This window comes from Conger conger, chromosome 1 (genome assembly GCF_963514075.1).
Source record: "Conger conger chromosome 1, fConCon1.1, whole genome shotgun sequence".
Lineage (NCBI taxonomy): Eukaryota > Metazoa > Chordata > Actinopteri > Anguilliformes > Congridae > Conger > Conger conger.
In genome coordinates, this window is record NC_083760.1 from 80472322 (window position 1) to 80615380 (window position 143059).

Sequence of the window (143059 nt, forward strand, 5' to 3'; positions counted from 1 at the left end):
TATACCCATATACATTATCATTGAACGCGATCTTATGACGACTGAAATGGCTCCCTTTAACCAGGCCGGAAACCTAACAGAAAATACAGATTACCTCAAAACAGGCATTTCACATTCCATAGAATTGTAACAGAAAAAACAGGGTTTCCCTAAAGGAATTACATTCAGCAGAAATTACAGTACCCTTCTTACTTTCACATTAAACAGTTACTCAGAATCTGCTCTATCAGTCTGGATGAGCAGACCGTTTCACTCCAGTGTGTGTGTTAGTGTACCAGCACTGTTGCTGTACAGTTCAGTTTAGTTCAGTGGGTGCTGTTAACGTTTGAGTGTGTGTGGGCGCACAATGCAGCGTTAGCTAGTTCGTTCAGTTCACAGACAGTTCGGTTGCGCACGACGCCTGTGTATTCGTGGATCACAGTGTGTTAAAGTGTGGTGCAGTACCTACCCATACAACAGCCGAGATCGCACGTCAAGGATGTCCGATGGCTGGCAGGGTAAACTTCTTAAGAAACTCGTTGTACTCACGCCGCACGTTTCTCTTCTGCGCAGGGCAGCGAACAGCAAACGGCAACAATGAATAGGCTAGCTCCTTTTCCCTCACCGTTCACATACGGAGTGGGGAAGGGGTGAGCATAACTTTTAGCTAACACTTTACACCTCCCGATATTGACGACGTTCAGGCTTGCTCTTCCAAAACAAAATCTTTGAGAAAAAAGTTAAGGTATCACTCTTAGCGACCTAGACGATCTAAATAACTGCACTAGGCTCACACTTGAATGCTCTTCCAGCCGTCTTCATTTGTGTAGCCTAACTGTGCATCGCCATGTAGCCCCAGCTAATAGCAAAAGTTAACTTTAGTTTAAAGCAGCCCGTCTTCGGCGTTCGCACTATCAAAGAAAACGAAAACACAAACGTAGCCGCGTTACTGATTTCAACCGTGTCACTTTATATGACGACTCGATAATATCTACACATGAAAACTAAAATTTAGCACAGCAGTGGAGCTCAAACACTGTTGCCGTTCCGTCCACATTGCTCATCACTTCACTTGCTTTTGATCAAACATTGACTTGCACTAAAGAACAGTTTTATCAATGAATTGTTTTTTAATCAATACATTGGTGCACGCAATGCTTACCAGGAAAGTCATTATCGCCATCAGCACCATAAACAAAGACTTTGTGTATTCTGCAAGTCTGTGAACTAAAATCACACACAGTTTAAATTGGACTATCATCTGTTCATCACTCACAATTGTTAACCCTGCTTTTTGTCACATACTGTACTTGCAGTAATTCTGCTGTTGCAACACTCCAGACAACTACACATAACAACTTCATTTAACGTATCCAGCACCATTACATTAGAATACTGCATAATGTAGGCCTGTGTTTCATTATTTTGGAAAAGCAGATTGCGCATCAATAGCCGCGCACGCGCGTGCACACAACCGCATAGACTAGACGCGCGTTTTCCGCACCGCCACTCGGAGAAGGGAAAACATCTGAAATGTGCGGCTTCTGCCATTTACAAACTTGAAAGGCAGGTTTGGTTGCCTGTACTGTGGGTTGAGCTAAAAGTTTTTAGCAAAAAAAAAAAAAAATGATATAAAGAGAAGTAAACAGTTAAAAACTCAATCAAATCATTATTTCCCCTTCGCATTTCAAACGACATCAATTCTCTGTTCATTGTATTCTTATTAACATTTTCCATCAAAACAAGAAACACAATTTACACAATTTACAATTTGAATATCCAAAAAAGTTTGTCCCAAGCACATCTCAAATTTACTCTTCTCTACCGACACACTAATGCATAAAAAACACATCTAAGACCAAATTTATTTTTAAAAATAAGACGTTTTGCCTAACACGTTTATTTTGGCTGCGGAGGTTCTCACAAGTGATCTATGGCTTCGCTTTAACAGTTAAGTAAGTAAAAACTGTACCGAATTACGCATGTGTTAACCCGTTAAGATTGACACTATCTACACATATTGTGTTAATTGTTCAATATTCTTGGACTGAACTCCCGATGAAAATGATTTCTTGCTATTAAATTTACTTTTTACAAATGGTGATAATAAGCTTGACTGTTTGGCAACAACGACGGTAAAATAAGAAACGAAATTCAAATTAACCCATATGTACAATCAATGAATAACAAACATTTTGTGTTACTTCCCATTGCTTCTAGAGTCGTGGTCGTTCCCTGCGTAGTATAGGCTTTCAGGTTTTCTTTGCGTTAGCAGGCTTCACATAACGTAGCGACCGCAATCTGTCTGAAGGGGAGGCACCTTGTGTGAATTTTTATTGGATAGGTCAATTATGAGAGATTCTGTGATATTATGAGATCCCAACATTGTCATCGCAACAAAAATCTATCTTTTTGGCCGGCATATACATATGTTTTATATATATATATATAATTCGCCAATAAAACTAAAATGTGAAGAACCCCTCTGGAACTTTTGAGTCATTCATCACATTGATAGGCTGTAGAAACATGAACTCCGACTAAAAGTGTTTTTTTTAACATGCGGATTAAGGCTAATTTGTAAATGTAGTTACCTGAAAAAAATCTCCCCCTGGTACATGTAGTACACCAACACCTTAAGTAGTAGTGCGAGCAGTGTCTCGTGAACTAAACATTTTCCTTTGAACGAATTCCTTTGAATTTAACGCCTTCTTCAAGCCGTCTCGTCTCATGCTCGCGGCTGTGATTCCGAGGCGCCCGGGTTGGTTTATAGTACGCTATAGGTTATAATTTACTAGCCTATAGCCGCACAAAACCATAGGCTACCATATAGCGGGTTCTTAAAACATGACTGTAGAAAGCCTATATTAAAGCTAATTTTTTTCTTGCAATGCCCATTCAAGATGCAGCTCACTTGACCGGCGACAACTTGCGGAGTTCAATTTGTAATTAACATTTTATGTGACCGTGAAATGATTGTTGATGGCAGACAGGGTGGTTTGAATATCTCAGAAACGCAAATAACTACACATTACAACAGTGGTATGCAGAAGAGCATCTCGGAACACACAACACATCGTGACTCTTAAGTGGATACGCTACAGCAGTAGAAGAAGAAAAGTCAAATAAATACCTAATTAAGTGCTTACTTGGATTTTACATTGCACTGTCTAAAGGCATACGTCTATGCTTTTGAAACAAATGTGCCGTTTTTTCGTTTTTGAATTACAAAGGAATTACAGATTATCCGATGATACCTGGACCGGCCAATCTAGTTTACAAGTGAGCCATTTCGGTCACAGCCAATATGTTCTTTTACATGTCCCACACATAAAATAAGCCAAAGCCATGCAGTTTCATGTTTTAAAAATATAGCCTATACATTTTCTGACACATAAAAATGTTAATTACGAATTGAACTCCGCAATTTGTCGCCGATTAAGTGATCGGCATCTTGAATGGGCATTGCAAGAGAAAAATTAGCTCCAATATAGGCTATCTACAGTCATGTGTTAAGAACCGGCTATATGGGAGCCTATGGTTTTGTGCGCCTATAGGCTATTCTGCAGCGCGTAACCTGATCCGTTGCAAAAGACGACGTATGCTGTCCGAATTCACTGTTTATTTAGGCTAGTAAATGATAACCTATAGCGCACTAGAAAGCAACCCGGCTTGAAGAAGGCGTTAAATTAAAAGGAATTCGTTCAAAGGAAAATGTTTAGAGACACTGCTAGCACTAATACTTAAGGTGCTGGTGTACTACATGAACCAGGGGGACATTTTTTTCAGGCAACTACATATACAAATTAGCCTTAATTCGCATGTTAGATAAAACACTTTTTGTCTCAGGGGATTAAGTCAGAGTTCATGTTCCTACAGCCTATCAAAAAAAAAAGTGTTCAGTTTCGGTCGCGGGGTTTCCTCCAGGAATTCCTCCACGTTTCTCTCTGTGTGAGTTTGTTCGTCTTTAGGCTGAAACGGCTTAAACCCACACTGGCGTTGCGTCTTTCTGCCTCCGTCGTCGGCCCCGCTCTGATCCGCAGCCCCGCTCTTTGAAGGGCGCAGCTCCCTCCCAATCACTCGGTTCAACTGTGCCTGTTTAATGAGATTGACCCATCCAACCGAAATCCACCCATGGTGCCTCCCCTTCAGACAGATAGCGGTTGCTTCATGATGTGAAGCCTGCTAACGCAAAGAAACCCTGAAAGCCTATACTACGCAGGGAACGACCACGACACTAGAAGCAATGGGATGTAAGTAACGCACGAAATGTTTGTTATTCATTGATTGTACACATGGGTTAATTTGAATTTCGTTTCTTATTTTACAGTCGGTGTTGATAAACAGTCAAGCTTATTATCACCATTTGTAAAAAGTAAATTTAATAGCAATAAATCATTTTCATCGGGAGTTCAGTCCAAGAATATTGAACAATTAACACAATATGTGGAGATAGTGTCAACCTTAACGGGTTATCACATGCGTAATTCGGTACAGTTTTTACTTACTTAATTGCGAAAGCGAAATCTGGTCATAGATCACTTAGGCAAAACGTCTTATTTTTAAAAATAAATGTGGTATTAGATGTGTTTTTATGCATTAGTGTGTCGGTAGAGAAGAGTAAATTTGACAAACTTTTTTTGGATGTTCAAATTGTGTAAATTGTGTTTGTGTGTCTTGTTTTGATGGCAAATGTAAATAAGATTACAATGAACAGAGAATTAATGCCGTTTTAAATGCGAAGAGAAAATATTGATTTGATTGAGTTTTTAACTGTTTACTGCTCTTTATAGCATTTTTTTTTTTGGTAAAAACTTTCACCTGAAACCACAGTACAGGCAACCAAACCTGCCTTTCAAGTTTGTAAATGGCAGAAGCCGCACATTTCAGATGTTTTCCCTTCTCCGAGTGGCGGTGCGGAAAACGCGCGTCTAGTCTATGCGGGTGTGTGCACGCGCGTGCGCGGCTATTGATGCGCAATTTGCTTTTCCAAAATAATGAAACACAGGCCTACATTATGCAGTATTCTAATGTAATGGTGCTGGATACGTTAAATGAAGTTGTTATGTGTAGTTGTCTGGAGTGTTGCAACAGCAGAATTACTGCAAGTACAGTATGTGACAAAAAGCAGGGTTAACAATTGTGAGTCCACAGATGATAGTCCAATTTAAACTGTGTGTGATTTTAGTCCACAGACTTGCAGAATACATGAAGTCTTTGTTTATGGTGCTGATGGCGATAATGACTTTTCTGGTAAGCATTGCATGCACCAATGTATTGATTAAAAAACAATTCATTGATAAAACTATTCTTTAGTGCAAATCAATGTTTGATCAAAAGCAAGTGAGACAGCAGGCAATTAAGAAAACTGACAACAAAATAATTGGATTTCAAGAAGCAAAAAAGGTCTAAATTCCAGAGAGCGATGACCAGATAGACAGGAAAATAAACACAGCTATACCTGGGTGGAGTAAGATTATCTACAGCTCAGAATGTATACAGCCCCAACTGGTTTCATGGACGGTAAATGTTTTTATTTATATCCAAAGTGCTGATTAGTGAAACTGGTCCTGCCACTTCTATCATACTTTCAAATCTCATATTTTACATCAAGGTTTCCATGTGAAATCAGATTTCTTTTCACATGGCTCAAAATGGCTTCTGTAGTGTAGTGGTTAAGGTAAATGGCTGGGACACTCAAGGTTGGTGGTTCTAATCCCGGTGTAGCCACAATACAATCCGCAAGGCCTTCAACCCTGCATTGCTCCAGGGGAGGATTGTCTCCTGCTCAGTCTAATCAACTGTACATCGCTCTGGATAAGAGCGTCTGCCAAATGCCAAAATGTAATGTAATGGCTTAACAAAATATCCGAAAGTGTTAGGTATGGCACTGAGGACCCAGACGCAGACCACGGGATAATCCAAAAACGTAGTGTTTATTCCGAGTTCAAGCCGAGAGATCTAAGACAACACCAAAAACAGTAAGCAAAAGAATCATCGGAAAAGCAAGCAAAGGGTCAAAATCCAAGTAGTCAAAGGTCTAAACTACAAAAGGGCTAAGGCAGGAAACAAAGTCACAAAACAAAGCAAATGGTCAAAACCAAGAGTGCAAACAAAACCAGAGGGCAAGGCAAAACTCGAAAATCAAAACCAAAGGGGTGTCTTTAAGAATCTCAAAAATAGGCATACAAAAAACTCAGCACAATCAGTGATCAACGTTCTGGCAATGGGTGAAACGGAGACTGAGGATTAAATACATGAGGGAAGGTAACAATCTAGGCGGGGCTGGGGAGAAGGTGGGCTGAACAGATAGATAACAGTTGGGGAAACATAATAGGGAAATAACAGCATAACAGGAGGGAGACGAAAATGCGGACTGGATGCACATAAACAAACATGTAAAACATACGGCTCCGGATTAAGGAGTAGACATTTGCATAGATTGAAGACGTCCTGATAGTCAGAGATATGTGCAAACACTTCACTGAAACTAAGCGAGTAATCAGGGATAGCATAGCGAGGCGGAGTTATAGAACAGTGCAGAAATACTAAGAGATTGCGTTAGTGAATTAGTTACATGAATAATTCTCCCCAATACAAGTGACTGTTAGTTAGTTAGTTAGTTAGTTAGTTAGACAGACAGTAAGTGTATTACTTGGATTAGTACTATGCAATATCTAGATTAGTTGTAGTTAGTAAGAATAGTGCTTTACAACATTTAACTACCAAGAGAAGCAGGAAGTAAGAACTGCGAGATTGGAAGGAATGTTGGAATCCCGAAAACTACCGTAAACACCCAAATTGTGGGACACACAGACAGGGGAGTGACTCGGCTGGTAAACATTCAGACGCAGATATAACAGGGGAACACGAATGAGAAACTGAAATGGGATATAATAACCAAGGATGTATGAAAATTAATAAATAACAAGAATAATTAATACAAACAGGACAGATACAGAAACATTACAGAAAGATGTGGTAGCCTGCTTAGTCTAACCAACTGTACATCGCTCTGGATAAGAGCGTCTGCCAAATGCCAAAATGTAATATAATGGCATAACAAAATATCCGAAAGATGTGGGAGCCCGACAAGTTCCCGAGTGGAAAAACTCACCCGTTGTCAATGCCTGAAGAGTTAACTCACGTAGCCTAACTCTTGAAAAAATATTTTATTATTTTCACGACATCGTTTGGGAAGATCCTAACCTAAAGAATCCCACAACCTAGCAATGCTGCTGACAGGAGACAGACTCAAAGTTAAGGACAACTATTGACTGAATCCTGACCCAACATTTTAGATGTTAGAAGATGTTTCTGGACCCCAGCATATGTTCTCGTCATTACATTAGGTACATGCATTGTAATCACTTCAAAGAGCTCCAGAGAAGAGTGATGTAAACTGGTATAACAGTGGATTATATAACATTGGATTTTCTTGTTTCTCCATAATTTAATTTTCACCCATCCCTATATGATGATAATAGGGCATCATTTGGATGAAGAAAGACATACAATCAAAAAGATTTTTCCCTGTTCCTGCCTCACATCACAACGACACAAAATCTGATGACCTGCACATCCCTCTCACCCCTCTCACCACTCTCACGACCAAGCCTGTGGCTGATATTGGTATGGCCCCACATGAGGTGCACCAGATCCTAGAGTTGCTCCACTGGCCTGGTCCAGACAAACAAATTGAAGATTTCCTCCAAAGCACCACTCCATCCAACACATATTTCTACATTCCCGGGCTGGGGAAGAGCTACAAGGTAGGGGAGGAACTACGTGTCACTGTGTTGGCCAGGGATTTCCACGAGAAGCCCAAGCAATATGGAGGTGACTACTTCCAGGCTAAACTTTTCTCATCCAAACTGAAGGTAATCTTGATTCCATCCCTTGTTCAGGTCACGTGTCCTCTTTTTTTCCAGTCTGTACCTTTATTCTCGCAAAAAAACGTTATATACAGTATGTATGGCAGGCAAACACCTTCACTGAAGTACATTTTTTTGTCATGTCCATTCCCTGTGCCCATTGTTTTTCCCTTTTCTCTGTGCTTCTCTCTGTGTTTCTCTCTGTCTTTTTCAGTGTAAGCCCCTAGCGTTTTGCCTATTGTTACCCTATGTGCTCTCCGTAGTCTGTAATATCGTGTCTCTGCCTCCCACCCGTTATATGTATTTCCTTCCTGTCATTCTGCTATGTCTCTCACCTGTTGCTTGTTGTCTGTTAATCAATGTTGTATTTAAGCCTGTCCTTTTCGGTTCTAGTTGGTAGTTCATCTTTTCCAATTTCAGAGTATGCTATTGTTTATCGCCTTCCCCCCAGTTCTAGCCTATATTGTTCTGACCTGTTTTTCCCAGCCTGTTTGTCTGTGCATTCTTTTTTGATTTTCTATTTTTTTGATTCTCTGCCTGGTTTTGGTTTCGGTTTCGTATTTGTACCTTCGCTTGTTTGGTTACCGGTTTTTGAACTTTTTTCGATCTGATTGCCCTCTATGTACCTGTCTGCCTGGTTTTTGGATTACGTAGTTGGTCTGCCCCTAGTTAATAAGCCTGCTTTTTTCATGTTATCCCTGAGTCTACTCTTGGTTCCTTGGTTCCTGGTTCTGGTTCATGACCATTTTTATTGCATGGTGTGTTCTAAAGACCATTTTCTGCTCTTTTTATTTTTTGGTCCAGGCTAGTGTGTTTGGGGAGGTGACAGATCTGGAGAATGGGTCCTACTCAGTGCGCTTTCTCCTGCCCTGGTCTGGGGAGGCTCGGGTAGCTGTACGCCTGATCCACTCTAGCGAGGCTGTGCAGGTCCTGAAACAACTCCGGAAGTATCAGTCGGACCGCGTCTACTTCAAGGGCCTGTTCGTGGGAACAGGTCTCAATGGGAAAAAGCTTAAAGAGACGATGGAGTGCAATTCAAAGTGGGATGGGGCTGGTCTGGAACGTATGCAGAAGAGTAACTGCTGTGAGTATCCAGACCCAAAAACAGGAGAGGTGTGGCTGTGCAAGAGGCCCAAATATCTGCCCTGTGATGCCCTGGTCTACCATGTGATGGGGGGCTACAGGGCGAAGCTTGGGACTCTGCAAAAAAAGCTTGTGGACAAGTAAGAAAAAGTGGGGGCTTGAGGGTGGGGTTATCTTATAAAATAGTTCAAATAAGGAGGAATTTTGCTGATTAACTGTGAATATTGTACATATTGTCTATTATTGTGAATATTTGTAGATATTTCATTATTGTGCACTTGCCCTTCCACAGGAAATATACCAATCAATGGATTAAAGGGAAGAACAACACAATTATAATTAATCCCTCCAATACAACTGTTGGTATGTATGCATTGTGATAGATTCATCTTTTTATATTGCATTGCTATTGCTGTACTAACACGTATAGCTAGAGTAGCTTGCTTCAGAATTTAAGGTTTATTCTTCCCTGGGTCTGTTTCAGGTGCAACAGAGAGATGCAGACCTGGGCTGCAAATCCCAGTCCCAGCTGGGTTCTACATGAGGGACGTGTGGACCTCTCTGGTCTGCACCACCGGCCATTTTAATGCTCCCAAAATTACCCAGTGCCTCAAGGACAGAGAGCTCTTCATGATGGGAGACTCCACCATGAGGCAGTGGTACCATTATCTGGGAAGTTCTGTGCCCAGTAAGACATCTTCCTTCCTGCTACTTTCTAGGATAGGAATGGTTAACATTGATTATTCTTGATTAATATTTTTAAATTGTCATTGAAGCACACAGACACACATCATGAATTCATATAAATCTTATGTGAAATGGGCTGGTGTGGGTGCTCTCTTTTAGGTAAATTTTTGCATACACGCTCATAACCATAGTCTACTCAATCCATGTTTGTAGATCAGTTTGTTGTGATGAGTGGTGGTACCAGAACAATTTGTATGATGAAAAGAGAAAATATTGTATGTAGAATTCATATCATATCATACCACTATCAGCAAAACATCTCCAAAATGTCAATGACCCACCACCATATTTGACAGTAGGTATGAGGTGCTTCTCCTTGTATACAGGGTGGCCTGTAGCGTAGTGGTTAAGGTACATGACTGGGACCTGCAAGGTTGGTGGTTTTATTGTAACTTTGGCTGATTAAACAGATGGAGGTCGATAGCCAGCAAACAGAATGGGCAGGGATGAGGTTCATTGTTAAGTGTCAATACACCAGCAAACAGATATATCCGGGATGATCACAAATAAAGTTGAGGTCATAGGCAAAGGGTCGGTAACTATCGGGCAGACAAAACAAAAACAGAATCCAAAAACAAAAGTCAAAAAGCCAAAACGGGTCGATTAATTGCGGTTCAAAACGAAACAGACGGGTAAAGCAAAATGCAGAAGTTGGTGACAAAACTGGACGTAACAGAAATCAATCAGATATAAACACTGGCGACTATGGTATTAACGCATAACAATCTTAAAGCCACACAAACTTCTTACAGATATCATGACCTAAAATGAAACGGCAGAAGCAATTTTTTAATGGAACACAGCCACACTTCCTATTTTTCTTATCAAGGGTGCCAATGATTTTGAAGCTGACTTTATATTTATACACACAATAAAATGGCATATATTTATGAAAATAGCCTAAATTGTTCAGCTTCAGTCACTTGGAGGGACCAAGATCCGCCAAAGGAGGCAACACCACAGATGGTGTTCACACAGCACGCCATCTATATGAATGCAGTTACTAAATTCATGAAATGAACCATGCCACACTACCTCAAAATCACAAGAACGCAATCATAATTAGTCAATAAAAGGGCACCAGGTGTGAGCAATCTTCCCTTATAGTCTTCCAGTCAACACCAAATACCATAGCATGCATACACGATCCATACAAATATTTTCAGACTGCTTTTAAGTCACTTCTATCTTTAGAGCAGTTGTGGAGACATTTTTCTTAAAAAACATTTTTCTAAAATGTGGTTGGGTAGACTTACAGGGCAGGTCATCTAAGTTACCAGTGTTTCAAACAATACTAGCTTTACTGGTTGTTACTTTACTATTAAAGATATGTGCAAATTCCTCATACTTTGAGGCAGAAGCTTGGCTGAGGATGTCAGCGATTGGCCTGGGATTTGACTATTTGTAAACAGTACAGTAGAGTTGGATCTCTGCAATGATCTTTGAAAAGTGGGCTCTTTCAGTGCGTACATGATTATTAAAGTTGTAATGCATTCCTTGAGAACCTCTGAATCTGATTGTTCTCCAGTTCCCTTCTACATAATCGCTTCAGCTCATAGATCATGTTTTTTTACCCATGGTGTCACTTTATCACAGTGTCTTTTTAAACTTTGGTCAACATGTTACTTGAATTGCTATTAAAGGCACCAACCATTTCCTTGTTCAAGCAGTACATACTGTAGATCAGGCATGTAGCAGAACATCTAGGTACACACAGTAATGGTCAGAAACATTGTCAATGCATAATCCTTGTGAAGTCAACTATATTTTCATTGCTGATGGGCGGGCTTCAGTGACATGTTGAACTCATTCTAAGCTGCCTAATATATTCATAAATTCCTTAGCCTTGGAGTCAGCACTATTATTAATGTGAATATTCATGTTCCCCTTTTAAAATGATCATCCTATACAAGCATCAATCTCACTGTAACAAGTCATAAGTAGTAATCAAGTCTAATCTACTGACATTTCCTTTCTCCCCAGGCATGAAATACATCAACCTTCACTCCGCTGAACAGGCAGGTCCTCTCTTGGCGGTGGATGTGGAAAATAACATAGTCTTGCATTGGAGGGCTCATGGCACACCACTGCGCTCTAAAGCGGCCCCATTTGTTGACTTGCACTACATCAGCAATGAGATTGACAGTATAGCAGGCGGGTCCCGCAAGGTCATCATCTTCGATATTTGGGCGCACTTCACAACTCACCCGCTTGAGTATTACATCCGTCGAGTGGCAAGGATTCGGCAAGCTGTTATTGCACTGCTGAAGCGGGCACCAGACACGATTGTCGCCATCAAGTCTGCTAACACTGGCTCAAAGGTATTGAGTGAAAATGATTGTATGTTTGGTCAACTGTAGTGCTGGTTGTTGAGGTGAAAAGAGATGGGGTGGAAAACTTTATAGACCATTGGTCTCAATCAAGATAAATTAATGAAAACAGGTTGAGGCCAATGCTTTAAGAGGTGTTAAGCAAATGGCATGGCCTACTGGGTCAAGAGATCTAAATGTAATTGAGCAATCATATTCTATTCTGGACTTTTTTCTGACATATTTGTGTCATAGCAGTTCATTTAATTTTTTTCTGGTAGTGGTGTTATATTATGCTGCAGAATTCCACATGCTGGTGCGTGCCATTACGTAAACTAGTCATTCTATCAAAATGTGTTTGCCAAACAAAGCAGCTCCATCATGCCTCAACCAACCCAACAAAATAGGAGGGTCAAAATCAGAATGAAAAATGTACCTTACCAAAGGCTCTTTAAAAAGACTCAAGGCCTCCCTCACAAAGACATAGGAATGTGCCCTGTTTCAGAATGAGTCTTTTTGAATGTTCCCAAGTAAAGTACATTATTCACTAAATTTGCATTTCCATTTTCTTGTTCACTACCTATGGTAGCTTTGTTGTCCCTCCCCTGTATAGTCATTTTCTGTTCATTACACTATGTTTAAAATGTGAATTGGTGACGTTGTGAGTAGTATTTGATGAATATCTCTCTTTTCTTTTGGCAGAATGTCTATGGCAGTGACTGGCTTTCCATACAGTTGGACATAATATTGAGAAGCGCCTTCCAGGGGATTAATGTAGCATTCATAGACGTCTGGCAAATGACATCCTGCCACTACAGTAAAGAAAGTATCCATCCCAACCCAACTGTCATTGGGAATGAGATCAACCTTTTGTTGTCATTCATCTGTCCTGTCTGAATGCCCATTCCCCGTGGTTCCGTTTTGTTATTAAAATATCTTGGTACGTACTGGTGTTCATGATGACATCTATCTTAACAGATGCTCCAGGACCTTTGGAATTTTTCATATTTACAAAAAAATAAAGGCCACCCATTTGTAAACAAGAATGAACCAATGCTTTAGCCTCCTGGTGTGTAGTGAAGTCCAATGTTCCATAGCATACAACTCACAATGATGGATAAGATGTCTTGCATTTGTATCAAACTTTGGTGTTATACAGTATCTAATGTTTAAAGTGCAGATGCTGATGCTTGCTGTTACTGTCATGGTTTTCAATCGATGAGATTTCCAGACTTTTTGTAGAATTTCTTTAAGAATTTCAATAAAGAGGACGAGGCAGAATCTTCAGAATATAAGACTTTATTCTCTAACAGTGATCATAAAGCCGTGGTGTCTGTTGCAGTATCCTACCCTACTAACCTTTTCATTGCAGTTATCTACCGTCCTCCAGGGCCCCTGGGAAACTTCCTTGATGAGCTAGACACCCTTCTCAGCTCCTTCCCTGAGGATGGCACCCCACTGATTCTCCTTGGAGACTTCAACATCCACCTAGAAGCCTCCCAGTCTGCTGCCTTCCTACCACTAATCCACTCCTTCGGCCTCTCCCTGCAACACTCTCCTCCAACCCACAAGGCGGGCAATGTCCTAGACCTTGTCTTTGTGAGGAACTGCTCATGCTCCGATTTCACGGTTACCCCTCTGCATACATCTGATCACCACTTCATCTCATTCTCCCTCCCTCTTCCTCCCCATCCTCCTCCCCCTCCTCCCACCCACACTTCCTCAGCCCGCCGTAACCTCCGCTCCCTCTCACCCTCTTCCTTTGCCAGCACCGTCACCGCCTCACTCCCCCCTCTCGAATCCTTCTCCAAACTCCCCGCTGACTCTGCATCTGCCACCCTCCTTTCATCTCTCTCCTCCGCCTTTGACTCTCTCTGTCCCCCTGTCTCAAAGCCACCTCACACATCCCCTCCCAGTCCTTATATATCTGACACCCTCCGTACACCCTCCGGTCCAAGCGATGGTTCTGTCCCGCCTGGACTACTGCAATTCCCTCTTGGCTGGCCTCCCAGCTTCCGCCATCAGACCCCTCCAACTCATCCAGAATGCAGCAGCTCGTCTGGTCTTCAACCTTCCCAAATACTCACACGTCACCCCCCTGCTTACTTCCCTCCACTGGCTGCCTGTCATGGCTCGCATCAAATTCAAAACATTGGTGCTAGCCTTCCAAGCTGTTAAAGGGTCTTCCCCAGCTTATCTGCAAAAAATCATCAGACCCTACACCCCTGCCAGACCGCTTCGTTCAGCCTCCACAGGCCGCTTGGCACCTCCCCCTCTCAGAACCTCCACCTCACGCTCACGACTACTGTCTGTTCTGGCTCCACGGTGGTGGAACGAACTCCCCGTTGAGGTCAGAACTATAGAATCTCTCCCCACCTTCAAGCGCAAGCTGAAGACACACCTTTTCAAGCAGCACCTCTCCCCATCCCTCCCTACCTCCCTGTGAACCTTAATTGTTGTCTCTGTGACTTGCTTTGTGTATCGGTATTTTTAGTTGGCCAGGTAAGCAGTGTTTGGATAGTTAACTTTGGTCACTTTTGCTCTGTTTGTTTGTTTGTTTGTTTGTTCAAAAAATAAAAAAATAAAAAAATGGCCCTTGTTATGCATTAGTGTGTCGGTAGAGAAGAGTAAATTTGAGATGTCCAAACATTCATTTTCTAAAAATGTTATTCATGGATTGTTTTGTGTGTCGTTAAATGAAAGTAACATATTCAGTAATAGGCAGCGATAAACACCTGATCGATGCTGTCTTGTCTTGATGTGCTTGGGACAAACTTTTTTTGGATGTTCTAATTGTGTAAATTGTGTTTGTGTTTCTTGTTTTGATGGAAAATGTGAATAAAAATACATTGAACAGAGAATTGATGCCGTTTTAAATACGACGGGAAAATATTGATTTGATTGAGTTTTTAACTGTTACTGCTTCTTTTTGCTAAAAACTTTCAGCTCAACCCACAGTACAGGCAACCAAGTTTGTAAATTGCAGAAGCCGCATATTTCACATGTTTTCCCTTCTCCGAGCGACGGTGCGGAAAACGCGCGTCTATTCTATGCGCGCGCGTGCGCGGCTATTGATGTGCATTCTGCTTTTCCAAAATAATGAAACACAGGGCTACATTATGCAGTATTCTAATGTAATGGTGCTGGATACGTTAAATGAAGTTGTAGGTGTTATGTGTAGTTGTCTGGAGTGTTGCAACAGCAGAATTATTGCAAATACAGTATGTGACAAAAAGCAGGGTTAACAATTGTGAGTGATGGGATTAACAGATGATAGTCCAATTTAAACTGTGTGTGATTTTAGTCCACAGACTTGCAGAATACATGAAGTCTTTCTTTATTGTGCTGATGGCCATAATAACTTTCCTGGTAAGCATTGCACGCACCAATGTATTGATTAAAAAATAATTAATTGATAAAACTGTTCTTGAGTGCAAATCAATGTTTGATCAAAAGCAAATGAGACAGCTGGCAATTAAGAAAACTGACTACAAATAATTGGATTTCAAGAAGCAAAAAAGGTCTAAATTCCAGACCTATATTCTATGACCAGATAGACGGGAAAATAACCACAGCTATACCTGGGTGGAGTAAGATTAGCTACAGCTCAGAATGTATACAGCCCCAACTGGTTTCACGGACGGTAAATGTTTTTATTTATATCCAAAGTGCTGATTAGTGAAACTGGTCCTGCCACTTCTGTCATACTTTCAAATCTCATGTTTTACATCAAGGTTTCCATGTGAAATCAATGAAGCCTAGATTTGTTTTCACATGGCTCAAAATGGCTTCTGTAGCGTAGTGGTTAAGGTAAATGACTGGGACACTCAAGATCGGTGGTTCTAATCCTGGTGTAGCCACAAATACGATCCGCAAGGCCCTCAACCCTGCATTGCTCCAGGGGATAATTGTCTCCTGCTTAGTCTAACCAACTGTACATCGCTCTGGATAAGAGCGTCTGCCAAATGCCAAAATGTAATATAATGGCATAACAAAATATCCGAAAGATGTGGGAGCCCGACAAGTTCCCGAGTGGAAAAACTCACCCATTGTCAATGCCTGCAGAGTTAACTCACGGAGCCTAACTCTTGAAAAAATATATTTTTATTTTCACGACATCGTTTGGGAAGATCCTAACCTAAAGAATCCCACAACCTACCAATGCTGCTGACAGGAGACAGACTCAAAGACCTAGCTTTTAGAAGATGTTTCTGGACCCAAGCTTATGGTCTCCTCATTACAGAACGTACATGCATTGTAATGAAAAGAGCTCTAGAAAAGAGTGATGTAAACTGGTATAACATTGGATTGTATAACTTGGATTTTCTTGTTCCTCCATAATTCAATTTTCACCCATCTCTATATGATGATAATAGGGCATCATTTGGATGAAGAAAGACACACAATCAAAAAGATTGTTCCCTGTTCCTGCCTCACATCACAACAACACTAAATCTGATGACCTGCACATCCCTCTCACCCCTCTCACCCCTCTAACAACCAAGCCTGTGGCTCATATTGGTATGGCCCCACATGAGGTGCACCAGATCCAAGATTTGCTCCACTGGCCTGGTCCAGACAAAGAAATTAAAGATTTCCTCCAAAGCACCACTCCGTCCAACACATATTTCCACATTCCCGGGCTGGGGAAGAGCTACAAGGTAGGGGATGAGCTACATGTCACTGTGGTGGCGAGGGATTTCCACCAGAAGCCCAAGCAATATGGAGATGACTACTTCCAGGCCAAACTTTTCTCATCCAAACTGAAGGTAGTCTTTATTTAATCAATTATTTTCCAGTTCATGTGGTTACACTGTTCTCTAACTTTCTCAGTTTTCTATGTGTCTATGTTTCTATGTTCTCATTTCTGTACCTTTATTCTTGCAGAAAGAATGGCAGGCAAACACCTTCACTGAAATGCATTTTTATTGCATGATGTGGTCTAAAGACCATTTTCTCTTTTTTTGGTCCAGGCGAGTGTGTTTGGGGAGGTTACAGATCTGGAGAATGGGTCCTACTCAGTGCACTTTCTCCTGCCCTGGTCTGGGGAGGCTCGGGTAGCTGTACGCCTGATCCACTCTAGCGAGGCTGTGCAGGTCCTGAAACAACTCCGGAAGTATCAATCGGACCGCGTCTACTTCAAGGGCCTGTTCGTGGGAACAGGTCTCAATGGGGAAAAGCTTAAAGAGACGATGGAGTGCAATTCAAAGTGGGATGGGGCTGGTCTGGAACGTATGCAGAAGAGTAACTGCTGTGAGTATCCAGACCCAAAAACAGAAGAGGTGTGGCTGTGCAAGAGGCCCAAATATCTGCCCTGTGATGCCCTGGTCTACCATGTGGTTGGGGGCTACAGGGCGAAGCTTGGTAGTCTGCAAAACAAACTTCTGGGCAGGTAAGAAAAAGTGGAGGGTTGAGAGTATCTTATAAAATAGTCGAAATAAGGAGGAATTTTGTTGATTGTGAATTTTGTCTAATTGTGAATATATATAGATATTTAATTATTGTGCACTTTCCCTTCCACAGGAAATATACCAATCAATGGATCAAATGGAAGAACAACAAAATTATAATTAATCCCTCCAATACAACTGTTGGTATGTATGCATTGTCATAGATTCATCTTTTGATATTGCATTGAATATGAGCACCTGTTTCAGCCCTGATGAGCATTGCCTAATTGAATATTGCCATTTCAATGTAATTAATTTGAGCATTGCTATTGCTGTACTAACACGTATAGCTAGAGTAGCTTGCTTCAGAATTGAAGGTTTATTCTTCCCTGGGTCTGTTTCAGGTGCGACAGAGAGATGCAGACCTGGGCTGCAAATCCCCGTCCCAGCTGGGTTCTACATGAGGGACGTGTGGACCTCTCTGGTCTGCACCACCGGCCATTTTAATGCTCCCAAAATAACCCAGTGCCTCAAGGACAGAGAGCTCTTCATGATGGGAGACTCCACCATGAGGCAGTGGTACCATTACCTGGGAAGTTCTGTGCCCAGTAAGACATCTACCTTCCTGCTACTTTCTAGAATTTTGAATCATATATGCATATGCCTGTATGTAATTGAAGCGAACAGGCATATGCGTGTAAGCCATTTATATGACCATCATGAATTCAGTTGAACCGTATGTAAAATAGGCTGGTACGGGTGCAAACTTTTAGGTAATGTTTTGTAAACAAACTTATGACCTGACTCTAATTTTGTAGCTGACTGTATGTTTATACATACAATAAAAGGGCATATCTTTGTTGTTGTTCAGCTTTAGTCCCTTGGAGGGACCAAGATCCGCCAAGGAGGCAACACCACAGGGTGTTCACACAGCACACCATCTATATGAATGCAGTTACTAAATTCATCAAATGAACAATGCCACACTACCTCAAAATCACAAGAGCGCAATCATAATTAGTCAATAAGGGGACACCAGGTGTGAGCATGCATACACGATCCATACAAACATTTTCAGACTGTGAGTGCTTTAGAGCAGTTGTGGAGATATTATTCTTTAAAAAATCATTTCTAAAATGTGGTAGGGTAGACTTGTTACAGGGCAGGTCATCTAAGTCACCAGTGTTCCTAACAATACTAGCTTTACTGGTTCTTACTTTACTATTAAAGATATGTGCAAATTCCTTATACTTTGAGGCAGAAGCTTGGCTGAGAATGTCACAGACTGGTTTAGGATTAGACTATTTGAAACAGTACAGTGGAGTTGGGTCTCTGCAATGATCTTTGAAAGTGGGCTCTTCTTTCAGTGCATACACCATTATTAGTTAGCTCATAGATCGTGTCTTTTTATCCATGGTGTCACTTTATCACAGAGCTTCTTTTTAAACTTGACTGGGGTGACTTTGTTCAACATGTTACTTAAATTGCTATTAAGGGCATCAACCACTTAATTTATCAAGCAGTTTCGGATTTCACAAGCTCCGAAGACGTTTGTTCTGCTGTAGCATCTAATTTTTGCTTTTGAATTGCTTTTTTTTTTTGTTACTAGTAGAATTTAGCAGAACATCCAAGTACACACAGTAATGGCCAGGAACATTGCTGATGCATAATCCTTGTGAAAGTCATGTTGAACTCATTCTAAGCTGCCTAATAGAGTCCTTGGAGTCAGCACTATTATTAATGTGAATATTGATGTCCCCTTTTAAAATGATCATCCTATACAAGCATCAATCTCACTGTAACAAGTCATAAGTAGTAATCAAGTCTAATCTACTGACTTTTCCTTTCTCCACAGGCATGAAATACATCAACCTTCACTCCGCTGAACAGGCAGGTCCTCTCTTGGCGGTGGATGTGGAAAATAACATAGTCTTGCATTGGAGGGCTCATGGCACACCACTGCGCTCTAAAGCGGCCCCATTTGCTGACTTGCACTACATCAGCAATGAGATTGACAGTATAGCAGGCGGGTCCCGCAAGGTCATCATCTTCAACATTTGGGCGCACTTCACAACTTACCCGCTTGAGTATTACATCCGTCGAGTGGCAAGGATTCGGCAAGCTGTTATTGCACTGCTGAAGCGGGCACCAGATACGATTGTCGTAATCAAGTCTGCCAACACCACAAAACTCAAGGTATTGAGCAAAAATGATTGTATGTTTGGTCATCTGTAGTGCCGTTTGTTGAGCTGAGTTGAACACCACCAAACTCAAGGTATTGAGCAAAAATGATTGTATGTTTGGTCTTCTGTAGTGCCATTTGTTGAGCCGAGTTGAAATCGTCCCTTTATAAACCATTGGTCTCAATTAAGATGCTGCAGAATTCCACCAGCTGGTGTGTGTTATTACGTAAACTAGTCATTCAATTCAAATGTGTTTGGCAAACATAAAATAACTCCATCATGCCTCAACCAACCCAACAAATTAGGAGGATTAAAATCAGTATTAAAAATGTCCCTTACCAAGGGCACTTTAAAAAGACTTAAGGTCTCCCTCACAGAGACATAGGAATGTGCCCTGTTTCAGAGTCTTTTTGAAGGTTCCCAGAAAAGGTACATTTTTCATTTTCATTTTTATGGTAGCTCTGTTTCCCTCACCTGTATTGTCATTTTCTGTTCATTACACAATGTTTAAAATGTGAATTGGTGATGTCCCGAGTAGCATTTGATTAATATCTCTCTTCTCTTTCGGCAGAATGTGTACAGCTCTGACTGGTTTTCAATACAGTTGGACATAATATTGAGAAACGCCTTCCAGGGGATTCATGTAGCATTCATAGACGTCTGGCAAATGACATCCTGCCACTACAGTAAAGAAAGTATCCATCCCAACCCAACTGTCATTGGGAATGAGATCAACCTATTGTTGTCATTCATCTGTCCTGTCTGAATGACCATTTCTCCTTAACCCCACTTGTTCTGTCTCACAGTATAGTATACAATTCAACACAAAAATAAGTTAAGGAAGAGATAATCATTGGCAAAGCCGAAAAAATATCACTGTCACATTCAAGAGAGAATATTTGATTGAATCCTCAGCAGCCTGCCCAGTGGTACATGTAGTTTGTAGACCACCATAGTTACAGTACTCATAGCAGGTATTAATGCATTGTGTGTTGGAAGCCTTGTCAGTGCATAGGTCAAAGTAATGTTCTTGGTGCTTCTGTGAATTTCCTGTCTTTCCTGTCCGGGGTGTGTCAAAGTGTCCCTGAGTGAGACACCTAACCCCCAAATGCTCCTGATGAGCTGGTTGGAGCCTTGCATGGCAGCCTAATCGCCGGTGGTGTGTGAATGTGTGTATGAATGGGTGAATGAGAAGCATCAATTCTACAGCACTTTGGACAAAGGTGCTATATACATGCCAACCGTTTACCATTAAAAGCATCCACACAAACACACACACACAGTAGTCTACACAACAACACACATTTGCACAATCAAATTATTTCTCTCTTGAGAATAATTAATTCTCTCTCACCCTTTATCTTATCTATATCTTATCCTTTATACACACTCTTAACAACATACAGATCTGCCCTTCAGAAATGCACACACATATACACAAACACACATAAACAATAAAGGACATAAATAATATAGACATGGTGCGTTATGGCCAGCTGCACATGAACAGGCAATACAATAAAACACTGTTGCATTACTTTATAATCCATGCACCAACAGAACATTTGAAAATGAAAGACAGCACATTCATTTGATATGAAAAACATTTTATTGTCATTGTAGGTCGTAAAACAAAATGTGTGGCACCTCTCAGTAAGAGCATAATAATAAATTATTATTGAATTATAATCATCAATTATTAAAGGCTGTAAAGGCATCATAGCCGCCAATACAAGTCAGTCAATGGTCTGTGATAGTAACGTAGCCTTGTCTGTCTGTCTGTCTGTCTATCTATCTATCTATCTATCTATGTTTTGCAATATACACTCACCGAGCACGTAATTACATTTTACTTTATTACACCTACTTATTAATGTGATTATCTACTCAGCCAATTGTGTGACAGCAGTGCAATGCATATAATCATGTACATACGGGGCTTCAGTTAATGTTCAACCATCAGAATGGGGTAAAAATGTAATCTAAGTGACTTTCACCGTGAAATGATTGTTGATGGCAGACAGAGTGGTTTGAATATCTGAGAAACGCAAATAACCACACATTACAACAGTGGTATGCAGAAAAGCATCTCGAAACACACAACACATCGTAACTCTAGGTGGATACGCTGCAGCAGTAGAAGAAGAAAAGTCTAATAAATACGAACTTTATTAACCCTATAACAAACCACGGAGAATGCCTCACACCAATGTGAGAAAACACATTGGATTTTAGCAGACAGGGTGTCTATTCTTATACCATTACACATCCTAAGTTATCGCATTCATACATTACGGTGAAAGCCAATCATCTTCATACAGTGTTTCAGTACTTTTCCATCACACGTTGTACTCCTGGGCCCACCTCTGCTCCTTAAGTCATTTAACATTTGTTTTGCAATTTACACACTGCTACAGCAACTACAAAGGTTACATTTATCATCCGTGGTTCCTCCTAGGCTGGTTAAGGAGGAACCGACCTTGGATGCGCTTCCTCCTCATTCTTTTCCATCATAACAAGCATCTGAGAGCACCCAACGATGGGAGGGTGTTCTGCCTTATCTCCTGAAGCCGCGGCCGAGCACTCACTCCTCCCTTACATTTTTTCTGGTTATCTGTCACAAGCACAATTTATTATTTTTAAGCAGTTTTCTAACTATATGCATTGTACATATCTGGATACATATTTTATTTTTATAATGTAGTACAAAATTTGTACTACATTATATTTTTCTCCCACACTCTCCATATGAATTTTAAAGTGTCCACTGTCTTGAGTCGAAGGTGGAATCCGAATCTGACCCGTTGGGGTCAGATCGCGTCAAGTCAGTTCTGTCTAAGAGCTCTTTGAATCTGAGAATGTCTCAGGATGACGTGCACGTATGTGTGTCACTGTGCCACTCAGTCTGACTGGCACAGTCCTACCACAAGGCCGATGGTGGTCAAACTCCTGTTTTCGTCGGTTGATCCGCAATCCTGGAAATCCAAGTCGGGTGGCTCGCCATCTATTGAGATCGGGATCGTCCCTGTGGTGGTTCTCGACGGAATCAAATGACGTGATCCTCGACGGAATCAAAAGACGTGGTCAAAAAGACCTATACAGAAACAGATTCAGCTCTTCTCCATTCTGTTTGTTGTACAACATAATCACTCACTCTAAATTCAACAATGTACTGCTGAGCATAATACATTCATGTAAATATCAATTCAAATACATATTATCAAATTATATTCAACATACTGCTAAATGGTGACCATAACCATGTATGGCTACAGTATAGAGAGTAGGCTAATCAACATTCCATGAATTTCCTATAAAATGCCTTTGGAATTAATTGACCTATTTTAGCCTATGTTCTAACTTTTAAGTTGGTTAATAGGCTGACTATGAATCACAGAACACCAGCCAATTACGCAGTCTTAAGCTATAAGAGATAAACATCGTCATATTCTGCGAAAATGTTTACAAGCAGTATTTTAACTCAAGCAATTAGCTGGCTCTTGCATCTCTTGAACCAGAACTTGTATTGGAATAATTCATTAATCATTCAGTCAGCTAAATTAAATATCTGTACTTACGGCCAATAAGTAACGTCACGAAAATCCACTTATTCTGTTAGATAGCTAACGTTACCTTTGTTCAATTAATTCTTTAATTTTATCTCTGCTCGCATGAAACCAACTATAAGTCGCATTATATATTTTCATAATAGCAAGCGTCAGAAGCGAACAGCTATAAAACATCGACATCTACTTTAGGAAACAACAATTATTGAGGATTTCGGTTCTACTGTATGTTTTCACCAAGTCGGCGTTAGTGTTCTTTTGTTAATTGGAAACTGCAATCCCAAGTTTGTTACGCCAGCCATTAACATTAAGCATAACATCGTCGCATCATAGTTAGCATGTACTGATGGTCACATTTGCATGAAATTAACTTAGAACGATCCACCATACTAACGTGAAGATCTAGCAATGAAAGTTTAGCTTAGTTTTAGTTTACCGAGTCTCAGCAAGGCACATACAAAAGATAAGATGAAACCGGAGATTCCACTGCAGTGTCCTTGCGTTCTGTTTTGCTTCTCTTTTCTATAATAACGTTAGCTTCCAATTCTCTCGTGAATATAAAGTGCAACAGTGCGAATACAGTTGACAGTTAACCTGCACGCCTGCCATTTCCTTCACTTAACTATTCAATACAACACTTTTTAAATAGTTTCTCGATCGTTCTGCTCAACTCTCTGGTTTCACGTTTTTTCACCAACAAGCAGCACTCTAGTTCAACCGGCTCACTGGTTCATGCATGTCTAGCTGGAAACCGTACTTCCTGTTTTTTTTAAATAAAAGTCCTTCATTATCAATGAAGGTAAAAACGTCTGAAATCAATGAGTAGCTCAGCTATACTGCAACTGGAATAATATCAAATTAAATCACTCATAAACTATATGAAAATATATTAAATAAAGGTTATGGTTTACATATTATCTTGTTTAACCATTCATTCTGTAAACCCAAATACTTCACTGGGTTACATACACATAAATTACAATTACAAATTGAATTACGCAATTTGTCGCCGGTTAAGTGATCTGCATCATGAATGGGCATTGCAAGAGAAAAATTAGCTTAATATAGGCTATCTTCAGTCATGTGTTAAGAACCGGCTATATGGTAGCCTATGGTTATGTACGGCTATAGGTTATGCTGCAGCGCGTAACCTACATGATGACGCTAATCCGTTGCAAAAGACGACGTATGCTGTCCGAATTCACTGTTTATTTAGGATAGTAAATTATAACCTATAGCGCACTACAAACCAACGCGGGCGCCTCGGAATCACAGCCACGAGTATGAGATGAGAGGGCTTGAAGAAGGCGTTAAATTCAAAGGAATTCGTTCAAAGGAATATTTCAGTTCACGAGACACTACTAGCACTACTACTTAAGGTGTTGGTGTACTACATGTACCAGGGGGACATTTTTTTCAGGTAACTACATATACAAATTAGCCTTAATTCGCATGTTAGATAAAACACTTTTTGTCTCAGTGGATTAAGTCAGAATTCATGTTTCTACAGCCTATCAATGTTATTAATGACTCAATAGCTGGAAAATTCCAGAGGGGTTCTTCACATTTTAGTTTTATTGCCAAATTTTATATATATTTTTGTTGCTATTTTTCCACAATAGATAATAATGACAATGTTGGGATCTCATAATATCACAGAATCTCTCATAATTGACCTATCCAACCAAAATGAGTGCCAGGGAAGCGTTCCCCCTGAGAGTATTTAAGGGCAGTGCTGACTATCGATCGACGCTTTGGTGTCCACTGTTCGCTCTGGCGCAAAGCTGGTAAGCACAAGGTAGACTCAGAGATTGTTGAGTCAGGTAATGTGCTGGTTTGGGTTTCTGACACTCGTTAAAGAAAGAGGTAAGGAAGGTGCTCAGTTTGCTAGTGTGTGTACACTGCTGGCGCCTTCCTATAGGTTCTTTGTTTTCGTTCTCTTTTATTTTTTTGTGCTTGTGTGAGCCTGTGGTAGAGGGGCGGTGTCCCTGGTATATGTATTTTTCTCCTGAGCTGCGACTCAAGGTTTTATTTTCGTGCCTAGTCTTTTGCTAGGTTGTACTTTTATTTTATCCCCTGCCCGGGGATTTCAGTGCTCAACTTAAGCACTTATTTTGGTTGGGTAGTCGCCCTGTTTTTTAAGGGTCGTTTTATTTTCTCATAGCCGTTTTGGGCTTTATATTCTGATTCGAACTGAGTTTTCATCCGTATTATTTTCTGTTCCTCCCTCTGTTCCGGGAGTATTCCCCATTTGTATTTGTACATCCCAGTTCCTTTCTCTTCCGGGATTTTGTGGCGAACACACCAGGGGGTTATAGGGGTTTACCTTTAGTCGCGTCTGGCTCTCCGCCCATCCTCGACATAACAGAACACCAAAGCCATCATGGAGAGACCAGCGACTTGTGCAGGAATCGATGTGGGGGATTCTCCGCTTGAAGCAGTGGTAGCCGCCCAGCAGGCTGCTCTAGGCAGGCAGGAGCAGGCTGCTACCATCGAGCAGCAGACATTGGTTTTTCAGCGCCAGGATGAGATCTTGGCTCGGTTAGGTGGGCAGCAGGATGTGCTGCTGGGGCTCGCCGATAGTTTTAGACAATTGGCGAGCGAGTTCCGATCATCGCAGGCACAGGCGCCATCCCCTGACAACCCTCAACCGCTCACTTCCCCCCAACCTGTCGTGCCCCCTTACCAACCCATTACACCTGTGGTAAGGGAGCCAAAATTGCAGTTGCCGCTGCGGTACGGGGGAGAGGCGGGGAAATGTAGGGGGTTCCTCTCTCTGTAACTGATTTTTTTAAAGCACAACCCTCACGCTTCTCCACTGAGGATTCTCGTGTGTCATTTATTTTATCCCTGTTGACCGGGACTGCTCTGACCTGGGCGGAGCCGTTGATCCGGGCACAGTCTCCTATAATGAGTCACTCCCAGCTCCTCATGAAAGAAATGACATGGGTGTTTGACCACAATATCACTGGCAAGGAAGCAGCGGCCCGGTTTTCCGTGGCATTTCAGGCTCTGGCAGGGGAGACGGGGTGGGCTGACGGCCCGCTTATGACCCTGTTCACAGGCGCTTTATCTGACCCTGTCCAGGACGCTCTGGCCACCATTGAACCACCTGGGAATTTAGGGTCGTTGATTTCCACGGCGATCCGTATCGATAACCGGGTCCTGGAACGTGAGAGAGAGAGAGCGGGCAGAAGGGGCAGATTCAATTGGCCGGTTCCGCCTCCATCAGGCAGGGGTGTTGGTGCCGAAGGGAAACAGGGGGCACACACCGGGGAGGAGCCGATGCAGCTAGATAGCACTACGCTAGTGCGCCCCAGGAGGCAACAGATAAGGAACTGTTCCGACTTGAAAGTAAAAGAGCAGTCCCACTAGTGGAGCGAGAGTCACTAGTGGGACCTATCAAAGGTACTAACTTTCGCATGGTTGTTCCCGTCGAACTGACGTGGAAAGGAGTCGTATTTGGGGCAGACGCCTTCATCGATTCGGGGGCGGTGGATAATTTTATGGACCGTCAGTGGGCGAAGCACAAGAAACTGCCAGTTCGGTCCATGCCGCAGCCCCAATCCATTACGGCACTTGGGATTTCGGGGGCACCGGGAGCGTATATATACATTTTTTTTGTGGAGTCACCGGCTTATCCGATAGTTTTAGGACATGTCTGGTTAGCCAAACACCAGCCACAAATAAACTGGGGGAACCGGAGCAATCCGGTGTCCCGGTGGGGTCCGCAATGCACTGGCCACTGTGATCGTGTGCACACTTCCTCCACTCCTCCCATAGAAACTGACATAGGGTCTGACTTGGACAAGGAGGAGGCTAGGGGGTTCCCTAGTCCTAAGGTTAGGACACCGGACGAGGAGGAGCATGAGGGGAGTCTGGAGTGGGACTCAGTCTGTGACTGGAATCTCCCTATTGACGAGGGTGAGGGTAGTGACGTCACAGACTGGGACACAGAGAGCCTTGCCCAAACATCAGGCTGTGGGGGTGAGGACAGAATGGTTGGGGCTATTGCGTTCGTGCTGCCTTCTAATGTGCTGAAGGTCTATAGCGAGTTGGCTGAAGTTTTTAGTAAACAACAGGCGACCACATTACCTCCCCACCGGCCATACGACTGTGCGATCAACTTACACCCGGGTACAGTGCCGCCCAGGGGTGCACTCTATTCGCTGTCTGTGCCGGAGGGCAGGGCTATGAAGGAATATATTTGCGAGGCCTTAGTGAATGGGTTCGTCAGACTGTCTTCGTCACCAGCAGGGGCGGGATTCTTTTTTGTAAAAAAGAAAGACGGGAGCATGAGGCCATGTATCGATTACAGAGGGTTAAATGCAATTACTATTAAAAATCGGTACCCCTTGCCACTGATGAACTCAGCATTCGAGCGCCTGCAGACGGCATCAGTATTCACCAAACTAGACCTCCGTAATGCCTTGTAACGGCATTTAACACGCACACCGGCCACTACGAGTATCTGGTTATGCCGTTCGGGCTCACCAACGCTCACTAGGCGCTCGTAAATGATGTGCTCAGGGAGATGCTGGAGAAGTTCGTGTTCATCTGGATGATATTTTGATCTTCTCCACCACTGTGTCTGAGCACATTCAACACGTGTCGCAGGTATTAACGCGCCTATTAGAGGCTCGCCTTTTTGTTAAGGCTGAGAAGTGCGTGTTTCACGCCAGTTCCGTGTCTTTCCTCGGTTTTATAGTATCAGCAGGCAAAACCGAGATGGTAACTGCCGTTAAAAATTGGCCTATTAAGCAGGTGCGGAGAACTAGGAACTTCAGCACGGTAGTCGCGCCCATCACTGCGCTCACCAAACAGACTGCTCCGGCGCGCTTTGTCTGGACTCCTCGTGCGCAAGCGGCGTTCGATGAGTGAAAAAGAAGGTTCTGTTCTGAACCTATCCTGATTACCTCAAACCCGTCACTTCTGTTTATTGTGGAGGTCGATGCCTCCGAGTTGGGGGTGGGTGCTATTCTCTCCCAACGATCTCCCCAAGACCAAAAGGTACATCCCTGTGCGTTTTTCTCTCGGTCGCTGTCCCAGACAGAGAGAAATTACGACATGGGGGATAGGGAACTGTTGGCGGTCCAATTAGCCCTGGAGGAGTGGCGTCATTGGCTGGATGGGGCGGAGCATTCCATTTTGTGGAAGGACCACAAAAACCTGGAATACATCCAGACCGCTAAGACGCGCAACTTGCGTCAGGCCCGCTGGGCGCTGTTATTTGCACGTTTTTCCTTTACGGTAACATATCGCCCAGGTTCAAAGAACATTAAACCAGACGCCCTCTCTCAGGTTTTTGATATGACGGACAGGGATCACACTCCGGAACCCATTCTCTCTGGGGCTCAAATCATAGCGCCAGTGACTTGGGAGGTTGAGTCGGCAGTGCAGAGAGCATTACGCCTAGAGCCGGATCCAGGAGGGGGTCCGCCTCACTGCCTCTTTGTGCCCGCTGGGGTCCAGTCCTAAGTGCTACAGTGGGGACACGCCTCACGGCTGGCAGGGCATCCCGGGGTTCACCGTACCAAGGATTTTCTGTCCCGACGTTTCTGGTGGCCCGGGATGGAAAGAGACGTCCGGGAATTTGTGGCGGCCTGTCCAGTCTGCGCATGCAGCAACCATAACACCGTTCTCCCTCAGGGCTTCTACGCCCATTACCGATCCCGAGGCGCCCTTGGAGCCACATCGCCCTGGACTTTATTATGGGGTTGCCGCCATCAGAGGACAAAACGGTCATTTTGTTTGTAGTGGATCGTTTTCCAAGGCGGCTCATTTTGTGCCGCTGCCTAAATTACCATCGGCAGTGGAGACTGCGCGGCTGGTGGTCGACCACGTGTTTAGGCTACACAGCGTGCCTCAGGACGTGGTGTCTGATCGTGGACCCCAGTTCGCCTCCCGGTTCTGGGGGGCGTTCTGTTCCCTGTTGGGTGCCTCGTTAAGCCTCTCATCTGGCTTTCACCCCGAGACCAATGGGCAGACGGAACGCACCAATCAGACCCTGGAGAACACGCTCCGGTGCCTGGCTGCTGCCAACCCCACTTCGTGGAGCCGTCAACTCATGTGGGCGGAGTACGCCCACTATACGCTGCAGAACGCCTCCACCGGTCTCTCAACGTTCGAGGTATCCTCCGCCACTGTTCCCGGAACTGGAGTCAGGGGGCGAAGTGCCCTCTGCTGAGGTTTTTATTCGGCGGTGCCGGGCCACCTGGAAGAGGGTGCGGGCTGCGCTCCTAAGGGCTACAGCCAACCAGAAAAGGCTGGCTGACAGGCGTCACATTATTACATGTTGTTTGTCAAGATACTATTGTAATTGACAAGCAGTGACAAGCAGTAACTACGTTACCCACAAGGCATTCTGGAAAGAACTTCCTGAATTGAACTATGTGTCTTGAAAGAGATGAAATGCTAGTGATGTACACGTGAGATTCTGCTAAGTAAAGTTCGTGTTGTTTACCCAGTTTTCGGACAGTTTGCGGTTGCTACGTGATGTGAAGCCTGCTAACGCAAATAAACCCCGAAAGCCTATACTACGCAGGGAACGACCACGACACTAGAAGCAATGGGAAGTAAGTAACACACAAAATGTTTGTTATTCATTGATTGTACATATGGATTAATTTGAATTTCGTTTGTTATTTTACAGTCGGTGTTGATAAACAGTCCAGCTTATTATCACCATTTGTAAAAAGTAAAGAAAATAGCAAGAAATCATTTTCATCGGGAGTTCAGTCGAAGAATATTGAACAATTAACACAATATGTGAAGATAGTGTCAACCTTAACGGGTTAACACATGCGTAATTCGCAACAGTTTCTACTTACTTAATTGTTAAAGATAGGATGGTTAAACATACATCTGGCCATAGATCACGTGTGGGAACCTCCGCAGCCAAAACAAACGTCTTAGGCAAAACTCTTATTTAAAAAAATGTATTTGGTCTTAGATGTGTTTTTTATGCATTAGTGTGTCGGTAGAAGAGAGTAAATTTGAGATGTCCAAACATTCATTTTCCAAAAAATGTTATACATGGATTGTTTTGTGTGTTGTTAAATGAAAGTAACATATTCAGTAATAGGCAGAGATAAACACCTGATCGATGCTGTCTTGTCTTGATGTGCTTGGGACAAACTTTTTTTGGATGTTCTAATTGTGTTCTAATTGTTTCTTGTTTTGATGGAAAATGTTATACAAAAATACATTGAACAGAGAATTGACGCCGTTTTAAATGCGAAGGGAAAATATTGATTTGATTGTGTTTTTAACTCAATTACTGCTGTTAATATTATTTATTTTATTTTATTTTGCTAAAAAATTTCAGCTCAACCCACAGTACAGGCAACCAAACCTGCCTTTCAAGTTTGTAAATGGCCGCACATTTCAGATGTTTTCCCGAGTGGCGGTGCAGAAAACGCGCGTCTAGTCTATACGGGTGTGTGCACGCGCGTGCGCGGCTATTTATGTGCAATCTGCTTTTCCAAAATAATGAAACACAGGCCTACATTATGCAGTATTCTAATGTAATGGCGCTGGATACGTTAAATGAAGTTGTTATGTGTAGTTGTCTGGAGTGTTGCAACAGCAGAACTACTGCAAGTACAGTATGTGACAAAAAGCAGGGTTAACAATTGTGAGTGATGGGATAAACAAAGGGTAGTCCAATTTAAACTGTGTGTGATTTTAGTCCACAGACTTGCAGAATACATGAAGTCTTTGTTTATGGTGCTGATGGCGATAATGACTTTCCTGGTAAGCATTGCATTCACCAATGTATTGATTAAAAAACAATTAATTGATAAAACTGTTCTTTCGTGCAAATCAATGTTTGATCAAAAGCAAGTGAGACAGCAGGCAATTAAGAAAACTGACTACAAATAATTGGATTTCAAGAAGCAAAAAAGGTCTAAATTCCAGAGAGTTATGACCAAATAGACAGGAAAATAACCACAGCTATACCTGGGTGGAGTAAGATTATCTACAGCTCAGAATGTATATAGCCCCAACTGGTTTCACGGATGGTAAATGTTTTTATTTATATCCAAAGTGCTGATTAGTGAAACTGGTCCTGCCACTTATATCATTCTTTCAAATCTCATGATTTACATCAAGGTTTCCATGTGAAATCAATGAAGCCTAGATTTGTTTTCACATGGCTCAAAATGGCTTCTGTGGCGTAGTGGTTAAGGTAAATGACTGGGGCACTCAAGGTCGGTGGTTCTAATCCCGGTGTAGTCACAATACGATCCGCAAGGCCTTCAACCCTGCATTGCTCCAGGGGAGGATTGTCTCCTGCTTAGTCTAATCAACTGTATGTCGCTCTGGATAAGAGCATCTGCCAAATGCCAAAATGTAATGTAATGGCTTAACAAAATATCCAAAAGTGTTAGGTATGGCACTGAGGACCCAGACACAGACCACGGGATAATCCAAAAAGGTAGTGTTTATTCCGAGTTCAAGCCGAGAGATCTAAAACAACACCAAAAACAGTAAGCAAAAGAATCATCGGAAAAACAAGCAAATGGTCAAAACCAAGAGAGCAGAAGGGCAAACAAAACCAGAGGGCAAGGCAAAACTCGAAAATCAAAACCAAAGGGGTGTCTTTAAGAATTTCAAAAATAGGCATACAAAAAAACTCAGCACTATCAGTGATCAACGTTCTGGCAATGGGTGAAGTGGAGACTGAGGATTAAATACATGAGGGAAAGTGACAATCTAGGCGGGACTGGGGAGAAGGTGGGCTAAACAGATAGACAACAGGTGGGGAAACATAATAGTGTAATAACAGCATAACAGGAGGGAGACGAAAACGCGGACTGGATGCACGTAAACAAACATGTCAAACATACGGCTCCGGATTAACGAGTAGACATTTGCATAGATTGAAGACGTAGTGATAGTCAGAGACAGGTGCGAACACTTCACTGAAACTAAGCGAGTAATCAGGGATAGCATAGGGAGGCGGAGTGAAAGAACAGTGCAGAAACACTGAGAGATTACGTTAGTGAATTAGTGACGTGAATAATTCTACCCAATAAAAGTGACAGTTAGACCGACAGTAAGTGTATTACTCAGATTAGTACTGTACAATATCTAGATTCGTAGTAGTTAGTAAGAATAGTGCTTTACAACATTTAACTACCAAGAGAAGCAGGAAGTAAGAACTGCGAGATTGGAAGGAATGTTGAAATCCCGAAAACTACCGTAAACACCCGAATTGTGGGACACGCAGACAGGGGAGTGACTCGGCTGGTAAACATTCAGACGCAGATATGACAGGGAATCACGAATGAGAAACTGTAATGGGATACAATAACCACGGATGAATGAAAGTGAATAAATAACAAGAATAACTAATACAAACAGGACAGATACAGAAACATTACAGAAAGATGTGGTAGCCTAAGTTCCAGAGTGGAAAAACTCACCTGTTGTCAAGGCCTGAAGAGTTAACTCACTTAGCTTAACTCTTGAAAAAATATTATATTATTTTCATGACATCGTTTCGGAAGATCCTAACCAAAAGAATCCCACAACCTACCAATGCTGCTGACAGGAGGCAGACTCAAAGTTAAGGACAACTATTGACTGAATCCTGACCTAACATTTTAGGGAAGATGTTTCTGGACCCAACCTTATGTTCTCCTCATTACAGTGGGTAAATACATTGTAATCACTTGAAAGAGCTCCAGAGAAGGCTGATGTAAACTGGTATAACATTGGATTTTCTTGTTTCTCCATAATTAAATTTTCACCCATCTCTATATGATGATAATAGGGCATCATTTGGACGAAGAAAGACATACAATCAAAAAGAGTGTTCCCTGTTCCTGCCTCACATCACAACTACACAAAATCTGATGACCTGCACATCCCTCTCACCCCTCTCATCCCTCTCACGACCAAGCCTGTGGCTGATATTGGTATGGCCCCACATGAGGTGCACAAGATCCAAGATTTGCTCCACTGGCCTGGTCCACACAAACAAATTAAAAATTTCCTCCAAAGCACCGCTCCATCCAACACATATTTCCACATTCCTGGGCTGAGGAAGACCTACCAGTTGGGGGAGGAACTACATGTCACTGTGGTGGCCAGGGATTTCCACAAAAAGCCCAAGCGATATGGAGGTGACTACTTCCAGGCCAAACTTTTCTCATCCAAACTGAAGGTAGTCTTTATTTAATCAATTATTATCCAGTTCATGTGGTTACACTCTTCTCTAACTTTCTCAGTTTTCTATGTGTCCTCTTTACTGTACCTTTATTCTTGCAGAAACAATGGCAGGCAAACACATTCACTGAAGTGCATTTTTATTGCATGGTGTGTTCTAAAGACCATTTTCTGCTCTTTTTATTTTTTGGTCCAGGCTAGTGTGTTTGGGGAGGTGACAGATCTGGAGAATGGGTCCTACTCAGTGCGCTTTCTCCTGCCCTGGTCTGGGGAGGCTTGGGTAGCTGTACGCCTGATCCACTCTAGCGAGGCTGTGCAGGTCCTGAAACAACTCCGGAAGTATCAGTCGGACCGCGTCTACTTCAAGGGCCTGTTCGTGGGAACAGGTCTCAATGGGGCAAAGCTTAAAGAGACAATGGAGTGCAATTCAAAGTGGGATGGGCCAGGTCTGGAACGTATGCAGAGGGGTAACTGCTGTGAGTATCCAGACCCAAAAACAGGTGAGGTGTGGCTGTGCAAGAGGCCCAAATATCTGCCCTGTGATGCCCTGGTCTACCATGTGGTTGGGGGCTACAGGGCGAAGCTTGTGGACAAGTAAGAAAAAGTGGGGGCTTGAGGGTGGGGTTATCTTATAAAATAGTTCAAATAAGGAGGAATTTTGTTGATTAATTGTGAATATTGTCTAATTATGAATATATATAGATATTTAATTATTGTGCACTTTCCCTTCCACAGGAAATATACCAATCAATGGATCAAAAGGAACAACAACAAAATTATAATTAATCCCTCCAATACAACTGTTGGTAGGTATGCAGTGTCATAGATTCATCTTTTGATATTGCATTGAATATGAGCACCTGTTTCAGCCCTGATGAGCATTGCCTAATTGAATATTGCCATTTCAATGTAATTAATTTGAGCATTGCTATTGCTGTACTAACACGTATAGCTAGAGTAGCTTGCTTCAGAATTTAAAGTTTATTCTTCCCTGGGTCTGTTTCAGGTGCGACAGAGAGATGCAGACCTGGGCTGCAAATCCCAGTCCCAGCTGGGTTCTACATGAGGGACGTGTGGACCTGTCTGGTCTGCACCACCGGCCATTTTAATGCTCCCAAAATAACCCAGTGCCTCAAGGAGAGAGAGCTCTTCATGATGGGAGACTCCACCATGAGGCAGTGGTACCATTATCTGGGAAGTTCTGTGCCCAGTAAGACATCTTCCTTCCTACTTTCTAGAATAGTAATGGTTTACACTAATTATTCTTGATTAATATTTTGTAGCTGACTGTTTATTTATACATAGGGCATATCTTTGTTGTTGTTCAGCTTTAGTCACTTGGAGGGACCAAGATCCGCCAAGGAGGCAACACCACAGGGGGTTCACACAGCACACCATCTATATGAATGCAGTTACTAAATTCATGAACTTAACAATGCCACACTACCTCAAAATCACAAGAGCGCAATCATAATTAGTCAATAAGGGGACACCAGGTGTGAGCAATCTTCCCTACAGTCTTCCAATCAACACCAAATACCATAGCATGCATACACAATATACACATATAAATATTTTCAGACTGTGAGTGCTTTAGAGCAGTTGTGGAGACATTTTTCTTTTAAAAATAATTCCTAAAATGTGGTAGGGTAGACTTGTTACAGGGCAGGTCATCTAAGTTACCAGTGTTCCTAACAATACTAGCTTTACTGGTTCTTACTTTACTATTAAAGATATGTGCAAATTCCTTATACTTTGAGGCAGAAGCTTGGCTGAGAATGTCAGAGACTGGCTTAGGATTAGACTATTTGTAAACAGTACAGTAGAGTTGGATCTCTGCAATGATCTTTGAAAAGTGGGCTCTTTCAGTGCATACACCATTATTAAAGTTAAAGTTAGCTCGTAGAGCGTGTTTTTTTTATCCATGGTGTCACTTTATCACAGAGCTTCGTTTTAAACTTGACTGGGGTGACTTTGTTCAACATGTTACTTAAATTGCTATTAAAGGCACCAACCACTTAATTTATCAAGCAGTTATTCATACATGCTGTAGGTCAGAGGATTTCACAAGCTCCGAAGACTTTTGTTCTGCTGTAGCATTTAATTTTTGCTTTTGAATTGCTTTCTTTTTTGTTACTAGTAGAATTTAGCAGAACATCCAAGTACACACAGTAATGGCCAGGAACATTGCCGATGCATAATCCTTGTGAAAGTCATGTTGAACTCATTCTAAGCTGCCTAACAGAGTCCTTGGAGCACTATTATTAATGTGAATATTGATGTCCCCTTTTAAAATGATCATCTATACAAGCATCAATCTCACTGTAATAAGTCATAAGTAGTAATCAAGTCTAATCTACTGACTTTTCCTTTCTCCGCAGGCATGAAATACATCAACCTTCACTCCGCTGAACAGGCAGGTCCTCTCTTGGCGGTGGATGTGGAAAATAATATAGTCTTGCATTGGAGGGCCCATGGCACACCACTGCGCTCTAAAGCGGCCCCATTTGTTGACTTGCACTACATCAGCAATGAGATTGACAGTATAGCAGGCGGGTCCCGCAAGTTCATCATCTTCAACATTTGGGCGCACTTCACAACTTACCCGCTTGAGTATTACATCCGTCGAGTGGCAAGGATTCGGCAAGCTGTTATTGCACTGCTGAAGCGGGCACCAGATACGATTGTCGTAATCAAGTCTGCCAACACCACAACACTCAAGGTATTGAGCAAAAATGATTGTATGTTTGGTCAACTGTAGTGCCGTTTGTTGAGCTGAGTTGAACACCACCAAACTCAAGGTATTGAGCAAAAATGATTGTATGTTTGGTCTTCTGTAGTGCCATTTGTTGAGCTGAGTTGAAATCGTCCCTTTATAAACCATTGGTCTCAATTAAGATGCTGCAGAATTCCACAAGCTGGTGTGTGTTATTACGTAAACTAGTCATTCAATTCAAATGTGTTTGGCAAACATAAAATAACTCCATCATGCCTCAACCAACCCAACAAATTAGGAGGATTAAAATCAGAATGAAAAATGTCCCTTACCAAGGGCACTTTAAAAAGACTTAAGGTCTCCCTCACAGAGACATAGGAATGTGCCCTGTTTCAGAGTCTTTTTGAAGGTTCCCAGAAAAGGTACATTTTTCACTAGATTATAATTTTCATTTTTATCATTTTTAGCTCTGTTTCCCTCACCTTTATTGTCATTTTCTGTTCATTACACAATGTTTAAAATGTGAATTGGTGATGTCGCGAGTAGCATTTGATTAATATCTCTCTTCTCTTTCGGCAGAATGTGTACAGCTCTGACTGGTTTTCAATACAGTTGGACATAATATTGAGAAACGCCTTCCAGGGGATTCATGTAGCATTCATAGACGTCTGGCAAATGACATCCTGCCACTACAGTCCAGAAAGTATCCATCCCAACCCAACTGTCATTGGGAATGAGATCAACCTATTGTTGTCATTCATCTGTCCTGTCTGAATGACCATTTCTCCTTAACCCCACTTGTTCTGTCTCACAGTATAGTATACAATTCAACACAAAAATAAGTTAAGGAAGAGATAATCATTGGCAAAGCCGAAAAAATATCACTGTCACATTCAAGAGAGAATATTTGATTGAATCCTCAGCAGCCTGCCCAGTGGTACATGTTGTTTGTAGACCACCATAGTTACAGTACTCATAGCAGGTATTAATGCATTGTGTGTTTGAAGCCTTGTCAGTGCATAGGTCAAAGTAATGTTCTTGGTGCTTCTGTGAATTTCCTGTCTTTCCTGTCCGGGGTGTGTTAAAGTGTCCCTGAGTGAGACACCTAACCCCCAAATGCTCCTGATGAGCTGGTTGGAGCCTTGCATGGCAGCCTAATCGCCGGTGGTGTGTGAATGTGTGTATGAATGGGTGAATGAGAAGCATCAATTCTACAGCACTTTGGACAAAGGCGCTATATACATGCCAACCATTTACCATTAAAAGCATCCACACAAACACACACACACAGTAGTCTACACAACAACACACATTTGCACAATCAAATTATTTCTCTCTTGAGAATAATTAATTCTCTCTCACCCTTTATCTTATCTATATCTTATCCTTTATACACACTCTTAACAACATACAGATCTGCCCTTCAGAAATGCACACACATATACACAAACACACATAAACAATAAAGGACATAAATAATATAGACATGGTGCCTTATGGTCAGCTGCACATGAACAGGCAATACAATAAAACACTGTTGCATTACTTTATAATCCATGCACCAACAGAACATTTGAAAATGAAAGACAGCACATTCATTTGATATGAAAAACATTTTATTGTCATTGTAGGTCGTAAAACAAAATGTGTGGCACCTCTCAGTAAGAGCATAATAATAAATTATTATTGAATTATAATCATCAATTATTAAAGGCTGTAAAGGCATCATAGCCGCCAATACAAGTCAGTCAATGGTCTGTGATAGTAACGTAGCCTTGTCTGTCTGTCTGTCTATCTATCTATCTATCTATCTATCTATGTTTTGCAATACACTCACCGAGCACGTAATTACATTTTACTTCATTACACCTACTTATTAATGTGATTATCTACTCAGCCAATTGTGTGACAGCAGTGCAATGCATATAATCATGTACATACGGGGCTTCAGTTCATGTTCAACCATCAGAATGGGGTAAAAATGTAATCTAAGTGACTTTCACCATGAAATGATTGTTGATGGCAGACAGGGTGGTTTGAATATCTGAGAAACGCAAATAACCACACATTACAACAGTGGTATGCAGAAGAGCATCTCGAAACACACAACACATCGTAACTCTAAGTGGATACGCTGCAGCAGTAGAAGAAGAAAAGTCTAATAAATACGAACTTTATTAACCCTATAACAAACCACGGAGAATGCCTCACACCAATGTGAGAAAACACATTGGATTTTAGCAGACAGGGTGTCTATTCTTATACCATTACACATCCTAAGTTATCGCATGCATACATTACGGTGAAAGCCAATCATCTTCATACAGTGTTTCAGTACTTTTCCATCACACGTTGTACTCCTGGGCCCACCTCTGCTCCTTAAGTCATTTAACATTTGTTTTGCAATTTACACACTGCTACAGCAACTACAAAGGTTACATTTATCATCCGTGGTTCCTCCTAGGCTGGTTAAGGAGGAACCGACCTTGGATGCGCTTCCTCCTCATTCTTTTCCATCATAACAAGCACCTGAGAGCACCCAACGATGGGAGGGTGTTCTGCCTTATCTCCTGAAGCCGCGGCCGAGCACTCACTCCTCCCTTACATTTTTGCTGGTTATCTGTCACAAGCACAATTTATTCTTTTTAAGCAGTTTTCTAACTATATGCATTGTACATGTCTGGATACATATTTTATTTTTATAATGTAGTACAAAATTTGTACTACATTATATTTTTCTCCCACACTCTCCATATGAATTTTAAAGTGTCCACTGTCTTGAGTCGAAGGTGGAATCCGAATCTGACCTGTTGGGGTCAGATCGCGTCAAGTCAGTTCTGTCTAAGAGCTCTTTGAATCTGAGAATGTCTCAGGATGACGTGCACGTATGTGTGTCACTGTGCCACTCAGTCTGACTGGCACAGTCCTACCACAAGGCCGATGGTGGTCAAACTCCTGTTTTCGTCGGTTGATCCGCAATCCTGGAAATCCAAGTCGGGTGGCTCGCCATCTATTGAGATCGGGATCGTCCCTGTGGTAGTTCTAGATGGAATCAAAAGACGTGGTTCTCGACGGAATCAAATGACGTGATCCTCGACGGAATCAAAAGACGTGGTCAAAAAGACCTATACAGAAACAGATTCAGCTCTTCTCCATTCTGTTTGTTGTACAACATAATCACTCACTCTAAATTCAACAATGTACTGCTGAGCATAATACATTCATGTAAATATCAATTCAAATAAATATTATCAAATTATATTCAACATACTGCTAAATGGTGACCATAACCATGTATGGCTACAGTATAGAGAGTAGGCTAATCAACATTCTATGAATTTCCTATAAAATGCCTTTGGAATTAATTGACCTATTTTAGCCTATGTTCTAACTTTTAAGTTGGTTAATAGGCTGACTATGAATCACAGAACACCAGCCAATTACGCAGTCTTGAGCTATAAGAGATAAACATCGTCATATTCTGCGAAAATGTTTACAAGCAGTATTTTAACTCAAGCAATTAGCTGGCTCTTGCATCTCTTGAACCAGAACTTGTATTGGAATAATTCATTAATCATTCAGTCAGCTAAATTAAATATCTGTACTTACGGCCAATAAGTAACGTCACGAAAATCCACTTATTCTGTTAGATAGCTAACGTTACCTTTGTTCAATTAATTCTTTAATTTTATCTCTGCTCGCATGAAACCAACTATAAGTCGCATTATATATTTTCATAATAGCAAGCGTCAGAAGCGAACAGCTATAAAACATCGACATCTACTTTAGGAAACAACAATTATTGAGGATTTCGGTTCTACTGTATGTTTTCACCAAGTCGGCGTTAGTGTTCTTTTGTTCATTGGAAACTGCAATCCCAAGTTTGTTACGCCAGCCATTAACATTAAGCATAACATCGTCGCATCATAGTTAGCATGTACTGATGGTCACATTTGCATGAAATTAACTTAGAACGATCCACCATACTAACGTGAAGATCTAGCAATGAAAGTTTAGCTTAGTTTTAGTTTACCGAGTCTCAGCAAGGCACATACAAAAGATAAGACGAAACCGGAGATTCCACTGCAGTGTCCTTGCGTTCTGTTTTGCTTCTCTTTTCTATAATAACGTTAGCTTCCAATTCTCTCGTGAATATAAAGTGCAACAGTGCGAATACAGTTGACAGTTAACCTGCACGCCCGCCATTTCCTTCACTTAACTATTCAATACAACACTTTTTAAATAGTTTCTCGATCGTTCTGCTCAACTCTCTGGTTTCACGTTTTTTCACCAACAAGCAGCACTCTAGTTCAACCGGCTCACTGGTTCATGCATGTCTAGCTGGAAAACGTACTTCCTGTTTTTTTTAAATAAAAGTCCTTCATTATCAATGAAGGTAAAAACGTCTGAAATCAATGAGTAGCTCAGCTATACTGGAACTGGAATAATATCAAATTAAATCACTCATAAACTATATGAAAATATATTAAATAAAGGTTATGGTTTATATATTATCTTGTTTAACCATTCATTCTGTAAACCCAAATACTTCACTGGGTTACATACACATAAATTACAATTACAAATTGAATTACGCAATTTGTCGCCGGTTAAGTGATCTGCATCATGAATGGGCATTGCAAGAGAAAAATGAGCTTTAATATAGGCTATCTTCAGTCATGTGTTAAGAACCGGCTATATGGTAGCCTATGGTTTTGTACGGCTATAGGTTATGCTGCAGCGCGTAACCTACATGATGACGCTAATCCGTTGCAAAAGACGACGTATGCTGTCCGAATTCACTGTTTATTTAGGATAGTAAATTATAACCTATGGCGCACTACAAACCAACGCGGGCGCCTCGGAATCACAGCCACGAGTATGAGATGAGAGGGCTTGAAGAAGGCGTTAAATTCAAAGGAATTCGTTCAAAGGAATATTTCAGTTCACGAGACACTACTAGCACTACTACTTAAGGTGTTGGTGTACTACATGTACCAGGGGGACATTTTTTTCAGGTAACTACATATACAAATTAGCCTTAATTCGCATGTTAGATAAAACACTTTTTGTCTCAGTGGATTAAGTCAGAATTCATGTTTCTACAGCCTATCAATGTTATTAATGACTCAATAGCTGGAAAATTCCAGAGGGGTTCTTCACATTTTAGTTTTATTGGCAAATTTTATATATATTTTTGTTGCTATTTTTCCACAATAGATAATAATGACAATGTTGGGATCTCATAATATCACAGAATCGCTCATAATTGACCTATCCAACCAAAATCCCCCATGGTGTCATGGTGTAGTGACCGATTGGGGCCACCAGGGGGCATGGGGCTCATTGCTTTCACCTGGCCCTCATGAGTGCCAGGGGAGCGTTCCCCCTGAGAGTATTTAAGGGCAGTGCTGACTATCGATCGACGCTTTGGTGTCCACTGTTCGCTCTGGCGCAAAGCTGGTAAGCACAAGGTAGACTCAGAGATTGTTGAGTCAGGTAATGTGCTGGTTTGGGTTTCTGACACTCGTTAAAGAAAGAGGTAAGGAAGGTGCTCAGTTTGCTAGTGTGTGTACACTGCTGGCACCTTCCTATAGGTTCTTTGTTTTCGTTCTCTTTTATTTTTTTGTGCTCGTGTGAGCCTGTGGTAGAGGGACGGTGTCCCCGGTATATGTATTTTTCTCCTGAGCTGCGACTCAAGGTTTTATTTTCGTGCCTAGTCTTTTGCTAGGTTGTACTTTTATTTTATCCCCTGCCCGGGGATTTCAGTGCTCAACTTAAGCACTTATTTTGGTTGGGTAGTCGCCCTGTTTTTTAAGGGTCGTTTTATTTTCTCATAGCCGTTTTGGGCTTTATATTCTGATTCGAACTGAGTTTTCTTCCGTATTATTTTCTGTTCCTCCCTCTGTTCCGGGAGTATTCCCCATTTGTATTTGTACATCCCAGTTCCTTTCTCTTCCGGGATTTTGTGGCGAACACGCCAGGGGGTTATAGGGGTTTACCTTTAGTCGCGTCTGGCTCTCCGCCCATCCTCGACATAACAGAACACCAAAGCCATCATGGAGAGACCAGCGACTTGTGCAGGAATCGATGTGGGGGATTCTCCGCTTGAAGCAGTGGTAGCCGCCCAGCAGGCTGCTCTAGGCAGGCAGGAGCAGGCTGCTACCATCGAGCAGCAGACATTGGTTTTTCAGCGCCAGGATGAGATCTTGGCTCGGTTAGGTGGGCAGCAGGATGTGCTGCTGGGGCTCGGCGATAGTTTTAGACAATTGGCGAGCGAGTTCCGATCATCGCAGGCACAGGCGCCATCCCCTGACAACCCTCAACCGCTCACTTCCCCCCAACCTGTCGTGCCCCCTTACCAACCCATTACACCTGTGGTAAGGGAGCCAAAATTGCAGTTGCCGCTGCGGTACGGGGGAGAGGCGGGGAAATGTAGGGGGTTCCTCTCTCTGTAACTGATTTTTTTAAAGCACAACCCTCACGCTTCTCCACTGAGGATTCTCGTGTGTCATTTATTTTATCCCTGTTGACCGGGACTGCTCTGACCTGGGCGGAGCCGTTGATCCGGGCACAGTCTCCTATAATGAGTCACTCCCAGCTCCTCATGAAAGAAATGACATGGGTGTTTGACCACAATATCACTGGCAAAGAAGCGGCGGCCTGGTTTTCCGTGGCATTTCAGGCTCTGGCAGGGGAGACGGGGTGGGCTGATGGCCCGCTTATGACCCTGTTCACAGGCGCTTTATCTGACCCTGTCCAGGACGCTCTGGCCACCATTGAACCACCTGGGAATTTAGGGTCGTTGATTTCCACGGCGATCCGTATCGATAACCGGGTCCTGGAACGTGAGAGAGAGAGAGAGCGGGCAGAAGGGGCAGATTCAATTGGCCGGTTCTGCCTCCATCAGGCAGGGGTGTTGGTGCCGAAGGGAAACAGGGGGCACACACCGGGGAGGAGCCGATGCAGCTAGATAGCACTACGCTAGTGCGCCCCAGGAGGCAACAGATAAGGAACTGTTCCGACTTGAAAGTAAAAGAGCAGTCCCACTAGTGGAGCGAGAGTCACTAGTGGGACCTATCAAAGGTACTAACTTTCGCACGGTTCTTCCCGTCGAACTGATGTGGAAAGGAGTTGTATTTGGGGCAGACGCCTTCATCGATTCGGGGGTGGTGGATAATTTTATGGACCGTCAGTGGGCGAAGCACAAGAAACTGCCGGTTCGGTCCATGCCGCAGCCCCAATCCATTACGGCGCTTGGGATTTCGGGGGCACCGGGAGCGTATATATATTTTTTTTTTTAGTGGAGTCACCGGCTTATCCGATAGTTTTAGGACATGTCTGGTTAGCCAAACACCAGCCACAAATAAACTGGGGGAACCGGAGCAATCCGGTGTCCCGGTGGGGTTCGCAATGCACTGGCCACTGTGATCGTGTGCACACTTCCTCCACTCCTCCCATAGAAACTGACATAGGGTCTGACTTGGACAAGGAGGAGGCTAGGGGGTTCCCTAGTCCTAAGGTTAGGACACCGGACGAGGAGGAGCATGAGGGGAGTCTGGAGTGGGACTCCCTATTGACGAGGGTGAGGGTAGTGACGTCATAGACTGGGACACAGAGAGCCTTGCCCAAACATCAGGCTGTGGGGGTGAGGACAGGATGGTTGGGGCTATTGCGTTCGCGCTGCCTTCTAATGTGCTGAAGGTCTATAGCGAGTTGGCTGAAGTTTTTAGTAAACAACAGGCGACCACATTACCTCCGCACCGGCCGTACGATCAACTTACACCCGGGTACAGTGCCGCCCAGGGGTGCACTCTATTCACTGTCTGTGCCGGAGGGCAGGGCCATGAAGGAATATATTTGCGAGGCCTTAGTGAGTTTATTGTGGAGGTCGATGCCTCCGAGTTGGGGGTGGGTGCTATTCTCTCCCAACAATCTCCCCAAGACCAAAAGGTACATCCCTGTGCGTTTTTCTCTCGGTCGCTGTCCCAGACTGAGAGAAATTACGACCTGGGGGATAGGGAACTGTTGGCGGTCAAATTAGCCCTGGAGGAGTGGCGTCATTGTCTGGAGGGGGCGGAGCATTCCATTTTGTGGAAGGACCACAAAAACCTGGAATACATCCAGACCGCTAAGACGCGCAACTTGCGTCAGGCCCGCTGGGCGCTGTTATTTGCACGTTTTTCCTTTACGGTAACATATCGCCCAGGTTCAAAGAACATTAAACCAGACGCCCTCTCTCAGGTTTTTGATATGACGGACAGGGATCACGCTCCGGAACCCATTCTCTCTGGGGCTCAAATCATAGCGCCAGTGACTTGGGAGGTTGAGTCGGCAGTGCAGAGAGCATTACGCCTAGAGCCGGATCCAGGAGGGGGTCCGCCTCACTGCCTCTTTGTGCCCGCTGGGGTCCGGTCCTAAGTGCTACAGTGGGGACACGCCTCACGGCTGGCAGGGCATCCCGGGGTTCACCGTACCAAGGATTTTCTGTCCCGACGTTTCTGGTGGCCCAGGATGGAAAGAGACGTCTGGGAATTTGTGGCGGCCTGTCCAGTCTGCGCATGCAGCAACCATAGCACCGTTCTCCCTCAGGGCTTCTACGCCCATTACCGATCCCGAGGCGCCCTTGGAGCCACATCGCCCTGGACTTTATTACGGGGTTGCCGCCATCAGAGGGCAAAACGGTCATTTTGGTTGTAGTGGATCGTTTTCCAAGGCGGCTCATTTTGTGCCGCTGCCTAAATTACCATCGGCAGTGGAGACTGCGCGGCTGGTGGTCGACCACGTGTTTAGGCTACACAGCCTGCCTCAGGACGTGGTGTCTGATCGTGGACCCCAGTTCGCCTCCCGGTTCTGGGGGGCGTTCTGTTCCCTGTTGGGTGCCTCGGTAAGCCTCTCATCTGGCTTTCACCCCGAGACCAATGGGCAGACGGAACGCACCAATCAGACCCTGGAGAACACGCTCCGGTGCCGGGCGGAGTACGCCCACAATACGCTGCAGAACGCCTCCGCCGGTCTCTCACCTTTCGAGGTTCAGTTTGGGTATCCTCCGCCACTGTTCCCGGAACTGGAGTCAGGGGGCGAAGTGCCCTCTGCTGAGGTTTTTATTCGGCGGTGCCGGGCCACCTGGAAGAGGGTGCGGGCTGCGCTCCTAAGGGCTACAGCCAACCAGAAAAGGCTGGCTGACAGGCTTGGCATTATTACATGTTGTTTGTCAAGATACTATTGTAATTGACAAGCAGTGACAAGCAGTAACTACGTTACCCACAAGGCATTCTGGAAAGAACTTCCTGAATTGAACTACGTGTCTTGAAAGAGACGAAATGCTAGTGATGTACACGTGAGATTCTGCTAAAGTTCGAGTGTTGTTTACCCAGTTTTCGGACAGTTTGCGGTTGCTACGTGATGTGAAGCCTGCTAACGCAAATAAACCCCGAAAGCCTATACTACGCACGGAACGACCACGACACTAGAAGCAATGGGAAGTAAGTAACCCACAAAAAGTTTGTTATTCATTGATTGTACATATGGGTTCATTTGAATTTCGTTTGTTATTTTACAGTCGGTGTTGATAAACAGTCCAGTTTATTATCACCATTTGTAAAAAGTAAAGAAAATAGCAAGAAATCATTTTCATCGGGAGTTCAGTCCAAGAATATTGAACAATTAACACAATATGTGTAGATAGTGTCAACCTTAACGGGTTAACACATGCGTAATTCGCTACAGTTTCTACTTACTTAATTGTTAAAGCTAGGCTGGTTAAACAAACATCTGGCCATAGATCACTTGTGGGAACCTCCGCAGCCAAAACAAACGTCTTAGGCAAAACGTCTTATTTAAAAAAATTAATTTGGTCTTAGATGTATTTTTTATGCATTAGTGTGTCGGTAGAAGAGAGTAAATTTGAGATGTCCAAACATTCATTTTCCAAAAAATGTTATACATGGATTGTTTTGTGTGTTGTTAAATGAAAGTAACATATTCAGTAATAGGCAGAGATAAACACCTGATCGATGCTGTCTTGTCTTGATGTGCTTGGGACAAACTTTTTTTGATGTTCTAATTGTGTAAATTGTGTTTGTGTTTCTTGTTTTGATGGAAAATGTTATACAAAAATACATTGAACAGGGAATTGACGCCGTTTTAAATGCGAAGGGAAAATATTGATTTGATTGTGTTTTTAACTCAATTACTGCTGTTAATATCATTTATTTTATTGTATTTTGCTAAAACATTTCAGCTCAACCCACAGTACAGGCAACCAAACCTGCCTTTCAAGTTTGTAAATGGCAGAAGCCGCACATTTCAGATGTTTTCCCTTCTCCGAGTGGCGGTGCGGAAAACGCGCGTCTAGTCTATGCGGGTGTGTGCACGCGCGTGCGCGGCTATTTATGTGCAATCTGCTTTTCCAAAATAATGAAATACAGCCTACATTATGCAGTATTCTAATGTAATGGCGCTGGATACGTTAAATGAAGTTGTTATGTGTAGTTGTCTGGAGTGTTGCAACAGCAGAACTACTGCAAGTACAGTATGTGACAAAAAGCAGGGTTAACAATTGTGAGTGATGGGATAAACAAAGGGTAGTCCAATTTAAACTGTGTGTGATTTTAGTCCACAGACTTGCAGAATACATGAAGTCTTTGTTTATGGTGCTGATGGCGATAATGACTTTCCTGGTAAGCATTGCATTCACCAATGTATTGATTAAAAAACAATTAATTGATAAAACTGTTCTTTCGTGCAAATCAATGTTTTATCAAAAGCAAGTGAGACTGCAGGCAATTAAGAAAACTGACTACAAATAATTGGAGTTATGACCAAATAGACAGGAAAATAACCACAGCTATACCTGCGTGGAGTAAGATTATCTACAGCTCAGAATGTATATAGCCCCAACTGGTTTCACGGATGGTAAATGTTTTTATTAAGTGCTGATTAGTGAAACTGGTCCTGCCACTTCTATCATTCTTTCAAATCTCATGATTTACATCAAGGTTTCCAGGTGAAATCAATGAAGCCTAGATTTGTTTTCACATGGCTCAAAATGGCTTCTGTGGTGTAGTGGTTAAGGTAAATGACTGGGGCACTCAAGGTCGGTGGTCCTAATCCCAGTGTAGTCACAATACGATCCGCAAGGCCTTCAACCCTGCATTGCTCCAGGGGAGGATTGTCTCCTGCTTAGTCTAATCAACTGTACGTCGCTCTGGATAAGAGCATCTGCCAACTGCCAAAATGCAATGTAATGGCTTCACAAAATATCCGAAAGTGTTAGGTATGGCACTGAGGACCCAGACGCAGACCACGGGATAATCCAAAAAGGTAGTGTTTATTCCGAGTTCAAGCCGAGAGATCTAAGACAACACCAAAAACAGTAAGCAAAAGAATCATCGGAAAAACAAGCAAAGGGTCAAAATCCAAGTAGTCAAAGGGCTAAGCTACAAAAGGGCTAAGGGAGGAAACAAAGTCACAAAACAAAGCAAATGGTCAAAACCAAGAGAGCAGAAGGGCAAACAAAACCAGAGGGCAAGGCAAAACTCGAAAATCAAATTCTTTAAGAATCTCAAAAATAGGCATACAAAAAAACTCAGCACTATCAGTGATCAACGTTCTGGCAATGGGTGAAGCGGAGACTGAGGATTAAATACATGAGGGAAAGTGACAATCTAGGCGGGACTGGGGAGAAGGTGGGCTAAACTGATAGACAACAGGTGGGGAAACATAATAGTGTAATAACAGCATAACAGGAGGGAGACGAAAACGCGGACTGGATGCACGTAAACAAACATGTCAAACATACGGCTCCGGATTAATGAGTAGACATTTGCATAGATTGAAGACGTAGTGATAGTCAGAGACAGGTGCGAACACTTCACTGAAACTAAGCGAGTAATCAGGGATAGCATAGGGAGGCGGAGTGAAAGAACAGTGCAGAAACACTGAGAGATTACGTTAGTGAATTAGTGACGTGAATAATTCTACCCAATAAAAGTGACAGTTAGACCGACAGTTAGTGTATTACTCAGATTAGTACTGTACAATATCTAGATTCGTAGTAGTTAGTAAGAATAGTGCTTTACAACATTTAACTACCAAGAGAAGCAGGAAGTAAGAACTGCGAGATTGGAAGGAATGTTGAAATCCCGAAAACTACCGTAAACACCCGAATTGTGGGACACGCAGACAGGGGAGTGACTCGGCTGGTAAGCATTCAGACGCAGATATGACAGGGGAACACGAATGAGAAACTGTAATGGGATACAATAACCACGGATGAATGAAAGTGAATAAATAACAAGAATAACTAATACAAACAGGACAGATACAGAAACATTACAGAAAGATGTGGTAGCCTAAGTTCCCGAGTGGAAAAACTCACCTGTTGTCAAGGCCTGAAGAGTTAACTCACGTAGCCTAACTCTTGAAAAAATATTTTATTAGTTTTACGACATCGTTTGGGAAGATCCTAACCTAAAGAATCCCACAACCTACCAATGCTGCTGACAGGAGGCAGACTCAAAGTTAAGGACAACTATTGACTGAATCCTGACCTAACATTTTAGGGAAGATGTTTCTGGACCCAAGCTTATATTCTCCTCATTACAGTGGGTAAATACATTGTAATCACTTGAAAGAGCTCCAGAGAAGGCTGATGTAAACTGGTATAACATTGGATTTTCTTGTTTCTCCATAATTAAATTTTCACCCATCTCTATATGATGATAATAGGGCATCATTTGGATGAAGAAAGACATACAATCAAAAAGAGTGTTCCCTGTTCCTGCCTCACATCACAACAGCACTAAATCTGATGACCTGCACATCCCTCTCACCCCTCTCATCCCTCTCACGACCAAGCCTGTGGCTGATATTGGTATGGCCCCACATGAGGTGCACAAGATCCAAGATTTGCTCCACTGGCCTGGTCCACACAAACAAATAAAAAATTTCCTCCAAAGCACCGCTCCATCCAACACATATTTCCACATTCCTGGGCTGAGGAAGACCTACCAGTTGGGGGAGGAACTACATGTCACTGTGGTGGCCAGGGATTTCCACAAAAAGCCCAAGCGATATGGAGGTGACTACTTCCAGGCCAAACTTTTCTCATCCAAACTGAAGGTAGTCTTTATTTAATCAATTATTGTCCAGTTCATGTGGTTACACTCTTCTCTAACTTTCTCAGTTTTCTATGTGTCCTCTTTACTGTACCTTTATTCTTGCAGAAACAATGGCAGGCAAACACATTCACTGAAATGCATTTTTATTGCATGGTGTGTTCTAAAGACCATTTTCTGCTCTTTTTATTTTTTGGTCCAGGCTAGTGTGTTTGGGGAGGTGACAGATCTGGAGAATGGGTCCTACTCAGTGCGCTTTCTCCTGCCCTGGTCTGGGGAGGCTTGGGTAGCTGTACGCCTGATCCACTCTAGCGAGGCTGTGCAGGTCCTGAAACAACTCCGGAAGTATCAGTCGGACCGCGTCTACTTCAAGGGCCTGTTCGTGGGAACAGGTCTCAATGGGGCAAAGCTTAAAGAGACAATGGAGTGCAATTCAAAGTGGGATGGGGCTGGTCTGGAACGTATGCAGAAGAGTAACTGCTGTGAGTATCCAGACCCAAAAACAGGAGAGGTGTGGCTGTGCAAGAGGCCCAAATATCTGCCCTGTGATGCCCTGGTCTATCATGTGGTTGGGGGCTACAGGGCGAAGCTTGGGACTCTGCAAAAAAAGCTTGTGGACAAGTAAGAAAAAGTGGGGGCTTGAGGGTGGGGTTATCTTATAAAATAGTTCAAATAAGGAGGAATTTTGTTGATTAATTGTGAATATTGTCAAATTATGAATATATATAGATATTTAATTATTGTGCACTTTCCCTTCCACAGGAAATATACCAATCAATGGATCAAAAGGAACAACAACAAAATTATAATTAATCCCTCCAATACAACTGTTGGTATGTATGCATTGTCATTGATATTGCATTGAATATGAGCACCTGTTTCAGCTCTGATGAGCATTGCCTAATTGAATATAGCCACTTCAATGTAATGAATTTGAGCATTGCTATTGCTGTGCTAATATGTATAGCTAGAGTAGCTTGCTTCAGAATTTAAGGTTTATTCTTCCCTGGGTCTGTTTCAGGTGCAACAGAGAGATGCAGACCTGGGCTGCAAATCCCAGTCCCAGCTGGGTTCTACATGAGGGACGTGTGGACCTCTCTGGTCTGCACCACCGGCCATTTTAATGCTCCTAAAATTACCCAGTGCCTCAAGGACAGAGAGCTCTTCATGATGGGAGACTCCACCATGAGGCAGTGGTACCATTATCTGGGAAGTTCTGTGCCCAGTAAGACATCTTCCTTCCTGCTACTTTCTAGGATAGGAATGGTTAACATTGATTATTCTTGATTAATATTTTGTAGCTGACTGTTTATTTATACATAGGGCATATCTTTGTTGTTGTTCAGCTTTAGTCACTTGGAGGGACCAAGATCCGCCAAGGAGGCAACACCACAGGGGGTTCACACAGCACACCATCTATATGAATGCAGTTACTAAATTCATCAAATGAACAATGCCACACTACCTCAAAATCACAAGAGCGCAATCATAATTAGTCAATAAGGGGACACCAGGTGTGAGCAATCTTCCCTACAGTCTTCCAATCAACACCAAATACCATAGCATGCATACACGATATACACATATAAATATTTTCAGACTGTGAGTGCTTTAGAGCAGTTGTGGAGACATTTTTCTTTTAAAAATAATTCCTAAAATGTGGTAGGGTAGACTTGTTACAGGGCAGGTCATCTAAGTTACCAGTGTTCCTAACAATACTAGCTTTACTGGTTCTTACTTTACTATTAAAGATATGTGCAAATTCCTTATACTTTGAGGCAGAAGCTTGGCTGAGAATGTCAGAGACTGGCTTAGGATTAGACTATTTGTAAACAGTACAGTAGAGTTGGATCTCTGCAATGATCTTTGAAAAGTGGGCTCTTTCAGTGCATACACCATTATTAAAGTTAAAGTTAGCTCGTAGATCGTGTTTTTTTTTTATCCATGGTGTCACTTTATCACAGAGCTTCGTTTTAAACTTGACTGGGGTGACTTTGTTCAACATGTTACTTAAATTGCTATTAAAGGCATCAACCACTTAATTTATCAAGCAGCTATCCGTACATTCTGTAGGTCAGAGGATTTCACAAGCTCCGAAGACTTTTGTTCTGCTGTAGCATTTAATTTTTGCTTTTGAATTGCTTTCTTTTTTGTTACTAGTAGAATTTAGCAGAACATCCAAGTACACACAGTAATGGCCAGGAACATTGCCGATGCATAATCCTTGTGAAAGTCATGTTGAACTCATTCTAAGCTGCCTAATAGAGTCCTTGGAGTCAGCACTATTATTAATGTGAATATTGATGTCCCCTTTTAAAATGATCATCCTATACAAGCTCCTCTATTAATCTCACTGTAGCAAGTCATAAGTAGTAATCAAATCTTTTCCTTTCTCCGCAGGCATGAAATACATCAACCTTCACTCCGCTGAACAGGCAGGTCCTCTCTTGGCGGTGGATGTGGAAAATAACATAGTCTTGCATTGGAGGGCTCATGGCACACCACTGCGCTCTAAAGCGGCCCCATTTGCTGACTTGCACTACATCAGCAATGAGATTGACAGTATAGCAGGCGGGTCCCGCAAGGTCATCATCTTCAACATTTGGGCGCACTTCACAACTCACCCGCTTGAGTATTACATCCGTCGAGTGGCAAGGATTCGGCAAGCTGTTATTGCACTGCTGAAGCGGGCACCAGACACGATTGTCGCCATCAAGTCTGCCAACACCACAAAACTCAAGGTATTGAGCAAAAATTATTGTATGTTTGGTCGTCTGTAGTGCCATTTGTTGAGCTGAGTTGAAATCGTCCCTTTATAAACCATTGGTCTCAATCAAGATGTTATATTATGCTGCAGAATTCCACATGCTGGTGCGTGTCATTACGTAAACTAGTCATTCAATACAAATGTGTTTGGCAAACATAAAGTAGCTCCATCATGCCTCAACCAACCCAACAAATTAGCAGGATTAAAATCTGAATGAAAAATGTCCCTTACCAAGGGCACTTTAAAAAGACTTAAGGCCTCCCTCACAAAGAAATAGGAACGTGCCCTGTTTCAGAGTCTTTTTGAAGGTTCCCAGAAAAGGTACATTTTTCACTAAATTATCTTTTTCATTTTTATGGTAGCTCTGTTTCCCTCACCTGTATGGTCATTTTCTGTTCATTACATTCTGTTTAAAATGTGAATTGGTGACTTTGTGAGTAGGATTTGATTAATATCTCTCTTCTCTTTTGGCAGAATGTGTACAGCTCTGACTGGTTTTCAATACAGTTGGACATAATATTGAGAACCGCCTTCCAGGGGATTAATGTAGCATTCATAGACGTCTGGCAAATGACATCCTGCCACTACAGTAAAGAAAGTATCCATCCCAACCCAACTGTCATTGGGAATGAGATCAACCTATTGTTGTCATTCATCTGTTCTGTCTGAACATTTCTCTTTGACCCCACTTGTTATGTCTCACAGTGTAGTATACTATTCAACACAAAAAGAAGAGATGATTGGCAAAAGCCGAAAAAGACATGAAAATATCACTGTCACATTCAAGAGAGACTATTTGATTGAATCCTCAGCAGCCTGCCCAGTGGTACATATTGTTTGAAGTAGACCACCATAGTTACAGTACTCATAGCAGGTATTAATGCATTAATGCAGTCAAAAATGAAATAGTTGAAGTTACGGTAATTGTCCAGAAGCATGGCTGATTTTTCAAAACTTTCAGCTAGCGTTTGGCTTGTGCCATTGCAAGTGTATTTTTTTAAGTTTAACCCTACTAGCTAGGTCAACTAAGCGCAAAAAGAGAAGGGCTGAAAGAGATGCATGCGCTTTACTTTCTATAACTTGCTACCCAAGACCATGTAAATATTATGATACTAACGACAACACATGCTAGATGCCGAAAGCTGAGATCGGCTTAGAAACACATTCAGATATTTCCACAGGGTCAGTCTATGTGTGTATGTGTGTGAGGCAGCAATTATTTCCACAGGGACAGTCACAGTTGCTATAGATTCTCAAATCAGCACCTTTTAATACGACAAAGTTATCCTTAAAATATCTGCTTGTTTGGAATGCAAGATAAAGTGATCACTGATATAAAGATGTCTGTAATCAGTAAATATAGTGTGTTACATACACCAATCAGCCGCAACATTAAACCCACCTGCTTAAACCAGTTTTTCCATAATTAAAAATGCTTTAAACTGTATGAACTTGTCTATAAACACTTAGTATTTAATTATATGATATGTGTACTTATATAAGCAGATAATCATAAGTGAATTGCATTCAAAAGTTACATTTTTAAATGAAAATGGAAATCTTGTAAACTCATTGGGCCGGGGGGTGCATTGTTTTGTTATTTAAATATGTTGGTACATAGTGGTGTTCATGATCATGTCTTAACAAGTGCTAAAAAAATAAAGACCACCCGCCATATTTAAAAATGCATCCATCTAATCCTACATCAGTTTCACCCTTCTTCCCTCCATTTCCTCTTTCCTTATCAAGAGTGCCAATAATTCAGGAACTCACTACGAACTAACATTCACATAAAAATAGAAAAATAAATCATAGAATAATAATAAATCTGACCTGCACAGAATATTTTTCCAAAACTGCTTTGCTTGACAGCCTTTATTATGCATTGTGCAATATACAATTAGGAGATTTGTCTAAATTTTTTTCGCATTATTTTTGCTGGTCAAATGTAGTATTATCAGCTTGGGTACCTTTTTCAACCACTGGATTCTGCTCCAGTGTGAGAGACAGTTCAGATAACACTTTGACCTCATTTGAGGGAGATAATCAGTGAAGCAGAATGTTTGATTAAGTAAATTAAGTAAATGTAAATAGTTGAGACCAACAATCAACAAGGTAAGATTTATGACTCTTCAATGTCGAGCTACTATGGGAATACATGTCTGTTAAAGATAGAAAACAGCACTGCAATGTCATGTTCAGCTATTATTACTACAAAAACGAATTTTGTCATTTATTTGGAGTTGCACATTTTACATAGTTTTAAGCGCCCTCTTGTGGACATTTTAAACTGATGAAAGTAAATTCTGTCATTAATTAAGCTGCAGCAAAATAAAACAATGCAAGTTTATTTTTCGTAACTTGTACAATTCTGTTGTATTCTGCAATTCAGGTCTTCTAATTTTGCATTGTAATACAGTTCCCAAAATTATTAAATTACAAGAAAGATAAGAATGATATACTGGCACGCCAAGTTGCATATTGACTGAGGAAAAGTACCCATACCTGTATAGATCATAAAATATCTTATTATGAAGTAGAGAGCAGGAAAGTTTATGTACATACAGAGTCCCGGGCAACTATTCAGACCCACTGACACTTACAAATGATACTAATTTGCCCAATCAGTATTTCTAGTATAAATTTGTCTGCTCCAACAGAAATTTCAAATCCTTGATATAGCCACAATAAGATCCGCACAGCCGTTGGGCCCTTGAGCAAGGCCCTTAACCCTGCATTGCTCCAGGGGAGGATTGTCTCTTGCTTACTCTAATCAACTGTATGTCGCTCTGGATAAGAGTGTCTGCCAAAATTCCATTAATGTAATGTAAATACAAGCAGAGGAGCATGGATTCAGCAAATATTTGCAAAGACCAATACTTCCAGTGCATCATTGATATAACTGAGCATGGTTGTTTTAGCATATTTTCATATTTTATAAATCCTCCATCTGTTTACTTATGTAGGGTGAAGTTGTCCTATAAAGTCCCCAAACCCACTGAATCTCTCTGACGTGAAGAGTAAAAAGAAAAAAAGTTGATAGGAATTATGAATTGTCTGATGCATAACAAGGAAAGCAAATAGATTTTTAATTTGAACATAGGCAATTAATCGTTGAAAAAGAATTATGGACAGTGGTCGCTCGCAATATTATTAAGTCAGTCCTTAATAATACTGCGTGCAACCACTGTCCACAATTTTATAAAGTAATCATTTTCTTATTTTTTTTCTGCATATCATGAAAGATCAAAAGACCCAAATCAGGCTGTCAAAGTACTTCCTCCGCCAATGACTCTGATCTCATCTCGGTCACACCAACAGCAAGGTGAAGCGGTGAGAGCCGGTGGCCGAGCAGGCCCGTGGGCAGTCAGTAGTGAATGGAGACCTTCGTCGGGGCGATGGTCAAGGCCTCCGCGTGAATGCCCGGGCCCAAGAGCGGAAACACGGGCTCGGTGAACGCGTCGTTGAAGGTACAGATGTGCTGCTCGTTGCTGGGGTCCCAGAAGGACACCGTGCCCTTTTCACATTTGAGCTTCACCCTGATCTTCTCCAGCTTCTGCAGGTGCAGCTGCGTGCGGGGCACGGTGAGGGCACTGTACACCCCTTTGCTCAGCCCCACCGACCACACGCCGCTCTTGGGGGACATGGTGAACTTGCGTTTCCGGGGCAGCGACTTCTTGCACACGCCCACAATCCACTTGGGGTTTTCGCCCACGCAGACGTCCCAGTTGTGGCGTCCGGAGGAGAAGCCCTCCGAGCCCAGGACGAACACGCAGGGGTCGAAGCGGTCCCCGTTGTCTGGCAGAGGCAGCCTCTCCTTACTGCCAGACACGCCGCTCATGCCCGGGGACAGGGAGAGCCAGGGGGACGCAGTGTTGGGGTCCAGTATCACTGGGACTGAGGAGGCCAGAGAGACACATGAAATATAACCGCTTCCACAAAACATCAGCAATGACCCCTGACCCTGACACCCCCCACTTTGTATGTAAACAAAACAAAAGGACTGAAATAAATTTCGCTTTACTTTGAAAAGTACTTAAAAAAAATAATTTAAAAAAATAATAGTAAACTCTTTTCCATAAACAGTCGTGTCAATGACAGCAAATGCCAAAGCAGAAGTCACCCTAGGGCGATTAATTTGTGGGTGGTGGGTCCTGTCAACGTAATGCTTTTCCCGAAGGGGATTCTGAGGAAATTTCCTTAAGCACAATAATGAGTATTGTTACAGAACTATAGCTGCTAGTCCCATAAAATATTCCCCATCCCAGCCTGAGCAGATGGGAACTGCTAGGGAAAGGTGAGAGGAACGTACCAGAAAATACACTGTTGCTCAGTGAGAATAAAGCGTACTAACTACTACTACTACTACTACTAATAATAATAATAATTAGAGCGCACTAACAATGTATTTTCACACAAACACAGAACCTGTGTTTTGCACTCACTCGCCCTCGCCAATCAGTTCTACCTCCCCGGCTGAAGAATTGTGCAATAATGAGCAAATTCACGTGACCGGAACAAAAAACTGAGGAGGAATTTTACTTTCTGGACCTGGATTTTCCACCTCTGGTAAGGACTCAAATTCAGTATAACATGGCAAAGAATTAAAGATGCAGTTCACATTACCTTCTTTTCAAGGCTTGGAAGTTCTGTGAGAGGAGGAAAGAAATATATTAAAAAAAAAACTACATTTAAAGCAGGCTTATGCACATTTAAACACTTATATGAAGATAACGTTATGCTGTAGAAGCAGATTTCACAGTTTTAGAGTTGTTGAAAATAGCGCAAAGCACTAGGGTTGTATCCGAACCCAAACGTCCTATTCAGAAATTCCACAGTAATGTCAACCGCAGCATGAAACAATACACTTACTTCCCAATTAAACGTATTATGTCCCAAACAATCTGATAAAATGTAGGTTAACAGGAAAATGCTTTAAATAGTATTTATTAGTCCCATTACCATTTAAATCATTTAAATTTCAGATGCGTCACATCCATAACGCTGGCAAATCTTAAAAATTGTTATTTTTATGTTCAGCCAAGCCTCCTACATTACATTAATGGCATTTGGCAAACACTCTTATCCAGAGCGACGTACAGTCGATTAAACTAAACAGGAGACAATCCTCCCCTGGAGCAATGCAGGGTTAAGGGCCTTGCTCAAGGGCCCAACGGCTGTGCGGATCTTATTGTGGCTACGCCGGGGATCGAATCAGCAACCTTGCGTGTCCCAATCATGTACCTTAACCACTACGCTACAGACCGCCCTTTAGCTAATAACATTACATGGATATCAAACTTTCTGCATTACACTTTAAAGGTACAATTGGTCATTTTGGACTTATAACGGTTAAATGAGGAATTGCAGCAACAAAGACGCTCAAAAACCGTTTATCCCACCCCTTCTCTGTAAACGCGCTGAAGTTGAAACGCCATTGGCTGTGTCAATTAGAACCAATTTTTTATTACTGAACAGCTGTATAATGTTTCGGTACAGAGTTCCGGCCCATCAACTGCATATTTTGAAACCCGAATTTAAGGACTATAAACATAGGCAGAGGGTGACAACATGTCAGTGAGCCTTTTTCAATGATAGGAAGGGATTTACAATGGACTTGCAGCAATGTACAATCTTACCTATTGTACCTTAAACATTCAGTTTTTAGAAAGTGTATAGTCTCCCCAGAATACCTGTCTTTCTGCATCACATCCATTAGTTTCTGGCTTAATACACATATATATATATTTTTTTTTTCCCCTCAGCCAAGTCGGTGCTATGATAATATGCATTAAAAAGAAATTATGATGCAAGAAGAGTAATTTTTCTGAGAGATTTTGTTTGTCATTTTGGGTCCAAATGTCACATCTATAACGATGGAATTGCCCAGGTGTTATTTAAAACTGAATGCTGAGAAGTGAATGTTTTCAATAGATAATGAAAAAATTAATTGATACAGTAATGGGCGATAACGAAGCAATCTGTAGCTGCAGCGCTGTGGGGCGGTGGAGGGGTGAAGAGGGGTGGAGGTAGTAAAACACAGGGCTAAAAGGGCCCTGTAAACACCACTGATTGCCGATAGTATAATGCTGTCCCTCTGTGAAATGTTGGTGAAGGTCATTTCCCCACCTGCAGGAAACATAAGTTATCCGCTCCCATCTCCCTTTTTACAGATCGGATAAGATCAGTCAGTGCAGCAATGTCTCGGTTAAGACTGGCGATCCTTTCCGCCATCCCCCGCTTCTTCAGCTCCTCCTCCTCTCTCAACATGGCAATCCTGCCTGCCTCCGCCTCACTCAGGAAGCCATGGAGTTTCTCAAACTCCGTCTTTATGAGTTTCTCTGTCTGCTGAGCTTGGCTCTGGGGGAAAGCATAAGACACGGTCCAACACAGAACTAGAAAAGATTTGTATCGTTTGTGAACATGCACCTCTCAAGCGATTAAATGTACAGTAAGCAATATGTTTACAGTAACATTTTGTTCAACATCAACAACACAAAATTGTAAAATGACATGGAAAAAAGAACAGGAAACATGCAAGCTTATTAATACAATTAAGCATTATAAACTTGAGAATGTTTAAGTGAAGCCTTACCATAACATGAATTAAATATTCAATTCACATCTACATTTATGTTGGAAATACACTTATTCACACATCTGAATTGCATTCATTCAAAATGATAAAACAGTAACTTTACCTGGATGTACTCCGATGTGGCATTATATGTGCGCTTAAGTCTTTTAAAAAATTCAAATTTCTCGTCCAAGACTTTCAATTTAATGTCCAGTTCCTCCTAAAATGAAAATTATTATTTTTATTGCAAAGTGCCATGTGTTTCTATGTAGAAATATACTTTGTGCAGCACTGTTCATAAACTTTTTGCACAAGACTTTATATAGGCTTGTTGTACAATAGTAAAAAAAAAAAAGTAAAAAAAAAGAAAAAGAAAAAAAAGAAACGAGCAATAGCATAATCGCACGATATGGCGAACAGAAGTGTTCATAGTTTACCTGTACCGAACGGCCCTAAATATCTGACAACGTCTTTGTAACAGTAACTAGTGGCGGGCAGTTAAAGAGAATGAACAGAGAAGATGTCATGCCTCATGCCAGGATGTGCTAGCTGTTGATAGCTGCAAATCGGGAGATAACGTTACATTAAGGCAATGTCGTTTTGTAAGATTGGCGGTGAAAAGTAGTCTGCTGTTGTTGGTTTAATGTATATACTTTACAGGACTTAATAACATAGCTAGCTAGCTAGAAGTTGCCATTATTGCTAAATTGTCCTATGTAACATTACCTGGCTAGCCAGCTAATGCAATTAGCTAGTAATGTTAAAGTTACTTTACCACCAAGCAAGTATAGACGAGCTAGCTAAGCATAGAAGCATAGAGCTAGCTAGCTATCCCAGCAAAACACACTGATAGACATTCGATGGCTAGAATAGCTTCAGACTAACCAGAGATCCATCCATCCATTATCTTAACCCGCTTATCCTGAACAGGGTCACAGGGGGGCTGGAGCCTCTCCCAGTATACGTTGGGTGAAAGGCAGGAATACACCCTGGACAGGTCGCAGGGCACACACACCATTCACGCACACGCTCATACCCATGGGCTATTTAGACTCTCCAATCAGCTTAACCTGCATGACTGTGGGAGGAAATCCGCGCGACACAGGGAGAACATGCAAACTCCACACAGAGGATCCGGCCGACCAGGATCCGAACCCAGGACCTCCTTGCTGTGCTACCCACTGCACCATCCGTGCCACACCCTAAGCAGAGATGCTGGTGTTTTTTTTTTGTGGTGTATGTTACCCAATTATCCAGGGTCAGACATAATGTCCCTAGATATTTAGCAAAATCAGATCCTAGAGCAGCTGGACAACAAAAGCCTGAAGTATAGTATAGTATAGATAGATAGATAGATAGATAGATGGTGGAAAGAAATATTTTTATTTAAGTTGACTAGCTTAATTATAGCTTCATACAGTTGTATCACTAGCTACTAGTAACTAACAAGATAGTTAGCTATCAATAGCTAATGTTAGTTGAGCTAACTGCCATCTTGAAAGCGGTCAGAAATAGCCTGTCATGACAACTGGCATTAGCATCCCATTAGGAAAGTGCAAACTCCTTAACTCCACTACCACTCTCCTCCACTCTGTGCTCCGGAAATACATGGTTGGTTTATTCAACCAACCATTTCCAAATGACATATTTATTACCAATACATTTGTTACAGATGTTATTTACCACTGTAACCACTTGTTTACCAAGATTGAGTACCCTGGTTTTGGACACCAGCAGTTTGCACAGGATCACATTAACTTAACCAACCGGTTCAGTTTGACTACTCTAAAGGGAGACCTAATTATTTCCTCAGAGCTCAGATAATACGTATGTGTTGTCCATTGTTAATTTTGATGATGATCTTATTGTGATGCCGTAAGCCCTATACAAAGATAAAAATAAACTTCTGCTATACTAAGCTTAATCGGAACATGTCAAGGCCCTCTGTTCTGCTGCAAAAACAAAATAGACTGACAGACATAATGTTTCATCTGCTTGGGGTGTGTTCTCGCAAGTAGGGGAGCGGGTTGTGTTTTTGTTTTACAATATACCACTGGCTGTCCTGAGTTACTGCCTAATTAGACCATGCCAGGTTTTTTTTCTTCATTTATTTTATTTAAGCTTTATTTAACCAGGTTATTTTCATTTTGATTAAAATTTATTTTGCAAGAGAGACCTGGTAAGATAAATAACAGAACTATTCACAGCATACAAGACACACAGAGTATAGATAATACATACAACACAAAAAACTAAGCCAAAAACATTTACCTAATAAAGTGCTCGGTGAGTGTATGTAGGCCCATTATCGATGGGGAGGAGGGGGGCGGACAGGGCTGAAATGATAGGAGACACAAGGTTTAACAGAAGATGATGCTGCATCCAAACGCTGGATGGATGCGGCATAGAGGAGGTGGGAGGTTTAAACGAACGACACTGAGAATGATGGCACACCAAACTTTGCATTTAACTTTCAAACTAAGCATTGCAAATCAAATAAGATTCAGCAACCGCATTGCTTATTTCTCCCCTTGCACGTTTTCATAACCATACTTAGTGGATAAAGTATGATAAAAAAACAGGTCCACCAGATATTTATGTTTGGCTAAACACTAAGAAACCATAGTGTACCCAATCAGGTATTAGTTGTTCCTTGTTCTTGTTAATCCCAGTCACCATATGTCAAGATGGAACCCACCTACAGTACCATACTGTATTATAACAGACATCATGCGGCCTGTAGCGTAGTGGTTAAGGTACATGACTGGGACCCACAAGGTCAGTGGTTCGATCCCTTAACCCTGCATTGCTCCAGGGGAGGATTGTCTCCTGCTTAGTCTAATCAACTGTATGTCACTCTGGATAAGAGCGTCTGCCAAATGCCATTAATGTAATGTAATGTAAACATCTTCATTTAAAATAGTTGTCTGAAGTCACACTTGTATCAGTCCTTAGTTTTAAAAAAGTAAGATCGTTTTATGCTAATAATACGAAAACGTTCTTGCACGAGGCCCAAAGCATCCTCCAAGAGGATGGGAGGTATCTGCTTGAACTTAAGCAGATAAGATGCTTCTGGGGGGGTGCTTTGAATCTTTGACAGTTTCTTTTGGCCACCACAATTTGCCCTTTACCATCACTCTGAATTAATTTTGATCTCATCTGTCCACAATAAGTTATTTTTCCAGAACTTGGAAAGTTTGTAAGCCTTAGCAAACTATAACTTGGCAAAAGTACAACCACAATGACATTTCAAAATGCTGCTGCCAGTCAATGAAGTATGCCTGAATAAATTGGAGCATGCGGGTGTGTTTAACTTTTGAGCCTTTTTTTTTCCCAGCATGTGTTTAACAGAAACTGGTGCCAAATGGATTTAACTTCAGTGACCCTATCATTGTAGCATTGTAAAACTACTCAGGGAGCACTTTATTATTATTATTTTTTACTTATTGGTCTTCTGCTGCTGTCGCCTATCTACTTAAGTGAATTGTTGTATGTTCAGAGATGTTCTTCTGCATACCACCATTGTAATGTCTTCTCTGACCTTTCTCATCAACAATGAGTTTTTGCCCGCTGAACTGCTGCTCACTGGATGTTTTTTTGTTTTTCGCACCATTCTCTGCAAACTCAAAAAATTTCAGATATTCAAATCACCCTGTCTGGCACCAACAGTCATTCCATGGTCACTTAGATCACATTTCTTCCCCATTCTGACATTTGGTCTGAAAAACAGCTGAACGCCTTGACCATGTCTGCATGCTTTTATGCCTTCAGTTGCTGCCGCATGATTGACTGATTAAATAGTTGCCTTAACAAATTGGTGTACAGGTTTGTTAAATAAAGTGCTCTGATATGTGTGTTCCTAGCTATAGTTAATATATATGAGATGAAATACTCATAAACATGAATAACACAATAAGATCCACACAGCGGTTGGGCCCTAGAGCAAGGCCCTTAACCCTGCATTGCTCCAGGGGGATTGTCTCCTGCTTAGTCTAATGAACTGTACGTCGCTCTGGATAAGAGCGTCTGCCAAATGCCAATAATGTAAGTAATGTAATGTCTAGAATTAAGACTAGACATCAGCAGATCCCTTCCGCATAATGACGCAAATGAATTCAACAAATACTTGTACAGTACTATAAAATGACAATCTGCACGTCTTCACAAACAGACCTTCACAAACAATCGTCACAAACAGTCAACAAACAAATCATCCTGGACTACTATCCTTTGGTCCCCACATAAAAAACATCTCAAGGACTGCCTTTTTTCACCTACGCAATATCTCCCGACTCCGCCCCTCAGTCTCCCACACCAGTGCTGAAACTCTAATCGATGCCTTTGTCCTCTCCCGGCTGGATTACTGCAACAGCATCCTCTCAGGACTCTCTACCAAACTCACCAACAAACTTCAAATTATACAATTATAGAATTCTGCTGCCTGAATCCTCACCCGCACAAAATCTCATGACCACATCACACCCATCCTCACTCAGCTACACTGGTTACCAGTTCAACAGCACATTGATTTCAAGATCCTCCTACTCACATACAAGGCTTTGAACACCCTTGCACCCCCCTATCTCTCTGACCTTCTTCACGACTACACCCCAACTCGCACTCTCCGCTCCTCCTCAGCTGACCTCCTGTCTATCCCCACCACCCGACCCGATTATGGGTGCTCTACAGCACCCAGGCTCTGGAACTCTCTACCCATACACATCCGCCATACAGAGTCACTGTCATCTTTCAAAAAACTTCTCAAAACTCATCTGTTTACTCTTGCATACCCCTGACTGTTTCCTTCCCTTTACACGTTCTTGTGTCTATCTCTGTCTGCTGTCTGTTTGTTTGATATGAATTGTATGTTCATTGTAATTTTTAATTGGATATATTGTATCATGTTTTCGTTTTTGTTGATGATTTTAAATTGGGTGGCACGGATGGCGCAGTGGGTAGCACTGCCGCCTCACAGCAAGGAGGTCCTGGGTTCGAATCCCCGTCGGCCGGGGCCTCTCTGTGCGGAGTTTGCATGTTCTCCCCGTGTCTGCGTGGGTTTCCTCCGGGTACTCCGGTTTCCTCCCACAGTCCAAAGACATGCAGGTTAGGCTGATTGGAGAGTCTAAATTGCCCGTAGGTATGAGTGTGTGAGTGAATGGTGTGTGTGCCCTGTGATGGACTGGCGACCTGTCCAGGGTGTATTCCTGCCTTTCGCCCAATGTATGCTGGGATAGGCTCCAGCCCCCCTGCGACCCTGTTCAGGATAAGCGGGTTCAGATAATGGATGGATGGATGGATGGATTTTAAATGGGATATTTTGTATCATGTTTTTACCATGTTTATTTTGTATTTTGCACAATGTAAGGTGACCTTGAGTGTCTAGAAAGGCACCACTTCAAATAAAATGTATTATTATTATTATTATTATTATTATTATTATTAACCTCATTGTCACTATATCCTTTCAACCACAAAGTACGAGAGTACAGAACCAAAATAACAAAAAATATTTCACTGTTCAATGAATTATGATGCTCACTATATGTGTAGCCTGCCTAGGATAGAGTGTTTAAAAAAAAACTGAACTGTTTTAAGTTTTTATTGAGAGGTTCAAAATGTTTAGAAATGTACCGGTGGGTGTAGATGGGAGTCAATGTCGCTTTGTTTTGAGGTTTAAAGTTGTTCACGCCTCCGTTTTGTCTAACGGGTTGGTAACCAGCAAGGGTAACATACCAAGGTTCATGGATAATAGCCGTCCTCTCAAATGAAGAACAGCTGGTCTGGAAAAGATGAGAAAACAAACTAAGCTCACAATTTATCGATAATGACAATTGTCATGTACACGTCATGCCATGTATTCGACTGAAGTCTCAAAGTAATATGCAACTATCAATTTTATTGACTTTACATGGAACTATCTAGGAGGCAGCCGCTAGCCGCTAGCTAGCTAGCGAATTCGCTAACAAGATCGGGCAGGCCGCGGAAAGTCTTCGAGCTGGAGTATCAATTAACGGTTCGGTATACCACGGATACGGGCTCTGGGATCGACTGAAACCCAGTGAGATTGCCCGATTTTTGATGTTTGAAACTGGGATTGATATGCTACTACTTGGTTAAATGCGTGGGCTATGAAGACACGGAAACTGGTGAGTAGAACACGGTTATAAAATGTTAGCTAGCCTAGCTGCTGCAATTATCTTGCAGCTAGCAACCTTCGTAGCTAGGCGAACGTCAGCTAACGTTAAAACGTCTAGCGTTAGCTATGTGAACGTTAGCCATTTGTTTTCATTGCCGTAATCTCTAACGTTAACTGTTAGCTAACCTGGCCGACCTAGCTAACTTAGTTGCCTTTCGGAGGCTTTGCCTAACGTTAACGTTAGCTAATGTAATAAAAAGTGATTTATTTCATGTTAGCTAGCTACATAGTTACCTTTCTGGTTAATTTAAGGGCAAGTTAGATTTAACTTTAGGTTAGCTAACATTGGTTACGCCGTAGGCAATGGCTATCTAGTGCTTTTGATAAAATGTAACGGGAACAGCTAAGGTTAGCTAGGCTAACAATTTACCAGTCTGGAATTGCATTTCAATAGTCAACTGCATCAACATTACGTTATCTAACGTTGGGTTGTTTGCTCGGTCTACATTGATTAGTACATACTGCAGGGTTGTCACATTTTTGGCTAGCTAGCGATTAGAACTATCAATCTCATAATTTAGCTAGCTAGCTAATATAAATTAGCCAATATACCTAACGTTAACCGACTTACTACTCTACAGAGTCAGTTGGCAGCTGGCTAACAGTAACGAAACAGCCAGCTAAGGTTCACTGATCACATTTAGTCCAACTTAGCGGAATGTATAGCCATTACTTTATGCCTTTTTCCCTCGAAATAGAGTTGACATTTAACCTCATTGTTCAGGAACCATGCACATAAAGCGATATGACGACCTAGCTGTATACAATGGCTAGTAGTACTACCCAGCTAGCTAGGTAATCACATTGAATGGTTACAGGTTTAACATTAGCTTATTATCTAACATGAGTAATGAAAATACCTACGTGTAACGTACTGCCTATGATGCTATTTTGTTAATTCATTATCTTCATGCAAGTTATACATTTTTTTTGCCAGCTTGAAAAGTCCATGGACATTGACATCATCATTGCCCCCTGCATATTGCTTTAAAATATGTATGAATGATGACTTCTGGACACAACAAACTATAACTAGTGCCTAACGCTAATTTTCGTTGGATTGTTCCCCACGACATTCGGTGTGAAAATGTTTCTCCTTCATTTGGAATATATTAATTTATTATTATTTTTTCTCTCGCAAAGGTTCCACACTTGTGAGACCATCGAGTGTGAGACTCCTTCCCGTCTCTTCCTCCTCCTCTTCCTCTGGCAGAGGGGAGAGATGGCAGCCTTACTACCTGCCCTGCTGATGGCATTGTTGTCAGCCTGGGTGCCCTGGAGCTGGGCAGGGGACTGTAAAGGCCACAGGCAGGTCTTCAGGGTGCCAGGATATGTCACAGACGGAATGGGCAACTACTCTGTGAATGGGAATTGCGAATGGCTCATCAAGGGTGAGGAATATTAAAACACAGGATGATGTTCTGTTCCAAGGTGAACAGTGGGGTGAACTTTGGAAGGCCATTGCATAGTCACATTGTAGCCTGTGTGTAGAAAGGATTTTTGTAGCTGTCGTCTTAATATGGAAAAACTAGAAGCAGAATGGTGCTGAAGAGGAAAGTGTCTGCAGGTATACCCAGATTAAGTCCTTGTTTTCTGCCTAGTGACATGTTAAATAATTCATATTTGACCATTTTGGAGCAATATGGCCATAACATCATCCGGGGATGGATTGATGGATGCAGCTGGTTGACTTCAGGTTGGAAAGAAGTGCCGACAGGCTATATGCATTTCAGGGGACATGAATGCTAGTTGGGCCCCCTGCCAAAAAGATGGTATTTGAGAGGGAAAGATATGTTGTTGTTTCAAATACCATGTCAGTACTACAGTCACAGAACCTTCTTGACCTCTTTTTGCATTTTAACCTAATATCATTTTTCTTTCTTCCTCAGCCCCTAGCAGTAGTTACAGTATAGTTCTGAACTTCACCTTCATGGAGACAGAGTGCACATACGATTACCTGTTTGTTTATGATGGAGACTCCTACAACAGCCCCTTGCTGGCCAGTCTCACTGGTACAACACTGCCACAGCCCATAGAGGCAAAGTCTGGCAAGGTAAACGCACAGTGGTACACTTGGGGATGCCAAAACTGCAAGCTGTCAAACTCTGTCAGGCTCAGCTGAAGTCATGGTAGTCATTTTGGTTATAAATGGTAAATGGTTGGCATTTATATAGCGCCTTTATCCAAAGCGCTGTACAATTGATGCTTCTCATTCACCCATTCATACACACACTACCTGAAAATATAAAATTGAAGTCAAATTAATATTGAAGTCAACAGAAGTAAACCAGTCCTCTTAAATGGTACAACGTTGAATTTTAAAGCAATACAATTTCTTTTCTTTTCTTTTTTTTACATTTTAAAAATAATTAAAAAAAGGAAATGGGCTCTGCACAAAAGTTTGGGAACCCTGTTTGTTAGTACTTCAATTCTCATTTCCCCATTCTTCCTGGCAGAACACTTCTAGCTCAAAAATAATCTTCGGCCTCCTTGCATGTATGGCACGTTTCAGATCTCTCCACCGATTTTCAATAATATTTCAAGTCTGCGGACTGTGGTAACCATTCCAAAACCTTCATCCGTCTTTCCTGGAGATACTTCATGGTTGATTTCCAGGTATTCTCTGGGTCATTGTCTTGCTGGAATACCCAACTTTTCTTCAACTTCAATGTCTGGACTGACCTTTGAACATTAGCCTCTAGAATTTCTTCAAATTTGGTGGAATCCATTCGTCCTTCCACTCGCACAATATTTCCTATGCCATTCAAAGAAACATGCATTCTTTGGTGGTGGCCTAAAAGTTCAATTTTGGTTTTGTCGGATCAAAGCACATTGTTCCAATAGGCTTCAGGTTTCTCAATGTTTTCTTTTGCATACTTCAGGTGCTTAATTTTTGTCATTCTTTCCGGCAAGTCTGCCATGTAGGTCTTTGTTGTTTAAAGTATGTTCTATTGTTGCTCTGTGAACAGCTAGATCTGTGTTTGCTGTTCTTTTGCAGTGATGTGTGGGTTCTTCTGAGCATTTCTCACCAGGTCTCGGGCCATTCTATCTGAAATCTTTCTTGGTCTTCCAGACCTTGCTTGACTTCAACTATTCCATTTATCTTCCATTTTCTAATAATGTTTCTGACAGTGGAAATAGGTAGTTTGAAACATTGAGAGTTTTTGTAGTCTTCTTCTTCTTCTTGGTGGAAATGAACCATCTTCATTCTGGAATGGAACTGTTTACAGGAACCCATGGTTGTTAACACCAGACAGAACAGCCACTGCAGTTGGATAAGGCATGGAGTTACTTCAGAACATAGAATAACCCAAAAGGGTTCCCAAACTTTTGCACCAAGGCCCGTTTCTTTTTTTTTCTTTTTTTTTCTTTTTTTTCTTTTTTATAAACAGTCATGGTAAAAAAAATTAAAATAAAAAGCAATCTTGCAGAAAGGTCTCATGTTTAACTCTGTTCCATTAAGAGTTCAGTCACATACAGATTTATTGTAACAGAGATTTAAACCAATTTTGGCACCCTGCTCTAACTACACTTGCCAAGCCTGATGCCAGTACTGTAAATAGTGCAGTTGACATAGACGATGTGGTTTCTGGTATGGTTTGTTAATAGCTAAGTTAAGCATACCTGCAAACAGCGTTGTGTGTTAACCTGGGTAGCAATCCCATTCACACCTTCACAATGCACAGTGTAATTGAAATTAAACGCATGTGCGCCAAGCGCAAGGCACTGCCCCCGTCCTCCCAAACCCAATGCCCGCGTCTTCCCCAGATGCTGCTGCACCTCTTCAGCGATGCCAACTACAACCTGCTGGGCTTCAATGCCACCTACACCTTCTCGGAGTGCCCTGGCGCCTGCGGGGGCCATGGCCGGTGCGACCAGGCCACGGCCCGCTGCATGTGTCACCTTGGCTGGGATGGGCCTAGCTGCCGCACCCCCGTCTGCTCCCTGGCCTGCGCGCTGCACGGCTCCTGTGACCCGGTGAGAGGCCGGCTCCCGCCCGCTTTCTTTCTTTTAGAGTAAATTCAGTTAAAAAAACCGGCTTTGGCCAAGTCCGTGATAATCGGCTGCACTTTCTGAAAATGAAAATGTGTCTTTCTGAGAGGTATTTAATGGCTTCATGCGTACAATTGAATTGGATGGCTTTTGTGATCGAGTGTTAAATTTGATCGGAAAATGTCAAAAAAGTATGGGGAGCTCGACAGAAACAATGTTGGGAAATGGTGATGATGCTGGAAAAAATGGACCGTTGTTAGCCTGTAATCATTGGTCCTTTGAATAAAAAATTTAATAAAATTAAACTTAAGATGAATGCTATTGCGATGGATGAGTTTTCTGGGTGAGAAAGTGGACTCGCCCTGACGCCGCTGCGCTTGTGTGCTCAGACAGGGGAGCGGTGTCTCTGCACCTCCGGCTTCGTGGGACGCAGCTGCCAGCTGGGTCTCCGTGACGACAGTGGGGCAGGTCAGTGGTGGGAGGTGAGCGGGGGCGATGACCAGATGGCCCCCCGCACTGCTGCTGCCGGAGCGTACCTGCCCTCCGCTGGGGCCATGTACCTGTTTGGAGGTGAGGGATTCTGCCGCTGTGTTCCTCTCATGATTTCTTCACACGTTTCCCTGGGCATGTGTTTGCTGTTGTGACCGAGTGTAATGCGTAATGAACTCCAGCAGGTGTGTGTGCGTGTGCGTGCATGACTAATTGAGTTGATGTTACTTCTGGTAACTGGTGTGTATATCAACGGGTTTGTAATTAAAGTGAATTGAGTGTAATTAAGTGCAAATTTGTATTAATCCGTTCTTTTTTTTATTTTTTATTTTTTTTTGCACCTCGCGGTTGTCTGTATGTGTTGCAGTAGGCTGCATCGTTTTACGATGCTGGTAGCCTACACCACATGTGGAAGTGAAGTTGAGAAATTTGCATTATCCTGTTGCAAATTGATGAACTGCAGTGACTAGTGTGGTGTTTTTAGGAAAGGCAGAGTGGGGTTTTGTATGTTCAAACCCTAGATAAGTCACTGCCTTAACCAGGTCACTGACTCAATGTAAATCACCGTCTAAACCAGGACACTGACTTGATGTAAATCACCGTCTAAACCAGGACACTGACTTGATGTAAATCACCGTCTAAACCAGGTCACTGACTCAAAGTAAATCACAGACTGTCATTAATGACCCGCTGGTGCTCATGTTTCTTGTGTCTCAGGATTTGATCTGAACAAAGCTCTCGGGGACCTGGTGAAATACAACTTTACTGACAACAAGTGGGAGAGAAGGTTGCATGCGTTCAGTCCGGTGAGCGCACACTCCACACGTCCGTCTCTCTCTCTCTCTCTCTCTCTCTCTCTCTCTCTCTCTCTCTCTCTCTCTCTCTCTCTCTCTCTCTCTCTCTCTCTCTCTCTCTCTCTCTCTCTCTCTCTCTCTCTCTCTCTCTCTCTCTCTCTCTCTCTCTCTCTCTCTCTCTCTCTCTCTCTCTCTCTCTCTCCCTCCCTCCCCCCCCCCCCCTCTCCCTCGGAGTATTTGGGGGAGGGGGGGCTGTTTGTGTGTAAATGAAGAAGAGATGAAGTTATGTTTTGGTTTACCAGGTAGGTTTTCAGGTGATTTTGGAGTTTTTGTGTTTCAGTAAAGGAAGAGTCTCTCTCCCTCTCCCTCTCTCTCTCTCTCTCTCTCTCAGGCGGCTCGTCACTCTCACACCGCTGTGGAGTGGCAGGGGAACATGGTCATTTTTGGGGGAGAGCTGGCCAATGGCTCCCTGGCCAGTGACGTCTGGATGTACCGACCCCTGAAGGACGATTGGCTGCAGCTTGGCCAGTGGGACTCGCCGGGCGCGCCCAAACTGGCCAACCACGCCGCAGCTGTTGTGGACAACCATCTGTATATCTTTGGGGGTATATACACTCACTGAGCACTTTGTTAGGAACACCTATAGACCTACTTATTCATGCAACTGTCAATTGTGTGGCAACAGTGCAATGCATAAAATGCAGATAATCATTCCAGGGTCAAAGTCACTTATCACATTTCTTCCCCATTCTGATGGTCGGCGTGAACATTAACTGACTGACCCTGGAATTATTATTGGTGCCAGACAGGGTGGTTTGAGTATCTCGGAAACCGCTGATCTCCTGGAATGTTCATGCACAACAGTCTAGAGTTTACGTAGACCGGTGTGGAAAAACAAAAAACATCCATTGAGCGACAGTTCTGCGTTGCAAAAAAGCGTTGTTAATGAGAGAGGTGACAGTAATGCAAATAAGCACGCATTGCAACAGTGGTATGCAGAAGAGCGTCTCTGAACGCACAGTCACGCGGTGATGGCCCCTCTGCTTGCAGGACGGACGGAAGAGGACATGTTCTCCTCGTCGCTGAGTCGCTTCAACTTGAGCGGTCGCATGTGGGAGGCGGTCCGGCCCTCTGGGGGCAAGCCGCCCTCCACGGCGGGACACTCCATGGTGTTTCACGCTCCGTCCCGAATGCTGCTGGTGTACGGGGGTCACCGGCCCACCACTGCCAGGTGAGACCCTCCCCGTAGGGTTACCCATCCTTCCTAAACGGTCCCTCATCCGAGCGTTTTTTTTTCACGGAGCCCTGGTGTCTGTGCCCGCCAGCGCTGGGTCCTCTGCTGACTGCCGGCCTCTCCTCAGGTTCAGCGTGCGAGTCAACGCCACCGACGCCTTCCACGTGGACCGCCGGTTCTGGACCTCGTTCCGCTCCCGCTTCCCGACCAGCGGGCCCAGAGAGAGGGCCTTCCACTCGGCCACCATCATCGGGAACTACATGGTGGTTTACGGTGAGTACGTTACATTACATTATTGGCATTTGGCAGACGCTCTTATCCAGAGAAACGTACAATTGATTAGACTAAGCTGGAGACAATCCTCCCCTGGAACAATGCAGGGTTAAGGGCCTTGCTCAAGGGCCCAATGACTGTGCGGATCTTATTGTGGCTACACCGGGATTAGAACCACTGACCTTGCGTGTCCCAGTCATTTAGCTTAACCACTACGCTACAGGCCGCCCTTAGTACGGCCAGGGTGTGTCCCCCAGACCTCGGGGCGTCCCTCACAAGCCCGGGGTGTGTCTTACGGCCCTGGGGGCACGTGTCGCAGGTGTGTGCGAGTGAGGTGGGCGTGCTGAGAGATTGTTTGGGAGATTGTTGGAACTCCATATAACATAGCTGAGCTGCGTTGAAGTTTTCCCTCACGCTCCTCTGCCCTTTCCGCGCAGGCGGCAATGTTCACATCCACTACCAGGAGGAGAAGTGTTACGATGAGGAGATCTTCTTCTACCACCTGGGCTGTCACCAGTGGGTCACTGCAGGGGAGAGTCTCTTACACAGTGAGTAATGACGCTGGGCCCCTGTACATCTGGACAGGAGGGGTTGAAGGGCAAGTCAGTGTTCAACAACCCGATTGTGTTCGGCTACCTGACGTGCATTCGAGATGGTGGGCATTCGCAGCAAACTTATGTTCGCACAAAAAACCAAAGCTGATCTCGAAGTAATTTTTTAGTTATTCATCATGAAAGTTGCGCTGTTCGGAACATGGTGAGCCAACTTGCTGTTTGGTACATGGTCAGTTTATGTTACTGTTGAATGGTTTCAATTCCATTTAATTGGCCACCGTTACCTTTTTAATACAAATGTACACGACTTAGTTCTAATAATGCTAACTAGCCGATTAGCTGCTTACCTGGGAGGGGTACGTCACGCTTATCCAGAGCGACGTACAGTTGATTAGACTAAGCAGGAGACAATCCTCCCCTGGAGCAACGCATTACATTACATTATTGGCATTTGGCAGGCGCTCTTATCCAGTGCAACGTACAGTTGATTAGAATAAGCAGGAGACAATCCTCCCCTGGACAATGCAGGGTTAAGGGCCTTGCTCAAGGGCCCAACGGCTGTGCAGATCTTATTTTGGCTACACCGGGGATTAGAACCTCCGACCTTGCGTTTCCCAATCATTTACCTTAACCACTACGCTACAGGCCGCCAACATTTTGCACTGATCAGCTGAAAGCTGCTGTGGTCAGTGCTGCTCTGTCCTCCATCTTAGGAGGCGAAAGGGTGAGGGGACGCTACTCCCACGTTGCCGCTGCGATGGACGGGCGCGTGCTGCTGGTTGCCGGGGGTTACAGTGGGGTTGCCCGTGGAGACCTGGTCGCATACAAGGTTCCGCTGTTTGTCAGCAGTGACCCAGGAGACCGGGTGAGTGAGTGCTTCGGATGGGGTAGAGGAGAGGGAAGGGGATGGAATTAGAAGTTCTGACATGGAAATTATTCTGTCTGAGCCATGCCAAAACTACATAGTGAGGGCAGATGTTCTGCTCTCCTTAAAAAAAGAAAAAGAAAACTAATAATCTTGTAAATAAAATAAAGGGTGTTATTTTGATTACATATGGTCTTTGGATAGCACTGTGGATACAGGTTAGCACTTGGTTACAGGATACAGGGTAATGTGTGTAACAGGATACAGGGTAATGTGTGTAACCGTAGCACTTTGTTACAGGATACAGGGTAATGTGTGTAATCATAGCACTTTGTTACAGGATACAGGGTAGTGTGTGTAACAGTAGCACTTTGTTACAGGATACAGGGTAATGTGTGTAACAGTAGCACTTTGTTACAGGATACAGGATGTGTGTAACAGTAGCACTTTGTTACAGGATACAGGGTAATGTGTGTAACAGTAGCACTTTGTTACAGGATACAGGGTAATGTGTGTAACAGGATACAGGGTAATGTGTGTAACCGTAGCACTTTGTTACAGGATACAGGGTAGTGTGTGTAACAGGATACAGGGTAATGTGTGTAACAGGATACAGGGTAATGTGTGTAACAGGATACAGGGTAATGTGTGTAACCGTAGCACTTTGTTACAGGATACAGGGTAGTGTGTGTAACAGTAGCACTTTGATACAGGATGCAGTGTGTGCAGAGGCTCCGGATGAGAGCTGGTGTCTGAGGAACCCGGAGTGCAGCTGGTGTGAGGGCCGGTGCCGGGAATACCAGCCAGCCAATCCCGTAAGACATCCCATCCCGCAGTCAGCCCAGCCCAGTCTCAGCCCGGCTCGTCCTGCCCCGCTGGTCTAACCGCGGTTCCCCCTCTCCTCGCAGTGCGGCAGCACAGGCTGTCTGGGCCTCGCCAGGTTCCTGTCGGACTGTCAGTCCTGCCTGGTGTTCAGCGGGGCCCCCGGCTCGCTCCCCCGAGCCCCCGGAGATTTCGGCTGGTGCGTGCAGAACGAGTCCTGCCTGCCCGTGTCAGGTGAGCGCGGGAGCCCCGGGCGAGACTAGTTTCGGTGAAGGAAGAAGCGCTGTCGCCGTGTTTTATTGGAGAGGGGAGAGGCCTGTACTTGTTTCGCGCTCACATCTCCCTCTTCCTCCCCTTTCGGCCCTCAGAGCAGAGTGCCTGCCGTGTGGACCAGATCTCAGGGGCGCACGGCTGGTGGGGGGAGCGCACGCGTTTCCTCACCTCCCTCCACTCCTGTCGCACTGAGAACTATGTCCCGGGACTGCACCTGCTCACCTACCAGTACCCCCGCAATGTGTCCCAGCCCGACAAGGTAGAGTCCCCCGCCGACAGCCTTCACCACTGCACTGCACTGCACTGTGTCAATCCCTCTTCTGTCTGTCCCTTTCACCACTGCACTGCACTGCACTAATCCCCCTTCTGTCTGTCCCTTTCACCACTGCACTGCACTGCACTGCACTAATCCCCCTTCTGTCTGTCCCTTTCACCACTGCACTGCACTGCACTAATCCCCCTTCTGTCTGTCCCTTTCACCACTGCACTGCACTGCGTCAATCCCTCTTCTGTCTGTCCCTTTCACCACTGCACTGTGTCAATCCCCCTTCCCTCTGTCACGCTTTCACTGCACCCTACTCTCAGTCCACAGACTCACTCTGTACGATAACGTGAATCTACAAGCTGACGCTCTTCTCTTCTGACTGACTGTGTGCTTTCTCCCTCTCTCATGCTTTCCCTCTCTCTACCTTTCCCTCTCTCTACCTTTCCCTCTCCCCGGACAGACCTGTCTTTCGACTGCTTGCTCCCTTTCAGCCGTCCACCTATCCCACTCTGTCACACTTTGTCCCCTTCTTTTTCTCTCTTGCTCGCTTGAGTTATACAAGAGCTGTTTGTCATTGTTGCCAAGACAAGGAGTGTCACTGCTTTGCACTGGTTGAAAGATTTTTTGAAGATGTCATGAGCAACTAAAAATGTATGTAGACACTGGAGTGCTTGGAAGCTAAACAGACCGTATCCCTGACTACTGTACGACCGTAATTCCTCAAATTGTGGCCGGGGTCTTTTATTTACTTAGGCTGCACAAAGCACAGGCCTTTATTTAGGGCAGGCTTTTATTTCTTATTAGGCTTCTGTTGTAGAATTTTATTCTTAGAAATAAAGTAAAAGGCTACACTTAAAGTGGGCCAACACTGTTCAACACTTCCTGTAACCGTTCAGAAATCAAGTGTAGGCTAATCAGGAACACCGTTTGGTAAGTCATAGTGTCAGTCTTAACAGACTTAGTTTATTGCAAAAATTCTCAAACACAATAAATCACAAGCAAGTCCAGAATCCATAAAATAACTTGCCAGACACGCCTTCATGAACAATAACAAATTAGCGTAGATAACAGCAAGTTCAGGATCTTTTTTTCCTGAAGTGCGTTTTATTGTTTCGTTTCGTTTGGAGCAGGCTATCAAAAGATTTTCGCTTTGGTTTGGGATTTAATTTACTTTTTGACTGTTTGAATGTTGGGACTGATGGGCAATGAAATCTGGGGGGTATTTTATGGTTCACTGTTAAGTTTTATGTAGTTGAAAGAGTGTCGGGATTTCCACCCGTCTGTTTATTGCGAGCCAAGGCAGCCGCTTTAATTCATTCATTCATTGAACGTGCGCTGTGCTGTAAATACATGGAAACCTTATTGCATAACCAAGTAGCCTAAATTGAGTTAATTTTTAATTTTGCCTGATTTACTTTTTATTTCGTAGGCTGGAATGCCTCGCGGCAACAATTGTGTTTAAATGTATACTGCTTCAGCCTTTGGCAAGCTACTCAGAAGGGGGCGGCAAGCGACTGGTAGCTTGAGAGCAACGTGTTGGAGACCCATGGTGTAGGACAACTTTTCATTGGCAACAGTATTAAACCAACCAACAATATAAAATATTAAGAAGAGCTCTTTTATTTAATTGAGTTAAATCGAAACAATGTCTTCTAGTGCTCATGGACTGATAGCACTACTGGTAGGCAATATTACCCCGGCTTGTATTTGGGGGCCGGCCTTTATTTGTCTGAATCGACCACGCCCCCGGCTATTATCCGAGGCCCGGCTTCAAATAGAATCCCGGATACAATTTGAGGATTTACGGTATGACAGAGATAACTTGTTCTTAATATGCGTGTGATTCACTTGTCAGAGAGCCAGGTGACATGTTTGACGTATGAAACACAATGAAAGCCTTTGTTTGTTTGAAAGGTTTGTTTGTCTTGTTCATGAGAGGTGAGGTTTGCATGTTGTAGCAATGGTAAGAGTCTCTCTCTCCTCTGCCCCTCCTCCCTCACAGGTGTCCATCCTGAGGAGCACGTCCATCACGCTGAGTCCCTCCACGGAGACCAACGTCACCCTGCAGTTCCGCGGGTTTATCCACCCCCTGTGGGGTGGCCCTCCGCCCGCACCCCCTCCCCAGGAGACGGTGTCCATGTGGGCGCGCCTTCAGAGGCTGCACTTCATCGCCCGCATGGCCACAGGGCCCAACCTGCTGCAGCTGGTGAGGGCGCCCAGCACGCTGAACGCTCTCCCACGTATCACAGGGAAGCAAAAATGGGCTGGAACCTCAATGAAATGCCACCAAACTTAATCATTATTAAAATACAAAAAAATAAAAATAAACATTACAAATGAATCGAAGGAAAAAATGCAAACATAAAACATACATTTTATGGGGCACATGTTCTGAAAGTAGGAGCACTGTAGAGCCGTTTCTCGCAGACATTTTAGACCTTTAGCAAAAAGGCTCTTTGCTTGATGAAGGGGAAACCAAAATAACTGCACTATGGCTGTTTTGTTGTTGTTGTTGTTGTTGTTGAATGTGTTTATGCGTGTTGACTTGGCCGTGCAGTCGGTGGTGGGACACTGGGCAGCCCAGCAGGAGAAGACCAGTCGCCTGCTGGCCAGGCCAGGAGGGGGCCGGCTGTTCCAGAACCTCACCCGGGGGAACCGGTACCTGGTGCAGGCCGAGGGCTACCTCAACAACTCCGAATCGGGGCACACCTGCGAAATGGCCCTCACCTGGAACAGGACCTCCATCCCCGGGGGAAGCGTGAGTGTCCCTCGCGAGCGCACACCCAACGTCCTCTTCCGGGCTAGTAATGGCACCCTCTGCCGATGCCTATAAGAGGCTATTTTAGCTGTCCCGTGCTGAAACGTATAGGAGATCGTCAGTGTCAGTTTTAGCGAGACCTCTTTGTTTGATGTTATCCAGAAATACCTTTGTCAGCGTCCGAGTGTCACTTGCAGTCTGTGAACGTGGGTGTTCTCCCCCGCAGGCATAAATGTACCGTTGTCGCTCTCAGCCGTATGAAAAACTTGTATTTGGCTTTCATCGCCTGTGGCAAAGGAGGGCTGGCTTCTGACCTAACCGTTCTGCGATTCCCTCGTTGCACACAGGATTAGGCGTGTGACCAAAGACACACAAACCGCAACCTGGTTCTGATGTGCTCTCCACTGGTTTCTACGGCCGTCGCTGTCTCCGCATGTTATGTACTCTACGGCCCCCCCCCCCTCCCGCCTCCCGCAGGAGATCTCCTTCCTGTTCCTGGAGCCGTACCGCTCGGACTCCTGCACCGCGTACCGGTCCTGCCTGGCCTGCCTGTCGGACCAGTCCTGCGGCTGGTGCCCACCCCAGAACCGCTGCCTCGCCCGCGGGAACTCCTCTCTGGAGCCCTGCCTGGAAAGCCCCGGCATGGAGGAGCGCCACCTGCTGCTTGCACCGCAGCACTGCAGCCTGTGCGAGGACTACAGGGACTGCGCCGCCTGCGCGCAGGTGAGGGAGTGAGAGCGGGGGCGGCGCCTCGCGACGCCGGCGTGAAGCGGTCCGCGACCGCGTCTTCGCTGCTCGACGGCGACATTCAGAGAATGCTTCCCGTTAGCTGGGCGCGCCACCGTCCTGTCATCCTGTCGCCGATGACGGATGGCTCGCCGCGCCCGCCGCGTCGGTTCCTGTCGGGCGGCTACGGCGTTGCTGACGGCTTGTGTCTGACGTTATCTCGCCCCTGCAGGACCCGTATTGTCAGTGGCAGATCAGCTCCAGCAAAAAGGGCGATTACCAGTGCAGTCGCCGCGGGAGGCCGGGCGTGGCCATCCGCAGCCCCGAGGGCTGCCCCAAAGTGTGCAACCGGTGAGTCGCCATTCCGGCTCCGTCCCTGCCGCCGGCCCGCCCCGGTTTCCTGTCCGTCACTGCCTCTGTTCCCCCTCTGTACGCAGGAGGAGGACGTGCTCGGAGTGTCTGTCCAACTCCAGCCAGTGCGCCTGGTGTGAGTCCGCCCAGGCCTGCTTCTACTTCGCCGCCTACCTCACCAAATACCCGTACGGCGAGTGTCGGGACTGGTATGACAGGTAAACGCCCGCGAGGGGAGGAGGGCCCTCTGCCCCTGCTTTCACCCGCGAACCCCTGCCCCCCTGTCCCCCTACCCCCCTGTTCACCTGCCCCTCTGCCCCTCTGCCCCTCTGCCCCCCTGCTCCCCTGCACCTCTGCCACTCTGCCCCTCTGCCCCTGCTTTCACCCACAAACCCCTGCCCCCCTGCCCCCCTGCCCCCCTGCCCCTCTGCCACTCTGCCCCTGCTTTCACCCACAAACCTCTGCCCCTCTAAAGTGCTTATCTGATGGTCACTTTCTTTTTCCGTTTCTCTCTCTCTCAGCGTTCATTCGGTGCCGCAGTGTAAGCAGTGTTCAGCCCTGTCCTCATGCTCAGACTGCTTGCACACATTCCAGTGTGGCTGGTGTGGGGACTACAACAACCCCACCATTGGCAGGTAGGCCCCGAGACCTCACTGCCCCTCTTACACACTACAGCAATCCCACCATTGACTGGTAGGCCCCGAGACTTCTCAATGCCCTTGTTACACACACGACAGCAGCCCAGCCTTTGGCAGGTGGGCCCCGAGACCTCACTGCCCCTCTTACACACTACAGCAATCCCACCATTGACAGGTAGGTCCCGAGACGACTTCTCATCTCCTCACTGCCCATCTGCACACACTACCGCACTACCGTTCTCTCTGAAGATACTGTTTGCACAAAGGAAGGTCTAGCTTTACATAACATACTGTTTTACCTCATTTCTCCCCCTCTTCTCCCTCTCATGTTTCACCCATCTCTTCTTTCCTTTCCTCCTCTCCCCTGCACCTCTCTCCTCTCCTCTCCTCTCTTTCTCTCCCCTGCACCCCTCTCCTCTCCTCCTCCTACTCTCCTTCTCTCCCCTGCACCCCTCTTCTCTCCTCCTCTCTTTCTCTCTCCTGCACCTCTTCTCTCCTCCTCTCCTTCTCTCCCCTGCACCTTTCTCCTCTCCTCCTCTCTTTCTCTCTCCTGCACCTCTTCTCTCCTCCTCTCCTTCTCTCCCCTGCACCTCTCTCCTCTCCTCCTCTCCTCCTCTCTTTCTCTCCCCTGCACCCCTCTCCTCTCCTCCTCCTCCTCTCCTTCTCTCCCCTGCACCACTCTTCTCTGCCTGTCCCAGGTGTCAGCGAGGGGACTGGGCGGGGCTCAGAGACTCGGCCTTCCCTAACTGCAGCATGGCCGTGGCGGAAGCGCGCGCCTCCAGGTTGGTCTGCCCTGTTGGGGAGAGGAGCCGTTTCCACACGTCACGTGAAGTAATCCAGCAAAGGTTACACTCAGAGTACAGTTGGAGCAGCTGAAGTTGTATAGCTCGTTTTTTTTAAATGTTTTTCAAAATTCAAAAATGGGTGTTCTAGAACTCCTTTGCTTTCAGTGACCAGTAGCGATTCTTAAATCAGTATTAGAATGCTCTGTGTAGAATGTATTGCAGTTACATATTACAGTTATTTAGCGGATGCTTTTTTCCCCCCAAAGCGACTTACAGTTGCGCTGATCTTACTGTGGCTGCACTGCGGCTTGAACCACCGACCTTCCGGGCCTCAGTCAAGCACCTTAGCCACGAGGCCATAGGCCCTCTCCCAGAACGTTCAGTGAAGAACATTATAGTCCGATACGTGACCTCGCTCCTTTGAGCGTTAAGCCAGAGTCTTTCTGTGCCCAGCCCTGAGCCCCAGACCTTGTCTCCGCCGCGGGTGACGGAGATGGAGATGGAGGTGGAGCACGTGGAGGGCGTGGTGGAGGGGGAGAAGGAGGCGGTGTGGTCTTACCCGTCCTGCCCGGACGTGGAGGAGTGCGTGCTGGGCCTGCACAGCTGCCACCCCTTCGCCTCCTGCGTCAACACACCCACGGCGTACGAGTGCCACTGCGAGCGGGGCTACACGGGCGACGGCGTGCTGCACTGCAACCAGACGTGAGTTCTGAACAGCCCCGGGTCTTTACGGCCGTTTGACGTTCGGTTTCTCAGCGACACGGAGGACGGGAGACCGAAAACCGGACACCGCTGATGACGTGCTTATGAATGGCTTTGAATTTTTGATTTTGGTGCTTGCCAAAGTTTTCTCTATGCAGAAAAAAAAAACCCTGCTGTGTAAAGTCCTCCAGGCTGCCATTTTGTGTGTCGCCCTGTACAGTATTGTTGAGTGAAGCCCTGTCCTGTGGTTGTTTTTGCTCTGTAATGTTTTTGCAGGTGTTATAACGAGTGCCGGGAGGGCCAGTGCAGTGGTAGCCCCCGGTTCGAGTGCGAGTGTGCGCTGGGCTGGACCTCGGACCCCTCCACCATGGTGCTGAGCGGGGTGGAGTGTGATGTGGACTGCCGCTGCAACTTCCACAGCACCTGTATCACTGCCCCGGGGCTCTGTGACCGCTGCCAAGGTGAGGGCCAATCGCGTCACCTTACCGACGGCCAATCGGCTCACCTTACAGACGGCCAATCACGTCACCTTACCGACGGCCAATCCCATGACCTTACCGACGGCCAATCGCGTCACCTTACCGACGGCCAATCGCGTCACCTTACCGACGGCCAATCGCGTCACCTTACCGACGGCCAATCGCGTCACCTTACCGACGGCCAATCGCATCACCTTACCGACGGCCAATCGCGTCACCTTACCGACGGCCAATCGCGTCACCTTACCGACGGCCAATCGCGTCACCTTACCGACGGCCAATCGCGTCACCTTACCGACGGCCAATCGCGTCACCTTACCGACGGCCAATCGCGTCACCTTACCGACGGCCAATCGCAATCTCGCTCACCTCACTGACGGCCAATCACAATCATGCTCACCTCACCGACGGCCAATCACGCTCACCTCACTGAAGGCCACAAATGTGTCCCTCTCTCACTGTCACTCTCACTGTCTCATCTCTCATACTTTTCTCTCACTCTGTCTCCCTCCCTCTCTATTTCTCTCTCTCTCTTACTCACTCTCTCTCTCCCTGTCTTTTTCTATATCTGTTCTTTCAATAGCATCAGTTTACACCATGGCCTTGTGTCTAATCTCTGACTTGTAGACGAAAGATGTGCAATCTTTACCCGGTGGAGCGGTTTCTGTACCCCGTTACCCTCCCTCCGCCCGGGGGTTTGTTGCCCCTCGTAAACCCCGCTCTCTGTCCCCGGCCCAGACTGGACGACGGGGCCGCACTGTGAGCAGTGTCGGCCGGGCAGTTTCGGCACAGCGCTGGCCGAGGGTGGAGGCTGTCTGCCCTGTCAGTGCAACGGGCACGGGGACCCCCAGCAGGGCTACTGCCACAACCAGACCGGCCTCTGCTACTGCACGCACCACACTCAGGGGCCCCACTGCGACGCCTGCCTCCCCGGCTACTACGGAGACCCCAGGTGACCGCGCGTCCTCCTTTCCGTGAGGATTTCCCCCCGTGAGAATTGTGTTTGTAGGAGGGGTGGTGAGGGGGTCCAATGTGACCCACGACCGGGTCGCTGGCTAAAATATAACATAAATAGTAGAAACGCTGCTCTGTGATTGGGATATTCAGAAGTTTTACAGCTCTCAGAATAGTGCAAACTTTAGTAATACATTTGTTACTTTCCTCTACTTGGTTTGTAGTGAGGCTTCCAGGGTCCACACAAACCAGAAAAGTAACATTTTTAACTTTCTACAGAAGACATTAGGAAAGGTTAAAGCACGGTGTGTGTAATTTCCTGCTCTGTAAGGCTGCTCTCCTGAGTTAAACATCACCGTTCACTGCTGCTCCCTTCCCCCACCTCCCTCAGGAATAACGGCACCTGCTTCCGCCAATGCCAGGGCCGCTCGGTCCTCCTGTCCTCCCCCGAGTCTGCGCCCCTGCCCCTCTCCGCCTCGCTGGGGTGGCGTGGGGGTGCAGGGGGGCAGGGCGGCCTGTCCCACTGCCTGTGGGTCCTGTCCGTGTCTGAAGACCTGGACGCCTGTTCCCCCGGGCAGCCGTGCCCACCCATAGCGCTGACCCTGCACCCGGACTCGTATACGCAGTGCACGGTGAGTACAGGCCTTCTGCACCCGCCCTGACACGCCCAGCCGCACACCGCGACCGCAGTCATCCAAATACCGTTTTGGTCCAGCTTCGCTAGACGACACAATGATGACCGTTATCGATAATTTGCTCGTTGCGGTGTACCACCCAGCCCTAGCATACGTCCAGGGGTCTCCACCCTGATCCTTGGCTAGGTGTGGTGACCCGCTTTTGATTCAGGAAACGGGATTAGCGCAGGGAAACATTAGCCGGGCTTGGCAGCTGCTGCCTTTTTCCTGTTTGTTTACGCTCCTCTTTCACAGGGCTCCTACGTCTACGTGTTTGACGGCCTCCCTCGTTTCCTTGCCAACGGTGTTGTGCACTCGGACCACAACCTGATTGGTGCATTTTGTGGGACCACTCGGACCCAGCCGGTTACCGTGGAAGCCACATCAGGTACCTTCAGAGACTACTAAATTTAAAAGGTTACTAAAACCTCAACTATTTGCCAATGTGGAATCCATTAAAAGACTGCTTAAACGGTGTCAGTTTTAGTAGTCTCTTAATGGATTCCACATTGGCAAATAGTTGCAGTAGGTGTGGTACCTCAAACAAATGTAATGACTCCAGTTCAGTTCAGTTCAGTTCAGTTCAGTTCAGTTCAGTTCAATTCAATTCAATTCAATTCAATTCAATTCAATTCAATTCAATTCAATTCAATTCAATTCAATTCAATTCAATTCAATTCAATTCAATTCAATTCAATTCAAGCTTGTAATGTTTGCTTAAGATTTAGCTGTCTGGATAGTGTTTCTGTAAATACCAGGAAAAAGTACTCTTCTTTTCACATTTACATTTTCTCGTACACCAATCCTGCCCTGCCGACATGGTCTACCAAGCAACAGTGACCGTGGCAGCGTGTGGTCATTTTTGTAATGTTTTCTCCTCGGCCTGTTTATTTAAGGATACGTCAGTTCAAATGAACATAAAATAAAGCTGAAAATGGAATTAAACCTGAATTAGAGATGCGTGAATAAATTCCATTTCTGCTGTAGTTGTGATGTCACAAACCCATGTGACTAAAGTTGGTCCCTGTTTGGCCATTAACCCCTTCCTCTCTGTTCTTCTGCAGGGGTAATCTCTGTGTACTTTGAGGCCAACGTGTCCTCCGGCCTGCCCCAGGGCTTCAACGCCTCTTTTTGGGTGCGCCGCTGCCAGGAGGGGGCAGAGGAGGACCAGGACGGGGCGTCCCCCTGCCAGGGCCGGGCGCAGTGCCAGGGGGGGCTCTGCCAGTGTCCCCACGGTTTCGGAGGGCCGAACTGCGACAGAGCACTGTGCCCGGGGGAGTGCGGGGCCCCACAGGGCCGGGGCACCTGTGACATGGTGTGTGTGTGTCTGTGTGTGTCTGTGTGTGTCTGTGTGTGTCTGTGTGTTTGTGTGTGTTTGTGTGTGTGTGTTGACTGTTGGTGTGTGTGTGTGTGTGTGTGTGTGTGTGTGTATTGACTGTTTGTGTTTGTGTGTGTGTGTGTGTGTGTGTGTGTGTGTGTATTGACTGTGTTGGTGGTGTGTGTTACAGGCTCTGGTTGTGTCTGTGTGTGTGTGTGTGTGTATGTGTGTGTATTGACTGTGTTGGTGTGTGTTACAGGCTCTGGGAGTGTGTGTGTGCTCCGATGGTTGGGCTGGCTCAGACTGCTCTTCTGCAGTGGACTCCAGCAGCCTGGTGTGGGAGACTCTGCTGGACACACAGCTCACCATGGTAAGAACACACACAACCCAGACTACACTCACACACAGCTCACCATGGTAAGGACACACACAACCCAGACTACACTCACACACAGCTCACCATGGTAAGAACACACACAACCCAGACTACACTTACACACAGCTCACCATGGTAAGAACACACACAACCCAGACTACACTCACACACAGCTCACCATGGTAAGGACACACACAACCCAGACTACACTCACACACAGCTCACCATGGTAAGAACACACACAACCCAGACTACACTCACACACAGCTCACCATGGTAAGAACACACACAACCCAGACTACACTCACACACAGCTCACCATGGTAAGGACACACGCAACCCAGACTACACTCACACACAGCTCACCATGGTAAGAACACACACAACCCAGACTACACTCACACACAGCTCACCATGGTAAGGACACACGCAACCCAGACTACACTCACACACAGCTCACCATGGTAAGAACACACACAACCCAGACTACACTCACACACAGCTCACCATGGTAAGAACACACACAACCCAGACTACACTCACACACAGCTCACCATGGTAAGAACACACACAACCCAGACTACACTTACACACAGCTCACCATGGTAAGAACACACACAACCCAGACTACACTCACACACAGCTCACCATGGTAAGAACACACACAACCCAGACTACACTCACACACAGCTCACCATGGTATGGACACACACAACCCAAACTACACTCACACAGCTCACAATGGTAAGGACAAACACAACCCAGTCTACCCTCACAGCTCACCATGGTAAGAACACAGACAACTCAGACTACACTCACACACAGCTCACCATGGTAAGAACATTACATTACATTACATTATTGGCATTTGGCAGACGCTCTTATCCAGAGCGACGTACAACAAACTGCATACCCATAACCAGGGATAAGTTCGCTGAAAGACCCTAGAGGGAAGTACAATTTCAACTGCTACCTGTACAACAAAGATAAGGACAAGGGCCTTTGTTTGTTTGTTCAAAAAAAAAAAAAAAAAACAGAGCAAAACTATCCAAACACTGCTTACCTAGCCAACTAAAAAGAACACACACTCCACACCTGAACATCCTGGAGCTAAACATAATTGGAACATTTTGTTCTCAGAACCAGGCTCACAGGTTCCTCCACAGGATGGGACACTCCCTGGTTTCTGGCCCCCAGGGCACGCTCTGGATGTATGGGGGCCTGTCTCTCTCAGAAGGCATTCTGGGAAATGTCTACAGGTATGTACCGATGGGTTCTAATGGCCACTTGGAATGTTTGAACTGCGCATTCTCAGAGAAGAGGGAGGGATAAACAGTGTTGAATTTTGAGGGTGTTTGTTGCTGCAATTCCTCTCTTGATCATTCGAAGTCTGAAATTACCTATTGTTCCTTTAAGAGTGCATTGGTGATTGTGGATACAGTAAGACGCTGTAAAGCCGACCCTTGTAGCGTGAACACAGTTCTGACTTATCCCTGGCACCAGGTACTCTGTGTCGGAGAAACGCTGGACTCAGATGCTGACCAGCTCGGTGGATGAAGGCTCCGCCCCCAGCCCCCGCTACCATCATGCCTCTGCCCTCCTGGCCAATCACGATTCACATTCAGGATCCCAGGGCGCCTCCCACAACATCATGCTGGTGGTGGGCGGGGTTACCCAGAAGGGTGTTGCCATGGATACCTGGAGCCTCAATCTGAGCAGCCTGGTGTGGAAAGAGTATAATGTAAGAGAAATGGTTGTTTTCCTGTTCCTAAAACCCTCCTTTCTTGTGCTCGTCTCCTTTTGTCTAGAAGTATGGGGGGAGGTGATGAGTGGAAGATACATTTTTTAGGGACGCACACCCTTTGTCTGCAGTTGACAAGGAGGCATTAAAAACCCCTTTTCCTCACTTTTCCGCAGAGCTCGCTGCTGCCCCCTGTGGCGGGACACACCCTCACAGTCCGCCGCGGGGCCACCGTGCTCCTGATCGGAGGGTACTCCCCAGAGAACGGCTTCAACCACCACCTTCTGGAGTTCAGCCTGGAGTCCGGCAACTGGACCGTGGCCCAGCACACCGGGACGCCCCCTACAGGTGAGCGGCCCGCCGCGCAACCGGGCGCCAGGCCGCACCGTCGCCACGGCGACGGGGTGAGTGACGCGTCTGCCCTGTGCCGCAGGCCTGTACGGACACTCGGCCGTGTACCACGAGCAGACGGACGCCGTGTACGTGTTCGGGGGATACCGCTTCCACGTGGAGACGGTGGAGCCATCGGGGGAGCTCTACAGCCTGTACTACCCCAACCTCACCTGGTCACTGCTGGTCCCCTCCCAGGGGAATAAGGTACAGGCACAGGCTACGGCTAATGAGTGTGTGTATAGCATTAGCCTCTCTCATTAATGTGTCCATATAGCATTAGCCTCTCTCATTAATGTGTACATATAGCATTAGCCTCTCTCATTAATGTGTACATATAGCATTAGCCTCTCTCATTAATGTGCACATATAGCATTAGCCTCTCTCATTAATGCGCACATATAGCATTAGCCTCTCTCATTAATGTGCACATATAGCATTAGCCTCTTTCAGTAATGCGCACATATAGCATTAGCCTCTCTCATTAATGCGCACATATAGCATTAGCCCCTCTGAGTAATTGGAATATACAGACACAGTGCTATTGAGTGCATATAGCATTAGCCTCTCTCAGTAATGCGCACATATAGCATTAGCCTCTCAGTGCTGAACACATATAGCATTAGCCTTTCACAGTAATGAGCACATATAGCATTAGCCTCTCAGTAACAGGAAGGTACAGACACAGAGAGACGGGCTACAGTGCTAATGAGTGCACTTTGCATTAGCCTCTCATTAATGAGCACACATAGCAATAGCCTCTCTCATTAATGAGTGCGTTTAGCATTAGCCTCTCAGTAACAGGGCATATCTCAGTTTCTTCACCCTCACGTCTCTGCCCTTTTTTCTCTTTCTCTCACCCTTCCTCCCTCTGGCCAATCTTTCTCTATTTCCCCCATTCTGCCCTGCCTGTATCCCTTCCTCCTTGTCTTTCTCTTCCCCTCCTTCCCTTTCTCTTTCTCACCCTCCATCCCCCTCCCTCCCTCCCCCAGCCCCTGTCTCGTTTCTTCCATGCGGCTGCCCTGCTGAGGGACACCATGGTGATCGTGGCAGGCAGGACTGGGGAGGAGGACTACAGCAACACTGTGTCTCTGTATCAGATCAACTGCAACACCTGGATACAGCCAGGTAACGCTTTCTCCTGCCCTGACCTCTTTAGTGCTCACATGTGCTCCGCCAACACGTTTCCACTCGCCTGCAGAGTGCCTGCGTCTGACCTGTCCTACGAAATGCTAACATAAGGTTTAGGCCCAGGCGTGTGGATACTTTAGCCAGTCAGGCGCCAGAATGAATCTGAAACGAGTCAGCATGGGACTGTATTCTGACTCCCCGGGCTTAAATGGCCACTTTCGAACACAGCCCCGGTTACTGAACACAGCCCCCCCCCCCACCCCCCCTTCATGGCGCGTCCCCCTGGTGTAGTGCTCTTCAGAGGCCGTAGCATGCACACACCCAAAGTGACCTGATCTCCGTTTGTCCCTGTTCCCCTAGCCTCCACAGTGGGGGAGCCGGTGAACAGGTCCGTGTCGCTGGCCATGGCAGCCTGGCGGGGGCGGCTCTTCCTGACGGGGGGCTTTGACGGGGTTACGCTGGGGCGTCTGCTCACCCTCCGCCTGCCCCCTGACCCCTGCGCCCTGCTGCCCACCCCCGAGGCCTGCAACAGCACCACGGGCAGCTGCGTCTGGTGCAGGGGCGTCTGCGCCTTTTCGGACATCGCTGAGAGGCAAGAGCCCGACCTCAACCAGACTCCATTTTCCTTCTCTCCTTTTTGCTTCGACGCATCCTGCTGCTACAGATTTATCCCCTCCCCTCTGAACTGCATACTCCACTGTACGTCCATGCATGTGTACTTTCCTGATTACCTTCTAGTTTTGTATGTGAAATGTTACCGTCTCAACCTATAGGCCAGCGGAGGATGGGCAGCCCCCCCCCATAGCCGGGTTCCTCTCCAGATTTTTCTTGCCCCAGTGTTTGATAATAATAATGAAGCATATTCTTGTTTTAGCGATAAAGCGTATGTTCATTGTGGTTTTAATGTGCCATGCCCTCCTCCCTCAGGCTGGGCTGCCCTGCCAGCCAGTCCCCCTGCTCTCCCACCCCTCGCCTTTCAGACCAGTGCCGCAGACTCAAGACCTGCAGCGAATGTCTCGCCCGACACCCCAAGACCCTGTCCAACCCCTCCCAGGTAACAGCTCTCTCACGTCACATAGAGACAACAATCACAGCCTCACCTGTTATATTAGAGCCCTGTGTAACTCACTCTCTCTGTTCTCCAGTTCCGCCTGCTATGTAACTCTGTCTCCTCTACAGTCAGGCCTGCTGTGTGACTCTGTCTCCTCCACAGTCAGGCCTGCTGTGTAACTCTCTCTCTCCTGTACAGTCAGGCCTGCTGTGCAACTCTCTCCTCTACAGTCAGGCCTGCTGTGTAACTCTCTGTCTCCTCCACAGTCAGGCCTGCTGTGTAACTCTCTCTCTCCTGTACAGTCAGGCCTGCTGTGCAACTCTCTCCTCTACAGTCAGGCCTGCTGTGTAACTCTCTGTCTCCTCCACAGTCAGGCCTGCTGTGTAACTCTCTGTCTCCTCCACAGTCAGGCCTGCTGTGTAACTCTCTCTCTCCTCCACAGTCAGGCCTGCTGTGTAACTCTCTGTCTCCTCCACAGTCAGGCCTGCTGTGTAACTCTCTCTCTCCTCCACAGTCAGGCCTGCTGTGTAACTCTCTCTCTCCTCCACAGTCAGGCCTGCTGTGTAACTCTCTCTCTCCTCCACAGTCAGGCCTGCTGTGTAACTCTCTCTCCTCCACAGTCAGGCCTGCTGTGTAACTCTCTCTCTCCTCCACAGTCAGGCCTGCTGTGTAAATGGTGCACTAACTGCCCGGAGGGAGCCTGCATCAACAGCTCGGTCAGCTGCACGTCGGAGCACGACTGCCGCATCAACCAGCGCGAGATCTTCCTGTCCAGCAACTGCACCGAGACCAGCTGTGAGGCGTCCGACTGCCCCAAGTGCACCGCCTCTGGCAAGTGCATGTGGACGCGGCAGTTCAAACGCACCGGTGAGCGCCCTTCCTGAGTCCGCCGGGGCCCCCACACCCGCGCACACGAAAGCGCCCAATACCGTCCGCAGCTTCGTATGTTTACGGTCTGTAAGTCCGGTTCTGGAGGGGCCACAGTGCTTTCTGGTTTTTGGTGCGTCTCAGAGTGATGAATTGAAGTCTGTCATTGGCTAAAGTGTCCGCACACTGTGTTCTCAAGGTCCTAATTGGCTGCTGATTGAAAGGCAGCCATGAATATCTGCAGACACTCCAGGACTGGAGTTTGGGCCCCTGCTCAAATCAACAAGTCAAAAGCATCATTAGCCCTCGGCCAATGGGTTCAAAATAAACAGAAATGATCTTCACACTTACACATGGCTTTGCCATTCACATATTGTTGCTGACTTGGACTTCTGTGTTTCTGTCAAAACTGTGGGAACTCATGTAATTAACATTAAGGATTCATGTTTTAGACTGGCTGAACCACCATGTGTTATACTGGCTGAGCTACCATTGGGCGGCCTGTAGCGTAGTGGTTAAGGTAAATGACTGGGACATGCAAGGTCAGTGATTCTAATCCCGGTGTAGCCACAATAAGATCCGCCCAGCCGTTGGGCCCTTGGGCAAGGCCCTTAACCCTGCATTGCTCCAGGGGAGGATTGTCTCCTGCTTAGTCTAATCAACTGTACGTCGCTCTGGATAAGAGCGTCTGCCAAAATTCCAGGAATGTAATAATGTAATATGCTCCGTATGTCTGCTCTTGCTCAACCCATAGCAGGCACAACTTGAGAACTTCAGGAGATTTGTTGACCCGATAACATATTAAAAAATGCAAAAAAATCTGAATTAAGAATTTAAAAAATTGACAGCAACAGGGGGAGGCCTGTAGCGTCGTGGTACACGCAAGGTTGGTGGTTTGATCCCCGGTGTAGCCACAATAAGATCTGCACAGCGCTTGAGCAAGGCCCTTAACCCTGCATTGCTCCAGGGCAGGATTGTCTCCTGCTTATGTCAACTGTGTCTGAGGCAGTGCAATCGTACAGTCTGGAGCACTGCACAACATTCCAAACCGGATTCTGATTTCTGGCATTTCCAGAGTGATGGCATTCCTAGCGTTAGCCTCCAGGGCAGGCCTTTGCTGTGTGCCGGTATTATGTAATTTGCGGTTAGGCGGGCTCCTGTTTTTCTGCAAGCTCGTGATGATATTTGATATGGGGTGACATGGCTCCGGCGGTAAGGCAGTTCGATCCCCCGCCCATGGCTGTGTCGAAGTGTTCCTGAGCAAGACACCTAACCCCCAAATGCTCCTGACGAGCTGGTCGGTGCCTTGCATGGCAGCCGATCGCCGTTGGTGTGTGAGTCTGCGTATGAATGGGTGAATGAGAAGCATCTATTGTACGGCGCTTTGAATAAAGGTGCTATATAAATGCCAACCATTTAACATTTACCATGAAACAAATGTTTCTGATTCTCTTATCTTACTGGTATTCATGCCCTATGACACATATTTGCTCACGTTGCTACAGTTCAGTGGAAATTTCCACTGGTTGACCGCTTCTCTCTGCACGTTAGTAGAAGTGGGCACATATTAATGCTTTGCCCAAATTACACAGTCAATGCCATATGAGCTATATTCCGTGAGCCAATTAAAGTTTTCCCACAGTATGCTTGCTCATGTCACCTGCATGCTGTACCCTCAGGCGAGACCCGACGTATCCTCAGTGTGAACCCCACCTACGACTGGACCTGCTTCAGCTACGCCCTGCTCAACGTGTCCCCCATGCAGGTGGAGTCGTCCCCCCCGCTGCCCTGCCCCGCTCCCTGCCACCACCTCGCCACCTGCAGCCTGTGCCTGGGCTCTAGGGGCTCCGACGGGGGCTGGCAGCACTGTGTGTGGAGCGTGGCTCTGCAGCAGGTGAGTGTGTGTGTGTGTGTGTGTGTGTGTGTGTGTGTGTGTGTGTGTGTGTGCGTGTGGGTGGAGCGTGGCTCTGCAGCAGGTGAGTGTGTGTGTGTGTGTGTGTGTGTGTGTGTGTGTGGAGCGTGGCTCTGCAGCAGGTGAGTGTGTGTGTGTGTGTGTGTGTGTGTGTGTGCGTGTGGGTGGAGCGTGGCTCTGCAGCAGGTGAGTGTGTGTGTGTGTGTGTGTGTGTGGCTCTGCAGCAGGTGTGTGTGTGTGAGTGTGTGTGTGTGTGTGTGTGTGTGTGTGTGTGTGTGTGTGTGTGTGTGTGTGTGTGTGTGTGTGGAGCGTGGCTCTGCAGCAGGTGTGTGTGTGTGTGTGTGTGTGTTTGTGGAGCGTGGCTCTGCAGCAGGTGTGTGTGAGCATGTGTGTGTGAGTGTGTGTGTGTGCACCTGTTTTTATATCCTGGTGGGGACATGGACCTGAATGCACACAATGGGGACTCATTTCCCTGTGGGGACCGAAATCAGCGCCCCCATGGGCAGACCCCCTCCAATGAATAGAAAAAAGCCCCATGCTTTTTTCTCAACAATCCCCGGCGGGTGCAATTTCAAGACAGAGGGTTGACATGACCACTGCCTGCCTGTGTTCCAGGTGAGAGCACAGAAAGGGCTATCACTACCAGATCATCTTCTGGTTTTAGCACAAAGGTAGCAACATGTAAACAACATGGTTGATGCACAAAAATTATCAACCAATTATTCAGCCAAGTTAACCCTGCTAGTTACAGTGCTAATAATATTCAGTAAATGCATCACAATGAATGCATTATGCAGACATTTTCTGTACACAAAACAAGAAAACAATACCTGGTTTTAGTGAGTAGGATTGTTCATTTTTGTATATGAGCGTAAAAACAAAAACAAAAAGGATCAATATAAAGTTGCGCCAATGTTTGCTAACTAGCTAGCTAGCAAGTAATAGGTTAATCAGAGGTGTTCTTTGCATGTTGAGTGGCTAATATGGTAATATTTGTTCATTTATATGTTTGTTTGTATGGATTCCCATTAGCTGCTGTAGATGCAACAGCTATTCTTCCTGTGGTGCCCCAAAAACACAAAACTGAATAAACTTATATACAGTACATATACATGCACTAAGGCCTGCATATACAAAACATGGAAATAAAACGTTTTTAGGAAATGGTAACGAGAGGTCTGAAATAACAAACAAACAACTTCTATAACAAAGCTTGAACTAAAATAAACTGTTTCTGAATTTTTTAAAAGTATTTAGGCCTTTGATTTTACAGTCACTCTCCAGTCAGCCTAACTTGCATGTCTTTGGACTGTGGGAGGAAACCGGAGTACCCGGAGGAAACCCACGCAGACACGGGGAGAACATGCAAACTCCGCACAGAGAGGCCCAGGCCGACGGGGATTCGAACCCAGGACCTCCTTGCTGTGAGGCGGCAGTGTTACCCACTGCACCATCCGTGCCGCCCCAAGAAAACAATTATGCAAAATTATTTTATTATTCAGTCATTTAAATGTTTTTATTTTTTATTGTTTATTATTTTTTTTATTGAAGCCTAAATTTCCCACTATAAAAGTTCACCCAAACTGTCTGGGCATGGTAATAACTGACCATTAGCTTTGATTGACAGAACATTATTTTAACATAACAGCGTAGATGCTTCAAACACAACCATTGAAACCTTGTATAAATGTTCATAAGTACATTGAGATCTCTGCAGTCGCTTAGAGGTAGGAGTTTTGAGGGGGTATTTTATGTTAATTACATAACAGATGCTTTAAAGAGATAATATGTGAAACCTGTTTAAATGTTCGTCAGTACATTAAAATCAAGCATGTGGAGATCTTTCAGTGTACATATGTACATTGACATCTCTGCAGGCCCCAAACTCTCTCCCTCTAAGGGCCTGCAGAGATGTCAATGTACATATGTACACTGAAAGATCTCCACATGCTTGTGGAGCAGTTGCGAGGTTTAATGTTGAACTACATAGATGGTTCCTAGTTTATTTATGAAATAAAACCATTTTTGATGGGCGTCATCAGCCTTAGGGTCAAATCTTTCTTGCCACAAAGTTCCTGTTTACAATGTGAGGCACTTAAATACTTATTCTTGTCACCCCATTTTCAAGGGGTCTGCATTCTATACTCTGATATAGAAGATCAAGTGAGTTATACAATTCGGATGTCCAAGATATAAGGTGATGGTAAGGCATATCATAATGACTGTTCTTGTTTTCTGACTGATGTCTCCCTGTCATTTGTGTCTCAGGCATCTGAGAAAGATGAAGAATGTTATATAGTTGAACAGCTTGCATGTCCTTTACATTTACATTTGACACCTTGTCTATTTTTCATTTTTATTCAATTTAAAAGCATTTCATTTTCAATGCAATGATCTAATGTCATCATAGGCACTAGTAGCCCAAATGGCTGCTTTAATGGTTAGTTGTTTATAATTACATTGGTGTAAATGTAAATGAACGGTGACATCTAGTGGCTGTTCGGGGTAAGACACTATGGGGGTGTCCTCATCGGGTTAGGAAAACCAGACCAAAAATTAAGCTTTTTCAAAATGACAAATCTTGATATTTCAAGTGATTTAAACAATCACAGAGGCAAAAAAAAAAAAAAAAAAGGTGATTTGAAACCAGGTCTGTAGGCCAGTTAGAAAGTGGTGTCCCCACCGGATTAGAAAAAATCATGCGTCCTCACCGTGTAGCAAAAACAAGTGCGTGCGTGCGTGTGTGTGGAGCGTGGCTGCAGCAGGTGTGTGTGTGTGTGTGTGTATGGAGCCTGGCTCTGCAGCAGGTGTGTGTGTGTGTGTGTGTGTGTGTGTGTGTGTGTGTGTGTGTGTGTGTGTGCGTGTGTGTGTGTGTGTGTGTGTGTGTGAGAGAGAGAGAGAGAGAGTGAGGCTCTGCTGGGAGTGAGAGTGGAGGCAGGTGTGTGATTGTCTGAATCCCGATTGAACAGTCTGTCTCACTCTATACTACCCTCTCTCTCCCTCTCTCTCCCCCCCCTCTCTCTCTCTCTCTCAGTGTATCAGTCCTTCCTTCGTGCCTCTGCGCTGTGAGGCGGGTCAGTGTGGGAGGCTGCTCTCCGGGGGGGACTCATGCTCGCCCCAGTGTTCCCAGCTGACCCAGTGCTCCCAGTGCATCGGCAGGCCGCAGTGTGGCTGGTGCGCCTCCCGCGGGGCCAACGGGGCCGGCCGCTGCCTGCAGGGCGGCCTGGACGGTGAGAGGGGGGGGCCGGGGGCGTGCGGGACCCCTTTCAGTCCCAACCCTGACCTCACACCTTTTCCACCTATCCAAACCACTGCTATTTCTATTGTCTTCTACATTTTCTACATTTTCTCAACCAAAGCCAAAAAAACCCTTGGGATTCCCCCTTGGGATTCCCCCTTGGGGGCGGCCTGTAGTGTAGTGGTTAAGGTAAAGGACTGGGACACGCAAGGTCGGTGGTTCCAATCCCGGTGTAGCCACAATAAGATCCGCACAGCCGTTGGGGCCCTTGAGTAAGGCCCTTAACCCCACATTGCTCCAGGGGAGGATTGTCTCCTGCTTAGTCTAATCAACTGTACGTCGCTCTGGATAAGAGCGTCTGCCAAATGCCAATAATGTAATGTAACGATTTGGGTGCAGCCACTTCATATTGGGCTTGGGACTGAAAGGGTTAAGGCAGTGGAAACAGACCCTGTTCCTGGAGGTCCAGCACCCTGTAGGCTGTCACTCCAACCCTAACAAAGCACACGTCATACAACAGCTAAAGCTCTCCTTGAGCTGCTAATCAGTGGATTCAAGTGTGCCAGATTAGGGTTGAAATTAAAATCTACAGGATGTTAGATCTCTATGACAAGGGTTGGTTTTAAGGGGTTTAGCGCAGATCTCCAGATGGACAGATCCTGCTTTGCTCTTGTTGTGTCAACCATGAAAATGCGGTGTATTATACCCATACCCACCTTTTTTTGTGTAAATGTCTGAACAGAGTGACCCATTTGTGTAGTTCATCACGGACGTTTTGTTACTCAGTCTGAACTGTAGATGGTGCTATTGCTCTTATGTCTTAGGTGACACAGCTGTACGTTAGTTGTACAGTAGTTAACCACTGACGTTGTTACCGGGCGATCCCTAGCTACCCTGGGAGTTCGGTGTGAGGACCGTCTGACCGGGGCTGGATTTGGATTTGAGGGTCACAGTAGATGACCCCTGCCGTGTCGTGTCTTTGCTTCCCCCCCCCCCCCACGTGTGTGTCTCAGGCGTGAGCGATGGCGTTTGCTCTCTGTGGAACAGCAGCTGGTCTTTCCTGCACTGCCCCGAAGAGGACGAGTGCGCCAACGGGCACCACAACTGCAACAGCACGCAGGACTGCCACGACCTGCCCCAGGGCTACCACTGCACCTGCAGGCAGGGCTACGTGCTGAGCAGGTAACACTCTGCGCTAGCGTTAGCCCCCAGGGCAGGGCTACGTGCTGAGCAGGTAACACTCTGCGCTAGCGTTATCCCCCAGGGCAGGGCTACGTGCTGAGCAGGTAACACTCTGCGCTAGCGTTAGCCCCCAGGGCAGAGCTACGTGCTGAGCAGGTAACACTCTGCTCTAGCGTTAGCCCCCAGGGCAGGGCTACGTGCTGAGCAGGTAACACTCTGCGCTAGCGTTATCCCCCAGGGCAGGGCTACGTGCTGAGCAGGTAACACTCTGCGCTAGCGTTAGCCCCCAGGGCAGGGCTACATGCTGAGCAGGTAACACTCTGCGCTAGCGTTAGCCCCCAGGGCAGGGCTACATGCTGAGCAGGTAACACTCTGCGCTAGCGTTAGCCCCCAGGGCAGAGCTACGTGCTGAGCAGGTAACACTCTGCGCTAGCGTTAGCCCCCAGGGCAGGGCTACGTGCTGAGCAGGTAACACTCTGCGCTAGCGTTATCCCCCAGGGCAGGGCTACGTGCTGAGCAGGTAACACTCTGCGCTAGCGTTAGCCCCCAGGGCAGGGCTACGTGCTGAGCAGGTAACACTCTGCGCTAGCGTTATCCCCCAGGGCAGGGCTACGTGCTGAGCAGGTAACACTCTGCGCTAGCGTTAGCCCCCAGGGCAGGGCTACATGCTGAGCGGGTAACACTCTGCGCTAGCGTTAGCCCCCAGGGCAGGGCTACATGCTGAGCGGGTAACACTCTGCGCTAGCGTTAGCCTCCAGGGCAGGGCTACATGCTGAGCAGGTAACACTCTGCGCTAGCGTTAGCCTCCAGGGCAGGGCTACATGCTGAGCAGGTAACACTCTGCGCTAGCGTTAGCCTCCAGGGCAGGGCTACGTGCTGAGCAGGTAACATACTGCGCTAGCGTTAGCCTCCAGGGCAGGGCTACGTGCTGAGCAGGTAACACTCTGCGCTAGCGTTAGCCTCCAGGGCAGGGCTACGTGCTGAGCAGGTAACACTCTGCGCTAGCGCTAGCCTCCAGGGCAGGGCTATATTTTATTGTAAAATAATAATAATAATAATTGCATGCAGTGCAGTGCCAGTCACCTGAAACAGCAAAGCAGTGCGGTGCTAACGCCGCCTCCTGCCCCCCCCCCAGCGCGTCGGGGCAGTGTGAGCCCGTGTGTCTGCAGGGCTGCGTGAACGGGACCTGCGTCTCCCCCGGGGTGTGCCAGTGCCACTTCGGCTTCGTGGGGGAGAACTGCTCCTCGCAGTGCCGCTGCAACAAGCACAGCAACTGCGCCGGCGTGTCCAAGCCCGACGTCTGCCTGGAGTGCCACAACAACACCATGGTGACCAGCTCCTGCACGCTCCACTGCCACTCCCACTGTTCACATACCTTCCCCCGGAGCGGCTTATGAAACAGTGATTGTTTCGGTCTAGAGATTTGAGCAAAATATAGAATTGTTACCTTTTTTCTTTTCTTTTTTTTTTTTAAACAATAGAAAAGACCTTGGTCTCCAAACTCTCGTCTGAGGCATGGAAGAATAAAATGTGTAATAAAAACACTGAGGCTTGCTAGCTAGTTAACAATACAATTAACAAACACAATTTCAATTTAGCTTTGTGACTACGTAGCTGACTTTGCAAACTGCGTTCACTGCATAGCCTATAGCTTGTTAGCTAAACGGCGGCAAGGTTAACCATGCATTACTGATCAACTGCCACTTTTAAATTATTTTCATTCAGGGTCACGTACATTTTTTCACAGTTCCTTTTTAAGGAAAGTCTAGTGTTCCATCTCTGTGATTTCTGCAGTTGTGTACTTTTATTAGCTGGCTAACACTCCGTTCTCTCTCCCTCTCTCAGGGTCAGCACTGTGAGAAGTGTAAGCCCCTGTTCGTGGGCTCCGCTGTAGGAGGGGGTACGTGCCAGCCCTGCCGGAAGTTCTGCCTGGGTAACAGTGTGGTGTGCCTGTCCCGGGAGGAGCACGCCAGGCACATGGAGCACCCTGACGCCCACCCCCTGGATCCTGACAATGTGAGCAGAGGCCTGGCCACATGGGCGTAGATCCCAACCTGGGGAAAACCCCCGAATGTTATCATTTTATTTATTTATTACTGTGCCTATCCCCACCCCTTGCAGTAGCAGACAGTGCTCGCTGTAGCAGGGGCAGTGCTCGCTGTAGCAGGGGCAGTGCTCGCTGTAGCAGGGGCAGTGCTCGCTGTAGCAGGGGCAGTGCTCGCTGTAGCAGGCAGTGCTCGCTGTAGCAGGCAGTGCTCGTTGTAGCAGACAGTGCTCGCTGTAGCAGGCAGTGCTCGTTGTAGCAGACAGTGCTCGCTGTAGCAGACAGTGCTCGCTGTAGCAGGGGCAGTGCTCGCTGTAGCAGGGGCAGTGCTCGCTGTAGCAGGGGCAGTGCTCGCTGTAGCAGGGGCAGTGCTCGCTGTAGCAGGCAGTGCTCGCTGTAGCAGGCAGTGCTCGTTGTAGCAGACAGTGCTCGCTGTAGCAGGCAGTGCTCGTTGTAGCAGACAGTGCTCGCTGTAGCAGACAGTGCTCGCTGTAGCAGGGGCAGTGCTCGTTGTAGCAGACAGTGCTCGTTGTAGCAGACAGTGCTCGCTGTAGCAGGCAGTGCTCGCTGTAGCAGGCAGTGCTCGCTGTAGCAGGGGCAGTGCTCGCTGTAGCAGGGGCAGTGCTCGCTGTAGCAGGGGCAGTGCTCGCTGTAGCAGGGCTCGCTGTAGCAGGGGCAGTGCTCGCTGTAGCAGGGCTCGCTGTAGCAGGCAGTGCTCGCTGTAGCAGGGGCAGTGCTCGCTGTAGCAGTGCTCGCTGTAGCAGGGGCAGTGCTCGCTGTAGCAGGGGCAGTGCTCGCTGTAGCAGGGGCAGTGCTCGCTGTAGCAGGGCTCGCTGTAGCAGGGGCAGTGCTCGCTGTAGCAGGGCTCGCTGTAGCAGGCAGTGCTCGCTGTAGCAGGGGCAGTGCTCGCTGTAGCAGTGCTCGCTGTAGCAGGGGCAGTGCTCGCTGTAGCAGACAGTGCTCGCTGTAGCAGGCGCAGTGCTCGCTGTAGCAGACAGTGCTCGCTGTAGCAGGCAGTGCTCGCTGTAGCAGGCAGTGCTCGCTGTAGCAGGCAGTGCTCGCTGTAGCAGGCAGTGCTCGTTGTAGCAGACAGTGCTCGCTGTAGCAGGGGCAGTGCTCGTTGTAGCAGACAGTGCTCGCTGTAACAGGGGCAGTGCTCGCTGTAGCAGAGAGTGCTCGCTGTAGCAGGGGCAGTGCTCACTGTAGCAGGCAGTGCTCACTGTAGCAGGCAGTGCTCGCTGTAGCAGGCAGTGCTCGCTGTAGCAGGCAGTGCTCGCTGTAGCAGACAGTGCTCGCTGTAGCAGGCGCAGTGCTCGCTGTAGCAGGCGCAGTGCTCGCTGTAGCAGGCAGTGCTCGCTGTAGCAGGCAGTGCTCGCTGTAGCAGGCAGTGCTCGCTGTAGCAGACAGTGCTCGCTGTAGCAGGCGCAGGGCTCGCTGTAGCAGGGGCAGTGCTCGCTGTAGCAGGCCCATGTCAGTCTCTCTGAACCTGTTTCCTGTATCTCAGATCGTGCAGTGGGTGACGGAGGGCCCCACAGAGGAGAATGCGGTGTGTGAGAGCTGCCAGAACAACAGCGTGGGAGACAAGTGTGACAGCTGCCTGAGCGGCTACTTCCTGCTGCAGGGGAAGTGTGAGAAGTGAGTGAGCCAGAATAATTCTGTGTGTGTGTTTTTGTGTGTTTTTGTGTGTTTTTGTGTGTGTGAGGTGTGTGTGAGGTGTGTGTGAGGTGTGTGTGTCTGTGTGTGTGTGTGAGGTGTGTGTGTGTGTGTGTGAGAGAGAGGTGTGTGAGAGAGAGGTGTGTGAGAGAGAGGTGTGTGAGAGAGAGGTGTGTGAGAGAGAGGTGTGTGTGTGTTTGAGGTGTGTTTGAGGTGTGTTTGAGGTGTGTGTGAGGTGTGTGTGAGGTGTGTGTGAGGTGTGTGAGGTGTGTTTGCGAGTCTGGTTGAGTCTGTGTGTGCGTCTGTGTTTGTCTGTATATTGTGTGTGGATGTGGAGGTGGGTTGGGTCATTGGGAGTAAGGTGTAAGCGCTTCATGTGAGAACTTGACTGCAGTGTTACCTTTCTACCACTAGGTGTCAGTGCAACGGGCACGCAGACACCTGCGACGTTCGCGACGGCACGGGCTGCCCCTGCCAGAACAACACAGAGACGTCATCCTGCCTGATCAGCCCGCAGAACGACAGGAAGGACTGCTACAGGCAGCAGGTACGGACCAGCTCTCCAGAATGTGGACTGCCCAACCCTGTTCCAGCAGATCTATCATCCTGTCGGTTTTCATTTCAACCTTAAATTGCGCACACCTGAATTTACTAATTTCGTAGTTAGTATCTCTAGTTGGTGAATGTCACTGTTTTTCAGGGTTGGAGTGAAAACCTACAGGACAGTAGATCTCCAGGTCTAAATGTTAAATGTACATATCTACAATCACAGAAAGATTTATCTATATTGATTTGGCTTTGTTTTTCAATTTCAACTGACGTTGATGTTGTGAACCCTGCTACAAACGTTCTTCTCCGCGCTGCGTGTAGTGTGGTTTAGTAGTCCGAGCTTGCAGCCAGAAGGTTGTGAGGTCAAATCGGAAGCGAGGGCCTTGCCGTTGAACCGCTGACCGCTCTCTGACTCTCTCTCTCTCTCTCTCTCTCTCTCTCTCTCTCTCTCATCTTTCCTTTTCCAGTGCGCCAAGTGCAAAGACGCCTTCAACGGCACGCCCATCAACGGGCGGCAGTGCTACCGGCAGTTCAACGTGGACACCGAGTGCTGCTTCGACCCCACGTCCCAGACCAACTGCTTCCACGAGCCCAACATCCGCAACCTGCCCAAGGGCCGCACCGTCTTCTTCGCCGCCCAGCCCAAGTTCACCAACGTGGACATCCGCGTCACCATCGACGTCACCTTCGGCGAGGTGGAGGTGTACGTGTCCAACTCCCACGACACCTTCACGGTGGAGGTGGACCGCGACACGGGCGTGCACACCGTGCGCATCGAGGACGAGGGAGCCAAGGGGGACAAGGAGGGGGACAAGATGCCGCCCCCCTCGCCGATGAAGGCCCCGGCGGCGAACTCGTCCGGCCTCTCCCCGGCCCTCCTCTCCCCGCTGCAGCTGCAGGGCCGGGGCCCGGGGCCCGAGAGGGAGATCCGGCAGGAGAGGGCCGAGGGCCTCATCACGTACATCACGGTGTGGAGGCCCCAGACGGTGCTGATCGTGCGGTCCGTCCGCGACCGCGTGGTCATCACCTTCCCCCACGAGGTGCACTCGCTCAAGTCCAGCCGTTTCTACATCGCCGTGCGGGGCGTGGGCACCGAGAGCGACCAGGGCCAGTCGCAGGGCCTGCTCTTCCTGCGGCAGGACCAGGCGCACATCGACCTCTTCGTCTTCTTCTCCGTCTTCTTCTCCTGCTTCTTCCTCTTCCTGTCCGTCTGCGTGCTCCTCTGGAAGGTGAAGCAGTTCCTGGACTTCCGCCGCGAGCAGAGGCGCCACATCCAGGAGATGACCAAGATGGCGTCGCGGCCGTTCGCCAAGCTGACGGTGTACCTGGAGCCCGAGGAGCCGCAGCTCATCTACCTGCACTCCACCGGGGGCGCCGTCTCGCTGTCCCACGCCCGGCCCGGCAAGCTGGGCGGCGTGGTGGTGGGGCCCCGGGGCCGGCTGGGGGCCACCTCCTACAAGCACGACCCCGGCTCGGGCCCCACCGCCCACCACCACCACCACCTGTCCCTGGGCGGGGGCACCGCGGGCCAGCACCTGCCCATCCACTACCTGAACACCCACTACACGCCCTCCTCGGTCAGCGCCCCCGCCTCGCACCACCACCACCCGTCCTCGCACAGCGGATACCAGCACTTCTGCCGCTCCGACCCCTTCCTGTCGCAGCTCATGGGCTTCTCCTACTCCTCCTTCAAGGTGGGGCCCATCACCCTGGAGCCCACCGACGACGGCATGGCCGGCGTGGCCACCGTGCTGATCCAGCTGCCCGGCGGCATCCTGGCGCCCAACCGCGCCTGCCTGGGCTCGGCCCTGGTCACCCTGCGCCAGAACCTGCAGGAGTACTGCGGCCACGGGGGCGGCGGGGCCCACCCGGGGGCCGGCGGGGGCCGCAAGGGCCTCCTGGGCCACCAGCACCTCACCACCATGGCCATGTGAGGGGCCCGGCTGGAGGGGCGCGGGGGGTCGCAGGAGGAGGAGCGGCGCGAGAGAGAGGGACCGGGGGCCGACCTGTAGATACACTGTGTAATAAGCGTCTCTTACTCGTCCGTCTGTTGCTACGTAACGCTGCGCACGCCCCAGCCGGCCAGCCCTTTTTACGTGCAGTGCGTGCTTTCAGCTCGGCAACATCGCATCCAGCCTGCAGCCAATGGAGGGACGGAGCTGCTGCCGACAGCCTATCAGAGGCGCTGTCTCCCATCGGTTCGCTCAGACCGGTGAGAGTACAGACCGACGTGAGAGGGGCCAGCGATTTGCTTCGTATGTACGTGTGACAATCATGTTCACCGCAGAAAGAACGAGGCACTGTTGGTGTACTTGAATGCACGACTGTGTGAGCGTTCCTCAAGAAAGCAAGAAAAAGTTCTTGATTTAAATGTTGACTGATGCTTTTTGTATGCACCCACGCACGCAATGGTAGAATAATCTAGATTAAGTATGGCTCAAAAACTGCCGTCTCAAAAACAATGCGGCTTTTGAGCCATTATATAAAATCTATTCTACTGACGTGTGGGTTTGCTTTTTTCATTAGGGGCACTTCTGACCCAGCACCCAAGAACTTTTGCCGTTTTGGTTTTGAGTTGAGCATGTCTAATCCCCATTATCTTAACTGCATAGCTTTTTGTACAAAGCCCCATAGTTCCTTTGTGGCAATGTGGAATTTGCCTCCGCTGGCAATGGTCTTTAAAATATCTAAGCCTTTTTTGTTGTTAATGAAGCTGTTTGTATGGTCACTACATTACACTTTCAGATTTTTACACAGAGGACGTACAAAACCTCTTTACAATGTGTCCTCACTTAACTGTACCTGCAATGCCTGTTTCCTGTGACTGTCCTGTAAAACGTCTTCGTATGCTGACCAGCTGAACTAGTCCTTCTCCGGAATAGCGTTTTATTCGGACTGCTCAGTGGGTGTGGGTGTGTTCCATCTTTCACCGGGAGACAAACCTTTTATTACAAATGAAGGAGCCTACCATGGCCTGTTTTAGTGCCCGCATTCTTCTGTTTATTTCTGTTATTTGATGACATGAAAGGAAAAAGGATGTTTTATTTGTTCCAAGAATGAAGGATATTCCAGATCTTTTTTTTTTTTATGTGGATTATTCAGTTTCCTTTGAAATCCACGATAACCTCTGTATTTTAGTAGTGTTTTCTTTGGTCTTGTGACTGTCTGTGTCAGTCAGTGGGAACTTGAGTACTTTCTGAGCATCAGAGGGATTATAACGGCCCCCGTGTTAACAGGAAGAAATGTCCACACATGGTTTGTGAAAGCAAGCCAGAAACAGTTTTAATTTATTCTGAAATGGAGAAAATAGAGAGAGCTTTAGGGAAAGTGGATAAATTATGTGAAACCAAATGAAATACTAAGAGGGACATTATCAGTATTTTCTGTTTTTAAGTATTTCTTCCTCTTTTGTTGGTTTTTGTGTGTGCTATTGTAAATGTACTGTACAGCATGGAAATATTTTGTATGAGATTGTGCTGAAGGAACCTGTTACAGTCAGGAACACATCTGAGCTCAGAGTCTAACTGCCTCACCTGTTCAGCATCTCTTCCTGCGTTTACCTGCACGTATATTGCCACTCCAGTGAATTTCATTTGACCGGTCACATATTAAACTGTACTGCTTCGTATTATTGCAGAAAGCATAAACAGCTTGACAGCACATTAAAATGGCAGCTTCCTGTTTTTTTTTTTTTTTTTTAAGCAACATTTAGGATGTTTAACTGGGGCATATTATCATTGCTTCCTTAGATTTTCCCAAAAAAGCTGCCTTCTGATAATAAAAGTGAATTGCAAAAACATTTTGTTTCAACTTTTTAGCGAAGGAGGTCATTTGAAATGACACCATTAGGTGAGATGTTTGCGGTGAGCACTCTGATCTTAGAAATAGAAACGACAAGAGCTTTTGTGCAAAATTAAACGGTCAGTCATTTTCAAACAAGTAGGTCACGTCATTTTCAGTTCATGTAGAACCTTTCTTGAAAAGCGGATTAGATTTGATGACGCTATTCTAAATGTCGGATGCATATTTCCAGTGTCTTGGAGTTTTTTAAGTTCATGCAAAGTGTAAAAAACCAAGACTATTGTAGTGATTCTGTATCTGTGCATCACACTTCAGTACACTAAGTATCCTTGTGTCATTTATTTGTGTTTTATTTTAAAATTCTGTTCCAAAATGTAATATGTGCAAGGTAAAACATATTTTTTTTTACATTGTGTTTTTATTCTTTTCGTTGTATTTTTTTTTTTTTTTTTTTTTAAATAAATAAAAGAAAAACGAGATCTCTGTTTTACATAAGCTAGTTGTTGTATACCCTGTCCGGGCTTGGAATTTGTGACTATGAAAGACATATGGGAAAGGTGATGAATTGGTTGTGTTGAACAATGAACTACGTTCTGTATGTTTGTGTTTTTTCTCTATTAAACCGCTATTGACCTTACTGGTGAAGCTTGGTGGAGTGATTTCTGTTCAGACAGCCACAAAAATACCAAGGTGCTGACGGTCTAATCCAATAATGGTAGTTTCATCTTCATCGGTACATTGTAAGTTTATCATTTTAAGATAAGACGCCGCCACGCTGCGGCAGTTGTCCAGGTGATTCGCTGTTGAAAGCTTTCTGGAAACTGTCTATATTTAATTCAATTATTATTTATTCATAATAATTTTTACATGCGGTAGTAGATGATCTTAAGCGGCCATGTTGACTACTTCAAGGTTTAAGTGTTGTGCATTCTGAGTGGGCATCTGAGTTACCGTAGCCTTTCTGTCAGCTAAAAACAAGTCTGGCCATTCTCTGCTGACGTCTCATCAACAGGGTGTTTCCATCTGCAGAACTGCAGAATTTTCCACACCATTCTCAGTACTTGACTGTTGTGCGTGACAAATCAAACTCATACTCAAACCAGCCCAACCAGTCTGGCACCAACGGTCATGCCACGGTCGAAATTACTGAGGTCACATTTTTTCCCCATTCTGATGGTTAATGTGAACATTAACCGAAGCTGATATCACAACTTCACAGAAGTCCGAACGGATCGTTTAAATACACGTTATACACCTTAATTGTTGTCTCTGTGACTTGCTTTGTGTATCGGTATTTTTAGTTGGCTAGGTAAGCAGTGTTTGGATAGTTTTGCTCTGTTTGTTTGTTTGTTAAAAAAAAAAAAAAAAAAAAAAAAAAAAAAAAATGGCCCTTGTCCTTATCTTTGTTGTACAGGTAGCAGTTGAAATTGTACTTTCCTCTAGGGTCTTTCAGCGAACTTATCCCTGGTTATGGGTATGCACTTTGTTGTACGTCACTCTGGATAAGAGCGTCTGCCAAATGCCAATAATGTAATGTAACGTTTTCTTCATGCGGATTGTGTGCATTTATTTGGCGACCGTGACATTTTGATACTTTCACAGTGTCTTCATTGCACCTTCAACTCCTTTATAATCTGCAGAGCAAGGGAAACGTCGTCTTCCACAATATGGGACCTTTAATATTTCGCGGACCAATCAGGGACAGTTTGTGTGACCAGGCTCACTCAGGGGGGCGGTGTCTGTCGCATAGTAATGGCTCCAGCTTGTCAATCATACCGCCCGGTCTGGACTTCACGGCCATATAAGGTTCCCCCTTTCCCTACTATCCGTACAACATGGCGGCACTAAAGCCAGGTTTATACTTCAGCGTCGAATCTACGCAGAGGCTACGGCGTAGTTACATTTGCGGGGAGGTGCGTGTCAGGCTACGCTGTAGGCTACGGCATGGGGAACATGGCTACGCTGTAGGCTACGCTGTAGCCTCTGGGTAGATTCGACACAGAAGTATAAATCCGGCTTAACACAGCACTTACACGACGGGCGCAGTCTGAAGGCAGCGGTGGCATAAACGAGCCCCAGTCTACACAGACAGCCGCCTGGGCTACACAGACTGCTGGGCGGAGCACCAGACACAGGCACTCACTCAGGGGTCAAGCCCTTCCAGCGTCTGGACTGCGGGAAGTAATTCAGCAGGATTAACCACTTGACTCCCCCCCCCCCCCCCCCCCCCCCCCCAGCTCACACACTCTGGGGAAAAGCCCTACTCCTGCCAAGAGTGTAGGAGGAGATTTGGCCACAAGGGGAATTAAAAACCCACCAATGGATTTCATTCGGGGAGAAGCCGTACCGCCGTCCTGACTGCCGCGAGGCCCTCGATAACTGGAAGGCAGAAGTCACACGTCAGGGCGCACAAGGCGACGGGTCGCCAGCGGAAATTTGGGGAGTCGGGAGGGCCGAAGACGCATCTGTACACGGCCGCTGTGTGACCCGCTTTCCCGGCCCAGCCAGCCACTGCATGTCCGAGCTCAGCCGCGGGCACACAGGGCCTCAGCGGAGCCAGAGGAGCCCCTGGATGACTCCACACCTGAAGGTTCACACAAGACTGCCTCACCCAGGCCCGTCACCCCTGACACGGGCAACAGAAATCAATGGGAGAAAACGGTGTGATGCAATTAGCCACAGAGAAGGAGAAATTAAACCCATTGATTAAACAGAGAGGAATCTCAACTGTTTTTTTTTTCTGTTTTTTTTTCTTTGCAGCAGTTCTTTTTTAGCAAGAGTCTAAAAATATGAAATTATTATTACATTGATTTAAAAGATCACAACAGACATCCTGCTTGTAACGCTACACCGTTTATATTGCTAGTATTGTATGGATTAAAATAAGTGCCTGCCAATTGACTGTACTTCTGTGAAATCGTAGCCTAATTTTATGTACTCGCCCTATTTATATTTCAAGGTTACGCTACTGTGTGCAGGAATAGTTATTACTGTACAGCAATTACGAATTAACAACTATCTGGCGACCTACATAACGCCATTGGCCCAATTAATTAAAATGAATAATTAGATAATGGTACAATCACTCATATAAATAGCATATTTTATATTGACCGTGTCTTATTTTACACCCATCGTCTATACACCATTTCCGGAATGAAATGTCGATTGCATCTATCCCTTTCGCCTAAATAAGACACATTCCTTTAATCAAATTTCGTCCCTGATCTCTGTCACTTTGAAACGCATTTCATCCACGGCTCGACACTAGTTGAAAATGTCGGCGCACACTAATGCATCCTAATTAGTAGATGTGCTCCTAAGTCATTTTTCCAGTTATCACACGCAAATGTGCTGGGAGCACTGTAGAGCCCTGATCTTATCATTAAATTGTAATCGCAAACCTTACTCGCTTATAAACTGCAGGTTAAGAATAGGCGAGATATGTTTGACACCAAACAACACTCGCCATCCATTTATCGGCAATACTAGGCCTTGTCGTCATTTTTATGAGCGCGATTACGAGGACTGAGTCGTAACCACTATTCCACGCTGATAACGAAGACGTATTTAGGGGTAAGTAATATTGAGCGTACCTTTGTTTAAAGCTGGAATCAATATTTCTTAAATCGTGGCCATTTTTCATTTACGACTAGGCTAGCCTACTGTGTCCATTTGGGGGAGGGGTTGAAGATAAATGGGTACATTCTTTAATCCTTCTTGTTGATATAATAATTGTTAAACTACTACACTTCTTAAAGATCGGGCGTTAGATAGGTAGTCACACAAAAAGATAGATAGATTTTAAAAATTGAGATAGATTGTCCAGTGATTGAGACATTTTAAAGTGGTTAGTTGAGTGTCAACCAGACAGACAAAATGAACAGTTACCGCAGGAATCTTATCCGGACAGGGTGTGGATTGGATTCAGGTTTTTGTTTTAGCCGAGCACACACACAAAAAAACAGCATCCACACCCAGGGCCGCAGCTATGAATTCTGAAACCTGGACAACATATGTTGGGTTTGGCGCTTTTGTAACATATTTGAAATGGTCCCACCTCGTTTCCTGGACCTCAGGGCCTGGGACAATGTGTCCCCTGCTGAACTCCCAATCTGCAGCTCTGCCCAGATCAGACCCTTTCGGATCAGATTGGAAACCGTTAGGAGCGAGAGACTCAAAGAGCACAGGGCAAGCAGCAGCACAACTGAATAAATACGCCTATCGATGTTTGCACAAGAAGTATCAAACGATATTTTAAGTTTGAGCTGCGATTATAAAGTTCACATTATAATAAAGCACACATATTAGCTCTCGTTTTCTTTAGTTCCAACTTGTACCACTAGGGGGAAGTAGATAGCTGTCCATCAGTGCTTTGCGGATCATCAAGAGTTTCCCGTCCATAAAGTTAACTTCAGAAGTTGGTGGAAACTACTCTCCGGTGTCACTGTCTCCTGTTTCAATCACGCTCACACTTAACGTCATATAGGAGTACTGAAAATCCAATAGCAAATTGATGGTTCCAAAAGAACATTTTTAACAATTCTGCGCCTGTCTTCTCCTTCTCCACCTACTCCCGCCTGGCTCCTGTCCCCAGTATTTCTATTCTGTTTACGCCGTAGTACATTACCTCCAAATGTCTCATAACTGTTCCATATTCATCTGCCCATTTCATTCTCTTCATTTTTTAAAACCGTGATCCCGAATTTCTCTATTGTCCCTTATTTTACTCATCTCAAGGGATCGCTGACTTTGTGTCTAATGGGAGATCCTAAATTGGTCCAGCGGAGATGACAGCGGGTCAACGACAATAGTACTTCAAAAAACGAAACGCAACACACCACTCTCCCTGCGTCGAGAGAATCCGCGGCACAATCTCTCAGCCTGCCCTTCCACAGACAGTTCTTGTCTTCCTTGAGTGTTTTAGGTTGTCTAGCAATTGAATTACTCCATACAGGATTCCATAAAAAGTCGAGCTGATTTTTCTAGATGTAATTTGAGCCATCCAATTTTCAGTTTATTTACTGTCTAGAGTTTTGTCAATTTGTGTGAAGGGACATATCGTTCAGGTTGTGTTCTGTGTCACTGGTGTCGTCGCGGTGTGCTGGTTTTAGTGCAGGCTGGCCCTGGGGGTCAGTCTGTGGTAAAAGACGCTGGCTCCGCCAGGCTTTAAGCTGGCTGCCCCGCGTCCCACTGGACCACGATGGGCCCAGTTCCACTTCTCTCATTCGTAAGGGGTTGCAGGGGTCAAAATGCCCTGTTTCACTTGTGGGAATTATTCTGGTTTGTCGGTGTAAATAAAACTGTCCTTGGTGGACATTAGCAACTGTCTTTCAGAGGTTGTCATTGGCAAATGTGAAACAACTTCACAAAAAAAAAATGGGCCGTTTTATCACAAGGGCAAAGAAAGATTTCAAAATACAGCGAACAATAAAAGACTGGAAACTGCAGTACACGAAAGGGTCGGCATTGTTAGCACGTATTTAGCACAGTCAGCTACTGTTACTTTAATTGCCTTTTGGTGCTGTACTACATTTTCTGACGTGACCTCTACTGTTACTGCTGTTGTTAATGCAATGGAACTACCACTGCGACTTTTGTAATATCGGCTGCCACTGTATCTTTGACCACTGTCTCCCCCTCCCTCTATCCCAGTCTAACCTTTTGCTCTCTGTCTGTTTAGCAGAGGGATAGAGATGTGGAGGGAGAGAGAGACTGACAGTATGCGCTCCCTTGCTCAGTAAATATGAACTGCACTGAACAGACAGGCTCATTCATCACACAGGAAAAAAGAGGGAGAGGGAGGGAGGGAGAGAGGAGGGGAAAAGGGATGTGGAAAAAATGGAGAGTCAAGGATCGTGGGAGAAAGGAAGGGGATGGGAGAGGGTAAATGGAGTGAGAGGGAAGTCAGGAAAGTGGACGGGAAAAGGAGACAAATGTTGAAGGAGTGAAAGAAGAATGAGATAACCGATAGAAAGAAAGAATATTGGATAGAAAGAAAGAATTTGAGGAAGAAAGAAAAAGTTGGGTGCATGCAGGAAATGACTGCTGTTTTCAAAGGCGGTTCATTCAAGCAGCATGCCATACCACTATCCTCTTCTGTATGACCTGTTAAATTCCTTATGTGCTGTTGATATTCCATCTCTTAATGCTGATCGCATTAACTTGATCCTGGTCTACCATATGAGAGACAGACTTGTTGCCCATTACATTAATGGAGCTGCCATGTTCTCTGGTTTGAGGGAATTATTTATAAGTTAAAGATATTTGGTGTTTCCCACTTGGTCACAATCTAACATTTTCTGTGATACTATGTATAAAGGTCAGTTGTCTATGGTTCATAATTTCAACACAGGTGTACCCCAAGGCTCTGTGTTTGGCCCCTTGCTGTTTTTATTATACACAGATCACTGATGGCATGTCTCTACCTCAGAATTAGCCACTGACATTACATATTGTGGATCCCTCTCAAAACAAATTAACATATTGCACATGTTTGTACTGATGTATGTCAGGAAACAATGTTTTATTGATTGGTTTTATTTTTGAGTGCCAGATTCAGAAGTAAACTGCACATGAAAAAGTCAATTGACTTCAGCCAAAGTGCATTGCTTGTGCTCCCATGTTATGAGGTTTTTGGAAAGCTGCACTACAGTTGCTGGCGATTGTAATTGCATTATTTGGTAATGCCATTTATTACATGTTTAATAGTGTATTCAGTTGTTTGTGTCCATCCATGTATGTCTGCGTATGTATACAAATTTTACAAAATGTGCATATCGTCTACAATTGGGATACATCCATTCAGCCAACATTGCAATATTTTATCTTCATATGTAGCGTGAAAGAGCAAATAAGTGCCTAAGTACAGAGTGTACAAAAAAACAACAACAAAAGCAAACATTTCAGTCAAAGACTGTCAGTGCTTACATAGTCACAGTTTTCTGGAAGTATATAAAGTACACAAAGGACATCATGCTGGCATTCTTAGTCATCGCACATTACATCCACTTGTGCAGGCAGCTGCAGGTCAGTCATCAAAGGACACTCCGTTGTACATAATGACACAGTGAATGAATACAGACTGTCATAAATTGGCCATTAAGTGGAAAGATCTAAGATCACAAGAAGAAGAAGTAGAAGAAGAAGAAGAAGAAGAAAAAACGAGGATACAAAAAAATATTTTTCCTTTTAACGTATCCCCAGTTTTCTTTTTTCCTCCCAATCTGGAATGCTCAGTGATATTTGTAAACGTGTCTCGACCCTACGACGTCCTCTGCTGAGGGGCACAGACGCGCTCTCCGATGGTGCACTGTTCCGGCCACCAGGGGCGCCCCCATGAAGAGGTCTCTGATCGGGGCCCACCAGGTATACCTGACCCCCTCCCACCCTCCACCCCCAGCTTTGGATCCCAAGGACCGCCACTTTCCATTACATTGCATTTATTTAGCTGATGCTTTGATCCCAAGCGACTTACAGTGGATCAGACTAAGCAGGGCCCAATCCCCCCCCTGGAACAATGTGGGTTTAAGTGCCCAACAGCTCCACTGATCTTATCTTGAACCACCAACATTGGCTCAGGTGGTAAGGTCTGAGGGTTGCCGGTTCGATACCATCCTGCCTTGCATGGCAGCCAATCACCTTTGGTGTGTGAGTGTGTTTATGAATTGTACAGCGCTTTGGATAAAGGTACTGTATAAATGCCAACCATTTACCATCTAGACGGGTGGAAAACTAGGTTGAGTGACATTTACCTTCTGGGTCCCAGTCAAGCAACTTAGCCACTGGACTACAGGCTGCCTATCACTTCCCCCTTGCTGCTGACAACACGGCCAGTGGCCGCGTTTGTCCTCTGCTGGCCTCTATCTGAGCTGCGCAGCTGTAGCAGCTGTAGCAGCTGTGTGCACTTCATGCACAGCTGCCAGGCATTTGAAGGACCGGAAGTGTCACTCTTCCCAGCCAGACGGGGAAATGCCTGCCGACCGAAGCCCATCATCCCAGCACCTGCCGGACCTGGGCAACACTGGCTCAGGCGGTAAGGGCAGTCACCTGGCAGTCAGAGAGTTGCCAGTTTGATCCCGCCCTGGGTGTGTTGAAGTGTCCCTGAGCATGACACCTAACCCCTAAATGCTTCAAACAAGCTGGTCAGTGCATTGCATGGCAGCCAATCACCATTTATGTGTGAGTGAGTGTATGAATGGGTGAACGAGAAGCATTGCACAGCACTTTGCATAAAGGTGCTCTATCAGTGCCAACCGTTTGCCTCCGTCTGTGCTGGATGCCTGCAGTGACGGCCCCCTGCTCTGTCTGTCAGTGTGGCGGTGTCCCTCTCACGGCTGTTGAGCCAGGTCGCGACACCAGCGCTTTGCAAATTCAGCTCTGCAGTGGTCTGCCAGTGAAAAACGTGTTACCATGTGTTACTCCCATGGGCTGCTGTCCACAGTACTCTCAGAAATAAAAGTAGGAAGAGTGCCTAAAAAGGTAAAAATGCTTGTCTCTGGGGTGGTACCCTACAGACGCATAAAATTGTACCCCTAGCCAACAATATATAATCTGGGGCTTTTTTTTGCTAGGAAAACATACTCATTTCTACCCAAAGAGAGCATTACTCTACTTTCAGGGTACAAATTGGAAATTTGATCCTTGAAGAACAAAAATGTTCCTCCACTGTCACTTTATTTCAGAGGGTACCTTGAGGCCAGTTCCAGGTGGTAGAGTGCCTCGCTGTACTGAGAGCCATAGCTTCAACAGGGAGCCGTCCTAAAGAAACTTTACTGAATTGCTTACGCATATGATTCTCCTTGGAGTGAAATCACCACTGCTGTGAAGATGCTAAAAAATTTAACTTGCATTTCCTACAGTACTTGAGGGAGTCATTTAATCAGATACAGCGATAGATTTTTTCATTTCAGCTAATCATCTGCCTAGATAGAATGACAAATACATTGTTTCTAGTCATATCACTGCCAAAAGAATTAAATAACTGTATGTGTTGTTCTAGCTACATTTATTACATGTGATTGGCAGTAATTTGTGTGTGGGATATTTCCTTTTGAGATTTTAAACATTCAGGCCACTTTTTACGACGCATGATTGTCATCCGATACACTCCCTCCCAGTGAACATAGTTTACAACACCCCCCCCCCCAGCCTTGACATCGGCCTAAGCCTTAAGCCTACTTCATCGTAATGTCCTAATCTGGTTAAAGGACTCAATGGGATCCACCTGCTTTGGATGCTGCGAGTACGTCTCCGACATCGACAAAAGGGCCTTTCTGTGACTTTAACCACATATATCAGGTTTTTAGCAATTCCGACCCCCTCAGGCTTTCTCCATCTGCACAAGCCCGCCTTATATGGTACCCAGCCGTGGGATCCTGCAGCCAAAACTGTGATGGTCTCATCATGACCACATCTAGCAACAAATTGCCAACTCTGTAAGCTGAGACCTGACATCATCCCCGGACCCTCTCTTGATTTGATGCTCCGTGGCCTCACTGTGTCTCCTCTGAAGACAAGGCCACATAAAGTACTGAGAGCGCCTTTCATTATGTGTCCGTCTCGAGAACTCGGCGGCCTGAGCAGACCTCCGGGCAGCCTCTCGTAAAGGTCTTCCTCCCAGTAATCACACTTTGCATGGTTCTCTTGCTGAAACCCGCTACAAGGCGATGTGCCGACCGTCACATTGATATTATTATTTTTTAGCTGACGCTTTTATCCAAAGCGACTTACAGTCGATTAGACTATGCAGGGGCCAACCGCCCCTGACTCAAGGGCCCAACATATGTGGTTACACCAGGGCTTGAACCACCAACCTTCTGGGTCCCAGTTATGTACGTACCTTAGCCGCTAGGCTACAGGCTGCCCTCCCTGTTTCATGTAACAAAACCCTGTGTGGAAGAGCCTTTCTTTTGTAGTCTCTAATACCATTAAGACAAAAAGCAAAACTCAAAATCTACAGCAGACTGTAGATTTAAAGTTGTATTCTTGAACGTTTATAAATAAGCTCATTTCTTCAAAGGTGCCATCTTAGCAACAAAAACAACAGGAATAATGGAGGCCTTGATTTAGGAGTGGGGAGAGGAAGGCATTACAGAAAAATACACCTTTTAAGCAATCATTAGCATTTTGCTTGCTTTTAAGGATAGTATGCCTCTTCTAACACTAGAAAAAGTTTTGACTTCACACGTCAACTGAAGCATTATGCATAGGAACTAGACCTAACTTTGCCTGCCGTGATACAGATTTATTGCAATGGGAAGCAAACCCACACCAATCTGGTTATTTCACGCCTCTGAAAAACAAACCTTATCACCTGAGCACTGTTCTGACCTGAATGACGGCAGAGAATTAGAATAAGGGCCGATAGGTTATCAGGGAGAGAATGAAAGATGCAGCACAATTAAAACCACTAGATGTTAAGAAAACGACTGACTTCAATTATTTCTCCTGGTCTTGTCTTTTGTGTGGGGTGTTCATTTTTTATCATACATATGCCCTATCCCTTTCCTCAAGTTCACTTCCCCATTGCTCCCACTTTTGCTGAAGCTCTCCTCTCTTCTCCATTGACCCTCCATCTCCTCCATTTACCTCTTCACTCTCTCCATCCCCAGCTCGCTAGTCTTCCGCCGTGCCTTCCTTCTCCCCCTCTAAGATAGGAGAGAGGGAAGATGACGTGTGACAGATGCTATATTTCGACTTTCTGTCACAGAGATTAATATTGACACAGTGTGTTTCTTACCAGGGGGTTGGTGGCTGTGTGTGTTGTGTATCTCTTTCATTATTTGGAGTTCGGGCAGTTTTTCTCAAGAATCAGACAATAACAAATGTATAGGCTGAAATACAGACAGACAGCAGACAGTGAGCTGGTAACATTTTGGGCTAAAGGCTATCGCTCTTTGCCTTACTCACTAACTCTCCATAATGTGCTTCACTTTTTTGCATGATAGAATGATTCAGAATTAAGTCAAGAGTCGGCCATATTGGGTAAGCCCAGCTCAGCTTAGAAAAACACTCGCAACAGGGACACATGACAATTCCTATTCCGCCAGGTACCACACATCTGTAAGTCAGAAATAAGTCATTATTAACTAATAATAAGACAGTTGGAATTTCTACAGATTGCTTCACAATGAAAACAATGTATTTATTGACATACTTTTATTTTCTGATTGCTTTCATTGTCACATTTAAAGTCTGGAGGGTTGGCTGGTTTGGAGCAAATACACTTGATCCTTAGAATCGGCTCAAAAACCATAGAATAAGAACAGAGGAAATTATTTACTGTGGTAAAAGTCAAGTGCTTCAAGTTACATTGACAAAAATGAAAGATACTTAAGCAAGAAATGGACACATTAAGGAAATAAAGAAAGTTACAAAGTAAACAAATAAAAATAAAGCCAGAAAGAGATAGGCCTAGGCGCGGGAGACATACACCCGGCGGGGGAAACAGTTGTCGCTGGAGACTTTTATTGACTTTTTTCCCTCTTCAATCGCACGTGACCGGAGCGCGCGCGGGGGCTAACAGATAAATTCACAGAGAGAGGGACTGAGGTAGAGAGAGAAATGAGAAAATAAATTACTCTGGAAAGATATGACGATAGGCTACACGCGGCTTTAAATCTAAAAGGGAATTCGCGACACACTCGACCAATTTGTCACTGCGCTTTTTACCTTTTTTCATTTCTTTTTGGTACTTTTTCCCTATTATTTTTCCCTTCCTCAATACCCCGGTGCCCCTAATTTACCCCTCTTTTCTCGAGCATTCATCTGCTCTTAACACCTTCCCCTGTTTTTCCATGTCTTTTTATTCTTTCCACCCTTTTGTATTTGTTTGTCCAGGTTTCCTTATGGTCATTGAATTTATTTCATTTTAGCTGACATACCGGATCCAGTTAGTTAGCCTATTTAAAATTTGCATCATTGAATCCATCCCCAATAGATTTCCCAGTATTTGTGTACACAATAAATGTAAAGTTTAGTATCTATCTATCTATCTATCTATCTATCTATCTATCTATCTATCTATCTATATGTGCAATATGTCCATTTAGCCTATCAATTTATACTAAATCTATCAACCCCTCTTTCTATACTAACCTACATTCGGTAACTAAATGTGCGAATCCTACACACACACGCACCCACAATGAGAAAGGGAAAAGAAATCCTAAAAGAAAGAGGGGTACCCATAGAGAATGGAGGGGCTGAAAAGGGAAAGAAAAGAAAAGGGAACAGAAAGAAAACGCAGTCTTAAAGTATACCCCCCTCTTTTATTTAATTTAGACGCCAGGCGAAAATCGATCCTGCCATTCGATACGCAATCCGAATCAAGGCGAATTAAGCGGGCGGAAATTAACTCTGAAAATATTTTTGATGGAGTGGCTTGTAGTCTCTCGGCCAAATGGACTGCAAAGTGGAACAAATGACAGGGGCCTAGTGGTGGAGACAGCGCCGCTCCATCTTCCATTAGGCCGTAATGGGATAGGTCCAGCCCCCTAGCTCGACTCGGCTGCATTAATCAAAACAGCCGCTATATGAAGATTTATGGTTCTCCCCGCGTCGCCGCTTCACTCCAGCGCCACTGAAGCCGGAGCCAGTTCTCGGTGTGCGTGTGCGTTTGAGGGAGGGGGAGTGTGTGCTCTCGCCGCTCCCTTTTAGTTTTCTTCTGTTCGTCTTTTCCCCTTCCTCGCGCATTCGCAAACGGAGTGGCGTGTCCAGCTTTTCTCGCGCGCGTTCACATCCCGCGGCCTGCCTTATAGTATTTATTTATTTATTTATTTATTTATTTATTACTTTTTACCCCCCCCCTTTTTTTTCTTCTTTTTTTTTTTGCTCAAAGGCTGAACTCTTTTCAACTCAAGTGATAATAAACTTACATAACTTGCAACTTGTGAATTATGTGTGGACATGATGTCAGTGGAGGGAGGAAGTCTCTTTATTTTCCTGGTACCATCCTTTACTCCACATGTTATTCACTGACCTCTGCCCTCATCATCACCTGCACTCTGCCACACACACTCATAAAGGTGGCGTTACGTCCTGGCAACTTCGAGTGCACTTCTGCTGACGTACCTAGGGGCTAGACTTAAACTGTAAGCATCCCCTTAATTCCCTTGTCATTCATACATGTAAATATATATATGTATATATTTTTATCTGTGGTGCAGCTACTGAGAAACTGTCTAATTATGTTGACACTTTCTTATAATTCATAGATTGAGGAGCCGAAGAAGTTGGAGATAAGCTCAAGTGAGCTCCGGTTCGATAACAACAAATAAAAGAAAGAAAAAGGTATGTTGAATCTGAACAGGTGCAAGTGTACTGAGCGGAATAGCATGAGGTGAGTGCTACCAATGGTTGCTCCTGGTCTTTCTGAGTGTGGTATACTCTTGTGTACTCTGCTGTTCTCTCTTTGGCTCTAAACATACAGTATTCCAGTGGCTCTGTTTCTCTTCAGTCGTTTTCAGCTGAATGAAGTTTTTTTCCCCCGCATGTAACCCCCATTTATTTTTGACGCCTCGCCCACAGTCTTCATATACTGAACTTTCTTTATTCCTTGCACACCCTCACCCCCCCACCCCCCCACCCACCCCACCCTTTCCACTCATATAATGAACCCGACACAGTGACATCTCTATATACATCTAGCTATCTCTGTTTTCCTTTCTCCCTCCCTCTTTCCCCTTTCCTTTCTTTTCCTGTGCGCAGAGGGGAAGCTGACTGCCAGTTCCAGTCTGCCATGGGGTTTATTTAAATTAGAAACGCTTCAGTCTCCTCATACCCCCTCTCTCCCTTTCTCTCCCCCCAGCCCTCCCTCTCAGCACTCCCCCTCTCTCAGCTCTGGTGACTCCCCCTTCCGACTGCATCCCCCCAGAGCCCAGTGAAGCTGTGCAACTTTTGAAGGTACGGGGGGGGGGGGGGGAGGGGTACCAGAGACACCGGCAGGTATTGGGGAAATGAACGCAGAAAACTATGTTGTGTGTGCCTGTTGTAGGTGTGCGTATTGTTCGTCATTCTCCTAAATTTTCACCCGTTTTTCCTTTCCCCAGCATTCGTATAAAGGTCTTCCACTATCTCTTGAAGCCATCCTTGTGTCACTGACTCCGTAGCGTTCAGGTAGCCTCTGCTTACAGCGTATCGTAAAGTCATATGTGAACTACGTACGGGAATACAGGGAGTAGTAAACTGTTGTACAAACTTTCGTTCTTCCTCTTCCCCCGCCGTCAGCCTTCCTCTGCGAGTGAGACGCATGGCAGAGGCAGGTCAACCTCTCTAATCTACTCTGTTACTAATGACCCCCCTTCTTGCCCCCGCCCCTGCCTCTTTTCCTTATTAAGGCACAATTATTTTTGCAGGCCGAGCTGTAGTCACAGTGAGGGGAAACGAGGTGTGGAGAGCATCTAATCGCTGATTGACGTTGAACGCACTCATACATCATATCGCAGTTAGTATCATTGTTATCGGCGCTCTGAGAATTACAGCAATTAGCTGAAGCATTACTGTTCAAATAAATGCATTTTGACTTGTGACCGACTGATTGTTTCATGTTTTTATTTATGAATACCTATGTCATTTTGATGAAGTAATGTTTGTGTGTGTGTGGTGTAATCTTAAGTTTTATTCACAGTATTATGTGTAAAAATGGCTGGATTCAGTAAACGCCACATATAATAATCTATGTTCAAACATATAGGACAACTATTTACTTTTATATCAAAATATTTATCCTTATGTTTAAATGTTCTTTATTTATTAATCTCTTTTTTTTTCAGGAAAAAACAACAATACAAAATAGGTGTCAAAATTATTGGCACCCCTAAAAATGATTGTAAATCAAATGAAGCAAAGTGAAATAATACAGTTGAACTTCATTTAGTTAATCCCAGTCTAAAGGAACTGTATTGTGTCATTCCATCACTTTCTGTTTCACTAGAGTATAGCGGTGAGGTAACAAGCATGGAAAATCCCTTTGTCATCCATGAGCATGGGAAAAGCCAAAGAACTATCAATTCAGCGGAGCCAGATGGGAATTGACCATCACAAGTCTGGTAATGGGTACAAAAATACATAAAAGGTTAAACATACCACTTAGCCAGGAAGAGGACGCAAGAGCACACTGTCCCCATGGAGGAAGAGGAAGATGATGACGGAGGGAGACCATAAAGAACCAGAGGATCACAGTTTAAGAATTGCTGCGATTGGTTGCATCCTTGGGTCACCAAATCTCAAAAAGGGCCGCCTCACTACCAACAAAGTGGTTTGAAATGGCCATCTCAGTCTCCAGACATAATCCCATCAAAACATGCGGTCTGAACTCAAGGGGGGGGGGGGGGGGGGGTCCATAAGGGCAGAACCAAGGATATATGATTCTGCAAGGAGGAATGGTCAAAGACCCTTTTCACAAATTATCGGAAAATACTCTCATCTTTGCCTGGGTTGTTTGCACAAAATATTAAACCTGGGTGCCCATTGTTTTTTGGGAAATATTTTTTTAATTTGAAGTAAGACTTTGGTTGATTCCATTGAATCATTAATGAATCACACTATTTTGCACATGTTTATACATTATTGTTTGGTTTTTGTGCATATTTATCAAGGGTGCCAATAATTCTGGAGCGTTTGTGTGTGTGTGTGTGTGTGTGTGTTTATGTGTACAGCAGCACCAGCGGTTCATCTTATTGGATTTCCGTTGTAGTTAAGTCAGGTTCTGCGACATACGGAATTACCATAATTAGTCAACACTGTCAGCGTTGCTACTCTTGTCTTTTTAATATGACGGCAAGGTCATCCCTGCAACTGATCGCGTTAAACAAGTAGGGTCTTACCGCCCACGAGGGGTCCATTGAGGCAGCAAATGGCGGTTTTGACTAATCAATGCAAACTGCATGGTACTGGCGGTACCTGGAAATGAAGCGACCGGGCAATCCCCGGAGCGGAACCGTGACATATTTAAGCAGTGAATTGAATATTTGGAATGCGTTGCAGAACCGGGGAACACTGCATTGTGTTGGCCAAGGGTGGTCTGAGCCAAGCAGTCCCTGGTCCTGTTCACAGTTCCACCGTCTGTTTATGGTTTTCTAAATAGTTAATGCAATACAATTAAGCCACACGCAGTTTAATGTTGAGGTATTGGTCCGTTGAAATATAGGCCTACCTGAGCCACTGATCACCGACATCTTCCTAGGTACAGTTGGTGGGTGGTCCTGTTGTTGTAATGCGTCATCGAAATTCTGCAAAAGATGCAGTTCCATTTAGTCAAGCAACCTGGAAAATAATTGGAAATAATTGGACACGAACTTTGTCTACCATTTAAGGTGCTATATCCACTCAATAAAAAATAAAAAACAGAAGGCCTGAAAGTCAAATATGCAGTCATAGGCCTATACATTGGCCTTTTCCCCACAAAACTATTGCATCTGGTGTTGTGAACGTTTAAAAGTAGCCTATTCGTTTTCTTTAAGGGGGAAGAACAACATCTGTTTAATGTATCATTAGCGTTTCGGTTTTCTAAATTAAAAGCTGTAGCCTAGTAAAAACGTGAAATAATTAAATATTATCCATAAAGAATTATTCGTTGTCTCAAGCTGCCTTATTTTGATGGATGTCTGTTTATGATTCGTTCCGCCAAGAAATTCCTACAACATTTTTTTCCCGATAATATATCAATTTATCAGCCTAGATTTTTTTATGTAAATGTACTACCCTCCCCCCCAAAATAAAGCGTCTTACTCCTAAACGATCTAGAACTAATTAAGCAAGTGTTAATTAAAATCCGAGAGAGAATAAACGTGCAGAATTGTTATGGAAACGTTGAAGTTAATCAAGCTTTCAGATTATTGATAACATCCTAAGAACAGTGATCGATCGGGAAGACATTAAGTGGCGAAATAAAGCAATGTGTGTGTGTGTGCGTGTGTGTGTGTGTGCGCGTGTTTGTGTGTGTACCAGCGTGAGTGCTGTCTTGTCCTTACGCTTTTATTCCATGCCGTTTTGTTTGACGCTTCAGGTAGGGCTGTATGCTGTTTATCGTTCCAGTGTTCAAATTTTAGATTTTTTATTAAAAAATATTAATAAATATAGGTATGGGTATGTGTCATACTTGATGAGCAGCTATGAGTAGCTATCTTTCCGGTCGGTGGCCAATGTAGAATTATGACGTAGACTACTTATACTAATATTTGATTTGCATAGAGTCACCAATTAACCTAGGCGTTTTGCCCAATCCCGTGAATACGGCTGTTATGTCGAATCGTAGCCTTATTAACGACAAATGCACAATGTGTAATTGGAGTGCTTACATCCCTTTTTTGCGTGTTCATCTGTCTATGTTAATATTTCCTTCCAGTCCATGTTTTTTTCCGACGACCCTGTGTGTTTGTACCTGTTTACATCTGCTCTCCCTGTGTGTCTATTTACTTCTGTGTCAATGCCTACGTGTCGTGTACTTACTAGCCGCTTTGTCATTCAGCGAGCGATAGAAGCAATTCACCCATAAAGTGGCGCTTTCGCCCATAAATAATATTCAAGTCGGTCTATTGTTAAGTGAAAAGTTGACTGGTGTTTGATTTTTTTCTTATTTTTTTTTCTTCTTCTTTTCCGCGGCGACCTCGGGTTAGGACTCATACATCACGGGATGACAGCTATAGAAAGGCCCTAAATTAGCAACTAAATCGAATATTGATCAGCTATGTGCGGCCCTGCGCGTCGCGGCTCTTTGCCGTTTTTTTTCTACACAGAGAGAGAGAAGGAGAGAGACAGAGAGAGAGAGAGAGAGAGAGAGACCATGTGGGCCGTTTGTGTGATTTGTGTGTGTGTGTGTGTGTGTGTGTGTGTGCGCGTGTGTCCATATGTGTGTGCATTTTGGTAGCTGGGCCTACAACCTTCTTACAAACCATTTTTTCTTTAATTCTCTTCACTTTATTCAGATAGTGTTTCGTGCCATGGTAGCCTATTTGTATGGGCCACAACCGTTTGTAATACCATATAAAAGCATGAGCACTCATGCCAATAATTGTGACTTCAATAGCCAAAGTGATGAAACTAATATATACAAAAATGAAATTAATAATACATAATATAAAATAATACGACGACAAAACAAAATGCAAAAATACATACCTACCATACATGCATATAGTCGTCTTTGATGATAAAGTGCTGTTAAATTATTGTGGCATTACTAATGATGCTAAGAACGCAAACAGTCTCTCATCACTCTTATTGCTGGCTATGAACAGTTGACCCTTAATTCTCACTATCCCTCCATCTGTACATCCATCCATCCATCCATTCAACCAACCATTCTATCATCCATCTGTTTCATTCTTTGCTCTCGTTCTTCCAGTTTCCGCACTCTCCTCCCTCCTCCCATCATAGTGCGACTCGTTCCTGTCTCCCTGAGTTTGGGCTCACAGGCCGGTGTTTATGAACAGCCTCCTGGATGGCGATATTTGAGTACAGACATCACCCCACATCTCCCTGCCTGCTTGGATGTTGCGTGTGAGGTCACTCCTCTGTTCCGGCCTTAGCGGGATGCCGTTTGATGAAACGATCAAGGGCTGTCTTGCAGGAAACGCCGGTGTCCGGGGCAGCGTGAACCGAAACGTGAGTGTTGGCGGTCAAGGTCGTGTCGGGCCAGGCAGATTAGCCCTCTCACAGTCATGAACAAAAGAGTCAGTTTGTGTGGGTTAGTTGCTCCAGATCAAAGTATTGAGTTTGGATATCATAACAAGACAGGCAAAGCACAGTAGCCCGCAGAACAAAGAGAAAAGAAGACTGCTTAACTCTTCTTCTCTTTAACTGCTGGGCCCTATCTAACCTTTTCATTGTGGAGATATCAATCTAATTCCACCTTCTCCTCCTTAGCCTAAAGTCTTTCATCTTCAATCATTTTAATGTTAAGGTAAATGCAGGTTATAAACAGTAAATAATAATAGAGCATCACCATACATTGAAAAGCTAGGGTTTACTGTTTCCATGGTGGACCATGTAAGTCATTGGTCTATGCTTGTACACTGCAGAAAATATGAGGCTACTCAAAATACTAAATTGTAAGTAACTGATTGCATTGCAGCTTTTAAATTGGCTCAGCTTATATTTGTTGAATTACATTTATTCTACATTTAGGTCCAGTCAAATATGTGTTGTTTTGTGAGTATTACTCCATTGCAATAACAAAAACCAAAACACAGATTTTTGCACTGGGTCTACACAAAAAATAAAGGTGTTTGTGGAATAAAAATAAACAAGACCTGGCAAAACTCCATCTCTCCGTCCATCCATTTTCTACACAGATTCCTCCTGGCTGGGGTTGCAGAGTGGTTGGGGCCTACCCCATCACCACTGCACTGCCCCATGGCAAACATATAATCCTGAAATAGTACTTATATTATTACTTTTACAGCATCATAAAAAATTATAATAATCTTTATCTAAAAAAATAAAGCAATGACTGTTGTCTGACCCCTTAGCCAGGACAAGAACTGACAGTGGTGGGAAAAAGACAAACATAAGTTTGTCATACAATACACGTTTGCCACAAAACGTCTACCCTCGCTTTTTAACCTGGCAACGTTATACATGTGTTTCTTTTAGATTATGGCTTGCTCTTTTGATGAGAATGGCACTCACCATGAATGTCCATTAATCATATTGTTATCGAATTATAATTCATTAATCAAATGTTACTCAATTAAATTTGCAATTGCAATGGGGACAGTGAAGAGTGCTGTCACCTCACAGTAAGAAGGTACCATGTTCCAATACCACAGTACTCTGCAGACAAATACGTCACTGTTTTGGATTCAAATTTGTGCTCGATTTATCTTGCCTGGTGCAATTTAGACAATCAAGAGAACCAGGAGGTGGGATTTGCCCTTTTTGAGACCATTTCAGAGGCTCCAATACAACAGACGAGCTCAGTGAAGCAAGAATCCAAAAGGTCTGGTACACTGGTATAGGCCCCATCCATGACCTCACTTGGAGTAAGCAGTATAGAAAATGGTTGATGGGATTTTTACAGGCCCTGTTTACAGTATTTCTACTCCACACACACCTTTGTTTTGTTTTGTTTTTTTTTTTTACACTAGCCCAGTGTGAAAATTCATCATTTGGTTTTTGTGTTGGGTGAACAGCACAATATGAGTTAACGCAACTTATTTATGGCTGCTGTGCCTTAATACAAGGTTTCTCACCGGTGCTTAGAATTTGTAAGATAAATAACCTAAATTGGCTGGAGGAGCCTTTTTTACTGTGACAAGGACAAGGAACATTTTATCTTTCGCTACTGCAGTTTTCAACAACATTAAAATCGCAATGCAGTTAGAGCTCACGTGACAGCGTCAGTCAGGTTTCAGCACCATGGACACCGGCACAATTCACGACGAGAAAAGGATTTAAACATTATTTCCTTTTGTTTTATACCTTATTTGAGAGCTCATTCTCGTGGTGTTGTATATTTCTGCAATTGAGCTGGAACGTTGATAGCAATAAGTGATGTATTTAATTATTATAATTACTTGATGACATTATCAGTCCATTATTTATTTAATGATAGAATTTCAGTTAGCACTATCTAATGATGAAATATTCAAAAAACAACAATGGCCACACACAGCAACATCAATGCGTTAATCTCACAACTGCTACTCGTACGTCTGTTGTTTAACTTGGCCTGCGTGGCTACTTGGCAACTGCTGTAAAATAATATGGTAATAGGGAGGAAACGGTGTGTTGATATCGCAAGATTCAGGTGGAACACGGAGCATTATCATCACATCTGTCCCAAAATAGAAGTGGGTAGATGCACAGATTTAAATAATTAATGGTAGACACCGAAGTGTTTGGAGAGGGCTTTGTGTACCGGGGCTCGTCTTGGCTAACAGTTTTGAGAACTGCGCTCGAGGACAATCCGGGAACCATCTGTTTCCGGCAGAAATATGCGTGAAGGGCAGGAAGCTGAATTCACAAATTTTCGAGGGAAAGGTGGTTGTCAGTACGTTCGTTACTGTGAAAGTGCCCTGGTTTATTTATTTTCTCTCGCGCCCTTTCTTTCCTATAGACCGAACAGACGGTTGGAAAAGACACGCTATTTTACTCTTGGAAGCCTTTCCCCATTCCCGCTGTGACTCGTGAACATACACATAACGCCCCCACGCATACTTTTTTTGTATTCCCGTTGTATGTCCATCCAACTATTTCCCCTTTTGTCGTCGAAAATATTATATCACGTAGGAGCTTAATTTATTTACGTTGTTTGATTTTTATTGGAGGTTACGTAGACAGCAAATTAAAGGCCATGCCTAAAAATTGAGATTCCCTCGATAAGAAACGTAAGCTTTCCAATTGGTTTGCGTTTATTATGTCTTAACTATCTTTAATTCAACGGTAGGGTGATGAACGTTTTCGTCGTGTAATTTTCCCCGGGCTGTCTTATAATTTAAGCGAAAATGTAAATTAGAATTACCAGAAGTAAATACTTCATACTGTCAGTCTTTTAATTTGATGTCGTTATATGACAATTTATCACTTTGATAATCGTGTTAGCGTTATTGTCACAAAGATATGGGGACATGCTCGATATTAGATATAGTTTTTAAAGATGAAAAATGAAAAGGACTGAAGAACATAGGTAACTGGGAGGTAATACAAGAAAACATTGAGCTAGATGCTTTGGCGAAAAAATAAACTATGATACTCCATCGCTCACATTATTACCCAAGGCCTGAAAAAGAGAGCAGGGAGTGGGGATGGGTAAAGAATAAAGGATGTAGAAAGAGTGAGAAAACCAAGAAAGGATAGGAGAAAAAATATAGGAGCGGCAGAGAAGGGGAGGTCGTCAGCAATTAACACCGTCTCGTTTTCCTAATTAAAGAGGCATTCAGACTACGAACAAGTGAGGGCATTAGAAGGGGGGATGGGGGGTGGCACGAGATCCAAGGTGAGCTGGCAGGAATACAAACCATCTTTTCTTTTCTTTTTTTTCCCCTGGGAAGTGAGAAGAAGCTGCAGGTGAATGTGAGAAAAGGAACAGTGGAAGAGTGGAGGTGAGGAAGGTGGGGTTGCAGACGCAGCAGGAGGGGGTGACACCACTGACTTCCTGAAGACTTGGCTTTAGACCAGAGATCTGAAATTAAGGATATAAAACGGGGCTATGAGAATCACAGAGTTGCTTGGAATTGTTGCATTAAAAGTCTGCTGACTGAACACAACCAACATCATGTAAAAGCACAAGTTTTTCTTTTTTTTTTTTTTTTTTTTTTTGAGGCTTCATTTAAATTGTGATTCTCACACCCTGTTAAGGCTGTTGTAGTGTGTGGCTGGGTCCTACAGTACGGTATGAAATTCAGAACCATCCGGAAGCAGCTGTAGCCAGGAGGCCCACAGCCTCCTCTATCCACAGCAGGATATCCCTATGGTCAAGTGGGCCCTTTAAAATGTTATTTGGGTCATCAAAGTTTAAATCCGAGACATTGATATTGCCAGTGATTTAGACACATGAATAAAATTGTATCTAAACAAGCCCCCCCCCCCCCCCCCCCCCAATTTGGAATCAGTGATTCCATCCCACATCGACTCTCCGTTCTGTCACCCACACCTCACGCAAGGACTACTGCTGCTGCCCAAATGCGAGCGTTCCTCCGTTTTACTCGGCCATAGCACAGCGAGTATTTTTCACTCTACAGGCCACCGTACCACAGCCAGTAGAACGAGGCATAATCACGCTGCCTATGCGCAGCTAGTAGCCTGCGTGTGCCAGGTATCTTGACGGGTGGAACTGCATTGGTGACCTTTGATGGCTTAATAGCACCCTTCCCCCTGAGACGTCAACATAGGGGAGACATTTTGTGGGAGAGTGAATGATTGCAAATCAGACATACGGTCTTACTTTACTTCTGAAGCGAAATTATGGCATTACAAAGTGCAATGATCGCAACAGGAATATGGAATGCAGGGGAAGCCAATGCATCTAATGTGATTACGCATTCGCTCAGCCGGGAACCAGTCCAAGACTTGGCCAGAGCTCTGCTCTGCAGTCGTTAGATGAGTGGTGTGCTGGTTCTCCCCAACCCCACTGCCCCCCGAGTGGCCTACTACACCCACAGTCTGCCCCCATCTCCGATAATGCAGATAATGCAGGGCTCTTCAAATCCATATGGACCAATCTAGAAAAGATTGTAAAAGATAGTAAAATATTTTGTACTGTAAATGTAGGAAGAGCAGACAGTATTATTTTGTGACAGGGGAAGAGTATAGAGAGGGTTCACAGTGTGCAAAGTACCATGTTGGGAAATGAAAGCCCTGGTCATGTGACGGGAGGCTTTGAGAGTTGGCTGTCCTGTGAATTAAATGCATATTTCATTGAGCTTTAAAATTAATATAATTGCATTACATTCTGGTGCATTATTCTAAGACAGTTTGACAGTTATTTGTTTGCCTTAGCTGATCAGTTCTATTTGGACATACAAGTACAATATTTATGTTATAATGCATTATTAAATACATAAACACACACATACAGGCGCGCACACACACACAGTTTTCACAAAAGAAATCAAATGCAATGAGGAAATGGTACAACTTAAATACAGCTGGAACACACGATACCAACGCAGTGGCAGAGAGTGAAATGATGGAGATAAAGGAAAGGATGAAGTGACTGGGAATGGGAGTGAGAAAGAGGAGGAAGAGATGAATGAGGGATAATTGCATTAGAAAGAAGAGAGGGGCAGAAGGAAGGAAATGATTAGAGAAGAAGAGACTGATATCCGATAGAGGGAGAGGGGGCGGGGGGCGGGGGTTGGTTTGCTTACTATGAGCGTTCAATACGCACTGACACTCTCCCTCTGTGTCAATACGCACTGGCCATTTGTCTCTGTGCGTTTCAGTTGGTCCCCTTGTCCCTGAATTCAAAGCACTCATTCTGTCTGTTGGTCTCCCCCTCTGTCTCTTTCCTCGTGCGTCTGTGTCATTCTCCCTCATCTGCGGTGTCTGGCCAGCTCCCCTGATACGAATAGAGCAGGCCCCGCTGTTTCTCCACCGCCCAGATGTGACCAGAACCCTTGTGGACCCTTGGTGGGTTAATTGTGGAATGCAAAATAAGTCACAAAACACTTGCAACAATCCCCTTTCTCGTGTGCCCTGTGATAACCACACACACACATGCACATGCATGCATGCACACACACACACATATACACACACATGCATGTACACACACACAGAGACACACACACATACACATCTATAAAATGTACTTTCATGTACATTTTATATGCTGCCTATATCAGGCACAGCTCTTTCTCTACAGTGAGCTCCAAAATGTTTGGGACAAAGATATATTTTTCTTGATTTGTCTTCATATCTGTGTGTGTACAGGGCACATGAAAAGGGGAGTTACAGTGTCTCTATACACACACACACACACACACACACACACGCATGTACACACACACACACGCACACACACATGCATGTACACACACAAACATACACACACATACACAGACACACACACACACTCGCACACACACGTAATGCCATTCATAAAATCACGTCATACACATTGATAGTGATAATGAGCAGCGTTGTCAGTTTATTTTATTTCGTCCTCTCCTCCTTTTCTCCTTCACTGCACGCACCTGCTGCCTCTGCTGGCCCTCAGTGACCCGTTCCCTCCTCTCCCCTCCTCTCCCCTCCTCTCCCCTCCTCTTCCCCTCAGCCTGCCAGCATTAGCAGCCCTGGGTCCTGTCATTGGAGCTCCCTGTCAATACTTACCTGGTTTGGGCACCCTCACGACTGCGGTCATGGCAACACAGATATGGCGAACAGGGATGTTTTAGGCTCTGTAGGGTGGGCGGGAGGCAGTGTCTGTGAGTGTGTAGCCATGTGTGAGACTACTCTTCTGTTCTGTTTCCATGTAAATGGCATTGTTGTCAAAACAGGAAATCGGAGCATCGATTTAGTCCCAGCCTGCCAAGATCATCACAGTTATGAAGTCACGGAGAGGACACACTTTACAAACCCAATCATTTCTGAAAATGTACAGAAAACAGAGCTGTAAATACATTTAGTATTACAAACTTTTCATCTGGCTACATTTAGGGGACCTGGCATTTTTTTGTATTCAAAGAGGTATTTCATGTTGCTGTACAATGTATATTGTTTTGTTGTTTTTCTGTGCTCATTCCCCACATGTTTCTGCTTATTTTGTTCAATTGAATTCCTTCCCCTTAAATACATTGCCTGTGTCCTCTCTCTCCCTCTCTCCCTCCCTCTCTCCCCTCTCTCTCCCTCTCTCCCCTTCTCTCTCTATCACCCTCTTCCTCTCTCTCACCCTCTTCCTCACTCTCACCCCTCTCTCTTTCACCCTCTTCCTCTTTCTCTCCCCTCTCTCTGTCTCTATCACCCTCTTCCTCTCTCTCCCCTCTCTCTGTCTCTATCACCCTCTTCCTCGCTCTCTATCACCCTCTTCCTCTCTCTCCCCTCTCTCTCTCTCTCTCACCCTCTTCCCCTCTCTCTCTGTCACCCTCTTCCTCTCTCTTTCCCCTCTCTCTCTATCACCCTCTTCCTCTCTCTCTCCCCTCTCGCTCTCTATCACCCTCTTCCTCTCTCTCCCCCCCTCTCTCTATCACCCTCTTCCTCTCTCTCCCTCTCTCTCTCTATGACCCTCTTCCTCTCTCTCTCTTTCTTCTCTTTTTTTCCCCATTTCCTCCAATCTTTCTCCCTTCATGTCATTTGAATTCCCTGTCCACTGGCCTGTGTGTGTGTGTCTGCATGTGTGTGTGTGTGTGTGTGTGTGTGTGTGTGCGCGCACGTGTGTATGTATGTGTATTTTTGTGTGTGCATATATTGTCATAACACACTGAATGGGTTGTTTTTATTCTCTGAGTGGCTTCCTCACACACCTGCCTAGAGTAGCATCAAGCTTTAGATACCACCAGCGTCTGAATTCTGCGAGTTGCATCAGTGCCATACATGTGCTATCATGTTTTCCTGCACATTCAATTCCCTGCGTCTGCCTGTCAGTTTTCACACTGATAGGTATTGGCATGTGCGTGTGTGTGTGTGTGTGTGTGTGAGAGAGAGTGTATCAGCAAAATTGATAGGGTGTTTACACCGTCCCACGGCATGGCTGTGGTACAGCTTTCAGCAGGCCTCTGCCCCCCTGACTGTGAGTCACACTGTATCTGTGTTTCAGTATGAAAGTAGACAGTGTGTGTGTGTGTGTGTGTGTGTGTGTGTGTGTGTGTTAAGGGAACGGAGGGAGAGAGAAGGACGGAGGGAGAGTGGAGAGTGGAGAGGGAGGGGGGCGGCCAGGGGCCCCCCTCTTGTCGACAGTTTGACTGATGACATGCATTAAACAGTTAATCTGTCTGATTGAATGTTTGCTTCCTCCAAATTGAAACATTAAACAACAAGGCGAGAGAGAGAGGAGGGGAGAGGCAGAGAGGGGAGAGAGGGATATGGCTTCATCTATTGCCCAAATCATGCAAAGCATTGGACTGGAATATATAATGCTGTCCTGTATGTGAGCGCAGGGGGAAGAGAGAGGAAGAGCGAGATTGGAAGGGACAGAAGGGGAGTGAGAGAGAGATGGAAGGGAGGGAGGGGGGGAATGGTGCAAATGTAAAGACAGAGGCCGGGGAGGGTGAGGGAATGAAAGGGTGAGAGAGATAGAGAGAACATAATGATAAAAAGGCATGCCAAAGGAAGAGAGTGTCAGAGAGAGAGAGAGGGAGAGCGAGAAACAGAAAGAAGGTTGGATTTTGTGAAAAGGAAGGGATGTGGGATGAGAGAGAAAGTTTAGGGACAATGGATTCATAAGATTGACCCGGAAAGATGGAAGAAGAAGTTTGGTGTCAGCAATACAGCAAGTTTTCACTGGAAATGTATGCACAAATTGCCTTTCTTTTGAAACTATACATCTGTATACATCACCTAACATACATTTTATATACATTTGAGATATAAAAAAATATATATTATTGTTTTGCAAAATGCTCATTTTGTCCTAGTTCAACTGTGGTGCATTTATGCGATATGGATATGAATCCTGTCACCTTTGACCTGGAACCACATAAGCAACATAAATGTTTAGAAACAGTATGCTTGCCTGGATTGGCTGTTTGCTTTCCTCATTAAGAAGCAGGCAGTTGACTACATTCCCTTAAAGACACTTGGAAAAGCCCACAGTGTCATAATTCTGCAGCATGCAAGAGAGATCGTCTAAAAGCCTTCAGACACCGCAGGAAAGTATGGGCTCACTCTGGAAGCTGCAAATGAAACACAGAAAGATTGAAAAAGATGAAGCTATGAGATCTACTTTTTTATTTTTGGTAGTGGACATTATGTCTTGTCCACAATACTTCGCCGGGACTTGGAAATTGCATCGTAAACAAAGAGGATCAGTTATAGATTGTCTGAAGGCCAGCAGACATATCGTCCTGTACCCTGCTACTGAGGAATAAAGCTACACAGGTCCAGGCTTGGACGAGACACCTCCTGGGAAAACATGTTGGTTGCCCAGTAGGTGGCGGGCGTCCCTGTGAACCAATGATGGATACTGTTGATGGCATCTTTTGGATGAGATGCTAAACCAAAGTCTGACTCGTTCTTAAATTAAATAAAAAATATTTGCTATTTTGCTGACTCTTTTATCCAAAGCGACTTTCAGTTGATTGGACTAAGCAGGGGACAATCCCCTGGGCAATATGGAAAATTCTCCTTTTTGGTTGTTTTAGTGACTTCTGCATTGGTAAGTGGTACACTGCAAATCCCATGGCTCAGGCAGTAAGAGCAGTCGTCTGGCAGTCAGAGGGTTGCCGGTTCGGTCCCCCGCCCGGGCTGTGTCGAAGTGTCCCTGAACAAGAGACCCAACCCCCATTTGCTCCTGACGAGCTGGTCGGTGCCTTGCATGGCAGCCAATCACCGTTGGTGTATGAATGGGTGAATGAGAAGCATCGATTTTACAGCGCTTTGGATAAAGGCGCTATATAAATGCCAACCATTTACCATTTCAAATATCAGCAGTGTCACCTGTGCTGTGACGCAATTCAATAGTCTCAAAACAACAACAAAATAAACTATAAGACTTAATGTTTTGAATGTTTTTGGGGAGAGAGTTCCAGAGAGAGGGGTCAGTGATGGAAAAAGCTTGCTCACCCCAGGTCTGAAATTTTCAGTGGACTGGGTGCAAGATTTTGGACCAATAATAATGACTTCAGATTCATGACAGTTGAGTTTGAGGAAGTTAGTTTGCATCCAAGATTTGATATTCGTGAGGGTGGAGTGGGCAAGGGCAGTCACAGTTTTGGTAGAAATGTATAGCTGGGTGTCGCCCGCATAGCAGTGGAATTGGAGCCCATGGCAACGGATGATCTGACCTAAGGGAAGCATGTAGAGAATGAAGAGGAGGGGACCAAGCACCGAACCTTGGGGGACGCCATGAGAAACCGGGGCTGTGCGGGATCTGCAGTTATAGAAATGATAGATATGATAGAAAGGCAGTGGTGTCTGTTAGGGAGGTAAGGTTTACACCAGGAGAGGACAGTGCCAGTGATCTCAGGGAGGATTTGAGGTGGGTGAGAAGGAAGGAGTGATTAATGGTGTTGAAGGCTGCACTAAGATCAAGAAGAATAAGAATGTTAAGGGAACCAGTGTCGGAAGAACAAAGAAGGTTGTTGGTGACTTTAAGGAGGGCTGTTTCGGTGCTGTGCTGTGATCTGAATCCGGATTGAATGGTTTTGTAGAGATTATTTGAATCTAAATGATCTTTTAATTGAGTAGCGATGACACGTTCCAGTATTTTAGATAGAAACGGGAGATTGGAGACGGGTCTCAAATTGCCCGGGTTTGTTGAGAATGGGGGTAAGGGCAGCGAGGGGACAGAGAGGAATGAATTACTGTAATGATGAGAGGACACAGTGAGGGAGACAGGCCTTCACGAAGGTTGAAAGGAAGGGATCCAGGGCGGAGGTAGAAGTTTTCATGACGGTCACCATTTTGGAGAGAACTAAAGGAGAGACTAAGGAAAAGTTGTAAAAAGTCATTAACAAGGTGTTTCTGTCTGCAGAACTGCTGCTCACTGGATTTCTTGTTTTGTTTTTTGCATTATTCTTTGCATACTCTAGAGACTGGTGTGAGTGAAAATCCCAGGAAATCAGCAGTTTCTGAGACACCCAAACCACCCTGTCTGCCACCAACAATCATTCCATGGTCAAAGTCACTTAGAACACATTTTTTCCCCATTCTGATGGTTGATGTGAACATTAATTGAAGCTCCTGACCTGTATCTACATGATTGTATGTGTAACAGGTGAGAAATTGCCTGAGTCCGAGGTGGGATTTGAACCCCGGCCTCTCACTTGTCCAAATATTTGTTGAACGAACGCGTTACCAGTCAGCTAAAGACGAACTCTCCTCTAGCCAAGGGCAACAACGTTCTTTTGAATTTGAGGGTTAGGTCATCGGGGAGTGTTGTCGCGATAACCTGCTACCAGCCTTCGCTTTCACTGCACTATCCGTGCTTACTAGCGAACTAGCTGAGCTAACCATGCTACATATGCATTGCACTGCTGCCACACGATTTGCTGATTAGATAATTGCATGAACAAGAATAATTGTGTTTAATAATGTAAAAATGGTCATAATAAAGTGCTTGGTGAGTGTACGTTTATTCACCATTGCCTAAAAAGTGCCAGTGACAAAAGGTATGAAAAAGAAAATGTATTTATACATTATAAATGACAAATTATACATTAATGTGTAAGATCACACATATATGATTAGAAGTGAACATTCTAATGATGATGTAACAATCACTACTGGGAATTGAATTGCAATAGAGTTCTAGAACACTGGTTTGGAGTTTTGAAAAAACATTCTAAAAAACCCATCCTTTGAAGAGCTGCCTAAATAATTTTTCTCCACCTAGGCTGATTTGTGGTGATCATTCTGGGACAAAATGGCTGCCTGGAATCATCTAGGTAGGTGCTATACAACAGTGGTGACAGATTGTTTTCTGAGATTGTTTGCAAAGATAACTTTTGGGAGTAGGCAAGATGGAAAGAAGGATGATAAGGAAAAAAATTCTATCCAAATTTGTGTAATGGCCTGACGGTAGTAAAATACACGTGCTGATAAGGTGATATTAATTAACTGCTAGAAAGGCTTCCCAAAGCACAAGAGATTTTTAGATCCATTAGATCACACAGTCTGAGATCCATATCACAGATCCATTAGATCACACAGTCCTAGATGTCCATCACAGATCTATTAGATCACACAGTCTGAGATGTCAGTCACAGATCTATTAGATCACACAGTCTGAGATGTCAGTCACAGATCTATTAGATCACACAGTCCTAGATGTCTATCACAGATCTATTAGATCACACAGTCCTAGATGTCTACCACAGATCCATTAGATCTCACAGTCTGAGATGTCTATCACAGATACAAATACCATGTGTTGGACAGAGGAAAAATGAAAGAGAGGGCAAAAACAAATTCAGTTTCAATGGTACATACATGCAGACCTATGCAGATAAAATGCAAAACCATTCTTTCTGTATATTTGTTAGGAAATATATTCACTGAGAGATTTAGCCTAAAGCTGTGTTCATCTGATTTCTATTCCAGTACACCAACCTGGAGTTTCTCTGCTGCTATTGCACATATTCATGATAATAGACATTCTTGATAAAATATAGACAAGCCACTTAGCAATGCTGTATTCTATAGCCTTGTGGTTTGATCAGTTAAGGAATCTACACCCCTACCAGTTGACAATCTTTTGAAACAGTGCTGAAATATCAAATTTACCTTCAGACAACTTCATTCAACTGGCATTGGATTTTCTAGAATGCCTTGCTGTTATCACAAAGGGAATGAATCAGTCCACCCCAAGTGAGTACAGTAGTAGTTAGTTGAAACTCTGCTGTGGATTTAGTTCAGCATTAGTTTACTTTCATTGCTTACATAAATCTTTCAATACTTTCCTGTCTGGAAAAAAAAGTAAAAAATAAAATAAAATAAAAAAAGCAAAGAATGGATAGTGGCTAACTTTGATTCAACATTGATTTCTTCATGTGTTGTTCTGTCTAAAAGCTGTGAATTGCCCCCTAGGTGGCTTAACAGGCATCCACATCCAGGATGCACAATGCTTGCCATTTCAACTCCATCCCATTTGATGGAGCTGAGTCACAGCTGAAAAGAAATACAGATTATTAAATGCTATTACAAAAGTCCTGCAACAGCCATATCGAGGATGCTAATTAGCACATAGCATAGATGAAAGGAAGTTAGCAGAGCTGAAATTACAGCAGAAATGTAAGAGTTTTATCACTGTATTTTATTTGAACTGGAAGGATCCCAGAATAATTTGTGTTACAGTTCCAGGCATTTATAATTGTCTGTGTGAAGACACTGTTTCAAGTGTCTATGTGAAATCTATTTAGCTAATATACCCACAGTAAGGAAATCATTAATAGGTTCACACTCATTTTAATGAGGGTGGGTTTCCTCATACTTTATGCCTTTCTTCGTCATTTAAATAATAATTGCATGGAATCTTAATCACATTGAACTGAAGTGTCGAAGATTGCTGAATTTACATGTTAAGTCCAATGATTTGGAGTCTGAAATTAATATTAATTTGTTGTTACATTACATTCATTGAAATTTGAACAGACCCATTTCTACGTCACCAGTTACTCATTTATAAACCCCACCACTCCCATTGTGCCCTATTTATTAGGGAACATGTGAAGAGTTGCACTTGAGCTGGTGATCCAGTATACTCTGCTCATGCATGTATCCTGTTCCAAAGCTCAGCAGCCGTTTTCCAACAGTAAAGTAATTACTCCAACCGCTGACCATGACAGATGCAAGATGCCTCCTTTTCAAAAGAAATCATTTTAAAGGGATGTAATTCCTACATGGTTCACTTCATATGGATATGTCCTCAAATTAAAGCGCAGACTGTTCATTTTTGGATTTAAAATTGTGTCACTGTCCAAAGACTTATGGACCTCCTTGCATTTTTATTATTCCTTTTGATAGTGCTTTTCAAAAAGCACGTGTTACAATATAGTGCATTTCACAACATGTGTCACAATATAATGAATTTCACAAAACCTGTTACAATATAAAACATTTCACAAAGCATGTGCTACAATATAGTGGATTTCACAAAGCAGATGTTGCAATACAGATGTTGCAATATAGTACATTTATACATAGAGCATGTGTTATAATATAGTGGATTTCACAATGCTTGTTACAATATTATACATTAAACAATGCATGTGTTACAGTCTATTGCATTTCACAAAACAGGTGTTACAATATAGTGCATTTTACAAAGCAGATGTTGCAATATAGCACATTTCTCAGTGCTTGTTACAATATTGTACATTAAACAATGCATGCGTTACAGTCTAGTGCAATTCACAAGATGTGTTACAATATAGTGTATTTCACAAAACAGGTGTTACAATATAGTGTATTTCACACAGCGCATCTTAAAATAAAGTGCATTAAAACAAAGCAGATGTTCCAATATTCATTTCACAGAGCATGTGTTACATTTCACAATGCATGTGTTACAATATAATGCATTTCACAAAACATGTCACAATATAGTGAATTTCACAAAATGTGTTACAATATAGTGCAGTTCACAAAGCATGTGTTACCATATATCACATTTTACAAAGGAGATGTTGCAACATAGTACATTTCTCAATGCTTGTTACAATATTGTACATTGAACAATGCATGTGTTACAGTCTAGTGCAATTCACAAGACATGTTACAATATAGTGCATGTCACCCAGCATGTGTTACATTTCACAATGCATGTGTGCCAATATAGTGCATCTCACCCAGCATGTGTTACATTTCACAATGCATGTGTTACAATATAGTGCATCTCACCCAGCATGTGTTACATTTCACAATGCATGTGTTACAATATAGTGCATTTCACTAAGCAGATGTGACAATGTAGTACATTTCACAATGCATGTACTACAATATATTGCATTTCTCTTGTGTTACTCTGGCCTAAAACCCCTACAAAAGCAAGCCTCGGGTGAGAGTGTCATGAATAATCTCCCTCAGTGTACAAATAGAGGCAAACCTTCAAAAGTACTAAACTCAAAGAGAGAGCCCATTCTCCCCCAGCCAGCTTAGGGTGAGGGTACATAGTGATCGGCAGGGTCAAATTCTAATCATAAAATTATAACAACATCTGATGCTCAACAAATGGCATGGCCTTGTCTCTATGATCCTGATGCAAGGGGTTGACATGTCTATATATAGGGCCATATATCATGTTTGAGCTTCACCTCACAAAGAGTTAGCTGGTCAAAACATTATCTTTGTCACGCCGCCAATAAAATTAGATTGGGAGCGTTAAACTGTGCGTGGGACGTTATTCATTTTGTTTTCTAATACGTGATTTATGACGTGTGAGAGGCACACCCATTCAGAACCTGTAAAACGAGGCGACATTGTCACCTCCGTGGATTTTATAACATTCAAACTCCCCGGCGGTGCTGAAAGCAGTCCTTGCCGAGGAAGCAGTCCGGGGGTCCGCAACCGCTCACACTCACTGAGTTTTCTCCCGTGCAGAATTCCATTCCTGTATGTAAAGAAGAGTCCCTGGCTGCCCTAAACATACACACTCTCTGAACACCTGTATTTACCAGGGTGGAATTATGGGAAGGAAGAACCTCAAGACCTTCGAAAGGTCTTTTGTTCACTCGTTTGTCTTTCCTTCACCCTGTTCTTTGAATCCTGCTATTACAACTCTTTAAAATGTATTTCCTTCTGTCTCAAGTGTACTTTTTCACTTTCTCTGTAATTTTCTTTCCAGTTGTGCCTTTTCCCTTCTTTATGGTAGACGGATAATTGCACAAACTTACACAGATAGATGATGGATGGGTAAATGGATGAGCAGATAGACACTTACACATCAATGGACACAGAAATACAGAGGCCGATCGAAACATAAATAGATAGATTGCACGATGGATAAATTGATAGATCTCTTTGGAGAAGGTCAAACTTCGGCGCTGAAGCACGAGACCTCCGTAAAAAGAGCAGAAATGGCCTGGCGCACACAAAGAGCTCAAACAGCCAGAGAATCATTCTCAATGTTTAAGGCAAAAAACTCTTCTCTTCTCTCGCACGGGGGAGACCGCAAAGTGCGGCCAACTTGTGGTCACCCCAACACTTTTGTAAACTCCGGCGTGTGTTCGGAGGGGAGATTGAGCAAGGAGGTGGTGAAACTGGGGGAGGAGAGGTGGGGGAGGGGTTGGGGGGGGGGGGGGGCTGTTCGCTCCCACTTTGTTTTGGGGTACAAAGCACTAAGTCCCCATACAGAGATGACCGGGGAGATGCGATCGCTCCTCCTGTCAAGCACCTGCAGACGTCTCGGAGACAAAGAGAGGCAGGAGCGCGCTAAAAGCCGCGCGGGAGCATTAGTGCCCCGTGGCATGGACGTTCGATTCCTGACATCATCCCCTCAATTGATGAGCGCGTTCAGTGGCACTCCATTCTCCTGTCTGCGCGGGAGACAGTGGCGTACCCCGAACCGCCCCGAATGAATTATTCCTCAATCACATGACGTTCGCGCGCGCCAACCCGCTCTAACTCTGCTAATGAAGGCCTGATGGATCGCCGGAGCGACGGCCAGCCAAACAAGCAGAATAAATAGCTTCACACGTAAATAGAGAGATAAACGCAGATGCACACAGGCAGATATGTAGATGGCGAGAAGACGCGCGCGCCGAGACAGAGACGGATAGAGAGATGCGCGTGCAAATACGTAGAGTGAGTTTGATTGCTAGCGCAGAGAGAAGCCATTACTGCGAATGCGTGCGGTAATCATAATTAATCACTTACTTATTAACCGTTAATTAAGGTTTGCAAATACATCCTCAGCAGGCAGGCAGGCGGGGTTGGGTTGCGGGGGTGTAAATATTAATTTATTCTTATTTATTAATTTCCTTAATTAAAACAACAAGCTTTAGAAATACCATGCTTTTTTTTTTCTTTTGAAATAAATGAAGGCTTGTAAAGCCATATCAAGTCAAGCATGGCACGGTATAAATACTAAATCATCTCAAGTGCTGGAGGAGCACAGTTACTGTTCAAATTGCCCTACCGCGGTTTCCCATGAACACCAGGATTTGAACAACGGTTTGTATGGAATTATCATTTCATGTTTAGCGTTGCCGGTAAAGCATGTGATGTCAAAGCCCAGAGAGGGGTGCTTCAAACAAAACTCGATCCAAACAATGTTACTTTCCCCCCCACTTCTTCTGTTCACTCTCCTTAACTGGATTGTATAAATTGCACATCACATTCTCTTGTAAGAAACGTGTGCCGTTTCTAGCCTAACCTAAGGCCTTTGCCAAAACAGGCATCAGACTCAGAGTATCCAACGCCATTACATCTTGTGTCTTTTCATTTTACAGGCTATCTGTACACAATTCAGTTTTGCCTTTTAACTGTACTTCTGGATTGAATTTCAAAAGATCCACAGGCAAGGGAAATCCAGTGTGGCCAAGCTATTGAAGCCAATCCACGGATGAGGCCTAAAACACCTCATTCTGTTGTCTTGTTCTTGAGTATTTTTCCCATTCCCATTACTAAAAATAGCATGGCTGTGTGTTTAGTCTACTTCTTCTGTTCTATCTAAATTCCAAAAAAAAGAAAATGCGAGTGATTCACAATGGCTAAGCTTTCTGGCAGGCCCCAGTCTCCCCCTTCTCTTTTAATCACTTCCCTCGTTCCCCCATTTCTTTTTTTTTTCTTCCTATTTCCTCTCCTTTCTAAAATCGGCCCACCTCAGCGTCCTGGGCGAAAGCAGGGCGCAGTAATAGCGTTAATGCGCAGTAATATGGGGCAGATATTATAATCTTTGCGCTGTCACATTGCGTTAGTCTTCGGAGACTGACGTGTCAATGCTTCAGCACATAGGTGACACGAGAGGCCAGGAAGCGCAAGCCGGTAATCGTCAAACAGACACGTTTGTTTTTGGTTAAGTGTCGAGGAAGAATTCCGCCTGAGCCCGTGTTCAGATTCGCGATCCCTCTTCGGTCGTTTTTTTTTTCTATCTCTCTCTCTCTCTCTCTCTCTCTCTCTCTCACTTTCCTTTTTGGCGCGCGTGTAATTGAGTGTTAATAAAAGTATGTTCAGAGTGCGTGTAAAGACTATCTGTGTGCGCGTGTGTCTAATTGGGTGTTATCGATACTGTGAGTATTTGTGTATTCGTGTGTGTTGACGTTAGTCTCTTGTTGTTGTAAGTGCTTTGTAAGTGTCTATAAGGAACGGTATTGGCTTGGCAGAAGTTGGAGAAATTCCTCCTTGAAAATGAAATATGGCTACGCAAATTTAGGTTTGGTTATGTATAGCCATTAAAAAATATAAACACATTAATGTACAGGTACATCCTATTGTATTCAGTTATGTCATTGAAATAAACTACATTTGTAATATAACATGGCATAACATATTCCTAATGGTCTCCATGTTGGTGTATATTTGTTTGAATATATGTGGATGTGTGTGTTCATGTATTGGTGTTTGCATATACTTGGAGATGTATGTCTGTGTGTGTGTGTGTGTGTGTGTGTGTGTGTGTGTGTGTGTGTGTGTGTGTGTATGTGTTAGTGTCCGAATACCTGGAGGTGTGCGTTTGTGTGTGTCAGTCTTTATGCGTTAGCCTGACTCTGAATGTGTTTGTGTCCATATTGCTGTACATTTGTTTGCATATATCTGGGTGTGTGTGTGTGTGTGTGTGTGTCCATATTGGTGCATGTTTGTTTGTTTGACTATATCTGGATGTTTGTGTATCTGCATTGGTGTACATTTGTTAGCACCTGGATGTGGGTGTATGTGTGTGTCCATACTGGTGCATCTGTTTGCATATACCGGGATGCATGTGTGTGTCTGTATTTATTTGTTTGCATAAATTTGGATGTGTGCGTCCGTATTGGTGTACATTTGTTTGACTATACATGTGTGTGTGTGTGTGTGTCTGTCTGTATTAGTGCATAGGTGTTTGCCTATACCTGGATGTGTGTGTGTGTGTGTGTGTGTGTGTGTGTATTGGTGCATATCTGTTTGCATATACCTGGATATGTGTGTATATGTGTGTATCTGTATTTGTGCATATCTGTTTGCATATACCTGGGTGTGTGTGTGTGTCTGTATTTGTGCATATCTGTTTGCATATACCTGGATGTGTGTGTGTGTGTGTGAGTATATGTGCATAACTGTTTGCATATACCTGGATGTGTGTGTGTGTGTGTGTGTGTGTGTATATGTGCATATCTGTTTGCATATACCTGGATGTGTGTGTGTGTGTGTGTGTGTATATATGTGCATATCTGTTTGCATATACCTTGATGAGTGTGTGTGTGTGTATATATGCATATCTGTTTGCATATACCTGGATGTGTGTGTGTGTGTGTGTATATGTGCATATCTGTTTGCATATACCTGGATGTGTGTGTGTGTGTGTGTGTGTGTGTATATGTGCATATCTGTTTGCATATACCTGGATGTGTGTGTGTGTGTGTGTGTGTGTGTATATGTGCATATCTGTTTGCATATACCCGGATGTGTGTGTGTGTGTATGTGTATATGTGCATATCTGTTTGCATATACCCGGATGTGTGTGTGTGTGTGTATATGTGCATATCTGTTTGCATATACCTGGATGTGTGTGTGTGTGTGTGTGTGTGTGTGTGTGAGTGTGTGTGTGTATGTGTGTGTGTGTGTGTGTGTGTATCAGTATGTGTGTAGCAGTGCACTGCGGGCCGGTGTGGTGTGGGCCCTGTTTAATTGATGCGGGCTCCCCATCGATCCCTCCCGCCTGGGCTAATGAAGGCCTGATTGGTTTGTGAGGGCTGCCTGGTTCTGCTCAGCTGCCCCTGCCTGCTGCCCGGCCGCTTGCCCTAAACCAGAGCGCAGCGCATTAACGCACACGCACTCAATTCACCATCACTCTCCCTCTCTCCCTCTCTCCCTCTCTCCCTCCCCCGCTCATCTGCACTCACGGCCCTGTGCCGCGGCCCAGCCGCCCCGCCCCCCCCCACCCCCCACCCCCACCCCCCCCGCACACCCTCCGCACCCCTCCGTCCTTGTCCTCTCTTTCTCTCATTGTTCTTCCTCACTTCCGTGCTCCTCTTCTCTCCCCCGTCCGCTGCGGTTCTGTTCGGTCGTCCCATTCTGGCCAAGCACCCGCCTTGCCTTTATTCGATTCTCCCGGGGATCACTCGTGACAACGCTACGCTAAAATACGATGTTATCTTTCAATCCCGCACACTTTGCTTTTCGACTAAACCCTGAAAGGTGTCAGATCTCGAATGTGCCATCGGAATTCTCATGTTATTCTCGTCTGAACATTCTAATGCTGATGTCACAGTCAATACTGGTAATCCAATGGCAAGGGGGGTTCTAGAACACTGAATCAGAATTTGGGGGAAAAACATTCCAAAAAACCTTCTCTTCCAAGAAAATGCGGTTTTCTCCGTTGTATTTCACCGCTATTAAAAAAAATATCTCTCTCTCTCTTGCTTCCCAACATTTGATTCATGAACAAAGACTCGCACGCACATAAAATTGCGAGCTCTGTTCACACTGTGATCACTCTAAACTCACACATTGTCCAATGCAGCTCAGTGTTTTATAAACAAGGTGGACTGGCACAGTTTCAGCTCACAGCCTGCCTGCTGTTCAGCCTTTAGTGTTTTTCTCTATCGCTCACTTTTCTTTACTTTGTTCTCACTCCACATTCAGACAGGCATTCCTCCTCTCCACTCCAGACATGAAGGTTTTATACCGCCGCCTACGCCCAATGTTTACCTTTACCGGAGTGTCATTTTCCCTCATGTAAGTTTTACACACCAAACTTATTTCCCCCATTTTAAATTTTAATAACAGCAGTGCGCTGTGTGGATTTGAACCTGCAATCCTTTTCCAAATCAAGTTCTTTTTTTCTCTGGTACATAAAAGACAGACAGCGTGAACGGCATCCGACTCTAGTGCATGAAGCCTCTGTGAGACACAAGGCCTCTGAGTGTAAGCATAGGCAGTCTAGGGCAGGGAAATGGCCAGGAAGGGCCTAGCGCCAGGGGCCGGGACAGCGCGCACTAGAGGGCGCTATGCAGGTACTGCGGCTCTGACACGCAGTGCCGGCGGACCGAGACAGGCCGCGCAAACAAGCCGGGAGCGCGCCGTATCCGAATATCCTTACGCCGCCGAATTAATGATGAATATCAATAACGCGATAGCGGCGGGCTGGGACACGCAGGGTCTCTTCTTCATGGTTAACTCCCTGTCAGCGCCGACCAGCTTTCTTAAATTACAACGCACTGAACTCGTGCCGCAGACATCCGTCCCGATTCACACGGACGCTCAGTGTCGTTATGGCGCTGGACGTTGTAAATACTGAACGAAATCACGCCGCTGT

General features: G+C 44.9%; 6 protein-coding genes across 9 annotated transcripts; 5 read left to right on the plus strand and 1 right to left on the minus strand.

Annotated features, from left to right (window-relative positions):
* The first annotated feature begins 367 nt into the window (after positions 1-367).
* Positions 368-13317, plus strand: LOC133141442 (NXPE family member 3-like). Of its 4 annotated transcripts, XM_061262014.1 has the most exons (8): positions 4154-4232; positions 5168-5232; positions 7467-7859; positions 8658-9076; positions 9229-9299; positions 9421-9624; positions 11667-12004; positions 12695-13317. In XM_061262014.1, the coding sequence occupies exons 1-8, from the start codon at positions 4226-4228 to the stop codon at positions 12887-12889; spliced, it is 1692 nt and encodes a 563-aa protein (XP_061117998.1). In that variant the 5' UTR covers positions 4154-4225; the 3' UTR covers positions 12890-13317. The 4 variants fall into 4 exon arrangements, with proteins under 4 accessions (XP_061118000.1, XP_061118008.1, XP_061117998.1 ...); XM_061262016.1 differs by lacking the exons at positions 4154-4232; positions 5168-5232 and adding an exon at positions 368-497; XM_061262024.1 differs by lacking the exons at positions 4154-4232; positions 5168-5232 and adding an exon at positions 536-629 and having other exon boundaries at positions 12695-13316.
* A 3063-nt stretch (positions 13318-16380) lies between these two features.
* On the plus strand, positions 16381-29318 carry LOC133135551 (NXPE family member 3-like). The gene is made up of 9 exons (XM_061252673.1): positions 16381-16761; positions 16966-17384; positions 17704-17990; positions 19238-19578; positions 20137-20325; positions 25500-25677; positions 26196-26303; positions 26915-27055; positions 28945-29318. Exons 1-9 carry the CDS (start codon positions 16381-16383, stop codon positions 29316-29318), a joined length of 2418 nt encoding a protein of 805 aa, XP_061108657.1.
* A 234-nt stretch (positions 29319-29552) lies between these two features.
* Positions 29553-38450, plus strand: LOC133138648 (NXPE family member 3-like). Its single transcript, XM_061257581.1, has 8 exons — positions 29553-29706; positions 30822-30886; positions 32913-33305; positions 33504-33901; positions 34043-34113; positions 34314-34517; positions 35689-36029; positions 36603-38450. The coding sequence occupies exons 1-8, from the start codon at positions 29700-29702 to the stop codon at positions 36795-36797; spliced, it is 1674 nt and encodes a 557-aa protein (XP_061113565.1). The 5' UTR covers positions 29553-29699; the 3' UTR covers positions 36798-38450.
* A 6896-nt stretch (positions 38451-45346) lies between these two features.
* LOC133107121 (NXPE family member 3-like) lies at positions 45347-53503 on the plus strand. The gene is made up of 8 exons (XM_061216084.1): positions 45347-45508; positions 46641-46705; positions 48756-49148; positions 49347-49765; positions 49907-49977; positions 50166-50369; positions 51545-51885; positions 52386-53503. Exons 1-8 carry the CDS (start codon positions 45502-45504, stop codon positions 52578-52580), a joined length of 1695 nt encoding a protein of 564 aa, XP_061072068.1. The 5' UTR covers positions 45347-45501; the 3' UTR covers positions 52581-53503.
* A 253-nt stretch (positions 53504-53756) lies between these two features.
* On the minus strand, positions 53757-59678 carry trim35-28 (tripartite motif containing 35-28). Its single transcript, XM_061252800.1, has 6 exons — positions 59667-59678; positions 58613-58708; positions 58041-58271; positions 56538-56560; positions 56380-56387; positions 53757-55946 (listed from the first exon to the last, which is right to left on the minus strand). The coding sequence occupies exons 1-6, from the start codon at positions 59676-59678 to the stop codon at positions 55279-55281; spliced, it is 1038 nt and encodes a 345-aa protein (XP_061108784.1). The 3' UTR covers positions 53757-55278.
* Positions 59679-64216: 4538 nt separating this feature from the next.
* Positions 64217-101730, plus strand: megf8 (multiple EGF-like-domains 8). Its single transcript, XM_061258669.1, has 44 exons — positions 64217-64634; positions 65828-66075; positions 66574-66737; positions 68453-68662; positions 69067-69247; positions 69884-69972; positions 70352-70565; positions 71011-71191; positions 71322-71467; positions 71905-72015; positions 72735-72886; positions 73600-73701; positions 73795-73942; positions 74077-74240; positions 76249-76452; positions 76804-77004; positions 77482-77727; positions 77963-78081; positions 78168-78299; positions 78603-78716; positions 79418-79501; positions 79958-80206; positions 80483-80667; positions 81424-81637; positions 82031-82271; positions 82569-82701; positions 83378-83628; positions 83891-84001; positions 85148-85266; positions 85511-85748; positions 85925-86096; positions 86182-86345; positions 87131-87266; positions 87630-87861; positions 88197-88323; positions 88977-89187; positions 90867-91081; positions 94134-94329; positions 95351-95519; positions 96655-96847; positions 97365-97535; positions 99068-99198; positions 99631-99763; positions 100233-101730. The coding sequence occupies exons 2-44, from the start codon at positions 65907-65909 to the stop codon at positions 101697-101699; spliced, it is 8589 nt and encodes a 2862-aa protein (XP_061114653.1). The 5' UTR covers positions 64217-64634; positions 65828-65906; the 3' UTR covers positions 101700-101730.
* The last annotated feature ends 41329 nt before the right edge of the window (positions 101731-143059 follow it).

Excerpts from the sequence above, each read along its gene's own strand:
- LOC133107121 (XM_061216084.1), top strand. Across the intron at positions 46,706-48,755 it reads TGGCGATAATGACTTTCCTG|GGCATCATTTGGATGAAGAA; the intron begins GTAAGCATTGCA and ends TGATGATAATAG. Across the intron at positions 49,978-50,165 it reads TCCCTCCAATACAACTGTTG|GTGCAACAGAGAGATGCAGA; the intron begins GTATGTATGCAT and ends GGTCTGTTTCAG.
- megf8 (XM_061258669.1), top strand. The coding sequence starts at position 65,907 with ATGGCAGCCTTACTACCTGCCCTGCTGATGGCATTGTTGTCAGCCTGG. Across the intron at positions 73,943-74,076 it reads GTCCTGCCTGCCCGTGTCAG|AGCAGAGTGCCTGCCGTGTG; the intron begins GTGAGCGCGGGA and ends TTCGGCCCTCAG. Across the intron at positions 96,848-97,364 it reads AGTGCCACAACAACACCATG|GGTCAGCACTGTGAGAAGTG; the intron begins GTGACCAGCTCC and ends TCCCTCTCTCAG.
- LOC133135551 (XM_061252673.1), top strand. The coding sequence starts at position 16,381 with ATGAAGAAAGACACACAATCAAAAAGATTGTTCCCTGTTCCTGCCTCA. Across the intron at positions 19,579-20,136 it reads CCAACACCACAAAACTCAAG|AATGTGTACAGCTCTGACTG; the intron begins GTATTGAGCAAA and ends CTCTTTCGGCAG. Across the intron at positions 27,056-28,944 it reads GAATCTCCCTATTGACGAGG|TGGAGACTGCGCGGCTGGTG; the intron begins GTGAGGGTAGTG and ends TACCATCGGCAG.
- trim35-28 (XM_061252800.1), bottom strand. Across the intron at positions 58,272-58,612 it reads CCACATCGGAGTACATCCAG|AGCCAAGCTCAGCAGACAGA; the intron begins GTAAAGTTACTG and ends GCTTTCCCCCAG. Across the intron at positions 56,561-58,040 it reads ATAACTTATGTTTCCTGCAG|AACTTCCAAGCCTTGAAAAG; the intron begins GTGGGGAAATGA and ends CTCCTCTCACAG.
- LOC133141442 (XM_061262014.1), top strand. Across the intron at positions 7,860-8,657 it reads TTTTCTCATCCAAACTGAAG|GCTAGTGTGTTTGGGGAGGT; the intron begins GTAATCTTGATT and ends TTTTTGGTCCAG. Across the intron at positions 9,077-9,228 it reads CAAAAAAAGCTTGTGGACAA|GAAATATACCAATCAATGGA; the intron begins GTAAGAAAAAGT and ends GCCCTTCCACAG.
- LOC133138648 (XM_061257581.1), top strand. Across the intron at positions 33,306-33,503 it reads TTTTCTCATCCAAACTGAAG|GCTAGTGTGTTTGGGGAGGT; the intron begins GTAGTCTTTATT and ends TTTTTGGTCCAG. Across the intron at positions 34,114-34,313 it reads TCCCTCCAATACAACTGTTG|GTGCGACAGAGAGATGCAGA; the intron begins GTAGGTATGCAG and ends GGTCTGTTTCAG.